The sequence below is a fragment of the Elaeis guineensis genome, chromosome 9, assembly GCF_000442705.2.
Source record: "Elaeis guineensis isolate ETL-2024a chromosome 9, EG11, whole genome shotgun sequence".
Classification (NCBI taxonomy): domain Eukaryota; kingdom Viridiplantae; phylum Streptophyta; class Magnoliopsida; order Arecales; family Arecaceae; genus Elaeis; species Elaeis guineensis.
Window position 1 is genome coordinate 16,229,026 of NC_026001.2, and position 144,179 is coordinate 16,373,204.

Genomic DNA, 144,179 nt, shown 5'->3' on the forward strand with positions numbered 1-144,179 from the left:
TAGATTGTACGTCTTTAGTTCTTGCTCTTGAGGCTTCTGAATCAGATCTTGACAAAATTATGATTTTGTCCCTGAAATGCAATAAGTCTTTTTTCAAGTCAAAATCATTAGAAATCTCCTCAAATACTTTGTAATCATCAAAATCAATTCAAGGAACAGCAGAAAGTATGGTATTTAAGTTATTTCGAGCTGGTTAACAATATTACTTCTTTGAATTAGAAAGTTTATAATAGATGATTTAATTTGATTTTTCTTGTAGAGAAATTCATTGATAATGAAAATGACAATATTTGATTATGGATTATGTCGAATGTCCATACATGCTTTTCACTAGTAAACTATGCTAAGAAGATTGTTAGCATTTTGAGCTTAGAATGAGTGGACTATCGATTCTTAATCTTGAATTTGAAATATTTAGTGACATATTTTTTTTTCTCCTAGATTTAAAGTACATATTTCTCTATCTATTAGAAAAGATTTGAGATTGTTTATCGATCTTAGATTTTAATTCTCGAATGTTCATCTATTGAGAGCATAGTAATATTTGTTCATGATCTTATGATAGATTGATTAAGCCAAGAGCATTTATAATTTTAGCAAGAAACTTGATATCTTTATTTAGAATTAAGATATTAATTTCAAGTGCAAGAAACGAATGGTTTCATTTTAGATCAACTTTTGGTACTATTGACTTTTTCTTTATGAAATGATTTGATAATGAAATTATAATGAGAATTAGAATGTCAAAAAATTCAAGTGAGAGATTTGAATTGTGAATTCCAGGTAAGAAGTTTTGAGGATGATTTTTCTTAGAAGGGGAAGAATGTAATACCCAAACCAACTTAGTCATTAAACCCAGCTTAAAACTCTATTAGGCCCAGTTAAAAAAAAAAGAAAGAAAGAAAGCCAGCACGAACTAGAAAATATGATGGGGAGAAAATGAGTTCGATCAGGACTCATCTTCCTCAGTAGATCATGATTGAGAGGGATTAGATGTAAAGAGACCTCCTAAAATCTTGATTTTAAATCTATTTATATCCATCCTAAGATTTTCTATTCATGCTAGCTTCCGATCACCCGCCATCGAGTTTCATCAGATCCTATTTGCCTTTCTAATTTGTTCTACTTATCATCATCTTATTTGCCAGAAATTAGAGTCAGATCTCATCGGAAACAAGATAAATAGCCTTTGAATCCCTTGTTGATCTTTCTCTCCATTATTATTAGCCATTAAGTCATTGATTTCGATTGGCGATCATCGGATTTTCTCGAAAAACTTAGCTCTAAAAATTCCTTTATTTTCCATCATTATTTTGGTCTTTCTCGATCACCAGATTGGAGTTCCTTGGTTGCCGCCATGGTCTGCCCTTTCGGCCATGGATACTCCCGACTGGGGGACCTCCCTTGCTTTAGGAACAAGGAGGATAAAAGGATCCCCTATTCCGTCAAAGAGAGGAAGAGGAAGAAAGAAAAAGAAAGAAAAAAAAAGAGGGAAGAGAAAAAGAAGGGTCCCTCTCTCCCTTCTCTCTCAGCTTGTAGCCCCACATTTTTTCTTTGGACCCCACATTTTCTCTCTAAAAAAAATTATTTTCTCTTTCTAGTTTCTCTCTCTAAATCTATCTCTAGAATATTTCTCTCTCTTCATATATTTTTTTCTCTATGATTAATTCAGTAAAAGATTTTCTTTCAATGATTTTGATCTGATCCTAATGAAAAGAGTCCTGATTAATGATCGTTGGACAATGTGTCGGTATCCATCTTGGTCAGACCGGATATCTCTAGATTTTGTCATTCATGATTTATATTGAATCATTTGTACACTAGTTCAATCATGATTTGATAAAATCATTTTGCTTGGGTTGATCGAAATATCAAATAGTATTTTTTGATCAGTCATATTCTATCTTGTTAATCTCTCTCCTCTAATATTCTCTCTCTACTTGATTTATGAATCCAATGAAGGGTCTCTAGCTCTGTCATTTTGAATTTGCGTTGACCTGACAAACAGATTTTAAACCATCTTATAGGTTAGACAGTATTTTTGCACCATCCGAGTCTATATCGCACATCACTGTTGATCACTATTAAGTTATTGTATCTTAGCTATCTTTGATTAGATGAAGTTACTTGATCAAACTGATCCTTGATTACCAACTAATGTACCAACCTCCACTTTAACTTTTATTGGGCTCTAATAGTTTTGATCACCATTGATCTCTATTGAACCATATATTTTTTATTCTAATCATGATCAGATAAAAATATTTTAGTGGGACTAACTAGGATATTGGATTATACTGCTTTTGTTTGCTTTGTGAGGATACTCTCAAGATTAATTGAATCCGTTCATTTAGTATTCTACAAAAGATAAATAATGAACCATCTTCTCGAGATGTTTCATAATTTATTTTGAAAGTAAATAATTAGTCTTTGATTTATATGTGACTTATGAAACAATATTTTGAAATAAAAGTGATTCAAAAATTTAAAATATCTGAAATATTATAGTTTATTGATTTGTTATGGAATATGTATATGTTGATTTGAAATATTATATACATATTATCTTGCAAAAGGTATTTTTATACACATCGGATTTGAGCTCTTAGCCTAATTATATTTTGGATCTTGCCAATGAAAATTATGTATTGATACTCTAGACCATATTAGTGGAGGCTATATATTGGTACTCTGGATCTTGCCAATGAAGGTTATGCATTGATACTATAGATCTTGCCAATGAGAGTTATGCATTAATTTTTTAGACCCTGTCAATGGAAATTATGTGTTAGCATTCTGATTGAGCTCATTATTTCTATTTTAGCCCCACCACAGGATATAAATATTAATATAGTTTAGGCTATTAAGATACGTGTTTTATTTCAAGTTGGATTTATAATATGAATATTTAAAAAGATTTGATTTGCATTAAATAAGCATGAAATATATTCTTATATTTATTCATGGTATTTATTTTCGAACATCTTATCTTATGATAATATCTAGAATGTCTAATTGAGATATTCAATACTTATTGGGCTATCAAGCTTATTATCTCTCTTTTTTTTCAGATTCAGATTCTTAATTACGGATGTGAATACTAATTTATAGGAATATATTTAAAGGTGAAAGTCGATAGTATCAATCAAGTTTCGATATAAATTTATTATTATATTTTATTGGATTATTATTTGAGATTTAATTGATTTAAGATCTTTTGAATATCATTATTATGAGAAATTAAATTTAATTTGAGTTAGTAAAGTAAAGTTTTGGACTTAACTTATTATTAATTCCATTGTAATACATTGATATTGTATTTAGAATATCTTACATATTTATGGAGAGAGTTCTCTATAAATATGCAGTGGTTGTCATGGGCCCTACACTCATGATCTCGAATCGAGGGTATGACATTTGGACTTTATTTTTTGAAGAAAAATTACTTATCTGAGGGTCCCTTTCGTCCCCTTTTATATATAAGGGGTGTAGCTATCCATTACCACCAAGCTTAATAATGGCTCCGAAAAATCTATGACCGTTAGAGATAATAAGGCATCCATTTTATGCATCAGGTGTGGGCGAGGGTTACATATATTATCTATGAGGATTATGTGTGGTAGTTAAGCCCATGTGCGCATGATTAGAAAAAATGATCATAAGATCTTCGAATAGGCAATTGGCTTAGTTATTCACCAAACTGATTAGTTGTCACTACTTTTCAAGGCTTATCAGTTGCGTACTATTGATTGAGCCAACTCTTCAGTGCGGCATTGTAGTTGATCCAAATAGATCCAGATCTCCATCCAGAGGAAGTTAGAGGTTACTGACAATATCATCGGTGCTTATGGAAGGCCTAGTAGGGTTTGAACTCAAGATTCGCCTTTACAACTTATCCTCAAAGATTTGGACCTCATCATTGAAAGAGGGGTTTTGGTGACTTGGTCGGTACACAATCGCAGTGGAATCTTGGGCAGATTTGAAGTCAGTCGATCTTTTTGGTTGGTTGGTATCCAGACTTAAAGTCGGTGGTATCCAAGGTCATATTCCTCATTAAGTCAAAGTTATTTATTCTTGAATTTTCTGATCTCCGTACTCTTTCTTTGTCGATGCAGTTGGTGAATAATGGAGAATCGTCTCCCCATCGGATGACCGAGCTATCTTGATCGAAAACATTACTTACTTCCCTAATAATACTTATTCAGCTTTAATCTTATTAAAATTGTTTGGCAAATAGAAGTCAAATAGTTCAAAAAAGAATAAAAATTTTTTCTAATAAAATAATATAGAATTGTATATGCTTACGTTAAAATTGTTTAGGCACAATGCTCTCAATCCGCCTCCAAATATTCCTCGAGTGAAGAATATATGCTTTACTACATAAATATTATGGACATATTTGGTTGGAGGGAATTAGACTTTAAAACTGAAATAAAAATGAATGAGACCCATTCTGATTTTTTGGTTGCAAGAATTCCATTCTGATATTTTGATTTCAAGATAGAATATTCTAAAATTTAATTTTTATTTTTTAATATTTAAATTTTATTTTAATTTTACTTTTAATTTAAATTTCAATCATAATCAAATATAGCTATTCAGATTTTTATCTTAATATATTTTAGTTTTGATTTCAAATGCAATCGCGATACATGCACAGGTCGTAAAATCTGTCGTATATTGCAGGTGGTCCCAGAGTGGCAACCAACCGTATGGTTTCTACTGTCTAGCTGACCTAAACAGGCGTCCACGACTCTAATTATTGTTGTGCAGGAAACGACCAGCCACGTGGTTAGGTCGCCTGGGGTTGTCTTCTTTTGTCCTCTTCCGGCCCCACGTGCTTCACGCACATGGATGCATGCATGCACCTCATCTCACATCCCATCCATCTCCATGACTTCACGCTCATACACGTGTCTCCCCAAAAGCGGCGAATTGGCAGGCCTTTGTGGGCCCTACTCAAACGGAAGCCGAAAGCTGTTTGCTCTTCGGGAGAAAACACCGGAGGAGAAAACACCGGATCCGGGACCGCTCGGTCGGGGAGGGCAGCCAAGCAGCGGCATCGAGCTACAGATGCTCCTGGGATCCCGCACCTGCTCGAGTCCGCTCACCTGCCGGTGAGTTTTTGCTTCAAAACTCGCGCTGGATGTCCAATCCAATAATGCGCTGGTGGACATTGTTTTTTCTCTCTCTTTCTTTTTTAGTTACAACATGGACTTGTTATTAGCCAGCTTAGTTGACACGTTTGGACTGACTCGGGAGAAGGTGACCGGCCCGTGGGCAGAACATGTGGGAGGTGAGATCACACGATGGTGATGTGATGTGAGCCTGGACGTTGCTTGGTAGTAGCATGTGTCATTTATTACAGGGTCTCCGAGGATCCAAGTTAGTTGATAGGATATAGTTTGGCAGGGCCTCGTGTGAGTATTCTGGTCCCTAACACCATTTTGTATTAGTACTTTATTTCGGCATAAATCTATAAAAGTTACTTGCACATCTAATCTGATGATTGTTAATGCAAATTAAGTCAATGGCTGAAGAAAGGAATCCTTGTCTTACGCTCTTTCCATTGGAGATTTATGATGGAAGGAAGCTTGGACAAAAAAATCAGGGTGAAAGCGCCTTGAAATTGGTGTCAGATCCTAGCAATTTTACCAACTTTATGAGTACATAGGACAAAAATAAAGACACCCTCCTTTTTGATTTGTGAGACTTGAATGTAGCTTATTTAGGTTAAATGACATGTCTAGTGGGGCCCAAATAAGCTACATGCATGGTATCCGGACAAGTAAGGTTTGCCGAAGAATTTTTATAGAAAAAAAATATTTAAATTCAAAATTTGAATCAAAAAAATTTCTATAAGGATAAGTAAGATTGTATTTAAAAAAAAAAAAAAGGAAAGATAAAAACTACTTCTACTACATACGAGGGGAAAATCTTGACAACATCTTCATGTGGTCTGCTTCTATAAATCATTTTTTTCTATCTATTCATTCTCAATATCTCCTAAATGTACAGTATGTTCAAATCAAATGTTTTTAAAATTTTTTAATGTATCTTTTTTTTTTATGTGCTTGTTAATTAATTTTTCCAAGTGGGACTCTTGGAGTAGGCAAAAAAATGAAAAAAAAAAAGTTCAAATACTGCTAATCCATCCAACTTCCAGATTTTATTTACAAATATAATTTAGAACCATGGCTTTGATCCTGAAATTAAGTAAAAAATAAACAAAAAAAATTACTTGCACTTCCCTTTTCCCGTCTTGCACAAGTGATTTTAGAGTTGCCAAGATCAAACAGAGAGAGAGAGAGAGAGAGAGGAAGCCGGTTGCACCACAAAATGAGTAAAAAAAATAATATTTTGTTTTAGTGCCTCTAAATAGCCATACATGTATGTGCATCACGCATGCTACCTCTAGTATTTTATTTGTAATGAGATATTTAAAATGAAGGGAAGAAGAACATATATATGCTTTCTTTAAAAAAGTAATACATCCCAAGAAACGCATTATCTTTGATTAATTACTCTTCATCATCACTATTTTTTCTAAAATAATGATAAAGAAACCAGTTAGGTCCAACCTAGCTAGCCCAACCTGGCCGGTCCAGTTATAATTTTCAAACATCTTGCCATGAATACTTCAAGAAGAGCACTTAATTAGTAGTGATGAATCTATACTTCAAAACAGATCCAAATTATACCTGCAATCTTTTGTTCTTTTTATGTTTGGAGATGTTATCATTTTCCTAGAAATTGATGATAGAAGACAAGTTGTCATGGTTAACATAATTTACTTTTAAGACGGTCAGATATGTTACTCGAGCCTCAAACAATATACCAAGTTCAATGTTTTCAACATAGTTCGTGAACTTTCTTTCTATATCTTTATCCCGATCTTGTCCTATGCGATAAAAAAAAATATCTCCAAGAAGTCTAAACCATTATGAAAAGGTCCTCATTTTGTGGGAATAAGGGCCCAGCTCTGGAAGTTATTTGTAGTTTCCTCTTGGATCTGGATAGATTATATATTTAAGTCATCTCCTTCAGTTTTTTATACACATAATCTCCTCAGAAGGGAGAAGAGTTGGTTGATGGGTAAATGAGCTGGTAGTCATTTCTACAGACGGCTGCTGGTGGAGATCTATTAGAATATCTACTTACATCGAGGTGTCCACGGTATTGGTGAATAAAATCATTATTCATTTGAGATTACTTGACCTTAGGTATGAGTATATATATAGGAGCATGATGTTTAAGGAGCCCACAGATCAGAAAATCTGGAGATAGCTGGAGTCAGAGAGGGGGCCTAATAGAATAATTCTATGAGATACCAACCCATTTGCTTAAGGAACAAGCTTTTAGTACCACACGTTCTTTTTCCGGCTTGTCCTCTATCTATTATTTTTCCGAGGAAAGCTCTCCATCAATTATTTATTGGCGTTTTATGGTCCCACAAGCTAAATGCGAATACAAAGTAATATTTAGGTATTCATTGTCTGAAGTTTGATAATATAAATCATTTCTTTTCATTAATATATGCAACTTGAGTTGCATGCATCAAAATATTTTCTTGGTTGGCTAATGCTTAGAGACAAGCAATGAAATTTCAGACCAGAAGATATGTTAATCAAAGTGTTTTGCTTCATCATCAAGGACCAAGAGATTTATCATGATATCTCACATGCTAATTAATTAATGTCATCATTTTCTTGCTCTATTTTGTCTCTACACTAAATCAGTGGTTACTCAGGTGAAAAGGATACATAGTTTGATTGCTGCATGAATTCTTAGAGTTACATGTAGATTTGGTTGATATAGTTCAGCTTAATTATTTTGAAATCTATTGTTATTGTTTACGAGGGCCCAATGCTTACACCCATCTGCTTGGTGACCAGAGATTCGAGCTGACTCTAATCTTGCATGGTGCATCTCTAAGTATTTAGTCCAACTAAGTAAAGTGCGAACACGTCTCCTTCCTTCATTCAAAAAATTACTGTAACATCACTTTCCAACCATATTTGCAGCTAGTTTCCTTTCAGGAAAAAATATATTTGGCTATACATCTTATAAATTACAATCTACTTTAGAGAACATGAAGCGTTTGAGTAATTCCTTAAAAATCCCTTATCCATAAGGACAAATTGGTTATCTTCCATGCATTTCTCAAGTCATTGACCTCACAAGATGAATAGAATGAGATAAACAAATGGACCCAAAAGACATATTGACAAAGTTTGCAATGGGATATATATATATATATATATATATATATATATATATATCCATGCACGTATGTGAAAGCTATCCACGCATGATATTTATCAAGGACATCTCCCACGGAGGAACCCGCATCGTATACAAGCTCGGCTGGCTTATTAGGAGGATGCGCTTTTCACAATGCATGCATATATGTGCACACGCATGCATGTGCATGCATGTTCAGCACCAGTCATATCTTAGCTTTGATCTGGAAAAACCATAGTTCATTATGAGATTCTTCGGTTACTCCTCTTTTATGTTAAGTTAGTACAAAAGCTGGACAAAATCTAGAGCATTCACATCGGTGATATTAGAATGACAGCCACTTGCAAAGAATAATAATTATAAACCTGCACCATCTTTATAACGCGAACCTTATCTGCATGACTCATCACCAAACTCATGTGGGTAACAAATAATGCTCTTTTGCTCCCAAAACTCATAATGTTCTTCACCAACCTAGAGTCCAATTATTTCATTTCAACTTCTAAATAGTTGGAGCATTCATCACACCTTTGGCAGCACGCGTTCCAAAGGCGAGAAATCTCAGTGGAAAGGTTCACCAATTCCTCGTCTAAGGACGAGGGGGGAACAGTCAGCCAAGGTGCTTTTGATGCCGTAGGCAGCATCAAAGGACCCAATGGGGACAAGGAGAAAGGTAGCCGGTCTCCTTAATTTGAGAAACAGCATAAAGTTGCCCTTCTTTTTAGAGAAAGTATATATGAAAGCTTTCTTAATTTCCAACTTCCGAGTTGTCTCAGCTCTTAAAATGTGCCGTCTCTTCCATATTCTTTGCCGTGAACAACTCAAAAGATTTGACCATGATTCCTCCTGTTTTGTAGGCTTTCTTAAGCAATGGAGATGCTTTTCTTCTTTGAACCGAACAACTGCGGAACTGGGTTTTGCCTGAGTTCATATGTGTTTGTTTTGTTCGTAGACAATGCTGTAGTTTTGGAGGAAAAAGAGAGAATGGAGAAGCCATATGTCTGAAGTAGTTTAGGTAATGATCTGGCAATGCATTGCGTGTCCGACATGCTTGTTGGAGCATCTAAAATCATCTGAAATAAAGCATAACAAAAGATATGACACGTGTTCTTGATCCAGGCAAAACAATTATAGAGCTTATAATCGTATGCCATGTACGAGATATGATTTTTTCTTGAAAAAATATTTTATTTTATTAATTTATTAATATCTATCGTATATGCATCTCAAAAATAATTAAAATAATTAAAAAATATATTTTATATTTAATATGAATTATAAATTATTTTATATTTTTTTTAAATTTGGAGTTCTTCAGCTTTATTTCTTTTCCAGATCTCTATTTTTTTTAGACAATAGGTGGTATTTTTAATTTAAAAATTATATATTATTGTTGGAATGTTGGAGAAACTTAAGAGGCTATCAGAGATCGAGATTTCACTCGGATCAAGCGTATCGGTGCCCATTCATACATCTGCATCTTGGACCTTGGCTCCACTGTAGAGGTTCGCACCATCTTTGAGGGTATGGTTAGCCAGTGGTTCGTCTGTAAGGCAGTTGGCCTTATCTTTCAATTTATTTGCATGGGCAAGATTGCCGATCGATCACACCATTCTCTTCGCCGATCAACCCCAGCACTAGCAAGACTACTATTGCCATGGGCCTCGCTAAGTCCAATAGCTAGGAGATTTCCTTCGCCACCATCTCCAGCTCCAAGCTCTTCTCCTTTGAGATGTTCATGATCGAGGCCCTCATCCAGATTTTTCTCCTGCTTTGCTCTTCGTCTCCGGAACTTGCTTTCTCTTCTCCCTTTTCACTATCATGACGGAGCTCAAGAGGCTTTCAGAGAGCCGGGACCTTATCCAGATCGAGCGTATCGATGCCTACTCGAGATTTGCTATTAAATAAATAATTTATTTATAGTGATAGATAATAAATAATTTAAAAAATAATATACATATTACCCTTAATTATAATGGTAAGTGATTCACGATTTTTGAGGATTCTATTAATTGCCGTTATATATATATATATATATATATATATATATAATTAATGGTTGTTATTGGGAGATCGGGAGGGAGCCGTCTCGGTTCGGGATCACACATGCAACCATGCCACCCTTTTGCTACCGTAATTCTCTTATTTTCTTTCCTTTCTCTCCACTCTCTTATTGATAATGTTGGCTTTACAAATACGTATGTGTATCAAATGGAGATCATGTCAACGTATAAGCTTTCGTTTTAATATATATATATATATATATATATATATATATATATATATATATATATATATATATATATATATATATATATATGTGTGTGTGTGCGCGCGCGCGCGCGTATTAAATATCTAAGCCTTCCAAAGGTGGGGTTTTGATAGATTTTTTGTTGACTTTTCTCCAATTGAGTGTTGGAAATGAATTGGGTTGCTCATAAGGATAATGGTTCTCATTGCATTTAGTGTGCAAGATACATAACATGTGCATGAGATATTATGATGCTAAGTCATTGGAGGACCCAGATATTTCAAAATAGAACAATGGTTTATCTTTTGTGCAAAAGAACAATTCCTCTTTGTCTAGAAAAATCCGTCATTGGATTGGGCAATGGTCGCTTTAAGATGCAAGTGGATGTATAAAAGAATTTGGAGTACTTTTAAGATCTATATAGGATTTGATCCAATAATTAATATTGTGAAAAAAGATCAATCATTTTGGTGCACAAAAGATCCAATCTGAAGTCTTCAAATTATAGTGAGACATGGATGAATTGCTCTAAATAAATGGGGCTCGTAATAATAATTTTTTCTTTCATGTCAAGTGCATATAACAATAGAGGTAGATCTTGGTAGCGGGTGCAAAGAAACATGAGCAGGTGAGAAAGATCCTGTAGTCCCACTAAACTAATATGGTAGTGGTAAAATGGAACGAGTTAGAACAGAATGGTTCGTCGCATTTTCACAAATAATTTTGCTTGAGTAACTTATCTGAATTTTTTTTCCTTTTTGGTATAGTAACTTATCTCAAGTTGAAGGACTATCCAGTGAAGCAAATAATTTCAGCCAAGGTTAAACACAATTATCAGAAAGAAGAACCACATAAAATGTGGCTGATGAGACGTTCCACAATCAAAAAAATTTAAGCAGGTTTTCTATCTATATCTATACCAAACTCCTCTAGACATGACAATCATCTAATTTGGACATTTGATCTCTTGCATGGGATCATGTGTGAGAGACAAGTCTGAGAAATGAAAAAAAGAACAATAGTGTCAAACTCTCATGGACAGAGTTGTAGTTACAAATAATGCTGTAAACTAAGAATCGAATTCTAAAACATCCTCCAAGTATCAAGCTTTTAGGAAAGAGTTGCCAACATTTTGAACTAATAATTATGAACATTATGTGTTAGTAGATATGTCTATAGAAGACAATAATACTACTAACTGGATGGCATCTTATATGATCAACTACAACTGCACTGTATTATGGGATATTTCCTCAAAATTATCCTAGCGACTTCGGAATATAGTGGTGGCTGATGCCAATTGTTGAGTATTAATTCAAGGACTTTTGGAGAGTAATCATTTCAACAAATATATGCATGCTGTTGACTGATACCAAAAATCTGGTGCATGACGCTGTCGAGATTAACATATGATTAGCACCAATTATCGTGTAACTTCTTTTCGTGTGATTTCAGAGTTGTCAAAGCATTTCTAGCTTCTCGCCGTGGAAGCCTCCCATTACCAACCGCCAGCTCAGCATTTTAACGGCTGGCTGGTTTGGACACGTGTCTGTTCCGAACGTGACTTTCGTGGCATGTTGTTTCGTGGCAGCTCTGCCACGTGATTCCACGACCCTTAACTGACACGCGTCGACAAACGCTTGGTTAGAAGAAGAAGAAACCTTCGGTGTTCTAGCTCATCTACAAGGAACTGTCCAGATCCAATCAGAATGTGCCAGGTTGGCAAAATCAGCCATCATTGTCTACATTTTGCATACCTGGCGTCCTCTGAATGGAAGATTCAGTGTTTTGTGTTTCATTATTTTACATTTGCTAACATTTTCCGACACTAAGCCTATTGGGAATCTCCAGCCGATCCTACCCTAAAAGAAACCCTCACAAAAGGACTAAAATACCCCTATGAAGTCCAATGCCACATGTCTATTTTCGTCATTTAATCATCCGATAGTTCGAAACCCGTAACGTTCGCGGGCCCACCAAGTTCACTGTCCAAATCTTCAACGTGCCGCTGCTCCGCGGAGCAACGTACATCAGCATGAATAGAGGGGCATTTCTGTCATTTCAACTCTGCCGCATTTCCAGCTCATGTGCGCCATCATCACCTGATCCCATGCCATCTATTCATCGTATAGGATACCATATATGACATACATCATGACCTTGACCCCATACCATCCCCCATTTAAAAGCTCTCCACACCGCGAGAGAGAGAGAGACACCCAGAGATGGAAAGGGAGATGGGGGGCTCTTCCTCCGAGACCGAGACTCCTTTTTCGATCGGAAACCCTAACGCTACATTAGAGAAAGGGAGCAAGAAGAAGAAGAAGAAGAACAAGGAGAAGAAGAGGAGGGAGGAGGAGGAGGAGGAGGAGATGGGGTGGGAGGGGAGGCCGTGGGAGGCGGAGTGGCCGAGGAGGAGCCGGGGCGGCGGCGGGGTGATGCTGGAGGGCTACGTGGAGGCTTTGGACGGAGCGGAGCCAGGGGCGGATGGCGGCGACGGGGTGGTCGGCAGGACGAAGAGCCTGACCGACGAGGACTTGGAGGACCTGAAGGGGTGCTTGGATTTGGGGTTCGGTTTCAGTTACGAGGAGATCCCCGAGCTTTGCAACACTCTCCCGGCTCTCGAGCTCTGCTACTCGATGAGCCAGAGGTTCTTGGACGAGCAGCAGCAGCAGAGCCGGTCGCCGGAGGCGGCGACGGCGGAACCATGTGCTGCTGCATCGTCTCCTGCCCCTGTGGCGAATTGGAAGATCTCCAGCCCTGGTAGGATCGAGATTTTGGTTAACTTTTTGCTCTTCCTGTTTGGAATTTGGTTACTTTGGTCTAGATCTGTACGAAAGTTTTGATTTTGGTTCAAACTCATTTCTCATATCGACAAAGAATCATGTTTTCCACGTATGTGAGAAAATTAAGGGTAAAACATGTTTTGTTTTCTGGTATCTATCAAAATACCGGGGGATTTTGTGGGTAATCTTCTCCTATCAGGGACAAATGGGTGAAAGATTCGATTTTTATGACATTTTTCTTTTTCAAATTTTCAAAATGCGAAAGAAGGATTTCTGTGAAAGATCGCCATGAAACTATTTGATAAATTGGTGATGTTTATATCTACGGTGTTTTCTTTAAAGGTACACTGGCCATTTGCTTATCTGATGGAAATTTTATTTTGTAGTATAGGATTTTTACTACGGTAATGGGTTGTATGAGTTGATTCAAATGAAGATTGAATTAAACTCTGGTTGAAGGTTTTCTTTATCTCTTTCTTTCTGTTCACTTTACGTGACGCTGATATTTTGGTGGGATTTATTGGTGGATCTATGTTTCATCAATAACTTCAAACTTCTCGATTATTTGCCAAACTACTTACAGGTTGCCGTGACTCATGGTCAGTTGAGGTGTGAGGGATTATGCAGGTTCTTTTTTCCTTTAATTGTTAATATGAACTTTGTATCTTAAATTTCTCGCGCAATCCTGTCTTTAGTAACTTTAGTTGTTTAGAAGAAGTTTTTTTTATTTCCTCTCTATCTAACATCTTATAGATATTAGATAATGGTTCTAAACTAGTCTTGCTGTGGTTGTTGTACTAATACCTTCAGACTTGTGCTTATGTTTTTTTTGGTTTGGGGCATTAAACTATGTTTTCTGACATTGTGGCTTAAGAGCAATTTGATACCACCATTCGTTTTGTCAACCTGCATTTGACAAATGGATATGCTTTTCAAAGCTGTGACTTTTTTGATATAAACCTACCAACCTTGCTTTATATTTTAGTGTTTGTTTGCTGAATTCTACTTAGCAATCTTAATGTTTGCTGAGAAGATCCTCATCTTAGACTTCCTGTCAATTTTCATCCTTGTATTTTTCTTATTTTTTTCTTGTACTTTCAGGGGACCATCCTGAAGAGGTTAAAGCAAGGCTGAAATACTGGGCCCAAGCAGTGGCATGTACCGTTAGATTATGCAGCTGATAGAGCACTCTTGTTTTAATCTGTGATCAGAAACAGATTTTCGTGATGATCAACAACCAGGAATCTTTTTGCAGAGATGTCTGCACAGATGCCTTTTGGTATTCTGTGCACCTCTCTTGTTGGGGACAGCCTAGCCAGGATCTGATTCAAGATGATAGAAGAGAGAAATGAGGTAGAAGAAAAAGAAGAAGGAAGAAAGTCGCCTGAACTCTAAGACTTACTAATAAATAACACCATGTAGCTAATCTGCCTCACCTATACATGAATGTACCAATAATTTAAGATTAATAAGTGCATTCCTCCCACCTTGGTACTGCTATATGAATGTGGCTCTTTGCCATTTTTCTTTTCTTTTAAATCACCTTATTGGCAAATTTACGTTCTTTCTGCAATTTTTAGCTGTACCTTCTGCAATGGCTGCTGTTATTGTAGTGAAGTTGGCTATGGGGATCCATTGCAGTCAGACAGCATTACAAGCAGGATCTGAAGCTTCATATATTGGTTTGCAAAGACAAGTCTTAATGTGAGCTCCTGCAGTTTACTATACAATCTCGTTACATTTCATCTGACAGAGGACAGCCCTGGAACACTAAATTCCCTTATCTTCCAGGCAATTCTAATGGGCGACCGTGGTCCCTGAGACCGCAGGTTTTTGCCTTTTGGAGGTGATTCCTTTATGCTGGCAGATGAGAGTAACATTTCGTTTCATTCCCGTGCCATGGTTCCTTTGGTGTCTGGGACCACAGCGGTATCTGTATCAATTAGAGCCCACTTGCACTGTCTACATTCCATTTATTTCAGAATTCCATCCTGTAGTTTTGTTCTTCCTTGCCTTAACCATCTCTTGCTTGCGCATGCTACTGAGCATTTATGCTGAAGCCGTTGTTTGGCTACAGGGATGTTGGATCGCAAGTCACATGCTTGTGTATTGGCCTTTTCTGATGGAGTTGGAAGCTTTCTTTGACATGATTGGAGTACGGAACATAAACATTGCCATACTGCTGGAATTTCTTCTGTTACTGAGTCTTGTAGATCAGAATCAATTTAATCTCTGATCAGTGCTAGTATTTAGACAGGCAGATGATTAGACCATTCCATGGCAGGATTCTTATACCTGTTTGCATTCTTTAATGATTTGATGTCACCGTCAGGAGTTTGTCATGATTTGTATTTTAAAAGGTTGAAGTTTGCTACATTTCCTATCTGCAAGAAAATTATGCTTGCATGCAACAAAACACTGAGAATCTCGTATAATTTAATGAACAATAAAGCAGAAACCCAGGTATCTCTGTACAAACTGTTGATGTTTATTAATTTCAACTTTTTAGAATTTTAAAATGAGAATGGCGAAGATGAATGATAGTCCTTGTTGTATTAATATCATGAAATGGTGGGAGGAACTGGTAGAAACAAAACTTAATGTTTGATGTTAACCCCAAGGAGCTGCTGTCAACTGTATACAGAACTTGTGCCCATAACTCAGAAAGGCTAATATAGATGTGGATTAATTTGCCAATCCTTGCAGCTCTCAGGTTACTTGTATCTGTTAGGTGCTTTACTGACCTTGCACTTGCCTGAACCAATTATCAATGGTTGATGATGCATTTGCTTTGTACAAAAGGTAATACAAGGCATCATAAGGGCTGTACTTGTCCATGGGAATTATTCGTCCAGTAAGTCTTGTTTTATCTGCAGTTCCAACAATAATTCTGATGTATGTGCTAAAATCAATAATTCTGATATATGCCATTACAAATTTAGAGCCTCACTTGTCCTAATAATTGAAATCCCTTGAGTCTTCAAGTAAGACAGACTACTCTATATAAGTCAATTGATTCATGCATTAGGCCTCATTTCTCTTTCAAGGTACCTGTCATTTTAAACTCCATTTATATGCATGTGATGACGTGACATTGTCTTTTCGCACGGATCATACCTTATTGTGTTTTTGGATATTTCATCCCCAGAGCCAGTCCAATTTAAAGTGAGAAAAAACCACCACAAGATTGAGATAACTTCAAAAATGCATCGGAAAATGATTGAAAAGAAATATAAGATCTTTCTAAATATTCCGTGATCTCCATATACTTTCTCAGGATCTCCTTATTTCTAAATATTCCATGATCTCCATATCCTTTCTCAGGATCTCCATGTCTCCCCTTCATTGCAAAAATCGAATCACATCTCTCCAAACTTTTCTCACAAAATTCCACACATATAGACCCACACTGCATTTGGTTATGTGACAGAAAATTTCAAGATAGATATCCCTAATCTTTAGTGTCGCTCAAGATTCTTTTACTTGTGGATTAAAGAATAAATATTTTTGATGGAGACTTGGTGTAATTGAAAAAGTGAAAACAATGAAAAGAGAAAGTAAAGTGAGAGGAAATAATTCTCCTACCCTCAAATAAAAGGTTTAGAAAGAATAAATATAGATAGTGCTGATCTAGTTGGTTTCATTCCAAAAGAAAGTAGAGCTATTTGATGAGATAACTCATAGATTACAATCCACTGCATTTGGTGAGAAAGATTCTAACTGATATTATGTTATTAACCCAATCTACGTCACAATCCACATCACCTGTAGCTCCGTCATGGCACTGGTGTGGCTTTTCTTCACTCTCACCACTTAAACACTCACTGTATGGTCTCTTGGCAACCCCTATTGGGGTAAACTTCGATGCTACAGTCAACCAATTGAAGGCAGCAGTAGGATTTGTTATCAGGGATTTATTCTGGTACTTTGCTTCAGGCTGAAGGTATATTACTACTTCCAATAACTGTGCCATATGCTGAATTAATTGCGGCATGGTTAGGTCTCTATGTTGCTCGCACAAAATTTCATGTAGCTTGTACCTATTTGGAAGGAGAGCCTGCAACAATGGTTAGCTGGCTCAAATCTTCTGATGTCTCTCAATATAAACAATCTCCTTTGTTAGCAGAGCTTCATTAATGACCATGGAGCTCTGCAACTTGCCAAATTTCTCACTCTTCATGAAGATAATCGAGCAGCTGATTATGAAGCTGATTGAGCACTGGCTGGGGATTACAATCTATTTCCAGATAACTATTTAATGATATTTTCCAAGCTGATTGTTGGGGAGTGGCTTATGTTTGCTGCTTCTAATGTTATTCATGCCATATGTTGTTCTCATATTCTACAATATTTTGCTCTGAATCGTAGTTTTTGTTGTGAGGCTGTGCCTTTGGACTCGATTCCTTTGCTGCGTGCAGCAACTTTAATCTATTACCGGTTTGCTGGTGATAACTCTGACATATTCTGATGTCAACAAAGTGGGTTGTCTGCTTTATTACAGGAGATGTTTCGAAGTCAAAAGCTCAGAAGAGGAGATGGCCTCCAGCAAATGTTGGTTATGGTTGCCACTCTGTTTCCTGCTTCTGTGTTACTATTGCAGAAGAAATCTATTTCCCTCCCTTGCCAGTGTTGGCTGCCGTTGGCAAGATCCAATTTCACTGGTTGTTCTGTGATTGGGTTGGCTGGGCGGCAAGTCATCTTCACATCACATGTTCCAGGAATCACTATTAGCATATCATCTTGTATTCTACCCTCTCTTTTTTTTTTTTTTTTTTTGGTATAGTAACTGATGGTATGATGTTTCTAATGTTGCCATGTATCAGCTTCTTGTTTGAATTATTCTTTTAAAGCGTTTGGTTCGTGACCGAAATCGAAATCGAAATTGAAATGAAAATTTGAATCTATAGAGAAGAGTAGGAATTGAGTTTTATATAGATGAGCCATTCTCATTTCATTTTGAAATAAGAATCGAAATGAGACTCTTTCCAATCAAGTAATTAGAATGAAAATCATTCATTCCAATTTCGATTCCAGATCTTCGTTCATCCCAACTAAACACCCCCTTTGAGTCTTTGGCCGGTAGTTGTCATATTTCAGCAGTGCTGGGGCCTGGGAGCATGGGTTATGCACACTCTTTATGCTAGTGAAGCCTTCTGGCGAGGTTCTACCGAAAAAAAGGTCAGACGGACCCTCACACCCAACGGAGGAAAATGACTTTCCAGGAGACTTGCGAATCGGTCCGGTTGGATCGGCTCAGCTTCTTAAACCAAGGTCCTTCGCTGTCGCGAACGCCGCAACCAAATGCTCCGAATAAGAAAAGTCTTTTCCCTCGCCCTCGCTCTCTTCCATTTCCCTCTTCGCTTCTCCTCCAACCCTAACCCTAAAACCCTCAAAACCCAAGCCAGAAAATCCCCACAAATCCAAAAATCGAATGCCCTAATCAACTCCGCTGGCCGCTTCGGCGATCGCCGGGTCCCTGCCGCCGGCCCCCGCTCCAGGTACTATCCCGTTCCCGTTCCCGTTCCAATCCCGGAAGAACCCTCCAATCCCGACGTAGAATCGATCTGTTCCTTGCTATCAGAACCCTCTAATCGATCCAAAGATCTCGACTTTCTGCTTAAAGAGTTCAAGCAGACGCTCAGCTCCGATTTCGTCTTGGAAATTTTGAAGAAGCATCGTACATTGGGGAAGTCCAAAACCCTAGAGTTCTTCTCCTGGGCCGGATTCCAGCTGGGATTCCGATTAGATGATCCTGTGGTCGATTACATGGCCGACTTCCTCGGCCGAAGGAAGCTCTTTGATGATCTCAAATGGCTTCTCAAGGCGGTTTCATCCAATAAAGGCCGAGTTTCAACTCGAACGGTCTCGATTTGTATTAGGTTTCTAGGAAGACAGGGGAGGGTTGAAGAGGCCCTTGCGCTGTTCGAGACCATGGAATCAGAGTTCAATTGCTTTCCTGACAATCTAGTCTTCAATAATGTGCTCTATGTGCTCTGCAGGAAAGATTCAACTGGAGGCTTTGTCGATGTTGCTATCACGATCTTTCGAAGAATTGGGCATCCTGATGTGCACTCATATAGTAATTTAATTGTCGGCCTTTGTAGGTTTGGGAGGTTAGCAAATGCCGTTGAGGTTTTCCATCAGATGAGTGTGTCTAATTTGGCTCCTACAAGATATGCCGCTAATATTCTTATCGGACAATTGTGCGAGCTTGGTGGCAGGAATCAACTGATTGAAAAGGTTAAGGTTAAGGACTGGCGCAGGCCATTTGACATTTTGGTTCCCAATATTTGGGCAAAGAGTGGTATAGAAACTGCGGTTGAGGTTTTGTGGGCAATTACCAAGTTGGGTTTGTTGCCAAGCTCGCATGTTGTGAATGGACTTGTTTCAGAGCTTTGTCGATTGGGAAGCATTGAGGAAGCAATTGAAATTTTGAAGATGGCTGAGAATAGGAAGATGAGATCCATTGATGAGAGTTACACCATTGTGATAAGAGTTCTTTGTGGGCTACGTAGGATGGATGAAGCTTGTAATTTATTTGGAAGGATGATATTTCTAGGATTGAAGCCAAAGCTTATTGTCTACAATTCAATAATTCACTCATTTTGTAAGTTGGGGAATGTAGCTGAAGCACAAGATTACTTTGATATTATGAATAAGAGGAGGTGCGAACCAGATTGTGTAACATATACCATGTTAATTCATGCAAACTGTGCAAATAGGAAATGGGAGGCAGCTTATGAGCTGTTGATGGAGATGGTAGGATTGGGATGGAACCCGCATTTTGGTACTTACAATTTGGTGAACGGTTTTCTGAAAGAATATGGAAGGCTTGATTTGTCACAGAAGTTAGAACGAAAAATGGAAGTTGAGAACTTACAGGCTTATTGTAAAGCAGGTAAATTAGAAGCTGCCTATGATAAGTTAAGCTCAATGCTTGCCAAGGGCTTTTATCCACCGGTCTATGCAAGGGATGCATTTGAGCAGGCATTTCGGAGATCTGGCAGGTGGAAGATAGCACAGGAACTGCTTGCAAGATTGGATCAAATTGTCAGCAAGAATAGTTCTCAAGCTTGAAAGCTTTTGGCCCAAGTAATCTTAAGTTCCAATAATTCTTCAAAATACTAGTATTCATAAAGGCTCTACCTCACAAACTAGAATTATCTGATCTATAGGTATCATTTCCAACCACCATCTATGAACAGATGCATGCACTTGCACATGATTGTACCTACCTTTATATCGCTGATGTACGTGCACTTATTTTTTGAGTTTTTATATGTATCGACTGAAACTAGGACCACTGTAGCCATACAAACAATATTCATATAAATACACATGCATGCATGCACTGGCACAACAATACCCACACAGATAATATTATTTCGAGCTAGCTTGCTTGCCTCTTAGGATATTTAGCTTTACTTTTTGGCCTTATGCTAACTATCTTTTTTCTTATTGCATAGAAGGTCATGTAAAATATGGTTTATGATAAATTTTAGAATTTGCAGAATTATTTCATCCAAATCCATTGAGAAGGAGAAAAAAGGATAGACAACTAGAGATCCACCTGCTAATTTTGACAACGTGCAACTGATCAGGAAAAGAGGAGACTGATATAAAAATTTAAAGAAGCATGTTGATAAAGCTGTTGGTTGTTATGTTTGTTGCAAATTTGAAGTGTTTCACTTCTTGAAGATAAAGCATTCTGTCGATTAATTGATTTGTTTTTCTGCCACCAAGTTCCCTTGATTCCCATGTTTAGAGAGAGATGCCTCAATATGCAAGTCTACTTCTTCACCCTGCATTTTTCTTCACAAATTTAAATAAAGCTCTTGACTTCAGGATCCAGATCATGATAATTATTCCTGTATAACTTCAGACTTGACTATAAGTACTTAGAGACAATTCCTCGACCATGCAATCCATGAGATATACTCTGCCTCGAGCCTATCCTTATCCATGCTGCTAACCACATGAGCTATCTTATTGTTTTACTTTAAGAATAAATTCCACTGAATAGAAGACTCTCAATCTATTTTAGGAGTAGCCGCAGACTGAAAACAGTACTGTATCCAAATAAATAAAACAAACCAAAAAACAGACAGACAGAGACAAACAAACAAACAAATAAATAAAATTGACACTCATATTGTTTCTCCACATAAGATGCCAATCCATTCCATCACCATCTACATTACCATGATAGGCACAATGAAACTTACATGAGATATCAGTTTCTGTTTAAAAATACTTGAATGGGGAATGCTTAGTGGATTATACTTTTAGAAAATTTCTTTTGCATGAATTTTCATTCAATATCTTAATTCAAAAAAAATTCAAAATGATAGATCATCAAAGCAACAAATGTCCCTGGTTGCTGATCTCCTACTGATGAATATTTGTTACTAATGAAAAACTGGATGGGCCAATTTGCTTTACAGCCATGTCTATTCTGCATATAACCTGCTTCAGACCACAACAATAGGCGGCACTTTGAATACCAGAGAGTTAGAATAATTCTAAGAAGTTTTTCAGTGAAAAGGCAAAAAAAAAAAAAAAAAAAAAGACAAAACAAGAAATTTTATTTATAAGATGTGCCAACTAGAAATCACAAGATATTCGAAACTTTATACAATATTCATATTGGTAATAGATTTTCCTCTCCATTTATCTGAGAACTTGATGTTGAAATGATTAAGGATGCTACAATTCCCATGCCTATTACAAATATGTTTCCTTTCTGGTTAACATGCCACATGCATGAGGGGATTGGTTTAAGAACCCACCATGAATGGTACCAAACCATGAATTGCATCAATCCCACATGCAATATGACTTGCCAGCTATAAAGTGAGGACTTTTGGAACCAGGGTTGGGCCTTAACCCCTTAGGGGTCGTTCTTTTGTGGGTAAATATCATGAAAAAGTTAGTCAATTTTTTCATTGACCAACTTACCCATGTTCTCACACTTTTCAAGATGGACAAGTTACTTTACCATGGGCAACATTTACCCATAAAATGAAAAAAAATTTTATGCATCCAGAGGGTGGCTAAATCATTTTTTCATTAGTCAGTAAAGTAGATATTTAATGCTGTACCTGAAATGTCCGTCCTCATTTTCAATGTCTCCATCATTCAATACTTAATAACTTAGTCAAATCTAAAAAGCATAAGGGATATCATGGAAAATATGGATAAATTTTATCAACTTATCCAGAAAAGTAGTAATGTAAAAGAACATGGGTAATAAATTCCGAAGCCACTTTCCTAAGTGTAAAAGAGCATAGGTAAATTATTTTTCTATCTAAATATTGTCTGAAAAATATTTACTCAGGAAAGTATGGATTCTCAGGCAAATCTTTTACCTACAAAAGAACGGGCTCTTAAGTGGAAGGATATTGTAACGACCAAAGATCACTGGATAATGTCAGAGTACTTCTATGAGAAAAACAAAATACACCTATGGGGATGGCAATATTAGCCGAGCTATTGGGTATCTAACCCAACCCGATCCAACCAACCTGAATGGGGCAGGTCTTACCCGAATCGATTAGAACCCAGAGTGGGTACAAGTTCTAGAAAAAAATATCTAAAGTAGGTTTGAGTCGTGTATGGATAATTGTATGCCTTGTCCCAAATCTAATCTGATTTAATCTTAATCTATATTCCTCTTTCAAAATTATAATTGTTTTATAATGTTTGCATGATGAGTTTCTTATGTAATCTGATCTGATCTAACCTTTTTTGTCTACCCGACCCAATCCGACCTGCATCTCTAATTGATCCGATCCATCCTGACCCAAGGTAGGTACGGGGCGGGTATGGGTATGGAGTTTATAAGTGCGGGATAGGTACGGATATTGGCCAACCCGACCCATTGCCATCCCTATACACCTAATAGTTGCTGATACAAAAAATATAACAGAATTATTTTTTTAGTCGATAGATGGTGAGATTATTGATTATTTAAATGCATTGTATATTAAGGGTGGGGGAAGGGATTGATACATTGCTAATTTGCTATGTTAATACAGATCCCGGGCATTTTTATCATGCTTTCCCTCATACCCATGGTATGTTTCCTTTGGCTTCACCAAGCTTTTCTATATTAGTTAGTCCATGTGCTTATCATCCATTGTTTCTACATCTAATCTCCTACTTGTTCTCGAACCTTGAAAATTGGATGTGTCATATTAGGTAATTCTTAAAACAAGAGGTGTATGTCATGTAAGGTGCACCATCTTGCAGGGTTATGGATTGCTAGCATTGCAAGCACACCTTCCCCACTCCATCCACTGGAATGCGATGTCAATGGCAACAGAAAAACAGGGAGCAAGATCATGGTTGCATGCAACTCTCCTTTACATAGCCATGTATGCCTTTGCTTTGGCTGAGGGTGGTATGCATTCTGCCTAACCATCTCTGTGTGGTGGTCAGCTCTACAACTGGTTAAATCAAAGCACTAGTCCAGCTTCTTCAGCTGGTTCACCTTTGGCACCTTATGAGGACCTTTCACAGGCTAATTCTCATGGTGTACATTGAGAATGACAACAGGTGGACTATTGGACTTCGTGTCTCTGCTGCCCTTTCAATTTTGTTAGAGTGTTGGTGTTAGCTAGTGGTTTCTCTTTTGATCGCAACCAGAAGGGAGTCCTCTGACTAGAATTTTTCTGGTATACTAGGACTCATAATCAGCGATTGCATAGATGAGATTATGCACTCAGACTAATGCTAGAATCAGTTATAGTTTATCAAATTGTCTCTAGTTTCTTTTGAAACACATTCATTCTCAACATAAAGATATAGTGATGAGTGCTACCTATCCTTGATCCCCCACTTAGGTTTCTGTGGCTGCCTTCAGAAAAGCAAAGGCTCGTAGTACCTGAAAATCAGGATCAACTGCAACAGATTGCTGAACATATGACTGTGTTATCTCATACAAAGGGTCTAAAGTAAGTCCCAATTTCATCAATTTTTTTTTTTTCCGGTTGCAAGTCAAGCATGCAGATACAATTAATTCTTAAATTAAGTGTTATACTACATAGTATTTAATCTACAAAAAGATTCTTCCCAAAATAAAAATTTTTGAGTAACATTCCTAGTTCCATATCGACTTGTATCATTACATGAAGATTTTAAAGCTTGCATATGTTGCTGTTATTAGATTTCTTAATAAAGATTGCCCTTCTATTGATCATGGAGACAAGGGGCCTTCATCCTTCTGCATTGTAAAGTGCTGTCAAAGATTGTCCTTCAGATGTTTCCCATCTTCATCAGCTCTGTGCTACCAATTCCTATGCTATTGACGTTCACCATCCAGCAAGGCAGTCCTATGAACACAAGGCTGAGAAAAATTCATATTTCTCCTGCACATCTCTTTGTAATTCCAAAATCTTTCAGTCGGTGATCCGAGTAATCTACAGAGCCATTAATTGTGCCTTTTGCTTGAAGGATAACGGGCTATGTAGGTGGGATCACTCCCCTGCAGCGTGTTGGTATTGACTTTATATCAACATCTTTCGCTACATGTGTGGCAGCTTTGGTGGAGAGAGAAAGAGCATTGCAGAGAAGAATGGGCTAGTGGACACTGACAAAGGGGTGCCCATGTCGGTGCGCACTTTTTTTTCGGGCATCTTTGATGTTACTTGTTCTACTGGATCACTAGATTTCTAAAGAATGCAATCGATGGGGACAACCATATTCTGGTGCACACTTGGGTCTGCATCCCGCACTTTCTAGTTGACATGGTGCAAAGCTGCTGGACAGGGTGATGGGGAAAAGGGATAGTTAGAGGGAGCCACCTTGATCGGTTCTGGTTACTTTCAGTCCATGGACTCCTGGCATTCTTGAACTATTTGTACCGGGCATGGAGGTATTCCTGTAGGCATATTCCCTGCATTACAACAGAGATGGTTGAATGTAATGACAAGATTTCTTCCCAAACAGGGGAGCTGGTTGTGATTTAATTGCATCACATTGTAGGAAGGTTATTTCTCAGAGTTGGTTATTACATCAATATAAGTGCAAATAATCTATTTATTGGTAGGCAAGTGATGTATCATTAAAGAATTTGGTGGCAAATGAATGGAGAATACTAGCATTTCTGTCACATGAATCATTAGATGGGGACACTGCAACGATAATATTTTAACTTGATGCTGTAAATTTACAATTGAGAGAGCCACAGATGGTGAATTTTTTTTGCAATCTATAGGCTGAGTTGTACACGTAAATACCATCTAGCGTATGCTGTTTGCTTACCTAACCTTTGGTGCTTAAGTCTCCTAAGTTTGGAAACTACTAAGCATATGAATCTCATGTCAGTTGTATTTTCCTGAAATTATTTTTAGAGGTAAATATTCATGAATTTTTCAGACTTAGAGTAAGTAGGTTTGGCACTTTTTATTTTTTTTTGTGTGATAGATATGCTTAACTCCTAAGTATTGATCAATTCATCATATCTCATCATGACATAAACAATAATGTGCTATGCTAGCATCAATTGAATATCATGAGCTCCTCTGACTTTTTATAAATAAGTTAATTAATATGAGATGACGTAAATCCTACAATGAGAGCACAGTTAACCCCTAGTCTCCTTTCAGGTTATTTCCCTTCACTTCTCATACTTCCGCTGCTACCCCACTCTATGTTGGTCGTCCCATTTTCCATGCACATTATGGGAACCTGCTAAGAGCAAATAGCTTCTAGTATCTCAAGACCACAGCCTTCTCTGCAGTAAGCTTTTCTGGTTTTCAATTGTTATGTGTACAAACTATTAGATAGTGGAAGAGGGCGAGCTTTGGCCAATGATAAGGTTGCTTTATTGTGACTACGAGGTTATAAACATGGAAACAGTCTCTCCATATGTCATGGTAAGACTGCATGTATTTGATCTTCCATACCCTAAGCCAAAGTATCAGGATATGACAGCATCCAGTAGATGATATATAAGCTGTCTCATTGAATTTTGATGTTTCATGTCAGTCATTCATGAACAGCAAGAGCATGATTTGCTATACCAAAAACTCCACTTCTTCTTGAAGTATATAATTGCTAAATAAACACTACCCTATGGCTCTATTAATTAAAATGGTTATGCATGCTCGAATGATGTTATTGCCTGTGCAAGAAAATGTAACTTCCTTGATCCTAGCAAGTAGCATGATGAGACAGCCAGACGAATATGCTGGATTCAACTAATATTGTTATATGCTTTGGGCAACTATGAACCTTTATTTCCCAAATCAGCAGGCATGACAGATCTCAAAAAGAAGAAGAAGTAGAAACAATCGGTAAGAGAAGCTACTGATGAATAATCCATTGGAAAGATTGGTAGATTTAACAGAAAACAAGCATTTCAGTAGTCATTTCTTGTTTCCTTCAACAAATAGACTGCTATTCAGGTGGCAAAGTAGTCATGACCACCGGGTGTTAGCCCTCTAGCTTCTCCTGATCCAAAAAAGGGAACCCAGAAACCAGTTCAGAGCTTGTATCTGTGTGCCTTAGTTACTCTATTTGCATGCATATCTGGTAGTCTATGCTCAATCGACTAAACTATAATTCTCAACTTAAATTATCGGCTAAATTGTATTTCATCAACCAACTTTGAATTGTTGCATGGAAGCTCCTGATTTCATAGTTGGTTGGTCTCTTCATTGTTGTTACATTGTCCATCCTTATGAGATCACCGACAGACCCTTTCAAGACTTGCAAAATCCCGGATGGTAGGCTGAACAAAATGCCACAATTACCTGTCATACTTTTTTAAAATAAGATTCTTATCATAATTTATCATATGGGTAATGCAAGCTAATGAAGACTTCAGCTCAGTTATGATCATGGATAATGGAAAATGGCAGCTTCTTTGTTTGTGATAGATAACACAACAATTTCTGAACAAGCAAGTTGGTTCCACATGCCACTCTCCTTTCATGATATTTTATTTTCTGATTTTGTTGGAGGTATTCATACTAGACATGTTATTCGTCCAGCCTATCGAAATAAAAATATCGAAAGAAAAAAAGAGGGGAAAAAAAAAAGGCGCCCAAGTTGATTAAATTTGAGGTCGGTGAATCTAATCATTGTGATGCGGCCTTTATCTGATCAATAAAAGCCTTTTGTACAATCACAGGCCTATCCTATTATAGTCCACCCAAAGTGGGTATACGACTCCGGCTTCTTGGATTAGAGTGGAGAACCACATGTCAAAGCAGCACTTGAACAGAAGCTTGAAGTTGTTCTAAGAGCACCATGGCTATCCAGGGCTTTGTGGATTGGAGGGGAAATCCAGTCAATAAGAAGAGGCATGGTGGAGTCAGAACTTCATATTTCATCTACTGTAAGTAGCCTCACACACCACTCTTTGTTCATCTGACTGCAAATTAAGTTGGTGCTAGCAAATCTTACGTGGTTTTATAGACAAGACAGGAGTAAAACCCAAAGGTGGCAAAAATGAGATTTGAATGTCTACTGCTTAAAAACTAATGAGTTTGCTCATTTTGCAGTCATGGTAGTGATGGGAAACATAGCTCATATGGCCAATGTACTGAACTTGGTTAAATACCTACATGGCACCATGCATATGGGCATTTCAAGCTCTTCAACCACAGTCACAAACTTTATCGGCGCCGCATGCGGGTTTTCTCTGTTAGGAGCCTTTGTTTCAGACTCATTCATCACACGATTTAAAACCATACTCATATTCGGCCCTGTGGCCTTCTTGGTAACGCATCTCTTTCTTTCTGCTGCATGAATTCATTCAGTTTCTCTATTTATTTATTCTTGTTTATTGATAGATATTTATCCATCTGAAAAAAGAGCTAGGCTCATTAAAGATATCTTGCTTTCTTATTCCCTTTTTCTGTTCTTTATTTTGTATCATGGAATCAAAATCTAGAGACCTGTTTCATAAGTTGCTTGAACTTCTACACTTAATAGCAGTTAGCACAATTAAATTTACACACAACTAGTGGCTAACAAGGAGCGTTGTTTCAAAGATGCCCAAACTAGACGTTACGATGATAACTGAAGGTGCAATGATACAACATGACCTATATACTTATAGGAGATGTTCTGTTGGAAGTAATCTTCCATAGAACTTGCTATGTTGCTGTTATAATGATTTTAGATCCATATCATAAAAAAAAAAATTATTCAAAATAAATACTGAAAAATTGAAAAGAACTTGTTTGGATCGAGGAGTGTTAAAACACGGCCTTAAGAATGTAATTTATCTCCTATATATATGGATCTGCAGTGATCTCATCCTGAAGATACAGTAATTCGGCTCAGTCTAATCCTCTTCTAATAATTACGATCACTTAAAGACTTGATTGAGGTCTGCGGCGATCTCATCCCCAAGGTATAATAATCTGATTCAGCATGATTCTCCTCTAACAAGCATGATCACTAGAGAGGCTTGATCCAAAAGACTTCCTTCAAATGTCTAAATGAGAAAAAGAGGAGAGAAAAAAAAGATAGCCTCTGTCTCAGAAAGAAAAAATCTCTCAAGAGTAGAGACAAAAAGAAATCAGATTGTATTCTAAATGATCTAAAATAGTCAGATTCAGAGCTTATTTATAAACTCTGTGCGAAGGCCAAGGAGATACGATATTTTAAAATACTATATTTTTTTTGGAAACCAACATTCTCTTCCGAAGAGTCGTAACTTTTCGAAAAGAGGCATATGGCAAAAAAAAAAATTAAAAAATTTAAATTTAGGGGATAAGATTTTTAAAAATTTAAAGTTTTTCAAATTAAAATTTCAAAACAATCCCCTCACAAAAGATTTAAATTTTTGAAAATCATAGAGAAGAATATCTAAACATCTTATATTAAGCAATAGGTGAGGTGTTCTATAAACTTGAATCTCACTTAATGCTGATAGTATCCATCTAAAAAAACTATAGTGGATTAGACCTTCAGCTAGGCCCTTAAACTCAGATTTTAACTCATCACACATAGAGTGGATATCAAATGGGTCCTTATATGGTTGGCGTCATTCAAAGGCCTTGTGCTTGGTATTTGATTTTTTATGGGAATTTTGTTAAGATTAGCTCAAACCCCTAACTGCAGCCTATATGATAATACTCACATAGATAAGTCCTTCAATAGTATTTATAATCTAATACTCTATAAATTTTCTATCTTGTACTCGCTAATACTCTATTTCATATGAAGGATGAATTGGAAGAAGAATGGATAGAGGAGAAAGGATGGATGAGAGAGAGAGAGGATGGAAGATCTATCCATCCTCTTATATATATAGTGAAACATGGAAGGATAGATGAGAATGATTTTCTCCTCTATTTAGTATAGAAAAAATAAAAAAAAAATATAGATGATATTTATATGATATTTTTATCAAACTATTTTTTAAATAAAAAATATTATTATCATCAATTTATGATATTTATGTATACTAAAGAAGTAGAGAAATATATAGACTTATAACCTAATAATTATATAAATATTTAATTTAGTTAGATGATATTTTTATGAAATTTTTACTAAATTATTTCAATAAAAAATATTATTATCATCAATTTATAATATTATTTATAGTAAAGAAGTATAAAAATGTATAAACTTATAATCTTTATAATTTATAATTATATAAAAATAATATAAATATTTAATTAAATTAAATAAAATAAATTAATTAATTTATATATAAATTATATAAATAAATTATTTATTTATAATTTAATTTAAATAATTAATTAATTTTATACAAATAGTTAAATAAAAATAGTAAACATAAATAGAAAGATAAAAGATAATTCTAATTATTTATTTATAATTATGAAAATTATGTACTAATATTAAAATAATTAGTAATAAAATTTTGTAGTATAGGATTAATATTATGGATAAAATAAAAATATATAAATAAAATGAAGGAAAAAGTGAAGAAATGTTAAGACGTTCTGTGCAATCAAATTAAACTTGCTAAACAACTGATAGAATTTCTTAAACCAATGGAAATATTCTTACCCAAAAATTGTGATATTACCATTATGATGATTTTAGATCAAGAGCTTGCCCATATTGAGGCATGTGAATACATTCCAAGAACATGATTCAGCTTCTATGTGCAAGTTTGTATCAATCTCATCCTAAAGTACAACAACCCAACTCCCAAATAAGAAAAAAGGAGTGGAAAAAGAGGAAAAATGAAAGACCAAGTCCATGTCTCAGAAAGAAAGAGTCTCTCAGGACAAATAAAAAGTAGAGATAAGAAGGAATCAGGTGGTGTTCTAAATGATCCAGAACAACAGAATCCAGAGCCTATTTATAGGCTTTGTTTGTGGGCCGAGGAGACACCGTGATAAAGAGATACAATATTTTAAAATATTATATTTCTTTAAAAATTAAAATTCTCTTCCGAAGAGCCATAATTCTTTAGATAGAGGAGCCTGACAATTTTTTTTTTAAGAATTAAAATTTAGGAGACAAGATTTTTTAAAAAAATTTAAATCATTTTCAAATTAAAATTTCAACATGTTCTGCTCTTGGCTTATCTAACAAATCGATACGGAACTTAGAGCTGTTTTATCTCACAAATCTCCTATTTCAGGGTTATGCATTGCTAGCATTGCAAGCACACCTCCCATCACTCCATCCATCAGACTGTGAGATCAATGGGCAGCAGAAGAATTGCGAGCAAGTTCATGGCTTCAACTCTGCCCTGCTTTGCATCGCTCTGTACACCATTGCTTTGGGCGAGGGCTGTGTGCGTGCTGCCTTACCATCTTTGGGAGGAGATCAATTCGACGATAAGGATCCAGCTGAGTCGCAACTCAAAGTCAGCTTTTTCAATTGGTTCACATTTGGAATTTCTCTGGGAGGATTCATAGGCCTTACACTTGTGGTGTGGATCGAGAACAACAAGGGATGGGATATTGGTTTTGGTGTCTCTTCACTAACAATTCTCCTAGGACTGGTAGCAGTAGCTAGTGGTGCTTCTTTCTATCGCATTCAGATAACAAAAGGAAGTCCTCTGACTCGAATATTGCAGGTAAAACTTTATCAGGCAGAAAATTTGTTATAGCTTTAAGAGAATAGACTCCAAGATTCTAATCTGTTTTGTTCATCAGTATGTCTCAAGTTTCTTTTAAACAAACTTGATCATATATAAGGGGACGAGTGCTATATTTTGCTGATCTTCCCCACTTCAGGTTTTTGTGGCAGCGTTCAAAAATCGAAAGCTCGTGTTGCCTGAAAATTTAGACCAACTGCAACATAATTCTGAGGATATGGATGGCATTGAAGGCCTTCCTCACACAAAGGGTTTCAAGTAAGTCTCGACATCATCTAGTGTCTCTATTTTGTGTATGTTCATGTTTTCAGAAAAAATAGTGACACAAAAAAATTAATATCTCTCACCATGTAGCATCTAAAACAATTTGCTGTCCAAACTAAACCTTTTAAGTAGCATCATTGTTTACATGATGACTTGTGTGTTCCTATAATCATTGACAAATGTTCTTTTTTGTGCTTATTAGATTCCTTGATAAAGCTTCAATTAATCATGGAGACACAGGAACGTGGTCCTGCACTGTAACACAAGTAGAGGAGACGAAAATTGTACTTCAAATGCTTCCTGTCTTAATCAGCTCTGTGCTTGGTTACATATCTTCTCCTCTTCTCGTGACATTCACTGTCCAGCAAGGCAGCACTATGAACACAAAACTTGGGAAGATCCACATCTCCCCTGCAACTCTCTTTGTTATTCCATTGATCTTTCAGATGGTGATCTTGGTAATCTATGATCAATTCATTGTGCCCTTCGCACGAAGGATCACAGGCTATGTAGGCGGTGTTACTATCTTGCAACGCGTGGGCGTTGGTTTCGCTGCTTCAGCATTAGCAACATGCGTGGCAGCATTGGTGGAAAGGAAAAGAAAAAACTTGGTAGAAGAGCATGGGCTAGAGGACTTTGAAACTGGTGTCCCCATGTCTGTATTTTGGCTAGGAGTGCAGTTCTTTCTTACGGGCATTGTTGATGTAACTTCATTTGTTGGATTACTGGAATTCTTTAATGGCGAAGCTTCAAGAGGGATGAAATCGATAGGAACAGCCATATTCTGGTGTGTGGTTGGGTTAGCATCCTTGTTGGGAACTTTGCTGGTTGACATGGTGAACAAAGCTACTAGAGATGGTGATGGTGGAAGGGGGTGGTTAGAGGGTACCAACTTGAACAAAAGTCACCTTGATCGGTTTTACTGGTTACTGACAGTCCTCGAACTGGCAGCTCTCTTGAATTATTTGTACTGGGCAAGAAGATACGTATATAGGCATGATCCTCGTGTTCCACAAGAGCTGACTGAAATAGATGATAAGGTTTCCTCACAAACAGGAGAGGTGGTTGCAGTCTAATCGCAGCTCTACACATTGTCAGTGCACGTGAAAGTTTTTATCTTCCAAAGTAATTGGAGACTTATGACATTAGTGTACCAATATTACTGAAGGCACAAACAATATCAGTAAGAAAACTGTTTGTTGAATAAAGGATTGAGTGCTAACTGAATTAGTGGTGAATATGAACCCGACAATATCCATCCAAATCTATTTTTGTATATGAATCTATCCGGACATAGATATAATTTAAGCATCCAACTGACATAGATATCCGTATCTATATCCGCCAAAGGAAAATAGACATGGATGTGCTTAAATAACTATCCGATCCATATCCGAATATCCGATTTTATTTATAATTTTATTTAATTTTATATAATATTCATTAATTTTTTAAAAAAATATATGATCATATTAACATACCATTAGCTTCATTTATCATCAATTACTCATTTTGTTAACTAAACCTTTGCTTGCTTGCTTAAGTCTCCTAAAATTGTAAATAATCAACAATGTGGAGCTCATGACTATGATTTTTCTTGACTTTCTCTAACTCACATAAATGAATTTTACTCAAGAACTATGGTGCTGGTTACCGAAAGAAGATGGAGAACCAATGACCACTTTTCATTCGAGGGAGACCAGAATCAACCAAAGCATTCATCCACATTGAAGAGGGCCATATTAAGACATGCAAGTTCATCCCACTAGAAATGACATCCCTCCTCCAAATGCAGCTCTGGTGAAGGGGCTCTATCCTTCTTCTTTCCTCATTATGAATGGTATCCCATAAAACTCAGCCTCAATATGTTCTTCGTGATGATCGTCTTGGAGTCCCCAACGTGCTAGGCTCTGCCCATCCAATTTTGATTGGTAGCATGAGCATGGTGATCCTCTCACTTTTTGTTGCCCAGCTATGCAACCCAAGAGGGGGGGTGAATTGGGTTTCTAAAAATTTTAGGCTTAACTAATGACTTATGAAAAATGCTTGTCAATAGCTAAATGAAAGTGGAGTGTAAACTTAATTCAAGACTAACTGCCAAAAGCAAGAATGCAAGGAAATAATGAAGAGTTAAAGAGAAGCAATTATGCACACCACAAACAAAAGGATTTATAGTGGTTCGGTGCCAACCTTGCACCTACATCCACTCCCCAAGCTCCTACTTGGGAATTTCAATCCACTAATCTTGTATTCAACCCGAATACAAATGTCGGAAACTCCGACACTAGCTATCCCAAGCTAGTCCACTTGTTTTTCGGGTACAAGCCAATCCAATACACTCCGATTCTAGGTTCAGATCAACCTTCCCTTGTTTTGGAACCCCTCTAAAATAAAAACAATCACTCAAACTGAGCAAAATAATTTATAGCACAAATAAGTACAAAGAAAGCTCCTTTAATGAGCGAATATAACTTTAAATACACTTTACTCAGAAGAAGAAGACCCTTTTTGGATTTTCTCAAAGTGGTTGGAGACTTGAATATGCACTTGAGGAGTTGGTGAGCTTGGTTTAAAGGCTTCTTCAAAGCTTTGAATGAACTCTTGATAAGGGCTGAAAAGTTGGCTTGAAAAACCCTTTTTCAAATTCTCTCTTTTGAATGCTCTTGAATGCTCTCTTGAATGCTCTTCAAAATCTCTTTCTTGTTTCTCACCTTTTGAATCCTTTTATAGCTCTAAGAAATAGAGGAAAACATTCTAGACTGAAAAAGAGCCGTTAGACCACATTAAATGAGCATTAAAAGCACTTAAAACGGGTTAAAAACTAGCCGTTGCGGAGAAATCCCGTCACAGGGGTCGACTCATGAGTCGACTCATGCCTCAGGGGTCGACTCATGAGTCGACCTCTGTTGAAGAATACCAGAAAACAGGATTCTGTAATTTTTGACCTAAAACTGCAGGGGTCGACTCATGGGTCGACTCATGCCTTGAGGGTCGACTCATGGGTCGACTCACAGGTTGTGCCAAGCCAAAAATTCTGCGTGCCAAACAGCTCATTGTGCCATGAGCTGACTCATGGGTCGACTCATGAATTTCAAACATGCATAACTTTCAAAATACAAGTCCAAAAATAATAAAATTTTCGTCAATAGATCACAAATATTTTGTTCTACCATTTGATACTATCAAATCAGGGTTTTGGTAAAATTATGATTTTGCCCCTGAAGAGCAAAAAGACTTTTTCAAATGAAAATTATTGGTACCCCTTCAACTGCTTTGTAATCATCAAAATCAATCTAGGGAGTAACAATCTCCCCCTTTTTGATGATGACAAAACTCTTGAATAAAAGCATCTATGTGAATCATGAATTTCAAAAGGATGCATTATAAGTGCATTTGCTTGAAAAGAAGATTGATTCTTTTGGCATGTGATACAAATGGTCATTTGCATAAATAGTTTGCCCATTTGCTTAAAGATTTGAAAATTTGCTCATTGGATTATGTGATTTTGGTGTTAGAGTAGAAAATTTGTTTTTGTTATTAGAGCAAGTTGTATCTTGAAAATTTGCTCATTCTCATTTGATTATTTAGTTTTAGTATCAGAGCAAAAATAATTAAGTGTACCAATGCATGTCTAAGAATTAATTGTAAAGTATATCAGAGCATGTCAAATTTAAGATGTATCAGAGCAAGTTAAATTTTAAAGCATATCAGAGCATGTTTAAGGAGTAATTTTAAAGGTTGCTCATTTGCATTTAATAATTTTACTTTTGATATTTTTCTTTAATTTCTCCCCAATTCATTCATTTTATTTTCAAGTCTTTTAATAATTTATAATTTTACTTTTGATATGTTTCTTTTTCTTTTTCTTTAATTTCTTCCTCTTTTTGACATCATCAAACATTGTTAACTCCCCCTCTTTTTCTGAATACGTTTTCTCTGTAGTGTTTCTTCAAACTTCTAGTGCTAATCATTAATGTTTGCTCCCCCTGAATACAGCAATCATTAACCAAAATATGCCATAGATTACCATAGATATGAATTATCAACAAAGAGAAGATATATAACCAAGAGATGATAGACATCATTACAAAGAGTAGATATATAATTAAAAGATGATTAAAAACATAGTTGTTTCAATACATATTTCATATCATAAAAGTCAGCTAGCTAATGTCATTACATGGCCCAAAATACAGATCCTAGAAAGAACAAGAGACTAACACCTAGGATCTAGTAAAGCTCATGACTAGATGGATCGGAGTCATCAGAGATAGGGTGAGGAGATGATGGATCTCGACCAAGAGCACTTCCTCTACCCCGTCTGCCTCTGCCACGAGTGGAGGTGCTGGCACGAGCAGGTGAGCGAGATGAACTAGGAGGCTGAGAACGTTGAGAGGCCAAAGACTGGACTGAAAGAGTGAGTCTAATGAAATCAAGAACGTTCAGTGCTCTCGAAACAGACTGAAGCAGAGCAGTGAACTGAGTAGATGCATGCTCACTCGAGCCTCTGATCTCTCTCCTCAATAACTCATAACCACTCTCCAATGCACCTCTAAGCCTACCAGCCTCTGCAATAAGGTCTGTGACCTCAATAGAGCTCTCCTGTGGCTGAGGATGGGCCAAAGCTAAGACTTGCCCCTGCAAGTCAAGAACTCTCCCAATCAGTCTCAAAATGCTGTCCTCGAGCTGCTGAATCCGAATAGACTGATCTGAGATCAACTGAAATACAGTGGAGATATGGGGAATCAAGGTCTGATCAGATGAATCTAATGAAGTGGACCCTGGTGCAAATGTAGAAGTGCTCCACTGTTGAGAAAGCAAGGAAGCCACACGCTGAGAAATCTGCTCGATCTGATCATCAGCCAATCTGAACTCTGAAGGAGGTGCTCTGCTCTCTAGCTGATGTACTGGTGTGTACCTCCTGGCAGAATCTGAAGGGCCAGCCTCTGGGTCTGAAACAAACTGGATATCTGGAGATGCTGCCCTGAAGTCATGGAGATGAGATGAGGGACCTTCTTCTTCAGCTCTGTCTTCTACTCTGTCCTCAGCTCTCTCCTCAGAACCCTTGATCCAACCACCATCAGTTTTAGTAAATCCCATGCGGTGCAGAGTGTGTTGGTTGATGGTGTCTGCGTGAGAAAGCTTAGCAGATGCCTCCCCCTCAAAACTGACTCCAAACCTCCTGAAAACTAGTGTGAGAGCCATACCAAAAGACAGATGTGCCTTGGATCTGTTCAGTGTCTCTCTCATGGCCTCAATCATTAAAGCAGGGAGGTTTAATGGGGTTTGAGTGATCACATGAAATATTATACAAATATCTCGGTCAGAAAGGAGGTCATGCCTACCACTCCTTGGGAAGAAAAGCTTTGTCACTAATTGATGTAAGATCCTCATTTCAATTGACAAAATTTTGGCTTTCAATTTATTCAAACTTCCCGAGTAGGTTCCTCCTAGAATTACATTGATCCCCTCTTCCTTCACTGGGAGTTCCATGTAAGAATATCCCTCACAGGGCAAATGTAGTATCTCTCCCAAAATAATAGGATCCAGACAGATATCAACTCCCTTAACTGTAGAAGTTACTGTTCCATTGCCATAATGCAGATTTTGATAAAATTCTCTAACCAAGTCTACAAAAGTAACTTCCTTGAGAGAGCAGTAAAAACCCCAACCCTGATTTTTTATCTTTGTCCCAAAGGAGAAACCTTCTTTTTCAAAGAATCTAAAATCCACATTCTTGCCGGTTTCAACCTTCCTATCAGATAGAGGGATTTTGCTAGGGCTAAGGGGAGACTGAGAGGGACCTTGAGCAGACACCGAAGCCGGAATGGGAGCAGTGGAGGACTGAGCAGCTTGCCTTTTCCTGCGGACGCTTTCCTCCAGCTCACGGACCGATTTTCTTCTTTGAGGGAACTTCATCTTTGGAGCCATTCTCACCACAACAGCAGGCAGGGAGACTCGGAGGATCAAATGGATGAGTAGAAGAAGGGTTACAAGAGGATGGAAAGGGATTTTGGCGGAGAGAAGAGGCAGTTTTGAGAAGAACGGTGGAGGCTAGGGCACGCTCCAACCGCTTCAATCAAAGGAGAAAGATGCGAAAATCTCCTTTCCCAGGCGGTGATTTGAGGTGGAGAGGAGAAGGAAGAATGTTCTTGAGCTAAATCTTTAGTTTTGGAGAGAAAGAAGATGAGGATGACGGGTCTTGGAGGGAGGAAGACGAAGAGAATGAGGGGTCGGCTCATGAACAGGTTTAAGATAAAAAGGAATGAACCCGTGAGATATTGGCCGAAAATTACAAGTTTGCCAATGGGTCGACCCTAGGGGGTCGACTCATGAATCACAAAAATTCAGAAAAAAAATGAATAAATTCCGAAAAAATTTAAAATTTTGGGAGAAGGAATTTTGCTCAAAGATAGGTTGTGAGACTGATAAACTTGAGCTTTTAGGACCAAGAGAGATGATGGAAATTGATCTCAAATCGATTCCTTGGAAATGGAGAAACACTTAGGCATAAGGATCAAGAATTCCTAGATTTCTCCTAATTTCACAGAATCTATCCTCACTAAGGGCCTTTGTAAAGATATCAGCTAACTGATTTTCAGTGCAAATATATTCAAGAGTTATATCTTTGTTTTGAACATGTTCTCTTATAAAATGATGTCTTATTTCAATATGCTTAGACCTTGAATGTTGAATTAGATTTTTAGTTAGATTTATGGCACTTGTGTTGTCACATCTTATGGGTGTTTCATTAAGTTTGATTCCAAAGTCTTCGAGTTGTTGCTTAATCCACAAGATTTGAGCACAACAACTTTCGGCTGCAATGTATTCGGCCTCAACCGTAGACAGTGCTACCGAATTTTGTTTCTTGCTAAACCAGGAGATTAGGTTAACTCCAAAAAATTGGCAAGTTCCACTTGTGCTTTTTCTATCTAATCTACATCCAGCAAAATCAGCATCTGAAAATCCTAATAAATCAATTAGTGAGTCCTTAGAGTACCATAACCCTAGAGTTTGAGTACCATTCAAGTATCTAAGGATTCTTTTAACAGCATTTAAATGAGATTCTTTAGGATTAGATTGATATCTAGCACACAAACAAACACTAAACATGATATCAGGCCTACTTGCAGTTAAATATAATAAAGAGCCAATCATACCTCTATAGTATTTTAAGTCTACACATTTACCTTCTTCATCCTTGTCAAGCTTACATGAGGGGCTCATTGGTGTGCCAATTGCTTTGGAGTTCTCCATTCCAAATCTTTTGAGTAATTCCTTGGTGTACTTGCTTTGGGTGATGGAGATTCCTTCTTTTGTTTGTTTGATTTAGAGTCCGAGGAAGAAAGTGAGTTCTCCCATCATGCTCATTTCGAACTCCCCCTGCATGAGCTTAGCAAAGTCTTGACAAAGAGATTCATTAGTAGACCCAAAAATTATGTCATCAACATAAATTTGTATTACTAACATATCATTTTGATTTCTTTTAATAAAGAGGGTTGTATCTACATTACCTCTTGAAAAACCATTATTTAATAAAAATTTGCTTAGCCTATCATACCAAGCCCTAGGTGCTTGTTTTAATCCATATAAAGCTTTATTTAATTTAAAAACATGATTAGGAAAAGCATGATTTTTAAATCCCGGGGGTTGTTCTACATAGACTTCTTCAGCAATATATCCATTTAAAAATACACTTTTGACATCCATTTGAAATAATTTGAATTTCATAAAGCAAGCATATGCAAGTAGAAGTCTAATGGCTTCTAATCTAGCAACAGATGCAAAGGTCTCATCAAAATCAATTCCTTCTTCTTGATTATAACCTTTAGCAACCAATCTTGCTTTATTTCTTATTACATTATCATGTTCATCTAATTTGTTCCTAAAGACCCATTTTGTGCCAATTATTGAATAATTTTTAGGTTTTGATACTAAAGTCCATACATTATTTCTTTCAAATTGATTAAGTTTTTCTTGCATTGCATTAATCCAATTATAATCATTTTCAGCTTCTTCAATAGTTTTTGGTTCAAGATGAGATACAAAAGCACAATGATTAAATACATCTCTAAGTGAAGAACGAGTTTTTACCCCATGCATAGGATCACCAATAATTAACTCCTTAGGGTGATTGTGAACATACCTCCATTCTTTGGGTAAGTCATTTATACCTTGAGGTTGTTCTTGAATTTCTTCACCTCTCTCATCCTGTTTGTCTTCTTGTTCCTCGTCCTCTTGAGTTGTTGAATCTTTCAGAGTGATCTCCTTCATTCCTTCTATTAGAGGATCTGCATCATCAACACCCTCATTCTTCCTTGAAGGAAGATCGTTAGATTCATCAAAAACAACATGTATGGACTCCTCTACTACTAAAGTTCTTTTGTTAAAAACTCTAAAAGCTTTACTAGTGGAGGAGTAACCAAGAAAGATCGCTTCATCTGATTTTGCATCAAATTTACCATGTCTTTCTTTGCCATTATTTAGTACAAAACATCGGCAACCAAAAACATGAAAATATGCAATATTAGGTTTTCTTTCTTTCCAAAGTTCATAGGGGGTTTTCTTTAAAATTTGTCTAATTAAAGCACGATTTAAAATGTAACATGCTGTGTTAATTGCTTCCACCCAAAAATATCTTGAAAGGTTGCTTTCACAAAGCATGGTACGGGCCATTTCTTCTAAGGTTCTGTTTTTCCTTTCTACTACCCCATTTTGTTGGGGTATCCTAGGAGCAGAGAAGTTATGGCCAATTCCATTTTCATCACAAAAGTTTTCAAAGTTTTGATTTTCAAATTCAGTTCCATGATCGCTTCAAATATTTTGAATTGAGAATCTTTTTTCATTAGTGACTTCTCGGTAAAATTTAGTGAAAATATGAAAAGTTTCATCTTTGTGTGCTAAAAAGAAAATCCAAGTAAAACGAGAGTAATCATCTATAATTACAAAACCATATCGTTTTCCTCCTAGACTAGTGGTTCTAGTTGGTCCAAATAAGTCCATATGCAAAAGCTCTAAAGGTCTAGAAGTTGAAACAATATTTTTGGATTTAAATGAAACTCTTGTTTGTTTACCTAGTTGGCATGCATCACAAATTCTATCTTTTTCAAAATTCAGTTTAGGCAAGCCAAGAACTAATTCTTTCTTAATTAATTTAGAAAGAGAATGCATGCTAATGTGTGCAAGTCTACGATGCCAAAGCCAACTAGTCTCATTAACTTTAGCATTCAAGGATACTAGGCATTGCATGTTTATTTTGGCTAAATCATTTAAATCTACCATATAAACATTACCATGTCTATGTCCAATAAATTTAATGCCATCGTTAATAGGACTAGTTACAATGCAAACAGATGATTCAAAAACAACTTTATACCCTTTATCACAAAATTGACTAATGCTTAGTAAATTATGCTTTAAACCATTAACTAGCAAAACATTTTCAATGTATTTGGGGGAGTGATACCAATGTTACCTATACCGATGATCTTTCATTTGCCATTATCTTCAAAGGTGACCATCCCTCCATCCTTAGCATTAAGCGTAATGAATTATGATTCATCACCAGTCATGTGTCTCGAGCATCCACTGTCAAGATACCATTTCCTGTTTCCTCCTTGGGATGCTAGACACACCTGCAAGCAAAAGTCAAGTTTTTGTTTTAGGTACCCAAGCTTTCTTGGGTCCTTTTTGGTTAGTCATAATGGTTCCTTTTGGAACTCATATTTTCTTTATAGTTGAGTTTTCAAACTTGTTAGAGAAGCAAGTATATGACTTATGTCCTACTCTACCACATTTGAAGCAAGTAATGTTAGAAGACTTGTTACTTAAAGAGTTTACATAGATATTTTTCAGATATTTTTATTTCTTCAAAGGGTTATAGCCAAGTCCAGCCTTATCATATACGGCTTTTTGATTATCAAGAATCATATTGAGTTTATTTGAACTCAAGGTGAACTTTTCTACTATTGGTTTCAGCTTGGCAATTTCATTCTTTAAGCTTTGATTTTCTTGAAGCAAGGTGGATTTTTCAATTGAAAAGTTTTCAGCTTGTTTCAATAAAGATTGATTTTTCAATTTTAGCTCTTTGTTCTTCATCCCTAGTTTCTTTAATTCATCAACTAAATCATAGAATGCTTCATGTAATTCTTCAAAAGTAAAGTCACTAGGGGTTTCGAAAATTACCTCATTTTCGTGTGCCATAAGGCACAGGTTGGCTTGTTCGGTTGAGATTTCCTCATCGGAGCTTGAGTCATCACTCGCACTCCATGTGGCCATCATGGCCTTCTTCTTGAACTTCTTGGGACCTTTCTTCAGTTGTGGACATTCGGATTTGAAGTGTCCCGACTTCTTGCACTCGTAGCAGATAAGGGGTTGGTCTTTCTCTTTTTCTTTGCTTTGTTCCCCTTTTGTGAATGGCCTCTTCCTCATCCCCTGTTTCTTTTTTCTCAAAAATTTCTTAAATCTTCGGGTGATGAATGCCATCTCTTCATCCTATTCTTCATCTTCAGTGTCATCAGTTTCTTCATCAGGAGGAGCTGTGGATTTGAGGGCAATGGTTCTTTTCTTTTTGACTTCTTCCTCTTGATGTTGCTTTATGCTTAGCTCATGAGTCATCAAAGATCCAAGAAGCTCTTCTAGAGGTAGAGTGTTCAAGTCCTTGGCTTCTTGGATGGCAGTCACTTTGGCTTCCCAAGTTCTTGGCAAGGACCTGAGAATCTTTCTTACAAGCTCACTGTTAGTATAGGACTTACCAAGACTCTTTAAACCATTAATGATATCAGTAAAATGAGTAAACATTACAGTTATGGACTCATCATGCTCCATTTTAAACAATTCATATTTATGCACAAGCATGTTTATTTTAGACTCTTTTACTTGATTGGTTCCCTCATGGGTTACTTCTAACCTATCCCATATTTCTTTAGCAGATGAACAAGTAGAAATGCGATTAAATTCGTTTGCATCAAGAGCACAATAAAGAACATTCATTGCTTTAGCATTTAATTGGGCCATCTTCTTATCAACCTCATCCCATTCTTTCTCGGGTTTGATTGATTCCTCACCATCTATAATTTTAGTGGGTGTGTGAGGACCGTTTACTATGATACTCCACATATCATAGTCGAGTGCTTGTATGAATATTTTCATCCGAGCTTTTCAATAGGTGTAATTAGACCCATTGAAAAGTGGAGGTCGGTTGGTGGATTGCCCCTCGGCTAGAGAAGTGCCGACATGGGTTGCCATAGATCTTTGGCTCTTTGATTGTTTAGATCAAAGAAGGGCTAGAGCATCGGGCTCTGATACCACTTGTTGTCCAGCTATGCAACCCAAGAGGGGGGGTGAATTAGGTTTCTAAAAATTTTAGGCTTAACTAATGACTTATGAAAAATGCTTGTCAATAGCTAAATGAAAGTGGAGTGTAAACTTAATTCAAGACTAACTGCCAAAAGCAAGAATGCAAGGAAATAATGAAGAGTTAAAGAGAAGCAATTATGCACACCACAAACAAAAGGATTTATAGTGGTTCAGTGCCAACCTTGCACCTACATCCACTCCCCAAGCTCCTACTTGGGAATTCCAATCCACTAATCTTGTATTCAACCCGAATACAAACGTCGGAAACTCCGACACTAGCTATCCCAAGCTAGTCCACTTGTTTTCCGGGTACAAGCCAACCCAATACACTCCGATTCTAGGTTCGGATCAACCTTCCCTTATTTTGGAACCCCTCCAAAACAAAAATAATCACTCAAACTGAGCAAAACAATTTATAGCACAAATAAGTACAAAGAAAGCTCCTTTAATGAGCGAATATAACTTTAAATACACTTTACTCAGGAGAAGAAGACCCTTTTTGGATTTCCTCAAAGTGGTTGGAGACTTGAATATGCACTTGAGGAGTTGGTGAGCTTGGTTTAAAGGCTTCTTCAAAGCTTTGAATGAACTCTTGATAAAGGCTGAAAAGTTGGCTTGAAAAATCCTTTTTTAAATTCTCTCTTTTGAATGCTCTTGAATGCTCTTGAATGCTCTTCAAAATCTCTTTCTTGTTTCCCACCTTTTGAATCCTTTTATAGCTCTAAGAAATAGAGAAAAATATTCTAGGCTGAAAAAGAGCCGTTAGACCATATTAAATGAGCATTAAAAGTACTTAAAAAGGGTTAAAAACTAATCGTTGCGGAGAAATCCCGTCACAGGGGTCGACTCATGAGTCGACTCATGCCTCAGGGGTCGACTCATGAGTCGACCTCTGTTGAAGAATACCAGAAAACAGGGTTCTGTAATTTTTGGCCTAAAACTGCAGGGGTCGACTCATGGGTCGACCCATGCCTTGAGGGTCGACTCATGGGTCGACTCATAGGTTGTGCCAAGCCAAAAATTCTGCGTGCCAAACAGCTCATTGTGCCATGAGCTGACTCATGGGTCGACTCATGGATTTCAAACATGCATAACTTTCAAAATACAGGTCCAAAAATAATGAAATTTTCGTCAATAGATCACAAATCTTTTGTTCTACCATTTGATACTATCAAATCAGGGTTTTGATAAAATTACGATTTTGCCCCTGAAGAGCAAAAGGACTTTTTCAAATGAAAATTATTGGTACCCCTTCAACTGCTTTGTAATCATCAAAATCAATTTAGGGAGCAACACTTTTGAGGTCCATGTTTTAGAAAAATTCTTAGATAGATTTATTTTACAGCTCATATTGTAGCCACAGCTAATAAGAAGCCACCAGAGCATCTAATTAATCCATATAAATCTAGATCCCACTTTTCCTGAACTCTAGTTAGATTTCCACTTGATTAGGAAAGATAATTGGAAAAGAATTCTTAATATTCTGTTTACCAATAAAAATCCCTTCCCTCCTCATATTTCCTTCTTTCCCACATCCAACGAAGAAAAAACTCTCCATCTAGATCCAACCCTTCTCCTCCCTAGCCTCCTCCAGCATTGACTCTATTTTCCAAAGATCCTCTCGATACTCGCAAGGCTTTCTTTTCCTCTCTATTTGTTTGGCATTTCTTTTTTTTTTTTTAATTTTTTATTTGATATTTAGGTCTAATTTTTGGATATCTCAATCTTCCCTTCCCTCCCCACGTTTCGTCTTTTTCCCATGCCGCAGGAAAAAAAAATAAATTTCAAAATTGTCACAGAAATTTGAAATTAAAATTGAATTGATTTTTAGATCTAATTTTTAGATATCCCAATCTTCCATTCTCTCCCCACGTTTCCTCCTTTCCCACATTAATGATTTTCAGATCTAATTTTCAGAAAATCATTCTTTGGACGTTGGGAAGGAGGAAATGTGGGGAGAGAAGTGATTTTTTTTTGATAAATAGAAAATTAATTTTTTTTTTTCTAATTATCTTTTCTTAGTAAGATGGAAATCTCATTGGCTTTAAGGAAGAGTGGATTCTATGGATTAGATGCTGAGTTGGCGACTCCTCATTAGTTGTGCCTCCCATATGGGGTAATGATGGAAAACACCGCTCCCTTCACTGAGACGATAAGATTGGTGGACGTGAGGGTGTTGAGGTTCTCCTGTTGCCAAGGACGAATCAGATCTCCATTGGCAGCCCCTCCGGCAGTCCGATAGACCCTTGCCATGGTGGTGAACCAGTGGTTGTTGAGCTGGGTTTGGAACCAGTCCCTGATCCGAGCAAAGAACCAATAATTCCTCATCCAAGTTTGAATTATGGCCTTGCTAGATGACTTCCATCAAGGTACCCTTGATCTATCTCGCTTGAATTATGTTTATATCACTCTCATTTTGATGAAGAAAGGCTTGTTATCAATTAGAGATTTCCATCCTATTACCCTTCTTAAAAGCCTCTATAAAATAATTTCCAAGATTTGGACTTCTCACTTGCCAAAGCTCCTACCCCAGCTAGTAGATGAAAATCCATTAGCTTTTATAAAAAAAGCCATTATTGAAAGGAATACTACGTAATTGAAAATGCCTTTGATAAAGTGAACCAGTACCTTTTGTTCTCAATGCTACAAGGGAGAGGATTTCCATCTAAATGGGTAGAGTGGATTCAGACTCTTTTATCTTCAACCTTGGTTTCAGTGCCTGTCAACAGGATTCCAAGTAGATGGATTAAATGTAGAAAGGTTTGCAACAAGGTGACCCCCGTTGTCTTGCTCCATTTATTCTTGTCACTGATGTCCTTTCAAAAATGCTTCGGCATGCAGGTTCTCATGAGCTCATCGAAAGTATCGGCTCCAAACCTCATTTTTCAAACTTAAGGAGCCTCCATTTTGCAGATGATACACTTCTATTTTGTGCGAGGAAAAAGGATTCCATTGTAGCAGCAAAAGCCATTCTTCTCGGGTTTGAGAAAGCCTTTGGGTCGAGGAATTTTCACAAAAACTCTCTGATCGATTTGCATCAACATGGAGGATAGTGAGGCTAGGCATTTGACTATTTTGTTAAATTTGCAAAAGAGGTTCCTTGCCTTTTACCTATCTTGGCCTGCCATTACGTGATAGAAAGCTATCCAAACAGTTTTACTGGATGCCCCTGTTGAGAGAGAATCAACTCCAAACTTGCATCATGGAAGGATAAGCTTCTTAGTATAGGAGCGAGAATTACCTTGATTAACTCAGTGTTGACAGTTCTTCCATCATTCTTTATATCAGTCTTCAAGCTTTCTCCATGGCTGATCGACATAATGGATTTGATGAGGAGAGCTTCTCTATGGAAAGAGAAAGAAAGTGTAAATAGTTTTAATTACCTAGTTGATTGAGATTGTGTTTGCAAGGATCAGCAGGAAGGAGGTCTAGGCATCAAGAACCTAAAAAAATTGAATCTATTCTTATTGGCCAAATGTGCATGGAAATTGCTTAGAGGTTTTGAAGCTCCTAGGTCTAGGCAAATCAAGCATGCTTACTATGTGAAGAGGAAGCTGGGGATGCGAGTCAGAAAATCTTTTAGCAACATTTCATCGGTTTGGAAGGAAATAAATAGAGATATTCATGCTTCTTGACATTGCACTTCATATAAGCTATAATGGCAAGAACATCAGATTTTGGGAGGATGCTTGGGTAGGACCAATCCCATTCGGTCATTTATTTGACGACCTCTATTAAAGAGTGGTTAGAGTGAATTCCTCAATGGCATCTCAGTGGAGTTGGAGAAAGATGAAGTGGTGAATTGGAGCTCTTGTCCCAATTACTGGAATCTTGTAGACCTTCTCAAATTGCTGATATGCCTGTGTAGAAATTAACTAACAATGGAGCATATACTGTGGGATCATTCTACAAATTTATTAACTGAGCTGGCACTATTTGGCCCTCCCATAAACCCATTTGGAAGGTAACTGTCACGCCTCAAACCCGGGACATAACACGGCCATGCTACCGAGGGATGGACCCACGATAACACGAAGCCAAAATTCATCTTCTTAAATATAATAACAGGTGTATCACAAATAAATGTAATAATAAAGTTCAATTCAAATATTTAATTAAACCAAAACTGGTTCAGAACATCTAAATCCAAAGATAAAATAATTTAAGTCTTAAAATTCATAATGACTATAATCCATAAACATAAACTGAATTCCTCGAGTAAAATTTCTAAACTTGCTTTGCTGATCCCCAAGCCTGGATTCCCTTTCATTCGGTCCTAGCTTTATTTCTCTGTATATGAAAAAGAAAACAAAAAGAATATGAGCTACACTAGCTCAGTAAGTAGACTTCCGCTTCCTTACCGGATCAAGCATAAGTTTTCTATGACAATGCATCATTTAGCAAATAATAATTATTGCAAAAATAAATATTTCATAGAGCATATAATAAAACAAGTTATAAGCTCATCATGCATGCATAAATCATGTATATTTCACAATTATGAATCGTAAATCATTTTCATCATGTATTCATGTCATGTTTCAAAATATTGCTCACAGACATTCGTGCTAAGGTCACTATTATACCCGTGACAGGGCAATGTTTCTTAATCGACATAGTTCTTAATTCATGTGCCAACTTTATACCCGCTGGCAGAGCCATGTTTCGTGTGGATGCTAGCTCCAGATGTCAACCTTCCCGAAGGGATTCATTCATAGCGATCTGAGAGTCTTTGAAATCATTTTATCTTTTTCTTAAAACATACATATACATAAATAGAAAAAGAATGAAATTCATGCTTCATAATCATGCTATTTTTATAAGACATATTCATGAAATCAATGCTCATAATAAAACATGCTTTTTTTTCATATCACATATACCGATCCTTATTTTATGAAAAATTATGATTTTATCAATAGCAATTCTTTACATAAAAGCATGATCATTTAAAAATAAATAAGGAGCATAAAATCCACTTACCTCGTTCATCTTAGATCTTCAGACTTTATTAAAAGAATCAGCTAATCCTATTTAAAATATCAAATCATCATCAATTTCTATTCCATAAATATAATAAGATTAAATCATAAGGAAAGAGGACTGTTGTCCGGATGTGTCGGACCATCCAGATACCAGGGCAATTCAGGGTCTCTGATCTGAGGGTCAGATTTAAGTGACTTGATCAAGAAATCGTGAAGCATAGATCGAATTAAAGTCAAGATCAATCAATAGGATTCTTTAATAATGAGTTTGAAAAATACTTGATATGGTCAAATAAAGTTGACATACAGCACGGATATCAAAGCAACTTCAGATCATCTTGTTAGAGTCAATATGAGCTTCTAAAAGATGAAGGCATGACTCGATATAGGATTTATAGACCTTTTTTAGAGAGAAAAAGTCGATCATGAGAGAGAAAGTGGAGAGAGAATCTTCGTATCCTTCAAAAGTGATAATCATGATTGAGATCATCAGAAGTCATATCAGGGTGACTTAATATGGATTAACCATGATTGATATTATCAATTTCGAATAAGGATCGGATCGGAATCCAATCTACTGCACGAATTTCGGAGCAGTCTCAGATCATCATATTTTCATCTCAAGTTTATCCTAGGGTCTGTGATGCAATCAGAGAGAGAGAATGACCCTAGAGAGACAAAATCCATAATGAGAGAGAAAGATCTAGAGAGAGAAAATAGGAAGAAAATCTAGAGAGAGAAAATATAGAGAGAAGGTAGAGAGAGGAGAGAGAAAGATTTAAGAGAGAGATGAGAGAAACTTTCTCTCACATGTATTTATTATTATTATATTTTTTTTTTCTTTTTTTTCTTTTTCTTTTTCTTTTTCTTTTTAGAGAGAGACAATAGAGAGAGAGAAAGAGAGAGAAGAGAGAGAAAGAGGGAGAAAGAGGGGAGAGAGAGAATTTTTCTCTTTTCTTATTATTATTATTTATTATTATTATTATTATTTTTTATTTTATTATTTTTCTATTTTGTATTTTTTTCTTTTCTTTTTCTTTTTCCTTTTTCTTTTCTTTTTCCTTTTTCTTTTCTTTTTCTTTTTCCTTCTTCCCGGGCTTCCATTGGGCCGAAACAGGGGACTTAGAGGTCCCCATGCCTTGACCGGCCATTCCCCGTCCGACGGTGGCCGGCGACAAGGGCGGCCTTCCCCCAAGTTCGGAGGGCCCGTACCGGCGGTCGGTGGTGACCGTCGGTGTCGGAAAATCGGAGAAAAGAAGAGGTCGGACAGGGGGTTCTCTTTTCCAATAAAATCCGGCGACACCCGTCGCTAGCAATCGTGCCCATAGGCACGGGAAAGAAGGGAGAGAAGAGGGGAAGAGGAAGGAGGTCTTACCACAACCTCCGATGACCCCCACCGGTGTGAAATCACGGCGAGCACAGGTCGAAGCGCCGCGGCTTCAATCGAGAAAATCAGAGAAAAACTCCGGCGATCGTTGGTGGCTGATGGATCTACACTTAGAGGAGAGGAGGGGGGTTCTTATAGAGCTCGTCCTAGGATCTTTTAATGGCCCTAGGACTCCGATTCTTGATCGGAATCGGGGAAGAAGAAGACTCCGGATCGGAGTCTTCCTCTTTGTTTTTTTTTTTAATGGGCTTTGTGGGCTTTTTGGCCCATCAGGCCGGATTATCACAGTAACGACTCCTGAAAAGGTTAAGGTATTTATGAGGCTGGCATTAGAACATAGATTGCATACCGGTGAGATCTTGGCACTGAAAGGATAGAGAATCCCTTCAGGCTGCCTTTGTGTGGTTCTAATGCTGAAACTATATCACATTTATTCTTGAAATGCCCCTTTGTCAGAAGCATCTGGTTTACTTTGAAAATGCAGCTTAAGATCAAGGGATGGCCCCCAAACAATTGAGATCTCTGGTCTTTTTGGCAGCGAAGAAAGATTATACCTAAGTTTCGAAGAGCGTGGGACCAACTTATTTCGGCACTTTGCCAGCACATTTGGTTAGAGAGGAACTCTAGACTCTCCGTTAGAAAGAAAACTTCTATTAATGCTACCCTTTATAAAGTGCTTCATACTTTCAAAAGTTAGGGTATGTTGTGTGGTGGAAAAGCTAGTAATAGTCATCTTGTTCTCTATGATACCCTTTCTCCTTTATTGTTATTTGTATGGCCACTAATCTCTTGTAACTCCTCTATATCTCATTCACCTTGTGTACTCTTCCTTTTTTTCTATTCAATAAATTGTGCTGAGGGAGGTTCCCCACTTCCTCTAGTTTACCATCAAAAAAAGAAAGAAGAAAGAAGGAAAGAATTGTTCATCTCTCATTTTGTTACCTAGCTAATCTTTGCTTGCTCAGGACTCCTAAATCTGTAAATAATCAACCAGCTCATGACTATGACTATTCTTGACTTTCTCTAACTCACATAAATGCATTCTACTCTAGATGATGTGGATATTGATCCATCAATTCTCAACATAGATGATGCAGATATTGATTCCTCAAGCCTCTTTGTGACATAAATAGTTCAGGATGCGTAATTCAGATAACTATTCACAAGCTCTCCAACTTATATAAATAGCATTAGCACTCCCATGACATATATATTGCAACTAAAAGCACATAAATAACTTCCAGTCTCAAATCAACTCATCTTTCTTCGCCCTTCCTACTTCCATCACTATCCCTGCTCATTGTTCATCCTCCCATTCTCCATGTGTGGTATAGGAACATGAGTGAATACTTGTATAGTGAAGATTCTAACTGGTTTTCCCAGCCAAAAATGTCAGGTTCTAATGGCATCTATTAGATGGCATATAAATAGTTTCAATGTATCTTCCAGCTTCGGTGTTTATGCGGTCATCTTATCAGCGAGAAGCAACTGAAATGGTTAGGCATGATGTTCACAGGATTCTACCCACACATGTCAGCGTTAATATTCAAGTCCCTAGCAAAGACCATAACAGTTGATGTTTACCACATCAACTATTGGATGGATGTCTGGTCAGGACACCACCTCCCAAGATCTTTTCAGTACCACGCAATGCAGCAGGAAGAAAGAAGAAGCAAAACAAACGAAAAAAATAATCAAAATACGTGGATCAGCCACAAAAGGACTCGCCTCCACGGGGCATGCAAACTGCACTATGAAAAAGAAATTTTACAAGAGGAGACCTCACCCTCAACCCTTGTACATCCAATTCTCTCTCACATGAAGTTCCCCTCACAAAAGCTCTCTCTCTCTTGAAGACCCCCCTGAACCCCTGAAGAGCCTGGCGACCGCTGTCCAGGAGCCTCCTGCTCCTTCTCTCTCAGCGCCCTCGCCTCTTTCTCTTCAATCGGGTTCGTACGGCTCCGTACGATGCGAAAAACCGATCCACTGCTTCTCTGTTTGTCACAGGGCTTTTTATAGACCTTAATCCCGACTTAGATCATGATTAGGATTCCTTAATCAACCCAAATCACGTTCCAGACCGTCGGATCAAGATCGGGAGCCACCCATGCCATCGGATCGCGCTCCGGTCTACGGAATAGTATCGTGGACCGCGAGAAACGCGTGGAAAACGCCCATGCGGTTCACAGGCCCCGCCGTGGACCGCCCGGTCCACGGTGGACCGGGGCAAAGGGGCCAGCAGGCCACTGGGCCGGCCCGCGCGCGCGGGCCTGGGCCGAACTTGCGCGCGGGCCTGCGCGCGCTTGGGCTGCGCGCCTGCCTGGGCCGCGCACCCGCCTAGGCCGCGCGCCTGGGTCGCGCGTCCCGCGCGGGCCTGGGTCGCGCGTCCCATGCGCCGCTGCCTGCGGCGGTGCCGCTGCCGCTCGCCGCCGGTCGCCGGCGGTCCTCCACCACCTCGAATGTCGTGCCGACTTCAAAAGCTCGTATCTCCTCCATCCGAGCTCCGTTTCGGGTGATCTTGATCTCGTTGGACTCCATTTTTCACCGCGAACCTCGCTGTGGGCTCAATATGGGCTGAATCTCGAGGCATCAAATCCTAACAATCTCTACCTCGACTCGATATTCGGCCTCCTCCAAACTCCGAGAGCTTCTGGATCTCCTCGCCCCCATGCCCTGGGGCAATCGCCTGCTGATCATAGATGGGCAAACATGGGAGTCGAGCCAGGCTGCTCGATCCCATCTCCGTCGTATGCTGTGCTCCTCCTGACCTGAGACCTGCTCGGGGCATCATCCTGCGGCAATAGGAATCTTACCTTGCGACGTCGCCTCTCGTCCTCCCGAGTCTCCTGTCTCGTGCCCGATCCGCCTCCTGGAGCTCCACCTCGCTCTGGGCTCCACCTGGCTCCTGAAGCTCCACCTCGTACTGGGCTCCCTATCAGGTAATAATGTCCTCTGCTCCCCTTCTTCCCCTCCAGCACAATCCTATCGCCGCGTAGCACCCTCAGGATTCCTCCACCAGCTACCGTCCTGTAGCCTCTCGAATCCAGTCTGCTAAGTGAGATAAGATTCTGCCTGAAATCGGGTATGTATCGGACCTCCCCCAATCTCCTCACTGCACCATCATGTGTCCTCCAGCTGACCATCCCAATGCCTCTGATCGCACAGCTCGATCCATCCGGCAGATATACAGTGCCCTCACTGTTCTCCAAGGAGTCAAGTTGCTCCTTTCTGCAACACACATGATAAAGGCATGCAGAATCTAATATCCACTGCTGGGAAGAAGTAGATGCCTAATCAGATATCTCAAAGACATCTCCATCTAAATCACTGCCGGCCGTCGCTACAGCAGCCACCGTCTGATTTTTCAGTTGAGGGCAATCTCTGGCTAGATGCTCCAACTCTTCACATCGGTAACACCTGGTTTTGCTCAAGTCCCTCCTAGACTTAGACCGTCCTCGTTGCGATCTCCTATCGCTCCGTCTACCGCCTCCTGCACCTCCAGAAGCCACCAAAGCTGAGCTATCGCCACCTGAGCTCGAAGCTGGGTTCTCCCTCCTGAGAACCTCGTTCTAGAGTATCGCCGCGGTGACCTCGTCCATCTTGATAGTGCTGTTCCCCACTAGAAGAGCAGTCACCAAAGACTCGTACGAAGGGGAAAGCAACGCCAGCAAAACCAGCACCCTGGTCTTCTCCTCAACGTTCTCGCCAACGCTGAGGAGGTCGGTGAGGATCTTCTGGAAGTGGCTCAGATGCTCCTGCACGCTCTGTCCCTCAGTCATTCGTAGTTGGTAAAACTGCCCCCAGAGGAAAAGAGTGTTGGTGAGAGACTTCGCCATGTACAACTCCTCGAGCTTCGACCACAGCACCGTCGGGGAAGTCTCGCTAAGCACATGGATCACCACCTCATCCGCTAGGTACAAGTGGATGGCACTCACCACCTACATCTGTAGCTGTTTCCAATCCCGCACCTCCATGGTGGTCGGCTTCTCATCGCACAAGAGAGCATCGGTCAAACCCCTATTGGATGAGCACGTCCTTCACCCTTGCCTGCCATAAGGAGAAATTGCTCTTACCATCGAACTTGTTGATCTCCATCTTGATTGTTCCTATTTTCTCCATCTTCAGTCTTGCTCACCATCACTGCAATCTGCGTCCTTGTACCGCCTTGTTCTGATACGACTTGTTGGGTGGATGTCTGGCCAGGACACCACCTCCCAAGATTTTTTCAGTACCACGTGATGCAGCAGGAAGAAAGAAGAAACAAAACAAAAGAAAAAAATAATCAAAATACATAGATCAGCCACAAAAGGGCTCGCCTCCACGGGGCATGCAAACTTCACTATGAAAAAGAAATTTTACAAGAGGAGACCTCACCCTCAACCCTTGTACACCCAATTCTCTCTCACATGAAGTTTCCCTCACAAAAGCTCTCTCTCTCTTGAAGACCCCCCTGAACCCCTGAAGAGCCTGGCGACTGCTGTCCAGGAGCCTCCTGCTCCTTCTCTCTCAGCGCCCTCGCCTCTTTCTCTTCAATCGGGTTCGTACAGCTCCGTACGATGCAAAAAATCGATCCACTGCTTCTCTGTTCGTTACATGGCTTTTTATAGACCTTAATTCCGATTTAGATCATGATTAGGACTCCTTAATCAACCCAAATCACGTCCCAGACCGTCGGATCAAGACCGGGAGCCACCCATGCCGTCAGATCGTGCTCCGATCCACGAAATAGTATCGTGGACCGTGAGAAATGCATGGGAAACGTCCATGCGGTCCACAGGCCCCACCGTGGACCGCCCGATCCACGGTGGACCGGGGCAAAGGGGCCAGCAGGCCGCTGGGCCAGGGCCGGCCCGCGCGCGCGGGCCTGGGCTGCGCCTGTGTGCGGGCCTGCGCGCGCCTGGGCCGTGTGCCTGCTTGGGTCGCACATCCCGCGCGTCGCTGCCTGCGGCCGCACCGCTGTCGCCCGCCGCCGGTCGCCGGCGGTCCTCCGCCGCCTCGAATGTCGTGCCGACTTCAAAAGCTCGTATCTCCTCCATCCGAACTCCGTTTCGGATGATGTTGGTCTCGTTGGACTCCGTTTTTCGCCGCGAACCTCGCTGTGGGCTCAATGTATGCTGAATCTCGAGGCGTCAAATCCTAACATCAACACTTATCAGCACCTAGAAAACCAACCCTGAAATAATATCTTTGGTGCTATATTGACATCATCAATGGCATATATCGTTTAAATCATTAATTACTCTCATTCTAAGAACAATCTGCAAGAAAAATCAATGTACTAAATTAAATTAAGATAACACGTGGGGGGAGCAAATTGGGACTGCATCAAAATAGCTTCCCGGACTACACCAAGCTTCAACCTAAACTGGAGACGACTTCCTTACGTCTCTCTAGTTTGCCAGCTTTTGCTTCGTTGGAAAAACTTCGAGCTTTTGGTGTCAGTCCAAGAATCTTGTTTTGCGGTTGTGCGTACGAAATGAATCGACAAGAGAACATACAACTGAAAATAAAACAGAAGAGGGAAAACGCAAGATGTTGTTGTTGAGTGGCTTTGGATTTTCTCCCGATAGGGATTTTAGATGCAGATTCAATTACTTTCAGAGAGCATTGGATAGGTATTTAAAACTATCCACCATACTTACTGTGCATGTAATTAGGAGTGTAACATTAAAATATTCGAATATTACTACTCCATGCCTTCTCATATTCAGCTATCTTATCCCTCACAGAGCCCCCAGTTACGAATATATATTTTTTTTATGTTAAGTACAATCATTTAACGGTTTGTTTGACCATATAAAATCCTAAAAAAGTCAATGTAATCAAATAAATATTTTTAATTTTATTTAGTACCTTAAATAATAAAAACTTTATGTCATTAAGGAAGAAGATAAAAAATGCATCATGCACAATTATTTGACCAAAACATCAAGGGCTATTTGGCCACTCAATCCAACATCTTCCACTTGACCAATTAGGCCGAAATCATTATTCATCAACATCCATTGATAGGACATGTTCTTTGAATATTTTAGAAACAACTATTTTAATTAATGGATATATTATCATTTTTTTAAAGATACATACTTTACAATAAGTTTATTCTTTTGAAGCATATCAAAAATATAATAATATTGATGATTTATATACTTTTCTTTCGAACCCTAATTTGTCATTTTTTATGTTGCTTATTGTTGTTTAATTATCACACATAATTTCTATAGGTCCGTTGATCATTTCTTTAATATTTACATTTATCAGAAAATCTTTTGTCTAGAAGACCTCAGACGCTACATTACTACAATCAATATATTCAGCTTCAATAGTATTTTATGTTGCACAATTTTATTTTTTACTGCATCAAGAAATAGCTCCTCCACTCAAGAAGAAAATATAATCTGATGTACACTTGCCATCATCTATACCACCAGAAAAGCCAACATCAAAATATCCAATAACTTTTAAATCTTTGCCACTAATATTATATGTGAGGTTATAAGGTTTTGTTTCTTTAATATATTTGAAAATTCTTTTAATAGCTGACTTATGTGTTTCATCTGGATTACTTTGAAACCTTCTTATAAGACTTACAGTAAAACTAAGACCAGGTCTAGTACAAAATATGGCATACATAATACTATTAATAAGCTGGAGCATATAGTTTATGCTGTATTTTAATTTTTTTTCTTTGTTACATGGGCACAGTTTCTAAGATAAATTTATTTTTTTTATAAATGGGAGTATCCATTGGATTTGAATTGTGCATATAAATTTCTTAAAAATTTTATTAAGATATTGTTCTTAAAATAAACAAAGAGTTCTTGATTTTCTATTTTTAATAATTTGAATTTTTAATTCATAGGATGCCTCTCCTAAACCTTTCATCTCAAATTTGAGATTTCAGAAAATCTTTAATTTTATTTATAGATGTAATATCATTTTCAGTAATTAAAATATCATCAATATATAAAGATAAATTATAAGATTACTCCCACTATTCTAGTGATATATACAATGGTTCGATGGACATGGCAATAGTAAATGGCATAGAGGCATGGATGTGGAGTCTAAGCTCAATCCTTTTTTGTGGACATCTAAGAATGATTGACGGCTTCGATCAAGGCATGGATGTGGAGTCCATGCTCAATCTTTTTTGGGAACATGCGGCTTCTTTTGACTTTCCCTTTGATTTGGATAGCTTCACAATAGATCAATAGCCTGGATTGCGAGAAAAGGGAAAGAGTTCAGGGGATTTCAAAGAAGAAAAGTCAAGGAGTTTGGGCGAAAATAATGGACAACCTAACAAAATTGCAATTCCTTTTCTTTCTCCTTACTTCGATGGCTCAAAGAAGGAAAGAAAAATGATGGATGGGTCGCTCGTGTATGAGGCACAAAGGCGAGAAAGGGAGGAGTCAATCACGACTCCTTAGAGTTATCTTTGATCTACATAGCTAATAAAACAAATTAATTTTCACATGATTGAGGGAGGCCTGATTTGCTTGGGGAATGAAGAGCTTGTGACAGAGCTGGAATTCCATTCCTATCACAAGATGTTAAGAAATGAATCCTCTTCAAATTCAACTAGATGAATTGCTGATACAAATGAAATAGATCAACAAGAAAAAATATGATAGAAAATAAAATAGAAGAAGGCGAAAATGTGAGATTTTGTGGTTGGGTGAATGAAATGAATCAACAAGAGTAGATGCGATAAAAAATAACATAGAAGAGGGAAAGCATAAGATTTTTTGGTTGGGTGGCTTTGGGTTTCTCCTGATAGGGATTTTAGATATGGATTTTGTTTTGGTATAAGATTTCAGATGTTGGTTTAATATTTTTTAGAGAGCTTTGAATCGATACTTAGAACTAGCCATTTTACGTAGTTCGCACGTAATCAGGAGTGTAATGTTAAAATATCGAAACATTACTCCTCCATCTCTCTTCATACTCAGCTTTTTTTATCTCTCACAAAGCTTCTAGTCATAAATATTTTCTCATATTAAATGCAACCACTTAACGATTTGTTTTGTGATAACCCGGCCCACTGGACCTAAAGCCACAAAGCCCACCCAGAAAAAAAAAAACAGGGAAGAAGACTCTCGATCGGAGTCTTCCCCTTCTCCGGTTTCAATCAGGAATTGGAGTCCTAAGGCCATTAAAAGACCCTAGGACGAGCCCTATAAGAACCCCCTCCTCTCCTCTAAGAGAGGATATAATAGTCACCGACGATCGTCGGAGTTCTTCTTCGATTTTTCTGATTGAAGCCGCGACCCCTCGACTCGTGCTCGCCGTGATTTCACGCTGGTGGGGGTCATCGGAGGCCGTGATAAGTCCTTCCTTCTCTTCCTCTCTTCTCTCCCTTCTTTCCCATGCCTGTGGACACGACCGTCGGTGACAGAAGCCGTCAGATTTCGTCGGAGAAGAAAGCCCTGTTCTTCTCTCCCTTTTTCTGATTTTTTTATGGCATCGACGGTCACTGCCAACCGCCGGCTTCGGCCTCCGAGCACAGGAGGGTCGCCCCTTGCCGTCGGCCACCGTCGGGCGGGGAATGATCATGATTGGCCGGTCAAAGGCACGGGGACCTCTAGGTCCCCTGTTTCGGCCAAAGAAGGCCACGGGAACAAGAAAAAGAAAAAGAAAAGAAAAAGGAAAAAAAAGAAAAGAAAAAGAAAAAGAAAAGAAAAAGGAAAAAGAAAAAGAAAAAAAAGAAAATAATAATAATAATAATAATAATAATAATAATAATAAATACATGTGAGAGAAAGTTTCTCTCATCTTTCTCTTAAATCTTTCTCTCTCTAGAATTGAACTTTCTCTCTCTACCTTCTCTCTATATTTTCTCTCTCTAAATTCTCTCTCTATTTTCTCTCTCTAGACCTTTTTATCTCTTTTTATGGATTTTATCTCTCTAAGGTCATTCTCTCTCTCTGATTGCTTTATAGATCCTAGGATAAACTTGAGATGAAAATATGATGACCTGAGACTGCTCCGAAATTTGTGCAGTAGATCGGATCTCAATCCGATCCTTATTCGAAATTGATAATATCAATCATGGTCAATCCATATTAAGTCATTCTAATATGACCTTTGATGATCTCAATCATGATTGCCATTTTTGAAGGATACAAAAATTTTCTCTCACTTTCTCTCTCTATTTTCTCTCTCATGATTGACTTTCTCTCTCTAAGAAGGTCTATGAATCTTGTACCGAGTCATGCCTTCATCTTTTAAGGGCTCATATTGACTCTAACAAGATGATCCAAAGTTGCTTTGATATCCATGCTGTATGTCAACCTCATTTGATCATATCAAGGATCTTTCAAATTCATTATTAAAGAATCCTATTGATTGATTTTGATCTTAATTCGATCTGTGCTTCATGATTTTTTGATTAAGTCACTTGAATCTGACCCTCAAATAAGAGATCCTGAATTGTCCTGGTATCTGGATGGTCCGACATATCTGGTCAACAGTCTTCTTTCCTTATGATTTGATCTTGTTATAGTTATGGAATAGAATTTGATAATGATTTGATATTTTAAATAGGATTAGCTGATTCTTCTAACGAAGTCTGAAGATCTAAGATGAACGAGGTAAGTAGATCTTATGCTCCTTATTTATTTTTAAATGATCATATTTTTATGCAAAGAATTGCTATTGATGAAATCATAATTTTTCATAAAATAAGAATCGATATATGTGATATGAAAAAGTATGTTTTATTATGAGCATTGATTTCATGAATATGTCTTATGAGAATAGTATGATTATGAAGCATGAATTTTATTATTTTTTCGTCTATGTATATGTATGCTTTAAGAAAAAGGATATAATGATTTCAAAGGCTCTCAGATGGCTATGAATGAATCCCTTCGGGAAGGTCGACATCCGGAGCTAGCATCCATACGAAAAATGGCCCTGCCAGCGGGTATAAAGTTGGCACATGAATTAAGAACTCTGTCGATTAAGAAACATGACCCTGTCACGGGTATAATAGTGATTTTAGTACGAATATCTGTGAGCAATATTTTGAAACATGACATGAATACATGATGAAAATGATTTATGATGAAAATGATTTACGATTCATGATTGTGAAATATACATGATTTATGCATACATTTTTGAGTTTATAACTTATTTTATTATATGCTCTATGAAATGCTTTATTTTGTATTACCTGCTATTTTCTAAATATTATATTATCATGAAAAACTTATGTTTGATCCGATAAGGAAGCGCAAGTTCTACTTACTGGACTAGTATAGCTCCTATTCTTTTTGTTTTCTTTTTGTTTGAACAGAGGAATAAGGTTAGGATCGGCAAAAGGAATCTAGACTTGAAGATCTGCATAGCAAGCTTGAAAATTTGATAGCAGAAATTTAGTTATTTTATAATCACGAATTTGTAGTTATTTATAAATATTGAGATTCGGATTGGTACTTGCTTTTGGATTTAGATGCTCTGAACCAATATTGATTTAATTATTTGATGAATAATGGAATTGAATCTTTTTATTTGACGGATTTTAGATGATTATGATGGATTGGCTTCGTGTTATCGTGGACTCCATCCCTCGGTAGCATGGTCGTGTTATGTCCCGGATTTAGGGCGTGATATTTTATGGTATCAGAGCTTAGGTTATAATCATTGAGGATTATGATATAAATGATATAAATGATTAAGATATGATAGAATAATATCAGAGCTTAGGTTTAAGATCATTGAGATTATAAAGTGATATCAAAACTTTATGTATGATCAATAGGATGTGATCGAGTGGAGTATAATGGATAATATCAGAACTTAAGATTATGATCATTAAGGACGTGATAGAATGATATAAAGTTTAGGTTATGATCACTAGAGAATATGACTTAAGTGGTATTTAAACTTAAGATTATCATTATTCGGGATTGTGACTTTAGTGATATTTGAACTTGAGGCTAAGATCATGAGGAACATGATAGATATAAAAGAAAGGATTCAATAATTTGATTTCGAATCAATAGGTATTATAATGAAATTTATGCATAAGTGACATATGATGTCTATAATAGAATTGACGAGTTATGTCTTAGATTTCAATTAGCAAGGTTGACCTGAGTACGAGAAGTGTTGACCCTAGAATGAAGTGGGAGGTATTGATATATTATGTTAGGTATATTTGATGATATTGGAATGCTAAACCTATATGGATAAAGGACATGATAACTTTGCTGATTTTGATGTTAATTTTTTTGTAAAAAAAAGTTGGTTTGAAAGTTGTTTAAATGATTGTAAGGTAAATCGAAGGTTAACTCAAATTAATTCTAGACATATTGGATTCTTGAGGAGTGGTGAAGTTTATGTAATAAGTTCAAACATAGAAGGTGGATGAAGATTTAATTTTGATGTGCTATGCTTAAGAGATAGTAATGACAAAGAAATCTTAAATTTTATCCTAAATTGTATATGCAATCTGAAAGTTGGATCTATCTTTGATTGATTTAATATACAAAGATATTTTTATTTTTGATAGACTTAGATAATTTGGTAAGTTGAGATCAGAGTGCGCAGCAAAAGCGTGATGGTCTGAATTGATTAGAAATATTAATCCTTTAAATCAAAAGATATTATGAAATACGTTAGTTGTAAATAAGGAAAGATTTTACTGATAATAAATGGATGCTAGAGAGAAAATCTATCTGATCAAGAAAAGACTCAAAGCAGCACAGGATAGACAGAAGAGTTGGACAGATAGAAAAAAAAGAGAATTAGAATTTTACTTCGGTGATCATATTTTTCTAAAAGTATCACCTACAAAAAATATCATGAGGTTTGGAAGACATGGCAAGCTGAGTCCGCGATATATTAGACCTTTTGAAATTTTGAGCCAAGTAGGAGATGTTACTTACAAACTAGCTTTACCATCAGATTTATTCTAAGTGCACAATGTCTTTCATGTTTCACTACTAAAAAATTTTGTACCTGATCCAAATAATGTGATAAAGTATGAGCCATTGCAAGTTCATGAAGACTTAATCTATGAAGAATTTTTTCTCCGAATTATTGATCGAAAAGAGCAAGTTCTAAGACGATGCATCATTCCGTATGTGAAGATTCACTGGAGTAATCATGAAGAGAGAGAGGCTACATGGGAGCTTGAAGATGATATGAAGATGAGATATCCATACTTATTTAAAAATGAAGGTATATTAAATTTCGAGGATAAAATTTTTTTAAGGGAGATAGAATGTGATAACCCAGCCCACTGGGCCTAAAGCCACAAAGCCCACCCAGAAAAAAAAAAAAAACAGGGAAGAAGACTCCCGATCGGAGTCTTTTCCTTCTCCGATTTCGATCAGGAATCGGAGTCCTAGGGCCATTAAAAGACCCTAGGACGAGCCCTATAAGAAATCTCCTCCTCTCTTCTAAGAGAGGACACAATAGTCACCGACGATCGTCGGAGTTCTTCTTCGATTTTTTTGATTGAAGCCGCGGCCCCTCGACTCGTGCTCGCCGCATTTTCACACCGATGGGGATCATCGGAGACCGTGATAAGTCCTTCCTCCTGTTCCTCTCTTCTCTTCCTTCTTTTCCATGCCTGTGGACACGACCGCTGGCGACAGAAGCCGTCGGATTTCGTCAGAGAAGAAAGCCCTGTTCTTCTCTTCCTTTTCTTGATTTTTTTATGGCATCGACGGTCACCACCGACCGCCGACTTCGGCCTCTAAGCACGAGAGGGTCGCCCCTTGCCGTCGGCCACCGTCGGGTGGGAAATGGCCGTGATCGGTCGGTCAAAGGCACGGGGACCTCTAGGTCCCTTGTTTCGGCCAAAGAAGGCCACAGGAACAAGAAAAATAAAAAGAAAAGAAAAAGGAAAAAGAAAAAGAAAAAAAAAGAAAAAGAAAAAGAAAAATAATAATAATAATAAAAAATATATGTGAGTGAAAGTTTCTCTCATCTCTCTCTCTTAAATCTTTCTCTCTCTAGAATTGAATTTTCTCTCTCTACATTCTCTCTATATTTTCTCTTCCTAAATTCTCTCTCTATTTTCTCTCTCTAGACCTTTTTATCTTTTTTTATGGATTTTATCTCTCTAGGATCATTCTCTCTCTCTGATTGCTTTATAGACCCTGGGATAAACTTGAGATGAAAACATGATGACTTGAGACTGCTCCGAAATTCGTACAGTAGATCAGATCCCGATCTGATCCTTATTCAAAATTGATAACATCAATCATGGTTAATCCATATTAAGTCACCCTAATATGACCTCTGATGATCTCAATCATGATTGTCACTTTTGAAGGATACGAAAATTCTCTCTCACTTTCTCTCTCTACTTTCTCTCTCATGATTGACTTTCTCTCTCTAAGAAGGTCTATGAATCTTGTACCGAGTCATGCCTTCATCTTTTAGGAGCTCATAGTGACTCTAACAAGATGATCCAAAGTTACTTTGATATCTGTGCTATATGTCAACCTCATTTGATCATATCAAAGATCTTTCAAATTCATTATTAAAGAATCTTATTGATTGATCTTGACCTTAATTCGATCTGTGCTTCATAATTTTTTGATCAAGTCACTTGAATCGGACCCTCAGATAAGAGATCTTGAATTATCCTGATATTTGGATGGTCCGACACATCTGGTCAACAGTCTTCTTTCCTTATGATTTGATCTTGTTATAGTTATGGAATAGAATTTGATAATGATTTGATATTTTAAATAGGATTAACTGATTCTTTTAACGAAGTCTGAAGATCTAAAATGAACAAGGTAAGTAGATCTTATACTCCTTATTTATTTTTAAATGATCATAATTTTATGCAAAGAATTGCTATTGATAAAATCATAATTTTTCATAAAATAAAGATCGGCATATGTGATATGAAAAAGTATATTTTATTATGAGCATTGATTTCATAAATATGTCTTATGAAAATAGCATAATTATGAAGCATAAATTTTATTATTTTTTCGTCTATGTATATGTATGCTTTAAGAAAAAGGATATAATGATTTCAAAGGCTCTCAGATGGCTATGAATGAATTACTTCGGGAAGGTCGACATCCGGAGCTAGCATCCACATGAAATATGGCCCTGCCAGCGGGTATAAAGTTGGCACATGAATTAAGAACTCTGTCGATTAAGAAACATGGCCCTGTCACGGGTATAATAGTGACCTTAGCACGAATATCTGTGAGCAATGTTTTGAAACATGACATGAATATATGATGAAAATGATTTACGATTCATGATTGTGAAATATACATGATTTATGCATGCATGATGAGTTTATAACTTGTTTTATTATATGCTCTATGAAATGATTTATTTTGTATCATCTGCTATTTTTTAAATGTTGCATTATCATGAAAAATTTATGTTTGATCCGATAAGGAAGCGCAAGTTCTACTTACTGGGCTAGTGTAGCTCATATTCTTTTTGTTTTCTTTTTGTTTGAACAGAGGAATAATGTTAGGATCGGCAAAAGGAATCTAGGCTTGAAGATCTGCATAGCAACCTTGAAAATTTGGTAGTAGAAGTTTAGTTATTTTATAATCACGGATTTGTAGTTATTTATAAATATTGAGATTCGGATTGGTACTTGCTTTTGGATTTAGATGCTCTGAACCAATATTGGTTCAATTATTTGATGAATAATGGAATTGAACTTTTTTATTTGACGGATTTTAGATGATTATGATGGATTGGCTTCGTATTATCGTGGGCTCCATCCCTCGGTAGCATGGTCGTGTTATGTCCTGGATTTGGGGCGTGACATGTTTGACCATGCCAACCCCTATAAAGCCAACGTGATCAAACAAATACTTTTGATTTTATTTGATGCTCTAAATAATAAGAACTTGATAGAATTAAGGAAGAAGAATAAAAAAATATCATATAAGATTATTTGACCATTACATCGAGGGCTATTTAGCCGCTCAATCTAATATCCTGAGCATCAGTTTGTCCACATCAAAATCAGTGTTTGTCCGACCAGCTGGTAGCCTCACCATTGCCTTAAGCATCAAAACACGAGCTGTAGCGATCATCCGAATCATCTCCCATATCTCAACAGGCCTGTGGGTAATGACTTTGTATCATCTTTTGCAACATGTGGGGCAACTTTGGTGGAGAGAGAGAGAGCATCGCAAAAAAGAATGGCTAGTGGACTTTGACAATGGGGTTCCCATGTCAGTGTTTGGTTGAGTGCACTTCTTTTTTTCTAGGCATCTTTGATGTAACTTCTTTTACCTTGATTGCTAGATTTCTTAGGAATGCAATCGATAGGGACAGCCAAATTCTGGTGCATACTTGGGTCAGCATCCTAGGCACTTTCTAGTTGACATGGTGCAAAGCTGTTGGACATGGTGATGGGGAAAGGGGATGGTCAGAGGGAACCACCTTGATCGGTTCTGCTGGTTACTTTCAGTCCATGGACTCTTGGCATTCTTGAATTTTATGTACCAGGCATTGAGGTATTCCTGTAGGCATATTCGCTGCATTACTGCAGAGACTGTTGAACTTAATGAGAAGATTTCTTCCCAAAAAGGGGAGCTGGTTGCAATTTGATTGCCTTATATTGTAGCAAGGTTATTCCACGGAGTTGGTTATTACATCAATATTAGTGCAAATAATGCATTTGTTGATAGGCAAGTGATGTATCATTAAAGAATTTGGGAGCAAGTGAATGGAGAATACTAGCATTCCTGTCTCATGAATCATTATGCTTAAAAATGGAGACCTTGCTATGATAATATTTTAACTTGGTGCTCTAAAATTTGCAATTGACAGAGCCACAGACGGTGAATCTGTCACGCCCCAAATTCAGGACATAACACGGTCATGCTACTGAGGGATGGGGCTTATGATAACATGAAGCCAATCAATCATAATCAGCTAAAATCCATCAAATAGAAGATTCAATTCCATTATTCATCAAATAATTAAATCAATATTGGTTCAGAGCGACTAAATCCAAAAGATAATACTAAACACAAGTCTCAAAATTTATAAATAAATAACTACCAATTTATGATCATAAAATAAACTAAACTTCTCTTACAAAATTTTCAAGCTTGCTTCTCAGATCTCTAAGCCTGAATTTTCTTCATTAATCCTAACTTTTTTTTCTCTATAAAAAAAAAATAAAAAGAATATAAGCTACACTGGTCCAGTAAGTAGAACTGACGCTTTCTTATCGGATCAAGCATAAGTTTTTCTATGATAATACAATATTTAAAAAATTATAGATAATACAAAATTAAGTATTTCATAGAACATATAATAAAATAAATCATAAACCAATCATACATGCATAAATCATGAATATTTCATAAACATATTTCATAAATTATTCTTGTCGTGTGTCCATATCATGTTTCTAAATCTTACTCACAGATATTCGTGCTATAGTCACTTTATACCCGTGACAGGGTCAGTGTTCTTAATCGATAAATTCATGTTTCATATGCTAACTTTATACCCGCTGGTAGGGCCTGTGTTCTTATGGATGCTAGATCCGAATGTCGACCTTCCTATAGGGATTCGTTCATAGCTATTTGAGAGTTTTTGAAATCTTGATATTTTTTTCTTAAAACATACATATACATAGATGGAAAAAATAATAAAATTCATGCTTCATAATCATATTATTTTCATAAAACACATTCATAGAATCAATACTCATAATAAAATATATTTTTTTATATCACATATGCGGATCTTTATTTTATAAAAAATATGATTTTATCAACAGTAATTTTTTGTATGAAAAATATGATTATTTAAAAAAATAAATAAGAAATATAAAATCCACTTACCTCATTCATCTTATATTTTCAGATTTCATTAGAAGAATCAGCTAATCCTATTTAAAATATCAAATCATCATCAATTTCTATTCGATGAATATAATAAGATTAAATTATAAGAAAAGAGGACTGTTGACTAAACGTGTCGGACCATCCAGATATTAGGACAATTGAGGATCTCTGAGCTGAGGGTCAGATTTAAGTAACTTGATCAAGATATTGTGAAGCACAGATCGGATCAAGATTAAGATCAATCAATAGGATTCATTAATAATGAATTTGAAAGATACTTGATATGGCCAAATAAGGTTACATACAGCACGGATATCAAAGCAGCTTTGGATCATCTTGTTGGAGTCAACATGAGTCCTTAGAAGATGAAGGCATGACTCAGTACATGATTCATAGTCCTTCTTAGAGAGAAAGTCGGTCATGAGAAAGAAAGTAGAGAGAGAAAATAAAAAAAATATTTTTGTATCCTTCAGAAAAAGCAATCATGATTGAGATCATCAGAAGTCATATCAAGATGACTCAATATAGATTAACTGTGATCAGGTGCTATAAATTTTAAATAAGGGCCAAGCTGGGATCCAACCTACTGCATAACTTTCGAAGCGATTCTAGATCATATTATTTTCATCTCAAATTTATCTTAGAATCCGTGATGCAGTTAGAGAGAGAAAGAGAGAGAGTAGAAAGACATTAGAGAGAGAAGGAGAGAGAGAAAAAATCTTTTTCTCTCTTTTTCTTTTTCTTTTTTTCCTTTTCTTTTCTTCTTCTTCTTTCTTTTCTTTTCTTATTTTTTTCCTGGCCGAACAGAGGAGGGACACGAGGAGGGGCTTGGTGGCTCGTGCTCCGACGAGGTGCGGTGGCATGATCGATGGTCTAACAGCGGCGACCGATGGTGGTGGAGCCAAAGATGGTCGGTGGTGAGATTCGGCTGATGAGAATTTAGAAGAAATCAAAAAAATAAGGGACCACCCCTTTTCCTTGAATTTTCTCCAATCATTGGTCAATCACCGACGGCCATGACCTTTGAAAAAGATAGGTTAAGAGGTGGGGGTCCAAACCTAAAGGTATGGCACCATCGGCGACAGTGCTGGTGGCTAGAAAAGGGAGGGAGATGGCTCGGCCAAACAGAGCAAAACAGATCTTGTTCTTTTGTGGATTTTTTGATGAACCCGACGGCTGGCGAGGGTGCGCTAGGCCATGGGAAGGAGGAGAAGGAAAAGAGGAAGGAGGGTCAGGATTTACCTCCGACTCTGGTGAGGTCTTCGATGAGAATTTGAGGCAAACCCAAGGAAGGCATGGATGGCTTCAACAAAAAACTCTGAAAGAAAAAAGAGGAAGAAACTGATGCTTGTTGTGGCCGACAATAGAGGAGGAAAGGAGGATTTTATAGGCTCTTCCTAAGGTTTCTAGTTGTCCTAGGAGTCCTTGATCTAGTCGGGCAAGAGGAGGAAGAAGAAGACTCTCGTTGGGAGTCTTCGTTCAATTTTTTTTACTTTGTGGGCTTGATGGGCCAAAATCGAGTGGGCTTGATTTTTAAAATAGGATATTATATTTTACCCCCCTTAAAAAAAGTTTTATCCTCAAAACTTGACATACTTGAGGTTTCCAACATTAAAATACATAACCCTCGTATTGTCCTTAAGCTTCTAAATTATTTACATCTTAAAGTACTTGTTCCATGAGTTTTCAACATAAATAACTATATGGTATTTCGAAATTAGATTATTTCTATTTGCAAGATAATGAATTTCTTTGATCTCTTAATGTTGATTTAAAATATTATAATTCTTTGCCTACGAAATTATTTGCTCTTGATTAATTTCACATGAAAATCATAATCGATCATATCTATTCTTTATAAACATAAAAAAGTCTAAAGCATTAGATGCTCAAAATTCTTCGAACCATTACTATAATAAAAGAATCAATTATCGAAGATAGTATTGCAACATCTAAACAAGCCCAAGAATCAATAATCTTATCCTTTCATTTATTAATAGTGGTCTTTTTTACAAAAATCAAATCTCCATTCATATCACTTACTGTATTAGTATTCTTAACTAGTTTTAGTATAATTCAGCCACCATATTTCTATTATGCACTTTGATATGAACCTATCGAAGTCTCCAAGGCTATCAGAAGAATCCCAGCAAAAGATCCAACCTTTCAATTTTTTTTTAGATAGAACTAGAATAAAATTTTAAATTTTTTTATCTTTACTATTCCTCGAGCATGCCATATTAAAATTAAATCTTGATCTATTTTCTATATTTGAAATCATTGCATAAGCTTTCACCGCTCATCTAGAATTCAATATATCTAGAATTAATTTGAAGTAAGTTAACTCTAGATTTGTTGGCAATTGAGATAATTTCAAACTAACCTTTCTTTATAAAATGATTAACCCAAACCTCCAACAAATTAGAAGGTCTCAAGTTAATACCATTGTAAGTAGAATCAGTTTGGTTATCTCTTATGGATAGCTTCTTTTAGCATGACTCTTACATCAATAAATAAATCGACATGAAATCTTATCGCTTATTTATTAAAAACTCATATAATTTTTTTAAAAATCTGATAATAGCAAGATACCTTAGATCAGCTTCAAAACCTAAACTTTGACTAAAAATAATTAATGTACTCTATTATCTTCAACAGACTTAAGAAAGATTAAGTAATCTAATATAAAAGATGGCAATATAAATTATTAAAGATTCCACTAATATGTACATGTCATCCAATCCACAAATAAATTAAATATATATTTTTTTATTTTTTTACAAATTTTATACATGATCCTCTTATAGGTTCAATGTTCGAAAAATATTTATTTTCTGTATGAAGTAATTCTTTTTTAAGCCATATCCTAAATAAATTTATTTTAATAAATCTAAAATTATAATGATCAAATAATTAACATCAAAATTTAAAAAGTCGTCATGATCTTCACCCATATCAAGTTTAAAACTTCAAAATCATCTAAATAACAATTGAACAAGTATACTCAATACAACATATCAATATATCCTATTTTATTTTAGAGTCAACATCTCTCATACTTAAGTCAAACCTTATTTATTGAAATTCAAAATATAATTCATCCAATTCTTTAATACACATCGTATACCACTTTTTGTAAAAAAAATTTATTATAATGTCTATTGATCCGAAATCCAGACTTTGAATTCTTTCTGCCACTTCCATCATGTTTCTTATGATCATAACCTTTATATTTAAATCTCACTTAAGTCATAGTCCCTATTGATCATAACCTAAGCTCTAATATTACTTATATCATGCCCTAATCACTTAATCCACAGTCCCAAGTAATTATAACCTAGGCTCTGATATCATAAAATGTCATGCCCCAAATCCAGGACATAATACGACCATGCTATCGAGGGATGGGATCCACGATAATATGAAACCAATCAATCATAATCAGCTAAAATACATCAAATAAAAGATTTAATTTCATTATTCATCAAATAATTAAACCAATATTAGTTTAGAGCGACTAAATTCAAAAGATAATACTAAACCCAAGTCTCAAAATTTATAAATAAATAACTACCAATCCATAATCATAAAATAAACTAAACTTTCACTATAAAATTTTCAAGCTTGCTTCTCAGATCTCCAGGCCTAGATTTTCTTCATTAAAATTAATTTTTTTTTTATAAAAAAAAATAAAAAGAATATGAGCTACACAAGCCCAGTAAATAAAACTGACGCTTCCTTATCAGATCAAGCATAAATTTTTTCATGATAATGCAATATTTAAAAAATAACAGATAATATAAAATAAAATATTTTATAAAATATATAATAAAATAAATCATAAACCAATCATACATGCATAAATCATGAACATTTCATAAACATATTTCGTAAATTATTCTTGCCATGTGTCCATATCATATTTTTAAATCTTGCTCATAGATATTCGTATTATGGTCACTTTATACCCATAACCGAGCCAGTATTCTTAATTGATAAGTTCATATTTTATATGCCAACTTTATACCTACTGACAGGGTCTATGTTCTTATGGATGCTAGCTCCGAATGTCGACTTTTCCATAAAGATTCATTCATAGCTATTTAAGAGTCTTTGAAATCTTTATATCTTTTTTTTAAAATATATATATACATAGATAAAAAAAAAATAAAATTCATGCTTCATAATCATGTTATTTTCATAAAACATATTCATGAAATCAATACTCATAATAAAATATACTTTTTTATATCACATATGCTGATCCTTATTTTATAAAAAATATGATTTCATCAACAGTAATTCTTTGCATAAAAAATATGATTATTTAAAAAAATAAATAAGGAGCGTAAGATCTACTTATCTCGTTCATCTTAGATCTTCAGACTTTACTAGAAGAATCAGCTTATCCTATTTAAAATATCAAATCATCATCAATTTCTATTCGATGAATATAATAAGATTAAATCATAGGAAAAGAAGACTATTGATTGGATGTGTCGGACCATTCAAATACTAGGATAATTCAGGATCTCCGAGCCGAGGGTCAAATTTAAGTGACTTGATCAAAGAATTGTGAAGCACAGATCGGATCAAGATCAAGATCAATCAACAGAGTTCATTAATAATAAATTTGAAAGATACTTGACATGACCAAATAAGGTTATATACAGCACGAATATCAAAGCAGCTTTAGATCATCTTGTTAGAGTCAATATGAGTCCCTAGAAGATGAAGGCATGACTCAGTACAGAATTCATAGGTCTTCTTAGAGAGAGCAAGTCAGTCATGAGAGAAAAAGTAGAGAGAGAAAGTAAAGAGAGAATCTTCATATCCTTCAGAAGACGCAATCATGATTGAGATCATCAGAGGTCATATCAAGATGACTCAATATGGATTAACTGTGATCAGATGTTATAAATTTCAAATAAGGACCAGACTGGGATCCAACCTACTGCATGACTTTCGAAGCGATTCCAGATCATATTATTTTTATCTCAAGTTTGTCCTAGGATCCATAATGCAGTTAGAGAGAGAAAGAGAGAGAGTTGAAAGATCTTAGAGAGAGAAGGAGAGAGAGAGGAGAGAAAGAAAATCTTTTTGTCTTTTTTTTTTTCTTTTTCTTTTCTTCTTCTTCTTTCTTTTCTTTTCTTCTTTCTTTTTCTGGCCGAACAGAGGAGGGACATGAGGGTGGGCTTGGTGGCTCGTGCTCCGGCAAGGTACGGCAGCACGGTTGGTGGTTTGGCAGTGGCGATCGATAGCGGTGGAGCCAAAGATGGCTAGCGGCGAGGTTCGACCGACGAGAATTTAGAAGAAATCGAAAAAACAGGGGACCGCCCCCTTTCCTTAAATTTTCTCCGATCATTGGCCAATCACCGATGGTCATGACCTTCGAAGAAGATAGGTAGAGAGATGGAGGTTCAAACCTAGGGTATGGCACCATGGGCGGCGGCACTAGTGGCCGAAAAAGGGAGAGAGATGGCTCGACTAAACAGAGCAAAATAAGATCTTATTCTTTTGTGGATTTTTCGACAAATCCGATGGCCAGCGAGGGTGCGCTAGGCCATGAGGAGGAGAAGGAAGAGAGGAAGGAGGCCGGGGCTTACCTCCAACTCCGATGAGATCACTGGTTAGAATTTGAGGCAAACCCAAGGAAGGCATGGACGGCTTCAACGGAAAAATCTGAAAGAAAGAAGAGGAAGAAACTGGTGCTCGTCATGGTCGGCAATGGAGGAGGAAGGAAAGATTTTATAGGCCCTTCGTAGGGTTTCTAGTTGTCTTAAGAGTCCTTGATCTAGTCGGGCAAGGGGAGGAAGAAGAAGACTCCCCTTGGGAGTCTTCGTTCAATTTTATTTTATTTTTCTCTATGGGCTTGATGGGCCAAAATAGAGTGGGCTTGATTTTTAAAACAGAATATTACAGAATCATGTTACAAACTATCAGCTGAGTTCTACATATAAAATATTGTTTGCTTACCTAACCTTTCTTGCTCAAGTCTCCTAAGTTTGTAAACTACCAAGCGTATGAAGCTCATGTCAGTTGTGTATTCCTGAATTTATTTTTTAAGATAAAATATTCATGAATTTTTCAAACTTATAATAAGTAGGTTTATCTTTTTTTTTTCTGGGGGGGTGGGATAGGTAGGTTTAACTCCTAAATGTTGATCAATTCAAGGTATCTTATGAGGACATGAACAGTGATGTGCTTTGCTAGTATCAAGTGAATATCATTAGTTCCTCTGACTTGTATAAATAAATTAATTTAGCTCTGAGGTGACGTAAATCCTACGATGAGAGATGCAACTAACTCCTAGCCTTTCAACTCCTTTTCCTTCACTTCTCATACTACCGTTGCCATCCCCCACTTTGTTGATCGTCCCGTTTTCCATGCACATTATAGGAACCTGATAGAAGACGACAACCTTCTCTGCAGTAACTTTTTTTGGTTTTCGTTCTTATGTGCATAAACTACTGGATGGTAGAAGAGGCCGAGCCTTGCCCAACAGTAAGGTTGCCTTGTTGCAACGTCGAGTTCAGTGGCTCGAAACATGAAAATAACCTTTTATATGATAGGATAACCCGGCATATATTTCACCATCTCATTGAATTTTACCGGCAAAATTTTTTGTCGTTTGCAGCATTAGGTGGTGTTCGGTTGTACGTAGTCATCAAAGACGTTGACGCGACAAAGGGCTGTGGTAAAATATGATTCTTATCATAATTTATCACATGGGTGATGCAAGATAACGAAGACTTTAGCTCAGTCATGATCGAGGATAATGGAAAATGGAAGCTTCTTTGTTTGTGATGGGTAGCACAACAATTTATGAATGAGCAAGTTGGTCCAACCGTGCTACTCCCGTTCTGTGATATTTTATTTTCTGATTTTACCGTTGGTCAGTCCGATCATCAAGTGGCCTTTATCCAATCAATAGCCTTTTTCAGAATAATAGGTTTATCTTATTATAATCCATCCAAAGTGGGTATATGACCCCGGCTTCTTGGATTGCATTGGAGAACCATAAGCTCAAACAGCACTTGAACAGAAGCTTGAAGTTGTTCCGAGAGCACCATGGCTACCCAGGTCTTTGTGGATTGGAAGGGAAATCCAGTCAACAAAAAGAAGCATGGTGGAGTCAGAAGTTCATATTTCATCTACTGTAAGTAGCCTCACACACTGCTCTTTGTTCTTCTACTCATCTGATTGCAAAATTGGTGCTGACAAATCTTATGTGGTTTTATAGACATAACAAGAACAAAGCAAAAAAGTGACAAAAAGTGGGATTTTGATGTCTGCTGTTTAAGAATTAACGAGTTTGCTCATTTTGCAGTCATGGTAGTGATGGGAAACATAGCCTTTGTGCCCAACATGCTGAACTTGGTTAACTACCTACAAGGCACCATGCATATGGGCATTTCAAGCTCTTCAACCACAGTCACAAACTTTATCGGTGCCGCATGCGGCTTTGCTCTGTTGGGAGCTTTTCTTTCAGACTCATACATCACACGATTTAAAACCATACTCATATTCGGCCCTGTGGACTTCTTGGTGACACGTCTCTCCCTTTCTGCTGCATGAACTCATGCAGCTTCTCTATTTGTTTGTTCTTATTTATATGTACATATTTATCTATCTGAAAAGAGTTCGGCTCATTGAAAATATCTTGCCTTTCTTTTTCCATTCTCTGTTCTTAATTTTGTATCGTGGAATCGAAATCTTGAGACCTGTTCCATAAGTTGCTTAATATTAAGGGTCACATAAATTTTTATATGTAAAGAATAATGGAGGTAAAAGATTATTAAAGTTCTACACTTAATAGCAGTTAGCACAAGTACATTTACACACAAATAGTGACCAACAAGGAGATTTGTTTCAAAGATGCCCAAGCTAGAAGTTATGATGATAACAGAAATTACAATGATACAATATGACATACCTGCCAAAGATGTTCTGCTCTTGGTTTATTTAACAAATTGATATGGAAATTAGAGCTATTTTATCTCACAAATCTCCTATTTCAGGGTTATGCGTTGCTAGCATTGCAAGCACACCTCCCATCACTCCATCCATCAGACTGTGACATGAATGGGCAACAGAACAATTGCGAGCAAGTTCATGGCTTCAACTCTGCCCTGCTTTATATTGCTCTGTACACCACTGCTTTGGGTGAGGGCTGCGTGCGTGCTTCCTTGCCATCTTTGGGAGGAGATCAATTCGACGACAAGGACCCAGTTGAGTTACAACTCAAGACCAGCTTTTTCAACTGGTTCACCTTTGGAATTTCATTGGGAGGTTTCATAGGCCTCACACTTGTGGTGTGGATTGAGAACAACAAGGGATGGGATATTGGTTTTGGTGTCTCTGCACTTGCAATTCTCCTAGGAGTGCTAGCAGTAGCTAGTGGTGTCTCTTTCTATCGCAATCAGATACCAAAAGGAAGTCCTCTGACTCGAATAGTGCAGGTAAATCTTCTAAACTAGAAGATAAATTTAATATGACATGTTCGATTGTAGGGCTCAAAATTCTTCTAATATGTTTTGTTCATCAGTATGTCTCAAGTTTCTTACAAACAAATTTAAATCAGACGTATGGGTTCGAGTGCTATATTTTGCTGATCTTCCCCACTTCAGGTTTTTGTGGCTGCGTTCAAAAATCGAAAGCTCGTGTTGCCTGAAAATGTAAACCAACTGCAACATAATTGTGAGGATATGGATATCATTGAAGTCCTTCCTCACACAAAGGGTTTCAAGTGAGTCTCAAGATCATCTAGTGTCTCTATTTTATGTATGTTCATGTTTTCAGAAAAAAACAGTGACACAAAAGAATTAACATCTCGCATCATGTAGCATCTAAAACAATTTGCTGTCCCAACTAAACCTTTTAAGTAGCATCATTGTTTACATAATGACTTGCGTGTTCATATAATCATTGACAAATGTTCTTTTTTGTGCTTATCAGATTCCTTGATAAAGCTTCAATTAATCATGGAGACACAGGAACTTGGTCCTGCACTGTAACACAAGTGGAGGAGACGAAAATTGTACTTCGAATGCTTCCCATCTTAATCAGCACTGTGCTTGGTTACTTACCTACGCCTGTTCTCTTGACATTCACTGTCCAGCAAGGCAGCACTATGAACACAAAGCTTGGGAAGATCCACATCTCCCCTGCAACTCTCTTTGTAATTCCAGTGATCTTTCAGATGGTGATCCTGGTAATCTATGATCAATTCATTGTGCCCTTCGCACGAAGGATCACAGGATACGTAGGAGGTATTACTAACTTGCAACGCGTGGGCATTGGTTTCGCTGCTTCAGCATTAGCAACATGTGTGGCGGCATTGGTGGAAAGGAAGAGAAAAAACATAGTAGAAGAGCATGGGCTAGAAGACTTTGAAACTGGTGTCCCCATGTCTGTATTTTGGCTCGCACTGCAGTTCTTTCTTTTGGGCATTGTTGATGTAACTTCCTTTGTTGGATTACTGGAATTCTTTAATGGCGAAGCTTCAAGAGGAATGAAATCAATAGGAACAGCCATATTCTGGTGTGTACTTGGGTTGGCATCCCTGTTGGGAACTTTCCTGGTCGACATGGTGAACAAAGCTACCAGACATGGTGCTAGTGGAAGGGGGTGGCTAGAGGGAGCCAACTTGAACAAGAGCCACCTTGATTGGTTTTATTGGTTAGTTACAATCCTTGAACTGGTGGCTCTCTTCAATTATATGTACTGGGCAAGGAGGTATGTCTATAGGCATGATCCCCGTATACCTCAAGAGCTGACTGAAATAGATGATAAGGATTCCTCCAAAACAAAAGACGTGGTTGCAATTTAATCGCATCTCTACATATGGTCGGTGCATGTGACAGTTGTTATCTTCCAGAATAATTAAAAATTTGCGATATCAGTGTATGAATATTATTGAAAGCACAAACAATGTAAATGCATCAGTAAGAAGACTGTTTGTTACAATAGACAATATGATGAAGAATTAAAGGATTTTACACAAAAAGGAAAGAAGAAAAAAAAAGAATAATTAAATTTGACGTCCTCATCTAGCTAATGCAGTATGGATGGTGACATGTCTTATAAACTATTAACTGATGTAAATAAGAGCGTCATATGGTGCTTATTCATTTCGTTACCTAACCTTTGCTTGCTCAAGTCGCCTAAATCTGTAAATAGTCAACCGTGTGAAGCTTATGACAATGATTATTCTTGACTTTCTCTAACTCACAAAAATGGATTCTACTCTGGATGACGTAGATATTGATCATCCAACCTCAACATAGATGATGTAGACATAAATAGTTCAGGATGCAGAATATTAAATTCAGCTACTATTCACGAGCTTCGCCAACTTATATACATAGCATTAGCTCTCTTATGACATATATCTTGCAACTAAAAGCACACAACTAACTTCACTCTCAAATCAACTCATCTTTCTTCACCCTCCCTACTTCCATCACTATCCCTGCTCATTGCTCATCCTCCCGTAATTTATAGGAAAATCCAGTAATTAAGCATATCATAAATTACTCCCGGGCTTTAGTTTAGTGGCTCCACAGTAGTTGATATGCTACCGCCGGTAAGATTCCCTTCTAACCTTGAAAAATAATAACTACTTAATTGATTTATTTAAGCAGATTTCTGCATTACTAGACAAGCAAAACAACCTGCCTGGTATGGTACCCAAGGGATGAGGTCACCATCTTGATACCATCTCCCATAAATGAGCTGCACCCAATTAATAAGAAGAATATCCCAAGATTCTGGCCACGAATTATTCCTAAGTTTAATAAATTTTAACAAACAGATGTTAATGATCAGAGCCTACACAATGTTTGCCAGGTTAGAAATATCTGGCCATACCATATTTACATAACTATTCTAAAAAAATAATATTTTAAAATTCCTATGCGCATCATTAATCAATAGAATAGTTAATCTCGCTAAACTAGTAGAGTCAACATACATCACACGTGGGAAATTTCTTTCTTCCATTGGTTCTTTCTATTGTTGGTTAGGACATCACTGTCATGACTCATGTTGATGGATTTTTATTATTTTTTTTATTGGCTCAAAAATTTGTATTCTATTCTGATCTCAAAGTTGATGAGTGCAAGAATAGTTCAGATGCAACAATCAGCATGTGTGTCATCTCTATAGTGAAGATTCTAATTGGTTTTCCAAGCCAAAAATGTCAGGTTCTAATGGCATCTGAATCCACACCAGCCACTTGGCTGCATGCAACTGAAATGCCATTGAATGTTGAAATGGTTAGGCATGATGTTCACAGGACTTCGCTCATCTAATTAGAACTCCTCATATGCCTTTTTTTCCATTGCCATCACTCTTGATGAATGAGCGGGCATGCATAATGGACGGCAACGACATTGTTTTCCTTTATCTATCAAAGCAAGATCGACGCACAAACTAAAACATTGGAGAACAAATGCTTGCCGTGTCGATCCTTTCTCAAGCTTTAAACAAGTATTAACCCCAGTTACCTAACTCAGAAGCAGAAGGCAGTGCAGGGAAGGGGAGCTCTTGACCAAAAATTAGGATAAGCGCCTAGGAAGTGGTCACTGGAGCATGACTTTAGAGAGTTCTGAAGCAAATGGGGCACCAAGGAAAGAAGATTTTGACTATGAGGCATGAGCTTATGGAAATCTAGCGTAGAAAAAATGGTTCAGCAGACAGTGAGCTACCTCTGACTTACTTCCACCTAAAGACAAACTTAGACTGCCATTCTGGCAGAGTAGTTTTATCTGATTAATTGGGTTAGGTGAGAAAAACAGGGGTAGTAGGCTTTTTAAAATATCTATTCTACTCTTGAGAAAAAAGTAGGCTACAAAGATTGTTTGACAGTAAACTGGCATAAACCTGGCTGATTCCCCTCATTCTACTTAAATCATGAATCAAACCAGGACTTGCATAATGACAAAATCCTTTTTGCCTACCCTAGGAAAAAACACAAAAGAAGGACTTTATAATCCTCTTTCTTTCAACTTTTTTTCTTTATTTATTATCAGATAGAGGAGACAGTAGCCATCCCACCCCTACAAAACCTTAGCATAGGCATCTAGGCAGACCAAGCCCAATGCTCATGGAACCAGTACTTAGATGTGGGATGAAATGGTCAAGGGATAACAACTCTCAAGTTTTGAAGCCTCAACCTGTCACTTATAATGCGAAAGAGGGTACAACTGAGCTACAAGCTCAGGTACATCTGTCAATTAACTAAAATATTGGTGGGGCATCACCAATTATCTCAAGGATAAAATAAGAAAATTATCCAGGTCAAACAATTGTCGAAACATGAACCTCATTCAAATAAATAAGAGATGCAACCCTTGGACCACAGCCTAGATTGCACTCACAATGCCAATATCTAGAGAAAGTGGATGTTGAATTGAACTGTGTTCTGTTATTTCTAGGGGTTTCTCAGAAGCATTTAATATAAAATTTTATTGGCTTCTTTAATTTCTCTATGTTCATTTTTTTTTTTTCCTTTTTTTTTAGGGGGGGTACCAAAAATATTCAAACAGAAAGGAAAACAATTTACTTCTATTCACGCATTGATTAGAAGCAAAACCATCTTTCAGAATCCAATTATCATCATATTATCACTACTCACCATTAAAAATGTAACAATATATCAATATATTAAAAGTACAAGAAGATTTGAAAGGGAAAAAAGATAAAGAAAAATTTCCATACCCCCGTATTACTCATACAATTTCAAGAATGTCAGCCATTTATTCAGTGTTATACACATACCCTCATATCACTCATACAAAGGTTTGAGACACAAGGTCCTGGATTCACAAGCCTTCCAGCAGTAATTGAATGTCCTTCTGCATAATTTTTACTGATAAGATATTAAAATATTAATATATAATCTCCACGAGCAGGATATTGAAATACCTATGCGTAACCCCTACTAGCAGAGTATCGAATATACCAATGCATATCCCCAACGGACAGAGTATCTAAACATAGTCTAGCTGCAAGTCAAAATCTGTTTTAAATCAAAACTCTTTTCTCAAATATATATTTCGTATTTCAAATCACAAAGTTCATGAACCATGGGACAGCAAAATCAACTTGCAACGCATGGGCATTGGCTTTGCTGCTGCATCATTAGCAACATGCGTGGCAGCTTTGGTGGAAAGGAAAAGAAAAAACATGGTAGAAGAACATGGTGGCTCTCTTGAATTATTTGTACCGGGCAAGAAGATACGTATATAGGCATGATCCTCGTGTTCCTCAAGAGCTGACTGACATAGATGATAAGGTTTCCTCACAAACAGGAGAGGTGGTTGCAATCTAATCGCAGTTCTACACATTGTCAGTGCATGTGAAAATTTTTATTTTCCAGAGTAATTGGAGACTTATGACATCAGTGTACAAATATTACCGAAGGCACAAATAATGTAATATGTATCAGTGAGAAGACTGTTTGTTGAATAAAGGATTGAGTGCTAATTGGATTAGTGGTGAATATGGACTGGACAATATCCATCCAAATCTATTTTTGTATATGAATCTATCCGGATATAGATAGAATTTAATCATTCGACTGATATCCATATCTGTGTCTATATCCGTCAAAGAAAAATGGACATGGATATGCTTAAACAACTATCTGATTCATATCCGAATATCCGATTTTACTTATATTCTATTTAATTTTATATAGTAACCATTAACTTTGCAAAAAAATATATGATCATATTAACATGCCATTAGCCTCATTTATCATCAATTTAGTAATATTTTTTATTTTATGGTCATTACTCATTTCGTTAACTAAACCTTTGCTTGCTTGCTTTAGTCTCCTAAATATGTAAATAATCAACAATGTGGAGCTCATGACTATGATTTTTCTTGACTTTCTCTAACTCACATAAATGAATTTTACTCAAGAACTATGGTGCTGGTTACCGAAAGAAGATGGAGAACCAGTGACCACTCTTCATTCGAGGGAGACCAGAATCAGCCAAAGCATTCATCCACATTGAAGAGGGCCATGTTAAGACGTGTAAGTTCATCCCACTGGAAATGACATCCCTCCTCAGGTGAAGAGGGCTCTATCCATTTATAAGAGTTTTAAGATCAGATTTTATGTATGCATTTATAGATTAAATAGTTTAATTTAATATTCTTTCATTGTAAAATTTTTTAAATGCATGTATGAAACCTCTGCGCATCCCAACAGTGGTATTAGAGCCACGGTTCCATATGACATGATATTATATGCACTTAGATCTATAATTTAATTTAGATTAAATTTGATATATGATATTTAGATCTAAAATTAGTTATACATCTGATCGCACAAACTGGTATAAGGTTGTCCTGCTATAAGATTTACCTCTTACAATGCAAAGATTATCCTAGTTTGTACTGATCGTTATTAAATCTGATTTTAAATTTAAGTATGTAAAATTTATTTATGATGATTATTATCTGATTTTGATATGAATAAAATATAATAATTAAATCTGAAATAACTTAGATTAGATCAAAATTATTTAGATTAGATGATCAGTAGTGAAGTAATCAGATTGGGTTTGTCACCAGGCTGTCCGGTCATAGGAGATAACAGAGATTAGATCTCTCTTTTTTTCATTCAAATGGATCTTCTTATGATCTATAGGGGTGCCATTGTGACTATATCCCATGAAGATGAATGCGAAAAGAAAATTTTATTTTTCTGTAAAATTCTAAGATTGTATATATGATACATTGTATAAAAAGTATTTGCATCTAATCTTTGCAAATAAAATCTAGAATCATGAACATGTTTAAAATAGTTCTAAAATAATTAATGATTGATTTTATTACTGTTTATGCAGAATTATTTTGATCTAAAATTATTGCAAGTGTTGTAGTTCGTCTATTCAGTCGATTTAGTATTGTTTGGGTCGACTCAGGATCCTGGTTAATCAGCTCAATTTTTGTTGAGCTGACTCAATGAAACAGACAGAAACTATGATTAACAATTTATCATCAATAAGTCAACTAAATCTCAGAACTTAGTCGACCCATTATGATGAGTCAGCTCAATCCAGGGATAAGCCAATTCAAGTTTCAGATATAAATAATCGTGCATGAAAATTAATTATAAAAATATTTTATAAAATTTGAAATTATTTTTAAATATCAAATCCCTACCCACAGCCTCAAAATTAATTGAGAATTAAGTTGAACAAATTAGATCTAAAATTATGAATTAAAAATCTAATGTCATTCGCATAAAATAGGGGTGATGGATTTATGGGTTAGCTTGATCAGATCCTCTTAATTGGGTTAGACCTAGAATTAGAATCAAAGATCAAATGGACTAAATAGAGAAATTGATTAAGTCTAATCAAAAATTGAATTAGATTAAATCAAAATTTTTTTAGAGCCAATACAATAGTTATAGTTGGTCGAGTCTATGTCTTTGATTAGACCCAAATAGATTTTGATCTTGAGCTCAGTGGTCGAACCCAAATCTATAAGTAGATTCAATTGAAACTGATTAACCAGTTGGTGTTTAAGATAAGATTGGCAGTCTTGATCGGTGGTCATTAATTGAGAGCTACTTGTATAGATTGAGTCTATGACGAGTTAATAGCATATCCTTTCCACTGATCTCACTTATCTGGCCAACATGGTGAATCAAATTTTGATCAGATCGCTTAATGATTAGGGTTAACCCATGCTTACTAGAAAATCAGTTCAACTGATTTAGGTGCCCTTAGTTGAACTTGTCTTTGTCCTTGACATGACTTGATAAAGTCAGTGAAAGGATTGATGACTTGTCAGTTGGATCGACTTGTTCTAGTCCACTCTGATCTGACTTGGTGAAGTCAATGGGAGGATTGAGATTAGCTGGTCTATGCATTTAATTATGTTAAATTATATTAATTAAAAATTTTAAATTATTAGGTACATAAAATGAGCTAGTATGGTGATAACTAGATCATAACCTTCCATTAAGATGAATGGTAATGGGTCCATTATTTCTGATTAACATTGCAGGCGCCATCCGTCTGGTGTTTCATTGAATGATGGAATTATTTTGCATCATATGATGACTCTATTGTACTATCTGATAAATGGTTGGATTGATCAAGCCATACTCGGATCAGATTATTCATTAGTTAGAATCACTGAGTCGATTTATGTTAATAGTTTGACCTAATCGAAAATTTCAGTAGAGGTCCATCACCTACTGAAATAAAATTTGAGGCAAAATTAATTACTAAAAATTATTTAAAAAAATAATTGATTGAGAACCTATCCATAGATGTATATGGGTTGGTCGAGCCATACTCGAGCCTGCATGCAGTCTGTGTGGATTCTAGTATTCGCTAAAAACTTAAGGTAATTCCTCGAATTAGAGTTAGAGGCTACTAATTCGTATAAAATAGTGAGAGAATCTTTAGACTAAAGTCCATATCTTTAGGTTTGATTAATTCATATACTAATTAGGTCTGTATTTTTTTTCAAAAATGACTAGCAATTTATCGTTCCACTCACTATTTGATAGTGATGAGCTTATTGGATCCAACTTCGATAGCCAGTATTAGAAGTTGAACATTGATCTTGAGCCCAATCTAGCTAAAAAATTTATGATTGAATCGAGTCAAGCAGACTATCACCCACATAGGCTAAAGAAAAACGAGCACTTAGTTGCTGGTCATGATGCTTATATGATAATACCTTATAATTTCTCTATATATGACACTATTATCTGGATATTGGATACTGAAAGTCCAGTTCACATATGCAATTCATTGCAAGGACTTCAAGTTAGTAAAAAATTTAAGAACAACGAGAGATTCCTAAATGTGGGATATAGAAGTCAAGTTCCAATCTTGACTTTAAGAGTTGTCGAGCTTGTTTTCAAGTCTAATAATGTCATTTTGAGTGGTTGTTACTATTGTTCATCTTTCTTGATCAATATAATCTCTGCTGGTCTTTTGGCCAAAAAAGGTTATAGTTTATCAATAAAGAATGATTATTGTGATATCATTATGAATGATGTTATAATAATACGAGGATAATTAAGAAATGGCATCTATATTTTGTCGCAGTCTGTGAGTGTAATGTACACTCCAAATAAACATCCAAAGTTAGATAATATCACAGATGCTTACCTTTGGCATTGTAAGCTCGATCACATTAACAAGAGCAGGATAAACAGATTAGCACAAGAGGGTATTCTCAATATCAATGATTGTGAATCATTGCCGACCTGTAAATCTTATCTTCTTGAAAAGATGACTAAGTTACTTTTTACTGAAAAAGATGAACGAGCTAGTGAAGTTCTAGGTCTAATACATAGTGATGTATGTGGACCTATGAACATTAGTGTCAAAGGAGGATATAGCTATTTCATTATATTCACAGATGACCTATCTAGGTATGGGTATGTCTACTTGATGAAACACAAGTCCGAATTATTTGAAATGTTCAAATGATTCAGTAATGAAGTAGAAAAATAAATTAAAAAAAGTATTAAAACTCTTCGGTCTGATCGAAAGAGTGAATATCTTTTCAGTGAATTTCTGACATATCTTGGAGGGAATGAGATTTTCTCACAATGGACTCCTCCAGGGACACCACAGCATAATGATGTTTCAGAAAGGAGGAATCAAATCTTATTGGACATAGTTCGATCTATGATGAGATTTATAAGTCTGTCAATCTTATTTTGGAGATATACACTTGAGACAGCCAATTTTGTACTCAATAATGTTCCAAGCAAGTCAGTTAGTAAAACATCATATGAGATATGATCAGGACGTAGGCCAAACCTCACTTATCTTAAGGTCTGGGGGTATCCGACTTCTGTCAAACGATTACAAACGAACTAGCTCAGACCTAAGTCCGATAAGTGTAATTTAGTAGGATACTCTAAGGAAACGAGGAGATATTACTTTTACCTCCCTGCTGAACAAAAAATATTTGTCAACAGTAAGACACTTTTTGAAAAAAAAAAATTTAGTGAAGGAATAAATGCCTTTAAAGTCGAGCTTGACGAAGTTCGACAGATAGAAGAACCAACACTAGTGACTGAATCTGAACCAAATTTGATTAGATCAAATTCAGAGTCCAATATAGAATCATCCTTAAGACGATCAGATAGAATACCGCGTCAGTCGGATAGATACTTAGGTTTCTTGATCCGGAATGGGGATCCTGTTGAGCTCGATGAGAACAACGAGGATCCAATCACCTACATAGATGTGATGCAAAGGTCTGACTCTGAGAAATGGCTAGAAATCATAAAATCTGAAATGAAATCTATAAAGATCAACGATGTATGGATATTAGTTGATCCACCTGAAGGGATAAAATTCATAGGGTGCAAATGGGTCATCAAAAGAAAAAGAGGCACAGATAGGAAGGTAGAGACCTATAAAGCCTATCTGGTTGCCAAGGGGTATCATCAGCATTATGGTATTGACTATGATGAGACATTTTCTCCTGTGGCAATGTTCAAGTCCATTCGGATCATGCTTGTGATAGCAGCATACCTGGACTATGAAGTCTGACAAATAGATGTGAAGACAGCTTTCCTAAATGGAGAGTTGAATGAAGAGGTGATATGATACAGCTTGAAGGGTTCACATCCACAAATGAGTTCAAAATATGCAAGCTTCAGAGATCCATTTATGGATTGAAGCAAGAATCTTGGAATTGGAACATACGTTTTGATAAGGTAATCAGAACATATGGCTTCGTTAAAAATGGAGAGGAACCCTGTATATATAAGTGGGCTAATGGTTCAGTAATTGTATTTCTTGTTTTGTATGTGGATGATATTCTCTTAATCAGGAATCATGTCCCTGCATTACAAGGAATAAAAGTGTGACTGTCGTCACAGTTCTCTATGAAAGATCTGGGTTAAGCAGCCTACATCCTAGGGATGAGGATCTATAAAGATAGATCTAAAAAGCTACTTGGGCTCTCTCAATCTATGTATATAGATACCATGCTGAAACGGTTCAGCATAAAAAATTTCAATAAAGGTTATCTTTGGATAGGCCATAGAATTTTTCTCTCGAAAAAGGATTGTCCGACAATCCCTCAAGAGAAAGAGCGTATGAATAGAATTTCATATACCTCGACAGTGGGTTCTATAATATACGCCATGATATGTACGAGATCGGATATAGCATACTCACTAGGAGTAGTGAGCAGATACTAATTAGATTCAGGTGAGAACTATTGGAAGGTTGCAAAAATCATCCTTAAGTATTTGAGAAATACTAAGGACTAGTGGCTCCTTTATGATAAATCTGACTTGAAATTCATGGGATACACTGATTCTAATTTTCAGTCAGATAGTGACGATTGCAAGAGCGTATCGGGATACATCTTTATTCTAAATGATGGAGCTGTCTGCTGAAAAAGTCTCAAGCAGCACACCGTAGCCGACTGTATGTGAAGTGGAGTATACCATGGTATCTAATGCTGCAAAGAAAGCTGTGGCTAAGAAAGTTTATCACCGAGCTTGGAGTGGCATCCTCCATCGATGGTCCAGTTTTATTTTATTGCGATGGTACTGGAGCCATAGCTCAAGCAAAAGAGCCGAAGGCACATCAGCGGATGAAGCATATTCTGTATCGCTATCATCTTGTCCGAAAGATCGTGGATCGAGATAATATTGACCTTCAGAAGATTGACAAAAAGAAGAACCTAGCTGACCCATTCACTAAAGCTCTTGCGGTAAAAGAGTTCGAAGATCATAAAATAAAAATGGGTATACGATACTATATCGATTGGCTTTAGTATAAGTGAAAGTTGTTGAAAAATATGTCCCAAAGTCAATCGTCAGTCTGTTGACGGTTGTGCTAATTGATATACTTGTATATAAATTAATTAATAAAATATTTATTTGATAATTTTCATCATAAACTTGTACATCTTCTATATCAAACTTTTGTGTTATGATGAAAGATACATAAAAGAATCAAAATCTAATTACCAACTTGTGAGTGTACTCCTCCTCCTCCTGCATGCTACCATCTCTGGGTCCGAGACAGACTCAGATTTATCATGATGTATATATGTATAATAATACAGACACCCAAGGGTGTAACTCTACCATCCTCTAGATTTACCATCATCTTTATTCTAGGACCACCCTTCGACCTTCCCATGCCCCAATATTTGCGACAACATAATCTTCATAGGCCATGACTTTTCACGTGCCTTTTATATATACATATCTTAATATTCTACATAACTTTATTTTGCATATATTATTTTTTAAAATTATCTTATAATTTTTTATAAATATAAAAAAAATTATTAATATATATATCCTTCAATATGATAGCTTTTTTAAATTTTTAAAATTTTTAAAATATTAGCGATGAAATTTTCTATCGTTAAAAAATCTTTTAATGATGGAAAGCTCTATATCCGTCGCTAATAGTTTAGTTTTTTAAAATTTAAAATTTTTTATTTTTTAAATATTAGTGATGAAAAATTTATGTCATAAATAATTGACGATTTACGATCATAAAATAATTTTATCATCGTAAATAGTTTATTATTTATGGTAAATAGTTTTCTTCAAAAATTATCTTTTATTTTTAAATTTTTAAAACATGCTTATTGGTGACGGAAAATATGTTTCCATCGCTAATAATTGAACTATTAGTGACAGATATGCTTTTGTCATAAATAGTTTGTAATTTATTTTAGTTTTTTATTTTTTAATTATTTATGACTAAAAAAATTTATCATGAAAAATATCTTAGTAGCGACAAATATTTTTCTTACATCACAAATACCTTACTTTTTGAATTTTTATTTTTTTTTTATTTCTCAGTTATTAGCGACAAAATATTTCACCATAAATTGTTAATATTTTTTGATTAAAAAATATATTTTTATCATAAATATTCTACTGATCTACGATATTTTTATTTTCATCATAAATAATTTTTATGTTTTAAATTTTTAATTTATCTAACTTTTTAAAGTATTAACGATGAAAATTTTATCGTTAATAATTCTTATTTGCGACATAAAATCGTCTTCCATCGTAAATAATTAAATTATTTGCAACACAAACTTGCATCGTAAATAATTAAAAATATCTATTTTTTAATTTTTTTTGACTTATTAGTGATGAAAATTTTTAATTGTAAATAAGGATTATTGACGATGGAAATGTTATTTTTGTCACAAAAATTTTGACATTTGCTGATGAAAATATTTTCATCGCTAATATTTATATATTTATAATTTAAAAAATAATTTTTATTTACGATGAAAATATTCATCAAAAATATGCTATTTATTATGGCGGAAGTTATTTTTTCACCGCTAATTTTTTTTATTTAAGATAAAAATTTGGAATCATCGTAAATATTTTATTATTATCGATGAAAATTTTTTTACATCATTGATATTCATATTTACGGTAAAAATTATTTTCATCGTAAATAAATTCGTCGCTAAAAATCTCTTTCCTTGTAGTGATTGTTTGGGTCGACTCAGGATCTTGGTTAATCAGCTTAATTTCTGTTGAGCTGACTCAATGAAACAGACTGAAATTATGATTAATAATTCATCATCAATAAGTCAACTAAGTCTCAGAACTTTGTCGACCCATTGTGATGAGTCGGCTCAATTTAGGAATAAGTCAATTCAAGTTTCAAATCTAAATAATCATGCATAAAAATTAGTTATAAAAATAATTTATAAATTTTAAAATTATTTTCAAATATCGAACTCCTACCCACAATCTCAAACTTAATTGAGAATTAAGTTGAACAAATTAGATCTAAAATTATGAATTAAATATCTAATGTCATTCACATAAAATAAGGGTGATGGGTTTATGGGTTAGCTTGATCAGGTCCTCTTAATTGGATTAGACCTAGGGTTAGAATCAAAGATCAAATGGACTAAATAGAAAAATTGATTAAGTCTAACCAAAAATTGAATTAGATTAAACCAAAATTTTTCTAAAACCAATACAATAGTTGTAGTTAGTCTAGTCCATGTCTTTGATTAAACCCAAATGGACTTTGATCTTGAGCTCAGCAGTCGAACTCAAATCCATAAGTAGATCCAATTGAAATTGATTAACCAGCTGGTGTCTAAGATAAGATTGGCAGTCTTGATCGGTGATCATTAATTGAGAGTTACTCTCATAGATTGAGTCTATGACGAGTTAATGGCATATCTCTCCCACTGATCTCACTTATCTAGCCAACATGGTGAATCAAATTTTGATCAGATTGCTTAATGATTAGGGTTGACCCATGCTTACTAAAAAATCAGTTCGACTGATTTAGGTGCCTCTAGTTTGACTTGTCTTTGTCCTCGACATGACTTGATGAAGTCAGTGAGAGGATTAATGACTTGTCAGTTGGACCGGCTTGTTTCTAGTCCACTCTGATCTAACTTGATGAAGTCAGTGAGAGGATTGAGATTAGCTGGTCTGTATATTTAATTCTGTTAAATTATATTAATCAATTTTTTTAAATTATTAGGTCCATAAAATAAGCTAATATGGTGATAACTAGATCATAGCCTCTCATTAAGGTGAATGATAATGGGTCCATTATTTCTGATTGACATTGCAGGCGCCATCCTTCTAGTGTTTCTCTGAATGATAAAATAATTATTCATCATATGATGACTCTGTTGTACTATCTGATGAATGGTTGGATTGATCGAGCCATACTCAGACCCGATTATTCATTAGTTAGAATCACTAAGTCGGTTCATGTTAATGGTTTGACTTAATCAGAATTTTCAGTGGAGGCCCATCACCTACTGAAATAAAATCTGGGGTGAAATTAATTACTAAAAATTGTTTGAAGAAACAATTGGTTGAGAACCTATCCATAGATGCATATGGGTTGGTCGAACCATATTCGGGCCAGTATGCAGTCTGTATGGATTCTAGTATCATCTACTCTAGATGATGTGCATATTGATCCATCAATTCTCAACATAAATGATGCTCAACGTAGATGATGCAGATATTGATTCCTCAAGCCTCTTTGTGACATAAATAGTTCAGGATGCATAATACTAAATTCAGATAACTATATATTTACAAGCTCTTCAACTTATATAAATAGCATTAGCACTCCTATGACACATAACTAACTTCCTGTCTCAAATCAACTCATCTTTCTTCACCCTTCCCACTTCCATCACTATCCCTGTTCATTCTTTATCCTCCCATTCTCCATGTGTGGTATAGGAACATGAGTGAATAACTTGTATAGTAAAGATTCCAACTGGTTTTCCAAGCCAAAAATGTCAGGTTCTAATGGCATCTGTCTGATGCTATATAAATAGTCTCACTGTATCTTCCAGCTTCAACGTTTATGCGGTCATTCATTATCGGTGAGAAGCAACTGAAATGCCAATGAATGTTGAAATGGTTAGGCATGATGTTCACAGGATTCTACCCACACATGTCAGCGTTAATATTCAAGTCCCTAGCGAAGACCATAACAGTTGAAGTTTACCACATCAACCCTTTATCCGCACCTAGAAAACCAGCCCTGAAATAATATCTTTGGTGCTATATTGACATCATCAATGGCATATATCACTTAAATCATTAATTACTCTCATTCTAAGAACAATCTGTACTAAATTAAATTAAGATACACGTGGGGGAGCAAATTGGGACTGCATCAAAATAGTTTCCTAAACTGGAGACGACTTACTTACATCTCTCTAGTTCGCAAGCTTTTGCCTATCTGGAAAAAACTTGGAGCTTTTGGTGCCAATCCAAGAATCTTGTTTTGTGGTTGGGTGTATGAAAGGAATCAACAAGAGAAGGAACAACAGAAAATAAAACAGAAGAGGGAAAACGTAAGATCCTGTCGTTGAGTGGCTCACTGGCTTTGGATTTTCTCCCAATAGGGATTTCAGACGTAGATTCAATCATTGTCAGAGAGCATTGGATAGGTATTTAAAACTACCCATCATACCCGCCGTGCACGTAATTAGGAGTATAATATTAAAATATTCGAATATTACTATTCTTTATCTTCTCGCATTTCACTATCTTATCTCTCGCAGAGCCCTCAGTCACGTATATTTTTCTACGTTAAGTGCAACCATTTAACGGTTTGTTTGACCATATTTAGTCCTATAGAGCCAACATAATCAAATGAATACTTTTGATTTAAATTAATTCTTTAAATAATAAAAATTTTATACCATTAAGGAAGAAGAATAAAAAAATGCATCATGCAAAGTTATTTGATCATAGCATCCATCAAGGGCTATTTGGCCACCCAATCCAACTTCTTTCACTTGGCCAATTAGGCCGAGATCATTGTTCATCAACATCTATTGACAGAATATATCTTTTGAATATTTTAAAAGTAATTACTTTAATTAATGGATCTGTTATCATTTCTTTAAAAATATATACTTCACAACAAGCTCATTTTTTTTGAAGCATATCAAAAGTATAATAATATTGAAGATCTATATACTTTCCTTTCGAACCAAATTTTTTATTTTTTATACTATTTATTATTATTTAGTTATCACACGTAATTTCTATAGACCTATCGATTTTATCTTTAATATTTAAATTTGTCAGAAAACCTTTCATCTAGACAGTTTAAGATACTTTATAACTATAAGCAATGTATTCAGCTCACTAGTGCTTTGCCACAAAATTTTATTTTTTACTGCATCAAGAAATATCTCTTCTATCCAGGAAGAAAATATAACCTGATGTGCACTTGCCATCATCTATACCATCAGAAAAGCCAGCATCAGAATATCCAATAACTTTTAAATCTTTGCCACTAATATTATATGTGAGGTTATAAGTTTTTGTCCCTTTAATATATTTAAAAATTCTTTTAATAGCTAACTAATGTGTTTCATCTAAATTACTTTGAAACCTACTTATAAGACTTACAGCAAAACTAAGATCAGCTCTAGTACAAAACATGGCATACATAATACTATAAGCTTGTGCATATGGTTTATGCTATATTTTAAATTTTTCTCTTCATTACATGGGCACAGTTTCTAAGACAAGTTCATTTTTTTATAAATGGGAGCATCCACTGGATTTGAATTGTGCATATGAAATTTCTTTAAAATTTTATTAAGGTATTGTTCTTGAGATAAATGAAGAGTTTTTAATTTTTTATTTCTAATAATTTAAATTTCTAATTTATAGGATGCCTCTTCTAAACCTTTCATCTTAAATTTGGGATTTCAGAAAATCTTTAATTTTATTTGTAGATGTAATATCATTTCTAGCAATTCAAATATCATCAACATATAAAGATAAACTATAAGATTACTCCTATTATTCTAGTGATATACACAATGGTTGCGACGGACATGGCAATAGTAAATGGCATATAGGCACGGATGTGGAGTCTAAGCTCAATCTTTTTTTATGGATATCTAAGAATGATTGACGGCTTTGATCGAGGCATGGATGTGGAGTCCAAGCTCAACTTTTTTTGGGGAACATGCGATTTCTTTTGACTTTTCGTTTGATTTGGATAGCTTCACGATAGATCAATAGCCTAGATTTTGAGAAAAGGGAAGGAGTGCAGAAGATTTCAAAGAAGAAAAGATGGGGAGTTTGGGCAAAAATAATGGACAACCTAACAAAATTGCAATTCCTTCCTTTTGTCCTTACTTGGATGGGCGAGAAGGGGAGGAGTCAATCACGACTCCTTGAGTTATGTTTGATCTGCATGGCTAATGCAACAACGAATTTTCATATGATTGAGGGAGGCATTATTTGCTTGGGCAATGAAGAGCTTGTGATGGCGCTGGAATTCCATTCTAATTCAACTCTATCACAAGATGTTAAGAAATGAATCCTCTTCAAATTCAACTAGATGAATAATACCAATGAAATAGATCAACAAGAGAAAATATGACAGAAAATAAAATAGAAGAGGGAGAAAATGTGAGATTTTGTGGTTGGCTGAATGAAATGAATCAACAAGAGTAGATACGATAAAAAATAAAATAGAAGAGGGAAAGTATAAGATTTTTTGGTTGGGTGGCTTCGGGTTTCTCCCGATAGAGATTTTAGATGTAGATTTTCTTTTGTATAAGATTTTAGATGTGAGTTCAATATTTTTTATAGAGCTCTACATAGGTACTTGGAATTAGCCATTATATCTACTTAGCACATAATCAGGAGTGTAACGTTAAAGCATCCAAACATTACTCCTCCATATCTCTTCATACTCAACTCTTTTTATCTCTTACAAAACTTCTGGTTATAAATGTTTTCTCATATTAAATGCAACCACTTAACAATTTATTTGACCATGTCAACCCCTATAAAGCCAGCGTGATCAAACAAATATTTTTGATTTTATTTAGTGCCTTAAATAATAAAAACTTGATACAAGTAAGAAAAAAAATAAAAAGGTATCATATAAGATTATTTGACCATTATATCGAGGGCTATTTGGTCACTCAATCTAACATCCTGAACATCTGTTCGTCAGCATCAAAATCACTGTTTGGTGTTGTTTCTCTAGCGAAGAAAGAATCATAACCGACCAGAAAACAAAATACTTTTTCTAGCATGAAAAATCTTATCTGACCAACTGATAGCCCCACCATTGCCTTAGAGTGCGTTTGGTTACACTTTTTGATTTTTAAAAATACTTTTTTTTTTTTTTTTTGCTATTGAATAAAAATAAAAAAGTAAAAAATATGTTTGGTAACTGCGTTGCTATAAAATAAAAGATAATATTTGGGGATGGCAGATGAAGAGCTCAACGAGGGAGAAGGATTCAGAAAGGGAGAAAGAAGACGATAGGAAAGTGAAGAGCTTGACGAGGAAGAAAGATTCAGGTTCTTTACTTTTTGATTTGGCGTTTTAGATGTGCGAAAATAAAAAAAAAAAAAAATAGTAAAGTAAATTTTGGAAAGCAAAAAAATTTTGCTTTGCATATAAAGCAATTATTTTGATTATTTTAATTTTTATTTTTTAAAAATTAAAAAAATATATTTTTTTAATAACTAACTAAACACACTCTTGGGCATCACAACACGAGCTGTAGCGATCATCCGAACCATCTCCCATATCTCAACAGGCTGTGGGTAATGACTCTGTACCATCTTTTGCAACGTGTGGCAGCTTTGGTGGAGAGAGAGAGAGAGAGCATTGCAGAAAAGAATGGCTAGTGGACTTTGTCAATGGGTTCCACGTCAGTGTTTGGTTGCGTGCACTTCTTTTTTTCTAGGCATCTTTGATGCAACTTCTTTTACCTGGATTACTAGATTTCTTAGGAATGCAATCGATAGGGACAGCCAAATTCTGGTGCATACTTGGGTCCGCATCCTAGGCACTTTCTAGTTGACATGGTGCAAAGCTGTTGGACATGGTGATGGGGAAAGGGGATGGTCAGGGGGAGCCACCTTGATCGGTTCTGCTGGTTACTTTCAGTCCATGGACTCTTGGCATTATTGAATTTTATGTACCAGGCATTGAGGTATTCCTGTAGGCATATTCGCTGCATTACTACAGAGATTGTTGAACTTAATGACAAGATTTCTTCCCCAAAAGGGGAGCTGGTTGCAATTTGATTGCCTTATATTGTAGCAAGGTTACTCCACGGAGTTGGTTATTACATCAATATTAGTGCAAATAATGCATTTGTTGATAGGCAAGTGATGTATCATTAAAGAATTTGGCAGCAAGTGAATGGAGAATGCCAGCATTCCTGCCTTATGAATCATTATGCTTAAAATTGGAGACACTGCTTTGATAAGATTTTAACTTGGTGCTCTAAAATTTGCAATTGACGGAGCCACAGATGGTGAATCATTTTACAAACTATCAGCTGAGTTCTACATATAAATACCATCTAGTTGATATTGTTTGCTTTACCTAACCTTTCGTGCTCAAGTCTCCTAAGTTTGTAAACTACCAAGCGTATGAAGCTCATGTCAGTTGTGTATTCCTGAATTTATTTTTTAAGGTAAAATATTCATGAATTTTTCAAACTTATAATAATTAGGTTTATCTCTCTTTTTTTTGTGGGGTTGGGGGATAGGTAGGTTTTACTCCTAAATATTGATCAATTCATCGTATCGCATGATGACATGAACAATGATGTGCTTTGCTAGTGTCAAGTAGATATCATGAGTTCCTCTGACTTGTATATATAAATAAATTAATTTAGCTCTGAGGTGACGTCAATCCTACGATGAGAGATGCAACTAACTCCCAGCCTTTCAACTCATTTTCCTTCACTTCTCGAACTACCGTTGCTATCCCTTGCCCGTGACCTAGTGGTCCTACGAGAATTGGTAGCTCTCGATCTTGTCCCCGCTGGGCTCATTGGAAGTCGAAGCCGCCTCATTAAAATAATGTGCACGGTTGCAGACGTGGGTCAGACGTCGGTGTGATGCAGTCCTGTCCTTGACTGGCTTGTAGCATAGCTTGATAGGTCGTCCTGATCTCTTCGTTCCTTTGCATGGGAATTTAGTTGAAAAAAAAATAAAGAAGGAGACAGATTCTGACGTGATACCAACTTTTTTGAGGAAGGCCTACTCATGCTCATCGCGCAAATCGCAGCCTACGTAGCATCATTGCTTCTTTGATGGTGTGGTGGTTACCAAATCCTTAGCATGCCCAGGTCCTGGGATCCTCTCTGACTCGATCCATAAGTATATATCATAAAGTAAAATAACCGCGACAAATGCGCAGAGGAAAAGAATTTCACCTACAACGGTAGGTAGACTGGTGAAAGATTGAAGACGACAACCTTCTCTGCAGTAACGTTTTCTGGTTTTCGATTCTTATGTGCATAAATTACTAGATGGTAGAAGAGGCTGAGCATTGGCCAATGGTATGGTTGCTTTGTAGCAACGTTGAGTTTATGGGTTCGACACATGAAAATAACTTTCTGTATGATGGGATAAGACGGCATAAATTTCACCATCTCATTGAATTTTACCGGCAAAATATTTTGTCGTTTGCAGCATTAGGTGATGTTCGGTTGTACGTAGTCATCAAAGACGTTGACGCGACAAAGGGCTGTGATAAAATATGATTCTTATCATAATTTATCACATGGGTGATGCAAGATGACGAAGAGTTTAGCTCAGTCATGACCGTGGATAATGAAAAATAGAAGCTTCTTTGCCTGTGATAGGTAGCACAACAATTTATGAATGAGCAAGTTGGTCCAATCGTGCTACTCTCAGATATTTTATTTTCTAATTTTATCGTTGATCAGTCTGATCATTAACCTTTATTTAATCAATAGCTTTTTTCAGAATAATATAATCCATCCAAAGTGGGTATATGACTCCGGCTTCTTGGATTGCACCGGAGAACCAGAAGCTCAAACAGCACATGAACAGAAGCTTGAAGTTGTTCCGAGAGCATCATGGCTACCAGGGTCTTTGTGGATTGGAGGGTAAATCCAGTCAACAAAAAGAGCCATGGTGGAGTCAGAAGTTCATATTTCATCTACTGTAAGTAGTCATCAAAGATGTTATCATATCTAATAAAAATTTTTTGTCGTTTGCAGCATTGGGTGATGTTAGGTTGTAAGTAGTCATCAAAGATACTATCATAATTTATCACATGGGTGATGCAAGATGACGAAGACTTTAGCTCAGTCATGATCGGGGATAATGGAAAATGGAAGCTTCTATGATTGTGATGGGTAGCACAACAATTTATGAATGAGCAAGTTGGTTCAACCGTGCTACTCCCATTTCGTGATATTTTATTTTCTGATTTTGCCGTTGGTCAATCCAACCATCAAGTGGCCTTTATCCAATCAATAGCCTTTTTCAGAATAATATAATCCATTCAAAGTGGGTATATGACCCCGGCTTCTTGGATTGCATTGGAGAACCATAAGCTCAAACAGCACTCGAACAAAAGCTTGAAGTTGTTCCGAGAGCACCATGGCTACCCAGGTCTTTGTGGATTGGAAGGGAAATCCAGTCAACAAAAAGAGGCATGGTGCAGTCAGAAGTTCATATTTCATCTACTGTAAGTAGCCTCACACACTGCTCTTTGTTCTTCTACTCATCTGATTGCAAAATTGGTGCTGACAAATCTTATGTGGTTTTATAGACATAACAAGAACAAAGCAAAAAAGTGACAAAAAGTGAGATTTTGATGTCTGCTGCTTAAGAATTAACGAGTTTGCTCATTTTGCAGTCATGGTAGTGATGGGAAACATAGCCTTTGTGCCCAACATGCTGAACTTGGTTAACTACCTACACGGCACCATGCATATGGGCATTTCAAGCTCTTCAACCACGGTCACAAACTTTATTGGTGCCGCATGTGGCTTTGCTCTGTTGGGAGCCTTTCTTTCAGACTCATATATCACACGATTTAAAACCATACTCATATTCGGTCCTGTGGACTTCTTGGTAACACGTCTCTCCCTTTCTGCTGCATGAACTCATGCAGCTTCTCTATTTGTTTGTTCTTTTTTATATGTACATATTTATCTATCTGAAAAGAGTTAGGCTCATTGAAAATATCTTGCCTTTCTTTTTCCATTTTCTGTTCTTAATTTTGTATCGTGGAATCAAAATCTTGAGACCTGTTCCATAAGTTGCTTAATATTAAGGGTCACATAAATCCTTATATGTAAAGAATAATGGAGGTTAAAGATTATTAAACTTCTACACTTAATAGCAGTTAGCACAAGTACATTTACACACAAATAGTGACCAACAAGGAGATTTGTTTCAAAGATGCCCAAGCTAGAAGTTATGATGATAACAGAAATTACAATGATACAATATGACACACCTGCCAAAGATGTTCTGCTCTTGGTTTATTTAACAAATTGATATGGAAATTAGAGCTGTTTTATCTCACAAATCTCCTATTTCAGGGTTATGCGTTGCTAGCGTTGCAAGCACACCTCCCATCACTCCATCCATCAGACTGTGACATGAATGGGCAACAAAACAATTGCGAGCAAGTTCATGGCTTCAACTCTGCCCTGCTTTACATTGCTCTGTACACCACTGCTTTGGGTGAGGGCTGCGTGCGTGCTGCCTTGCCATCTTTGGGGGGAGATCAATTCGACGACAAGGACCCAGTTGAGTTACAACTCAAGTCCAGCTTTTTCAACTGGTTCACCTTTGGAATTTCATTAGGAGGTTTCATAGGCCTCACACTTGTGGTGTGGATTGAGAGCAACAAGGGATGGGATATTGGTTTTGGTGTCTCTGCACTTGCAGTTCTCCTAGGAGTGCTAGCAGTAGCTGGTGGTGTCTCTTTCTATCGCAATCAGATACCAAAAGGAAGTCCTCTGACTCGAATAGTGCAGGTAAATCTTCTAAACTAGAAGATAAATTTAATATGACATGTTCGATTGTAGGGCTCAAAATTCTTTATGGCTTTAAGAGAATAGGTTCCAAGACTCTAATATGTTTTGTTCATCAGTATGTCTCAAGTTTCTTTCAAACAAATTTAAATCATACTAATGGGTTCGAGTGCTATATTTTGCTGATCTTCCCCACTTCAGGTTTTTGTGGCTGCATTCAAAAATCGAAAGCTCGTGTTGCCTGAAAATGTAGACCAACTGCAACATAATTCTGAGGATATGGATATCATTGAAGTCCTTCCTCACACAAAGGGTTTCAAGTGAGTCTCAACATCATCTAGTGTCTCTATTTTGTGTATGTTCATGTTTTCAGAAAAAAAAAAAATAAAATAGTGACACAAAAGAATTAATATCTCGCACCATGTAGCATCTAAAACAAATTGATGTCCCAACTAAACTTTTTAAGTAGCATCGTTGTTCACATAATGACCTGCATGTTCATATGATCATTGACAAATATTCTATTTTTGTGCTCATTAGATTCCTTGATAAAGCTTCAATTAATCATGGAGACACAGGAACTTGGTCCTGCACTGTAACACAAGTGGAGGAAACGAAAATTATACTTCGAATGCTTCCCATCTTAATCAGCACTGTGCTTGGTTACTTACCTACGCCTGTTCTCTTGACATTCACTGTCCAGCAAGGCAGCACTATGAACACAAAGCTTGGGAAGATCCACATCTCCCCTGCAACTCTCTTTGTAATTCCAGTGATATTTCAGATGGTGATCCTGGTAATCTATGATCAATTCATTGTGCCCTTCGCACGAAGGATCACAGGATACGTAGGAGGTATTACTAACTTGCAACGTGTGGGCGTTGGTTTCGCTGCTTCAGCATTAGCAACATGTGTGGCGGCATTGGTGGAAAGGAAGAGAAAAAACATAGTAGAAGAGCATGGGCTAGAAAACTTTGAAACTGGTGTCCCCATGTCTGTATTTTGGCTAGCACTGCAGTTCTTTCTTTTGGGCATTGTTGATGTAACTTCCTTTGTTGGATTACTGGAATTCTTTAATGGCGAAGCTTCGAGAGGAATGAAATCAATAGGAACAGCCATATTCTGGTGTGTACTTGGGTTGGCATCCCTGTTGGGAACTTTCCTGGTTGACATGGTGAACAAAGCTACCAGACATGGTGATACTGGAAGGGGGTGGCTAGAGGGAGCCAACTTGAACAAGAGCCACCTTGATTGGTTTTACTGGTTAGTTACAGTCCTTGAACTGGTGGCTCTCTTCAATTATATGTACTGGGCAAGGAGGTATGTCTATAGGCATGATCCCCGTATACCTCAAGAGCTGACTGAAATAAATGATAAGGATTCCTCCAAAACACAAGAGGTGGTTGCAATTTAATCGCATCGCATGTAACAGTTGTTATCTTCCAGAATAATTAGAAATTTGTGATATCAGTGTATGAATATTATTGAAAGCACAAACAATGTAAATGCATCAGTAAGAAGACTGTTTGTTATAATAGACAATATGATGAAGAATTAAAGGATTTTACACAAAAAGGAAAGAAAAAAAAAAAGAATAATTAAAAGTAAAAGTTCAATCTGACGTCCTCATCTAGCTAATGCAGTATGGATGGTGACATGTCTTATAAACTATTAACTGATGTAAATACGAGCATCATATGGTGCTTATTCATTTCGTTACCTAACCTTTGCTTGCTCAAGTCTCCTAAATCTGTAAATTGTCACCCATGTGAAGCTTATGACAATGATTATTCTTGACTTTCTCTAACTCACAAAAACGGATTCTACTCTGGATTGCATAGATATTGATCCATCCAATCTCAACATAGATGATGTAGACATAAATAGTTCAGGATGCAGAATATTAAATTCAGCTACCATTCACGAGCTTCGCCAACTTATATAAATAGCATTAGCTCTCTTATGACATATATCTTGCAACTAAAAGCACACAACTAACTTCAGTCTCAAATCAACTCATCTTTCTTCACCCTCCCAACTTCCATCACTATCCCCGCTCATTGTTCATCCTCCCGTTCTCTGAATCAGAATCATATACAACTCCATTTATAGGAAAATCCAGTAATTAAGTATATCATAAATTACTCCCGGGCTTTAGTTTAGTGGCTCTGCAGTAGTTGATATACTACTGGTAAGATTCCCTTCTAACCTTGAAAAATAATAACTACTTAATTGATTTATTTAAGCAGATTTCTTCATTACTAGACAAGCAAAACAACCTGCCTACTATTCCATTAAAGTACCATCTCTTATGGCATGATATAAAACCCAAGTAATGAGCTGCACCCAATTAATAAGAAGAATATCCCAAGATTCTGGCCAGCAAATATTCCTAAGTTTAATAAATTTTAACAAACAGATGTTAATGATCAGAGCCTACACAATGTTTGCCAGGTTAGAAATATCTGGCCATACCATATTTACATAACTATTCTAAAAAAATAATATTTTAAAATTCCTATGCACATCATTAATCAATGGAATAGTTATTCTCACTAAACTAGTAGAGTCAACCTACATCACATATGGGAAATTGCTTTCTTCCATTGGTTCCTTCTATTGTTGGTTAGGACATCATTGTCATGACTCATGTTGATGGATTTTTTTTATATTTTTTATTGGCTCAAAAATTTGCATTCTATTCTGATCTCAAAGTTGATGAGTGCACCAATAGTTCAGATGCAACAATCAGCATATGTGCCATCTCTATAGTGAAGATTCTAATTGGTTTTCCAAGCCAAAAATGTCAGGTTCTGATGGCATCTGTCTGATGATATATAAATAGTCTCATTGTATCTTCCAGCTTCAACGTTCATGCAGTCATTTATTATCGGTGAGAAGCAAATGGTGTTATTCCATAATGATGATATCATTTGAAGCACTCAATTGCTAAATCCACACAAGCCACATGGCTGCGTGCAACTGAAATGCCATTGAATGTTGAAATGGTTAGGCATGATATTCACAGGACTTCATAGAACTCCTCATATGCCTTTTTCCCATTGCCATCACTCTTGATGAATGAGCGGGCATGCATAATGGAAGGCAACAACATTAATTGTTTTCCTTTATCTATCAAAGCAAGATCGATGCACAAACTACAACATTGGAGAACAAATGCTTGCTGTGTCAATCCTTTCTCAAGCTTTAAACAAGTATTAACCCCAGTTACCTAAATCAGAAGCAGAAGGCAGAGCAGGGAAGGGGAGCTCTTGACAAAAAAATTAGGATAAGCGCCTAGGAAGTGGTCACTGGAGCATGACTTTAGAGAGTTCTGAAGCAAGTGGGGCACCAAGGAAAGAAGATTTTGACTATGAGGCATGAGCTTATGGAAATCTAGCATAGAAAAAATGGTTCAGCAGACAGTGAACTACCTCTGACTCACTTCCACCTAAAGACAAAATTAGACTGCCATTCTGGCAGAGTAGTTTTATCTGATTAATTGGGTTAGGTGAGAAAAACAGGGGTAGTAGGCTTTTTAAAATATCTATTCTACTCTTGAGAAAAAAGTAGGCTACAAAGATTGTTTGACAGTAAACTAGCATAAACCTGGTTGATTCCCCTCATTCTACTTAAATCATGAATCAAACCAGGACTTACCATAATGACAAAATCCTTTTTGCCTACCCTAGGAAAAAAACACAAAAGAAAGACTTTATAATCCTCTCTCTTTCAACTCTTTTTCTTTATTTATTATCACCACCCCTACGAAACCTTAGCATGGGCATCTAGGCAGACCAAGCCCAATGCTCGTGGAACCAGTACTTAGATGTGGGATGAAATGGTCAAGGGATAACAACTCTCAAGTTTTGAAGCCTCAACCTGTCACTTACAATGCGAAAGAGTGTACTGCTGAGCTACAAGCTCAGGTACATCTGTCAATTAACTAAAATATTGGTGGGGCATCACCAATTATCTCAAAGATATAATGAGAAAATTATCCAGGTCAAACAATTGTCGAAACATGAACCTCATTCAAATAAATAAGAGATGCAACCCTTGGACCACAGCCTAGATTGCACTCACAATGCCAATATCTAGAGAAAGTGGATGTTGAATTGAACTGTGTTCTGTTATTTCTAGGGGTTTCTCAGAAGCATTTAATATAAAATTTTATTGGCTTCTTTAATTTCTCTATGTTCATTTTTTTTTTCCTTTTTTTTTTAGGGGGGTACCAAAAATATTCAAACAGAAAGGAAAACAATTTACTTCTATTCACGCATTGATTAGAAGCAAAACCATCTTTCAGAATCCAATTATCATCATATTATCCCTACTCACCATTAAAAATGTAACAAGATATCAATATATTAAAAGTACAAGAAGATTTGAAAGGGGAAAAAGATAAAGAAAAATTTCCATACCCTCGTATTACTCATACAATTTCAAGAGTGTCAGCCATTTATTCAGTGTTATACACATACCTTCATATCACTCATACAAAGGTTTGAGACACAAGGTCCTGGATTCACGAGCCTTCCAGCAGTTTTTGAATGTCCATCTGCAAAAAGTATGACCACTATAAGAATGTAGCAGACGAAGATAAACTAACAGAGGTAGACCGAGGTAATTGAACCTCTATTTTCAAAGGTGAGGTTGTTGGTGCATATCTCTCCACAACCCTTCCATTTTTGTCCACCAGAAATTTTGTGAAGTTCCACTTGATGCTATCCCCCAGGAAACTACCTTTCTGTGATTTTAAGTACTTGTAGAGGGGTGCAGCATTCTTCCCATTCACTTCAATCTAGAAACACAAATGTGTGTGAGCTACACATGTACTCCTACATTACGTATTTTTCTCAAATCACATCTTTCATGAAAATATCTCGATCTATTTAATGCAAGACTGAAGGAAGTCGATGAATTTCTTGAATATAATCAAAGAAATAAGCCAATAAAAAAAGGTGATTGTTTTAATCCATTTTTCTTATAAAAATTTGTGACTTGCATCTTTCACTGCTAAACCCACACTTTTAAACTTTTAACCAAGACTCATTGTAGATCTAGGGAAAAGTTTCAGGCTTAAATTGCATAACAATAAGAAAGGTTGCCTTTTGATTGTTTAGGCAAACCCATATCCAACCCAAAGTTGGGTTTGCAAAGCTTTTACAGAGGGTTACTGTTCAATCAAGAGCCATTTGTGTTTAGCACTCAAATGATAGAACATAATAACTAGTATATGAAAATTAGTTTCTCTAGAAAAAAGTTTATGCAATTTTAAAAAATAAAATATAGTTGCAAGAAATGTGCATTACAGGCAAGTTAAATCACTGGGTTTTATTGCATTTCATTTTTAAATAGTGAATCAGTAGCTAATGCCTAACATGCAGCATGCAGATTCCAGAAATTCCTCTCAGCTAACTGCTTGAGACAGCTGAAGGGCATCCTCAACCATTCTTTCCATGGAAATTTATTCATCTTTTGTTTCATTGGCAAGTAAAAGCATGTCTAAAACTGGGGATGTTAACCTATAACCGTTGAACAAATAAAATGTCACCCTTTTTCTTTTCTTTTGAGAACAACGATGGGAGCAGCACCAATCTTTTGTCAGAAATGATAGAAGAATTACAATGCCAAACATTTGGGGAACACTTCCTGAGGTCTGAAACCTAGTCCAAATAGAGGACATGCAATCACTAGGCTATAATCTTGTTAGCCTCATTAACTTTATTATAAACAGGTGGGCTTCAGCCCTCCTTTCCTCTTAGAGAGAGAGAGAGAGAGGGAGGTGGGGGAAGGGGGAGTAGGAGGAGGAGGTGTCACACCCCGACCCGAGATCGCAAGCTAGATATTGCAGTAATCACCACATACTTATAGAGAACTCTCTCCACAAGTATACAAGGCATTTTATGATAATATTTTAAAACAAATAGCGAAATAAATAGTCAATAAATTAATGTTCAAAATTTAATTTAAATAACTAGACCAAAATCAAATGTCTTACAAAATAATATTCCACAATCATGCATCTAACTTTAACAAAACCTAATTTAAAATAAAGATATCAAAATTCTGCTTTTCCAAAATGCATCTCCAAGTCAAGTCAGATACTTAAATTCATAAAAATAGTAAAAAATATAAAATAATGAGTTAGATAGCCCAATAAGCGACGAACAGTTCAATTAGATAAATAAGCAATAATAGTATATTGAAAATGCATGCAAAATACATCAAATCAAACTCCAATTCAAAATATATAGTACTATCCAAATAAGATGCATGCAAGTTTAGTCTTTCCAAATTTATAATTCAGTCGTAAGTTAATTTCTTTCAAAACATCACATTCATCTCGATAGCCATAAATTATGACCATATTTATACCCTGTGGCTAGGTCAGAGTATGAGCTTAGTCAAAGTGCCATCGTATAACCCCCCATGGCTAAGTATCAAAGTGCCAACGTACAATCCCTACTGGTACGATCTTAAAATACTAGCACATAACCCCTTCTAGTAGCATATCAAAATATAAGCACATAACCCCACTTGTAGGATATCGAAGTATCAGTGCATAATATCCACTGATAGGATATCAAAAATATCAATATATAACCCCCCTAGCAGAACATTGAAATACCTATGCATAACTCCTACTAGCAAAGTATCGAACATACCAACGTATAACCCCAACTGACAGAGTATCTAAACATAGTCTAGCTGCAAATCAAAATCTGTCTTAAATCAAAACTCTTTTCTCAAAGATATATTTCATATTTCAAATCAAAAAGTTCATGAACCATGTGACACCAAAATCAATTAGTATAATCCATATTAAATTCAATATGTTCGATAATAAATTATTTAATATTTCAAAAAAAGACATATTCGGCAATTTAAAATACCCTGCATCAAATTCATAAAAAAATTTAATATATAAAATATATTATAATTTATCGATAAATCTAAAAAAAATGAAGCATTACTTACCTTGCGAATGAAACTAACCAATAGATTTAATTAATTATAAGAATCCTCCTCCGCGCCTAATATCCAAAAATTATATCCTTATCAGATTTTTGCCATGATTATTTTCAGAATAAAAATCCTAAGTCCCGGTATCCTTATAGGGCTAGCCAATCGGTAGCACCCGACATCCCGATCAATCTTATCAAAAGCATCCAATTGATCCACTACAAATTAAAAATCATGCTCGGATGCTAGGATGCAATTGATGGAAAAATCTAACGGTGCTTGGCTTGGCCAGATGAGGACCGATACATCGTCCGGCTACCATAGGTCTGGACCCCTTCGCTAGGGTCAATCAAGGTCATTGAAAGAAGATCTTCCTAGGATCCAAAAAATCCTAGTAGAGAGAGAACCAATTTAGAGAGAGAAAGTTATAGATAGAGAAGCTAGAGAGATAAACTTATAGAGAAAGAAAGGGAAGAGAGAGAAAAGGGAAAATGTAAAGAGATAAAAACTCTCTTTTCTTCTCTATGTTTTTTTCTTCTTTCCTTCTTTTTTTTCTTTTTCTTGGCAGAACAGGAAACTTATGTACCCCCGTTCTTCCTGAAACAGGGGAGACTCAAGGCTGGTGGTGGCTATCCCTATGGATGCAGACTATGGTGGCACAACCCAAGATTCCCAAACCGATGATTGGCGGCGATGATTGGCTTCGAAAATCAAAGAAAACAACGAAAATGAAAATTCTTTGTACATCGCATCCGGTGTAGAAAAAATGCACCGCCCCACCTGATTGGACCATATAGCCACCGCTTTTCAACAAACATTTAATGCCTGCAGTTTCATTTTTTTGTTTAAAATTTTAAATGACGAAAATGCCTCTCCTCTTTTGAAAAAATTATAATATCTTGTGGCCATATTATGACATCATGCAGTCAAATTATGACTTCCTGCACAGGATGTCATATTTTTTCTTCCAAAAGTCACAAAGAGGGAAGGGTATTTTTCTCATTGAAAATTTACGATGCTTTCCGATGCTCATTTAATACCTATAGTTCTATTTTTTTATTTGAAATTTTAAATGACAAAAATTATCCTCCTCTTCTGAAAAAATTATGACATCCTACGGTCGTATTATGACATCCTACGATCAAATTATGATTTTCTGCACAGGATGTCATAATTTTTCTTTCAGAAATCATAAAGAAGGACATTTTCATCATTGAAAATTTATAAAATTTTTAAATAACGAAAATACATCCTTCTTATGACGTCCTGTGGCCAAATTATGACTTCTTGTGCAAGAAGTCATAATTTGATTATAGGATGTTATAATATGACCATAGGATGCCATAATTGTTTCAGTAGAGGAGGGATATTTTTATCATTCAAAATTTCAAATGAAAAAACGAAACTACAAGCATTAAATGCGCATTAAAAAGTGATGGCTGCATGGCCCAATTAGATAGGACAGCACATTTTTTCTACACCGAGTGTGATATACAAAGAATTTCTCCAATGAAAAAGAGGAAAAATAATAGGACTTAGTTATTCTAAGAAAAATCCAACAATTGTCGGTCAGAATCAAACTCCATGGACTAAGGAAGATGAAGAGGAGGATTAATTAAAGGATTGAAGGATCCTTACCTCTTTTCCAATGGTGTTTGGCCGCGGCAATGGTGGGCAATATTCGGCAAAGGTAAGCAAAAAGACATTGGTGATTTCCTCGTTTCGAGGCTTCGATCTTCAATGAAAAGGACAAGAAGCCCTCTTCCCTTTAAATAGAGCCAAAGAGAGGAGTCAACTCTTCCCTGGCTTTGATTTTCACCATGAAATTGTGAGGAAGACGACCTCCATCGAAAGTCTATTTCTTCGTCCAGCACATGCAAAGCATGTGCCACCCCTTTTTCCTTTTTTTTCGTTGTGCTTTAAAATCATGTGGCCTATTTGGGCCGTTCTCCTGGTGGTTAGCTGGTCAAGCGGACCAGGCCCAGTTTAATATTAGGCCTGTTCGGACTGGGTATTGTGGGAGGAGAACAGGAAATAGGTTTTAGTTTTTTGCAACATAGAGTTCCTGCACTCTAACAGAATAAGGTGCTTTCAAGGAGAAGGTTGCTGCATGAAGATCATTCTGCTTCCTAACGATCCACTATAAACTAGACTAGTAAGGACTACATTTCCTTATTGAAGACCAAGTCAACTGCATTGTTCACTTAGCTATTCAATGTAAGCCATCTAATACCAGGACATAGAATGATAGAATTGATAAAAACTTCGATGTAAAGAACACACAAAGTTTGTTTGCTCATACATGTGCCATGCAGATCATCACTCCTGCACCATGCAAAGCATACAATTCATCAAATGAAGAAAACATGAACATCGCAGAAAGAACTTTCTTTTTTTTTGCATTTACCTTATCAAATATGGGGAACTCAGCTTTGAACATTCTGCAGGCAACCTCCTGAATTTCCTCATTGCTTCCAGGTTCTTGGCCACCAAATTGGTTGCACGGAAATGCAAATATCTCAAATCCTATTTACCAAATATCCAGAAGCAACTTCAATGATCCTTATCAAGGATTGTTGAGCTAATAGATCATTTTGAGAAAGGGATAATAAACAAACCTTTATCTTTGTACTTCTCATATAGAATATTCATCTCCTTATAGTTGGAATGAGTAAATCCACTGCATCGTTCGAGATTCAGTATCAATGAGCTGTCTGTCACAAAAATGGTATCCACAAAAACTACTGCAACTTTGACAAAAACAAGATCTAAAATAGAACTAGTATGAGAAATTCTAAGTTGGCAAAATTTGACTTACATAAAAAAAAAAACAAACTATTATTTCTTGATAATGATGTTTCCCAATTGGATGCTTAATCATTAAAATGCTTCAAGTTAGTGTTAGTTCTATATATTGATAGTGTCACTGCATGCAGAAGTACTGGCAACACTAGTGTAAAGTGAAAAAATCGGTTGGATGCTGAGGAAATACACCATGAGAACTAATTAAGTAGCTTGCCAGTTAGAGCGAATTGTTTGGGGGGTACAAAATATCTAGTACTTCAACAACGTGATGTAGTTCAAACATGGGAGTATGATTTTATTTTTCAATTTTCGGGTATGATTTTATTTTTCAATTTTAGGATCACGTTATTAATGTGGCAGTTATACCCATCTCTAGTATAACTGAGTGATCCAAATATCAGCCAATAAGAGAACTCTTCAATCAGCCATAGATTAAAAGCCACAGTGTTTGATTTAGCATCACATACTCCAAAAAGAAAAAGGCACATAATAATGCTGCATGGTTTCTTTCTTGTAAAAGAACAGCAGATGTACTCATGGAAACATCAAAGATATGTTTATCGATGAAATATTGTCTTTGAATACAAATTCAGGATCACTTTTTCCAAATCTAACCTAAAGTCACATGACTCCATGAAACATTGAAAGATAGAAGATGAATTTACAAGAGTCATCAGAAACATAGCAAAAATTTGCACCATGTACATGTATAAAAGACATGAATAGATTTCATGGTGGAGCTTTTTATAACGTGTTATTCAATCAGGATTTTATTTGCTTTTGGATCAGTTAAAGAAGATGCCTCATTCCAAGAGATATAGGCTCATAAAAGCTAAAATTAAGATAAAATGCAAAATCAAAAATCACATACAAGAAACATCCTATAGTCAGCCAAAAACTAGTGCTTTGGAACTTCCCACAAACTTCTTCCATATCTCTTATAACCTTTCCTTTTTGTTATTTTTACCTATATATCAAGCAAAAAAAAAAAAATGTAAAAGCCTAACAGCAAAGTGACTTATGATTTCTCGGTTTGAAGCAGCAATAAAGCTTTCATTCTAGAACATTTTTAGCCACATAAATTCAATCTTTAGATTCCCTGAATCTCAAAACTCATTGCATAAGACGACTTTCAGAAAGAAATGAACTCAGAACTATTTCATGATTAAAAGAAGGGGACTTTGATTGATCAAACTGAATTTGAGTATATACCATTTAGAAGCAACATTGACAATGAGAAGAACCTTTCCATTGTATGTGCTCAGGTTCACATCGTTGCCGTTTATATCCTGCATAAAATTCCATCAGAAGAAGAGAAGCAAAATTAAAAACACAAATTAAAATAAAAGTATTACACTACAGCAAATCAATTAAAGAACACTATGACAGCACCCAACCAACTTCCATGTTTCCCTTGGAAAACAAGAAATATTTTTTCAGGACAATAAACAACTCCAATCCCTTTGTAAGTAAAACCAATCTCCGAGTCTACACTATAGATTGGCCATACTCAAAAGATCGGTTTTTTAACACATGGGTGTCACCAAAATCTCATCTTGACAGCAAGCATTAGAAGGTGGCGATTCAAAATCCCAGAACAAGGGACATATTAAGGGGCTTGAGACAATAAATCCTGGAAGTGGATGAGTATAAGAACCCCATACCTTAACGGTGATATCATAGATGGATTTGGGCATCTCTTCTGCCATTTTGCCAGGAAAAGCGGGGTTCCTTAAGCCGAAGAAGAGGAGAGCTAAACCCAGAAAGAAAACAGGCCAGGACAAGCTTGGTTGCATGTGTTCAGTGGCTTTTGCAAGAAGGGGATGGTGGAGAGGAACCCACGACGGAGTAGAAGAAGAGAGGATATCATTATCAAGGGAGCCGGAGAAATTTATGTTGGATACGATCATCTGATAATAGCGAGCGTGTGCCCGCATTCGCGATGACACGAAAATTTTGGTTTTAAACTACTTTTACGGGAAAAAAAAAAAAGGGGAAAATTTTTCTTCTATTTTATAGAATTATAATTTTTTAAAATATTTTATATTCAGATTCTCATAAATATACCTATTCACGTCTAATTTAATTTAATACATACAATTTACCACAAAAATTATAGATTTTGTATTAAAAATATGCATCTATCCTTTGATATTAGGAGAAAAAAAAACCTTAAAATAAATTTTATATCTTTCTATACAATTTTATCTTTGAATTTTAGATGCAGAAAATAATGTAAATATATATTAAATATGTATCAAATATTTTAAATTATATACTGAATGTTTGATATGCATTAGATTATCATAATATCTTATTTTTAAAATAATAATAAAATTATTCATAAATTATGAATATATATTATTTAAAAAAAAATTAAAAATTAAATTTGGTATTAAGACATCTATTCTCAACTTTGAAAGATATTTTATATTCTTACTCTTTAAATTACTCTTGCATTAGAATAATATGGTCGTCTATTTGTATCAAAAAATTAAAATTAATAAATATATTTTTATATAAATTTTATAAATTATTTATTATATATATATAATTTATAATTATAAAAAAAAAATATTATGTTCCTTCCGTCAACAGCAAGACCTCTGCAGCCTAATGGGAATCTTCAATAGTTGGATAATTGCGTATGGTTGATTATGATAAGCTATTGCTTTGGTGATATTACTCTTATACCTTTTTTTTTTCTTACAATATTAACCAATGAGACTTATAAAGAAAGATTATTACATATCAAGTGGAGAAGAAATATAAGGTATGCATATATCTTGGCACCCAGGGAATGTTAGCAATATAGCTCAGAAGTTTGGAGAACCGGCAAGCCAAAACCCAGAAAAGAGCGACACCTCGAAAGCAAGAGGGGAGGAGGAAGAGTAGAGCGCAATGAACAATAGAGGGATGGTTGACTCCTATACCATATTAGCAATCTAGCTCAAATTAAAGCTTAATTAGTTGACAGGCCATATGGTGAAACCCAAAGAAGGAAGACACTTAGAAGGCAAGGGGGAGAACAAGGGGAGAGAAACTAGTGAAATGGACAGGCAAGGGATGATTGGCTCAGATACAATGTTAGCAATCCATCTTAAAAACTTAAACTAATAGAAGGATAAGCTCGTTTATTTAAAGCCATCTAAAGTTTTTTGAACTTGCAGGATGAAACCCGGAGAAGGGCAATACATGAAAAGCAAGAGAAGAAGGGAGCAAAAATGGAAGTTAAGGGACAAGTGGCTCCATCATCAAATGAGCATCCGACCCAAAACATGCTTTACAATGAGCAGGCTTTTAGTTACGATGGATTGTTGTAATCTTAAGTTGCATTTGGTGCATCATCAAGTAATTTTGAAAGATAATATAGATTATCATCATTAAATTGTCAGTAATATTGATTATTTAGTTTTGTACATACAGATAATGTTATAGTAAAATTATTGAAAATTTTGATTAATATGTTTGATATGACAATCAGATTACGGATAATGTGAAATCAAATTTTCAAAATATTTCAAATAATTTTATCCTGATACTCTTCTTATTTTCCTGATGAGAAGTAATGGGAGTGATGTGGGTGTGGTAGTGGCGCGAAAAAGTGACGGACCGAGGGGTGTGGAGAACCATAAGCATTCGGGGGGTGGGGAGGGGGGCGAGTGCATATGGAGCTGTGGGGGTGGTAGTGATGGGCGTGGAGGAGCCATGAGGGGGGTGGTGGGAGACAAGGGCGGAGGAGCCGCAGGCAAGCAAAGGGAGATGGAGGAGTCAAAGGTCAGGGGAGGGAGGTTGGGGGGAGGAGGGGGTTAGGCAATAGATTTTGTCTGATTTTTTTTTTAGAGATAATTTTATCCAAAATTTTTATTGCAACATTATCAAAGAAGTAATAATTTAGATAGTCACCCCTCTCTAAGATAATCTAAATCGTCTCTCATGAGACAATCTGAGTTGCTAAGATAATCTGAATTACTATTCAAAAAGCATATCAAACACAATAATTCAAATTACCATATTAAATTACCAGCAATCTGGATAGCTTACTAGCTACCAAATACAACCTTTAAGGGAGAATATGGGAGATAAAACTGGAATAAGGGAGGTTCAGAACAACAAATATTGCTTTCGCATTATCTTCTATATATTAACTTTCTTCTCTACCAGAAGGGGAAAAAAAAAAAAAAAGATGTAATGGGAGTCGGTGTGAATGTCTAAATATAGCATAGGAGGCAGCTGGATCCTTTTTTTTTGGCAAATTAAGTGCTAAATGCTTGCAGTGATGTACCAGCGGAACCGTAGTTATCATTTTGAGCGAGGAGTTTTAATAATAACCTTGCCTTCAGTTTTAAGATTAGAATTAAAAATGCACCCAGAACTTTTAGTACAGCATATGGAGTCTCCGCTCCAGAAAACATACTTAGCAAAGGATCCACACTGATCTGAAAAATTCCTGGAGATGATGTCGTTCCATGTGACATTTTTTTCAGAGAAATCCACAATGACACTTGGAGAAAATATATACTGCCACACAGATGCCCCTTATTAATACGACTGGTTGTCGTTGCTCCTATTAAAATTCTCCTCCAGTAATAAGATAGGGAAAATAACTAACACGACACCAACAAGCGAAAGCAATAGAAACTTAACGCATTTCCTATCTCATCATGAGTCTACTCATATTGATCTATCATCATACTAGATCATATCAGGTTTATTCGTTATTGCTGTGCGTCAGACATCAGAAGGTCGAATCTCGAAAGTCCCATATCGATCACAGTCGAGAGTGTCTACTACTTAAGAGTGTGGACTCTCTCTTGTCCATGTGAGGTACCTTTTGAGGGCAAACCGTGAGGGATGGGGTTCTCAGTGGGTCAATGGCTTGCGCCCCATCTCGAAGTGGACAATACCACCTCACGTGACTTTGGTGAGAGGAGAAGGTCTGACACTCTGGGTACGTAGCCTCAACATTGGCGCGCCAGATAGAAGAATCCGTCCCTGCACTCACGCTCAGATCCTCTCGATTGGGGGGGCTGTGTTGTGGATCAGGCATCGAGAGACCGAGCCTTAAAAATCCCATTCGACCACAGTCGAGAGTATCTACTGCTTAAGAGTGTGGACTCCCCCTTGCCCACGTGAGACGTCTTTTGGGGGCAAAACCGTACGGGGTGGGGTTCTCAGTGGGTCAATGGCTCGCACCCCGTCCCGAAGCGGACAATACCTCACGTGACTTTGGTGAGAGGAGAAGGTCTGACACTTTGGGTACGTAGCCTCAACATTGACGCGCCAGATAGGAGAACCCGTTCTTGTACTCACGCACAGACCCTCTCGACTGGAAGGATTGTGTTGTGAGTCAGACATCGGAAGGCCGAGCCTCAAAAATCTCATATCGACTACAGTCGAGAGTGTCTACTGCTTAAGAGTGTGAACTCCCCCTTGCCCACGTGAGGCACCTTTTGGAGGCAAAACTATAAGGGATGGAGTTCTCAGTAGGTCAATGGCTCGCGCCCCGTCCCGAAGCAGACAATACCTCACGTGACTTTGATGAGGAGAGAAAGTCTGACACTCTGGATATGTAGCCTCGACAGCTATAATTCTATTTTTGAAAACACCACATCTCAGCAAGCTTTTTTTTTTTAATTTAGAAAAAAAGGGACCACAAGCAGCCAATCCCCACTCATTATGTTATACCCTACGCCACCCCACCTAGGCCAGTGCTATATGACAACCATATTTCAATGCCCCACTGGCAATAGGTGATATCATCTGAGCAAGTGCTTAGTGATAACTTGGGATACTATTGATAGTCTATCTATAAAAAACCATAGCCCCTCATGACTTTTACAAAGCCACGCATACATAAATTTTCTGATCAAAATAATATAATTCTTATGATTAAACACTTGCTCAAACGATATCACTTCCTGTCACTTACACAAGACGGCAGACATCCTATCATAGAGGTATCGGTTCTCGATTAACAGAGCCCAATTCCATGAGTTTTGACTGCTCATGAGCCATGTTTCAGCAGAGATGGAATTGGATTTGGCGGCAGGATGATGGTTAAACCCAATTCCTCTTGCAAGGAGACCACGTTACCATCTCCTGAGAGAGGGCACGCCAAAGCACTTGAAATTTTTGTTGGTATCTCTAGGACACAAGCCCCTGCCACACTTCTACCCACACCTGTCAGCATTAATATTCAAATCCCTAGCAAAGACCATAACGGTCTAGTTTACCACATCAACTCTTATCGGCACCCAGAAAACCAGCCCTGCAATAATATCTTTGGTGCTATATTGACATCATCAATGGCCTATATCATTTAAATCATTAATTACTCTCATTCTAAGAACAATCTGCAGGCATGCTACCAGCACACACGAGAGCTGTAAGAAGCAAAGATAAAAGAAAACCAATGCACTAGCTCAATTAAATGAAGATACGAGTAGGGGGAGCAAATTGGGACTGCATCAAAATAGTTTCCTGGACTAGACCAAGCTTCAACCTGAACTGGAGACGGCTTCCTTACATCTCTCTAGTTCGCAAGCTTTTGCTTCTTCAGAAAAACTGGGAGCTTTTGGTGTCAATCCAAGAGTCTTGAACATCAGTTGGTCAGCATCAAAGTCATTGTTTGGTGTTGTCAATAACTTCTCCCCAGTGAAGATAGAATTGGCACCGGCCAGAAAGCACAATGCTTGCTCTGGCATGGAAAACTTTACTCGACCAGCTGACAGCCTCACCATTGCACTAGGCATCACAATGCGAGCCGTAGCGATCATCCGAATCATCTCCCATACTTCAACAGGCTGTGGAACAAAAAGATTGTAATTCTTTTATCATATATAGGAATGGACCATACTCCTTTAGAAAGGATAAGGCATCTACTCCTCTCAAATCAAAACTCAATACAGGGCACTTGAGTTGCAGATTAACACCGTCCAATCACGATTTATACCATTAAGAATAACTGAACATGTAGGCTCTTATCTATTCATCTTGTAGACACAAAAACGGATGGTTTCCATTGTGCTAGTATTCAAAAATATATAATAAAGTGTTAATATTGAGAATCAATCTTGTTGATCATGATCTACGGATCATACAACATATTTATGGATGGAAAATCAATAGATTTTAATGCTTAGATCATAGCAAAACATGGTCTTATATTATTTTAATTTTTTTTTTGAGAGGGGGGGGGGGGCACATGATGCATAGGTTAAAGACCACCAAAACAAGCAATTTTGATTTTTATGCATTCTTTCATGTGCATGCGTGCTAGAGAGAAAGAGAGGCTGACCTTCTGATCTTGAAGAGGTGTACCCTTGACTGCAACCAATGCATTAATGGGAACACTTTCAGGGTGTGTAGGGAGGGTAGCCAATGTATGCAACAACCCCACACGGTCCTCTTCTGCTTCTCCAAGACCTATAATTCCTCCTATAACAGCAAAGAGTGACATATTACTTCTTGCATAAAGACACTATGCATTTACACGATATTAATATCGCTTCAACAGAAATGGCAGATCATCTTAGAAACATGAGTGTCTCAATTTTCAAGTCCTTAGTTAACCAAGTAATCCACATACAACAGGCCCCACAACTGGCATTCTATGGGTCCATATTATACCATTATCAAAATTCGAAGACCTAAAGCATAATTTTGATTTACCAATAAAGTACCAAATAGACTTGTCAAATGCATTTTAATATAATAAAAGTTGTTTTGCAGATTCGTAAATAAAATTTTCAACGGATGGTTAAAAAGATACAGAATGGACTACCTGAGCACACACTAATTCCAGCCTCACGGACATATTGGAGCGTCTCCAATCTCTCATCATAAGATCTTGTTGTAATGATATTGGGGTAATACTCTCTCGAAGTATCAAGATTATGGTTGTATGCTGTGAGCCCTGCTTTCTTGAGCTCCATAGCTTGCTGCTGCTCTAGCATGCCCAGAGTACAGCAGACCTCCATACCCATACCCCTGAAAGCATCATATATTGTACATGCTGCTAGTTAACCATCAACTCCAAACTAAGGTAGCCAGACAAAGAAATATTTTTATTGGTACACTGGCTTACTTTGCGGGAAGTGGAAAATTGCCGGTTACAGTTTCTATAGAAAAGAAAACAAGCTTTCCAGCTATAGCATGCCAAAGAATCATATGTTACCATCAGCTTGAGCATGCTGATGCATTGTGGATGGCATACAGAAAGAATACATAGAAAAGTCAACTAAGTTTATTGTTGGAGTCTTGGAGATATTTTGCTCAGGATGGGTTTGGTTATCGATATAGACCACTCAACACATTACCACAAGATAAGAAATGCTCATACTAAATAATCTGCCCAATCATGGGATTGTAATAGTTCAATAGGGAAAATGCATAATAACTATGAGAGGCTTACAAACTCATGCAAATAATGCTGTTTCACAAATATCATTGTCGCATGATAGAGAAAACTTTATAGATTCTCAGGCCCACTTTTATGTCTAATTGTTGGATGCCGTATGCCTAATAGCCAATACAAGATACTTAATACAAATCTAAAAGATGACAAAAAAGATGCTCGCAAATTATGATGAAGTGGATATGTTGCAGTTTTTTAATTAATAAATTCAAACATCTAAACCAAATAAGAACAAGTTTTCCTTGTTTCCCTTGCTATCTTTTATGAATAGTTTCATACAAATACCTTATCTCTTTGACATATTCAAGGATCTGGTTGAAATTGGTCTTCCTGCCCACCGTATCTCTCCATGCAGCACCCATACAGAAACGTGTGCTGCCAGCCTCTTTTGCCTACAATGTAAAATGAATAGGAATGTTCAGCAATCAAAATTTAAAGCAAATGATTCATATCATATATTCAAAAATGAAGATTGGAGAAAAAAACCGAAAGAGGGCAATATTCAGGATAAGAGAATCAAATCAGAATTTTACTAGGGTGGAATGATTGGTTCTCAGCAACTATGAGAAATGATAAGGCTAGTTTCTGACTCCTTTTTAAAAAAATAAAAACAGAAAAGCAATCATCATAAAAATGTGAATATGCATTTTGACTTTTGAGTATAATATCAAACAACAACAAGAACAAATTATGGAAGGACATCATGATTTATGAAAAACCTAAACATAAAGCATGTTTCTTTCAAGAAGCTAAGTGAAACTTCAGTTCCTGTGTTATTCAACTCAATAATCTGAATAATGATTAGAAAAAATTTCACAAACTGCCATCAATTTAAATGACCTTGACAGAGCAGGGTACCTTCAATTGGCTAACTGGGAGTTAATCTAGCCCCAATTTTCCCAGGGCCAGCTAGACATTCTGCATGACTGGAAACCAATTCCTCTAAGTTGCATAGCTTTGGTTGGAGAAGGTCAGCACTATTAAACCCTTCCTTTGTCGTGACCTTCTCAGACCAAATTACAGACATATTTATGCAGAGTTGATTCCAGTTAAAGTGTCCCGACATGTCATGTCATGTCCTGGCTATCCAAGTTTTTAAAAGTGCATACACTTCTAAACACTGTAGAAATGGAATATGCAAGTAAACTAGGTTTTTCTCGATCAGATCTGTCACAAATCAGTTAGTTATATAACAGGTCACTAACAAAATACCTCATGTATCAATACAAACAAATAGTGGGTAAGATTCAAATATAAGCAGCTGATAGCAATATTGCCCAATATATTGTTTGTCAATAAATTTACATCATGTGAAAGAAGAACACAAGAAAAAAAATTAACAGAAGCAGCATCCATGAGCAAAGTTGAGTTTTCATAACACAGAATTTACCTTCTTTGCTGCCTGCAAAACAGCATCCTTGTTCATCATCTTTTGGGCTTTCAATCCAGTGTCATACCTTGATGACTGTGGACAGTATGAACAATCTTCACTGCACCCTCCAGTCTTAATAGAAAGAAGTGTGCATTGTTGCACTTCGCGAAACTTGTGAACATGCCTGTGGACTTTGGCCTACAAGAAGTCATCCATTCAACAACCAATTGAGTCTACAATGGATATATCACCTAGTTGTTAACAGAACACAATAAAAAGGAATGAAAGGCCACATGAAGGATCCATGATTAAATTCTCTCAAACGAGATCTTAATCCATCTGACCCTGCTTTATATTATTATCATCAGTACATGGAAAGCTAGAATGATATTTCACGTACATGTAAAAGATATGCTCATGGGGAGGAAGAAAAATGAGGGGTTTGCAGGTGGGCAGAGAGAGGTGCAAAGATCAAGCCATGAATATCCTTTCCTTCACAAAATTTTGAGGCAATAGTTTTCTAAGCTCGGTCTGAACAAAGTAACATGTATGAAGACTAACAGATTAAATTTTTAAATCTGAATAAGTACTGAAGAATTGCTTTATGATAAAATGCTAGTTTCAAAATATTTCTCTTCTTCTTCTTTCTCAATGCAGGTCTATAGCTTAGCTGCTTGACAGAAATTATTTGCAGCATTGTTGGGTTCTGCTGAAACAAGAAACCGTGGAAAAATAAATATATTATATAGATCTATAATATACGTACATAAAATTCAAGTTGCTACATATCACTTAAAAAAAGATAATGTCTGAAGCTATTTCTAACAAATGTTGGAGACAACATCAATTATCAAATTTAAATTGGTGCAATGTAATGTTTCTTCCATGGATGCATAAACCACAGGAAAAGCCTGAGAAGAAAAGAAGAAATAAAAAGCATCTTGGTATTGCTAAAGACCCAGCTCAACAATTTTTTTCACTTTTTGAGTGAGGTTTCATTATATTGTACAAGAAAGAAAAGATTATAAACACCTTAGCTTCCAGGTGATTCAGAGGCAGGCCTGCATAAATGTATTTACTTAGTTTTATCATGTCTCTCGTATTTCATCAAATAGTGATCATTTTCGTTTGCAGTCAACAGATACAGTTTGTTAAATCATATTATCTTGGAGGACATATTTCAGATGGTGGTGAGGTTGTTGTGCAGGCTTGCTCTTATATGAGTGGCACCGGTTGGATGTGTACATCACCCACATAAATGGAAAAAGAGTCAGGAAAAATAAACATGATTGAAATTGCAACTTTCTATCATCATATCATTTTGTACCTTCTAATTCCTTTCTAAAAATCAACACTGAAGTTTACAATTTGTTCTACAATGTAACAGTTGAAGAGATTATAGTATATTATGCAATGTGAAGACATGAATCTGCTTGTTTGCAACTCTTAGGTAGGAAAATTAATTAATTTATATGAGCAAAACCAAAGAGTTAAAAAAAAAAAAAAAATGTACATCCAAGACTCGCACAATTTCTGTTTCTAGATTCCAACTGATAGAAACAGCTAGCATTACAAGCCTTGTGTTGCATGTTTGCAACCAGCACTTCATTGACTTACAATGTACCAAACTCCATGATCATTATAGTAAAAATGGTTCATGTCCATTCTCTTTTCAGCATCCTACATGTCAGATTCCTCTTTTTTCCCTTTTTATCAATATGCCTCAGTACGACAGGGAAAGGATATACTTAATAAGGCATTTTCATATTCAAATTAAGCTACTCCTGTTAAATCTCTTCAATGCAACAGAAAATCAACTGCAATTTTTTCACCTGATCTTTATCAACATTGAAGAAAGAAAGCATCTAGAAATCTAATGATGCTGATCCTGTTCTCTCTAAACTGCAACTGTTTCACTATTTACCATGAGAAATACTACTCTCTTAAGATCAAAGAGATGCGCAACGACAAGAAGGTCATCTTGGCCCAAACCTTACAAACTCTTAAAATTCCACCAAGCACGAGCCCTCAAAATTAACATTATCAAAATATGATCTTTCCCGTCAAGTTGGAATCTTTTAGTATAGAGGTTTCTCAGCTTAAATGAAAGCTTAGTCGATGCAACTGGTACACTAATCCAGAAAACTAACCATTAAGAAGTAATGCAGGAAAACATAAAGAAATAATCCAAGATAAACGGGAAAAAGAAGGGGGCTCACGCCGTGGAAGAGGAGATCGAGGATGGGGGAATCGTAGATGGACTTGATCTCCTCCCGTCTCCAATCGTTCCTGGGGCCTTCTCGGATCGTCCGATCCGCCTGGACGGCGGCGGCCGAGGTGGAGAAGGCAGAACGTTGAGCTGACGGCCGGAGTCCGGAGCGAAGAGATCGTATGAGAAGCATCCTCTACCCGGAGCTTTGTCTCTCTCGCGCCAGAGAGAGCTGTGGAACGGAACCGGGAGAAGCTGTGGGTTTCTAGGGTTTAGGATTTATGCCCACCATCGTCAGAAGAGGAGAGGACGATAAAATGGGCGAGGAGTGGGAGGCGATGAAACCGAGAGGGAAGGGAAGTAGGTGGCGTCGTGGCCGTTGGCGGGGTAGCTGGGGAGAAACTTTTGGTGGGACCAAGTAGAAAGCAACACCGGCAAAAGATCGGATCAGATTCGATGGATCGGTCCAAATTCTAAAGGATGTACATGGTGGATGACAGGATGAGTTCTCACTTCTCACGCCGCCTTGATCTTGAATTGTCTAAACGTATTTTTTTTAATTTTTTTCTCTTCTTTCTCCATATTTATGCGATCCACCACTTTAACAATCGGTAGAATCCAACCAATAATTTTAGTCAGTTAACGATCGGAGAATCCAACTAATAATTTTTAGTCACATTAATTGACCATGTACCCCGATTATCATGTACATTATAACATGGACCTTAACTAATAATTTTTAGTCACATTAACTGACCATGTACCCCGATTATCATGTACATTATAACATGGACGTTGCACCAAAAATGAGTGAATTATAGATGGACGTAGATACAAGCCGGGGTGATTCGGATCAGAAATTATCCCCGAACTGACCCGGGCCCAATTGATTTTAATTTTTTTTTTCAATCACAACTGAATTAATTAACTCAAGACAATCTATACAAGATTGGATTGGTTGTTGAGTTACACTTTTTTTTTTTTTTTTTTTTAAGAAAAGAAGTTAAGTGGTTTTATTTAAGATCAATATGGTGCTTCGAGCTTTGAGCAATATTGAAATAAGGCGATCATATAAGATGCTAGTGAAAAAGTAAGGTATAAAATCCAATCCAAGGCAGAGAACTAATTTAAAAAAAAAGGAAAAGAGGGAGGATAATGCTCGTGAGTTTTTTCTCTCTTTGTTGGAAGGGCTATGGTACGAGAGCGAGCGGTGCAATAACGGACCGGAGAAAGAAAAAAAAGTATATGTGTACATAGGCCATATCAAGTCTGGATTGTTTGAGCCCTTAATCCAAATTTAACTTAATCCAATCAGGTTTTGAAAAATTGGAATCAGAACCGATCCAATCTTATCCAAAATCTGAACCAAACGAAGCCAGAAAGATTAATTCATTTTGATTAGCACAAATCCATGTGCACCCTTAACTATGGGTATATCTAGTTGTTTGAAAAAGTAAAAGTTTTGAAAAAAAAAATGAAGCTGCTTGCCATTTGGATGATAGAGAAATATAAGATCACAATGATAATTTCAAATTTGATGTGATTTTTCATGAAAAAATTTCTATTTCCTTTTTTGTTTTCACAACATTTCGAAGAAAATATATATTTTATTCGACATATCCTTTTTTCTATTTTAAAATCAAAAAATTATTTACTTCATTATTATATTTAAAAATATACATACATTTAGTCTAGTTGGTTTTTTATTTTTTTATAATTTTTTTAAAAAAAAAACTTTGGATGATAACAATGTTTGTGTTCGAAGTGATAAAGATAATTGACATGACAATAATGATAGAGATAGTATCTACAGCACTAGCAATGACAATATTGATGGTGATGGTGAAGATAACAATAATAATATAAGTGGTAAAGTGGACATCTAATTTTTATATTGAATTCATTATCAATAAGTTGCATGATACTGAAGAATAATTATAACCAAATTGGACATTTATGCATGCAACCCTTACCGATGTGGTCAAAAATGGTTGGCAACTCATGAAAAAGGAATGACACCCAATTGGACTTCCTTGATTAGCAACTTATGATGAAGAAATAACATACAATTTGACTTCAATATGATACGACAGCAAAATTGTCTTACACGTGTGGCCAAATACCACACGTAAGAGATATTGTATAAGTTTAGTGATTGGCTTTAGATGTTGTCCGTTAGTAGAAGCACAAAGTAAAAATCATATAGCAATGTAATATCTTTTATAGGATATTTATGTTACCATAGCACTACTCATCAAGTATTTTATTTCACAAGTTGTCAATAAAACTAATAGTAAAAGAAAAAAAAAGTAACACTGCTTATTTGGCAGTCAATAATGAAAGGCATCACTAAACAAAAACTAAAGAAAACGTGTTATAATGTGACATTCCAAAAAAAATTTGACCACAACTTACCTTTCCATTGCCTTGTCCCTCACTTTCACAAAAAAGAAAGAAAGAAATGTGAGCACAACGGAATCCTTTGGAATTCCCATGAGGGGCAGGCAGCCAACGCGGATACTAAATTTTCGCTTGGTAGCGGACTCCATCACATCTCCCTCCCCTTGTTGGTATTTTATTAATTGTTTCTACATGAGATCGGAAAACAAAGTAAAAAAGATGAAATTTTGAAGGGTACAGTGGTTGTAAAATAACTTGCATCAAATTTTTTTTTTATAAAAAAATCTCAGTTCGAGCACAAAACCTTCTCATATAACACGAAAAACATAGCCTCTTAGATGCATTAATAGGAAGAAACTTGCATCCGATTACTTTTTCTCTATGCCATGGTGGAGTATATGAAAAGAAAAAAACAATTGCATTTTTCACTTTGAAGCATCATTGGTAAAAAAAGTATGCCAAAGTTGTCTCTTTCTTCTTAATAATTAGACTTCTTATCATCAATGTAAATATAAAAATACAGTATAAGAATGCCTATGAACACTCAAATGGGACAACAGTAGTAAAGCATAATAGAGAGATACATATCATCACAATTAAATATCCTTCTTTATCTTTTTACACCTTCGAAGGGAAAATAGAAGATCAGGGATATAGATGCAATTGTGCTAACTCAATAATAACTCTACTTATTATTTTTCTTTCCTCTTCCTCATCCATTATCTTCTTTTATATAAAATTCATCATAAATAAATGGGTGGTCGCAATCCTCCCCTTTTATCAAGAAAAAAAAAAAAAAAAGACAAGACACTGCACCATGTTTGAAGGCCTTTTGTTACATTATTGATTATACTACCGCAAATGACATTTGCTAAGGGTATATATTCAATATATATTGCATTATAGTAACTAATGGCAGAGGCCTTGGATTTCCTACGTTGTTAGCTCGGAAAGATTCTCCATTTAAGTTATAGAAAATTTTATGGTGGGGGAATATTTGGAGCTCGATTGTGCAATCTAGCACCAATTCTATGGCTCTAATTTTAGAACATCTAGTATTGTGCATACATCTCAAGAGCTAAAAGCCAACGGCTGGACTAGCATTGATTGTCGTAGTTGCATTTTTCCAAAAATTGGTCTTTTCTAAAACCAAAAAAACATAAGTGGTAGTCACATTTTTCGATTTGAAGGGAGCATGGCTTACCTTGATCACATTTGGGGAAGTATCATAGTTATACATTGGGAATGAGTAAGCGCACCTCCCTCACAGGGATAGATGCTGAAAAATTTATGGAGAAAAGTATCAAATTTTTTGTCATAAGTTATAAAAATAACTTATTTTTTCGAAGAGGAAGGTCAGAGACTCACCTGCACTATAATTAATTATTAGATTTAAATGCTCTAAGCAGATTTGAATCCAATCCTCCGATTAGCAAATGAAAGAGTGTAACTATTGGGATAAGCTCCATTTCACTAATATATTATTATAACAAAATAGATTTTAAGAATAGTCTACATATTTGCTATCATTATATATCGAATAAAGCATTGTGTCTTTCTCAAACTATAGTCCAAACTGTAGGATATCAAAAATATAATATTAAATAATGAGTCAACATTTGTTTTTGCAAATAGTACTGTTAATTTAGTATTATTTATGGTTGTTTTTTAAAATTTTGGTACAGATTTTTTTTTTTTGGGGGGATGTTGTTTCCTATTATTTTTAGTATTATTTCATGTGGGTTTGACAAATAAAAAGACATTGTTTTTAACGCTATAAATTACCACCATCGGTGGCAAAGGATCTTGAGCTCCGTTTGGGATTGCTGTTGACAGTAAAGCTTTTGAAGTTTTTAAAAGTAGAGCTCTCAAAAAGTAGAATTTTTACAAAATGCTATTTGCTGTTTGGTAACCATATTGATAAAGTGCTTTAGAGAAAGCAAAACAGTTTCTTAACATTAACCAGAAAGTATTTTTGAAAAAAATTTTAAAATACAACTTTTTCTATACAGACCTTTTCAGCTTGCTGGCAAAGCCAAAATAGCTTTTTGATATTTTTATCAAATATCACTGTATCACTTTAAAGTGCTTTATGAGAGTCAGAAAGTACTTTCTAACATTCTAAAAGCTTAGCCAAACAAGATCTTGATATCTGATTTCGTGATAATTTTTTCTATTTTTTTTTTAATTCAAAATCTCACTTCCTTGCTTCATGATTCAAAAACTCGAATATTGTGACCTATGAAAATGTGAACAGCATAACAGATTGGATAGCTTTTTTTAGTTGCCGATCGTACTGAAGATTGATCTTAGCATTAGAATGATGGATATCCTCAAACATTATATGACATCTTCTATACCGATATTTTGGATTGCTCTCAGATGATGTGATCGTCCGTTTATATTAAAAAAAACAACCACAAGGCCAAAAGTAACCGTTTACTTCCCGCCATACTCTGATGCGTCCAATCCGCTTACTTTAAACCGACTCGTTTGCTCTTCATCCCTTTCACCTTCCTCTTCTACACTCGCTCCCATGGTGGCTTCTCCAACCTCTTATTCTCCCATGGCTTGTCCTGTGTCCATCGCAGGGCCGGCCAAGAGTCCAGCAGTCCAGCAGCCAACCGGAGAAGTCCCACTCCAGCATTGCCGATGGACAGTTTCCAGCCATTTGATTCTTTCCATGATTCAACAAAATCTCCGTCTCAAGAGGATGATGTCCTCCGACTCCCCGAATTTTTCGATGCGAACTATAACCAGTCTCTGCCTCTTCTTGTGCTGCCAAATGATGATGCCCATATGGAATTCTCTGACAATTTTGGGACTTCAATGATGGACAACTGATGAACAAACAATTTGCATTAGTCGAACAGGAATATGAGTATTCTGAGGCCTTGCCACCGGTTGATCATGAGATTCCAATGACAAGCATCCCGCAAGTCCTGCCCCCACTATAGATGACAAGCATCCCGCAAGTCCTGCCCCCACTATAGATTGTTATGCATGCCAAGAGAGAAGTGGTTCATTCCAATGGTGTGTTGCGCCTTATATTAGCAGTCCCAAACTACAAATTTAAGGCAGATCTTGAACTTATATGTTTATTATTTGAACATAAAGGTGTTAATGATTATCTTTGTATGATTAGGATCACAAAATATGAAGCTTTCAATCCATGGGAGGCCTGGCACTTTATATCATGCAACACTTGAGGTTTACTAAGACTTTTTTGTCAGGTTAAAAATGAAAAGTTAAATAAGTCAATTATTGATCTCGATAATCCACTGTAATTGTGTAATCTGTTATGATTCTTGATGCTGTGATCGATCTTGGAGGTTGGATGGCTCTTGTAAAGCTAAATATCGGCTATTCCTGAGTTAGTAACTGTCGATCTTGGAATAACTTTCTTGTCGGTTTTTTATTTTTTAGCAAATCAAGTCTTTTAAAACATAACTTATTTTTGTACCAAAAAAAAAAAAAAAGTACTAATGTTCAAAGCTGCCTAGGGCATCAGACCTTTAAGAATTCGTCTCTGACATGAATATACAAGTCTATACCACCCCTAAATCATTTTGCTTGTGATTTGTTGGTGCCACATCCTAACCATGCATCCAATAATACGATGTTTATGGCTTAACAATGTTACAAAATCCAATATCCCAAATTCCACTCTTTAGTTTCTTCTTCTCCATTGGAAAAGAAATGTTACTCACTTGGTAGGTTGCAAGATGGGTACCATTTCAAATGGGGAAGGACAAGATGCTTCTTTCGAAATGGAAAATTTAATTAAATAATGAAGTGGGTTGAGCCTTGATGGCAATTATGCTTCTTAATTACCATAAGACCATCTTAACCTATTCATTTGAACTGATCTTAGACTTGTGCACTTATTTTGTTGCTCAGCACTTGCACATGCCATTCGGGCATCATTGCACGGCAAACAATTATGCAACAAAGTTCAATACTACTTTTACATATTTTTATAGTTTTGCGAAAGATTAGGGTTTAAGAGATTAATTAGATTCATTTAGATTATAATAAGAACTAGCTAGTAAAGATACTTCTACATATTCTTACCCAAAAAAAAAAAGGGATACTTCTACATATCATTTGTATCTCGAGGACTTAAAATTTCTCTTCTTTTGGTATGTCTCATGATGTGCAGTCTTCGTAACCAAAGCCTCAACCAGATGAAGAAGTTCCTAATCAACTATGGCTTTCTACGAGCACATGATAATTATGTTATCCTGCATGACTCCCTTTCTTTCTTTTATGATACCCTCTGTGCAAAAATGAGCTATGAGACCACGAACACTCATGTTGTCCATGTATCAACTTTACCAGATTCAGGTGTTTGTTTTTTTTTCTTTTTTTCCTTTTCTCATATGCATGGAAACTCCAAGTTTCATGCCACATCCATCTGAATTTTTTATGATTGGGTTATTATAAGCTTTTGTTCTCCTTACTTCATAATAGGATTATGTCAATCCAGGCCAATAGAAGTAGATTGCAGCCATCCTGGTGAACTCTTAAGACTAGATATGCAGCACAGCTATGCATTGATGACTGTTGTCACCTCTCATACTAGTAAATTATAATGCATACTTACAAAACTTCCGAATCATCCAGTAAACTCTTTGAATTCGTGAAGAAAAGAGATCTCCTAAAATTTCTATATGCTGACATGCTAGTGTTACATCCAGGGATTCTGTGAATTGTATGCAAGCTACGCTTGACTTGCTGAAAAATAAAATAAAATAAAATATATAGGTTCTGCATCAAGTAATGTCTTCTTTAATTCCTTTTTTTTTTTTTCCTTCATAATAAGTTGATTCTAATTAGACTAGATTCCACAAAAAAAATCGCCACCATGTGAATTCTTTTCAGAAAAATAGCTACTATGACCTGAAGATAAATAAATTAATAAGATGCTACTGTGACTGTATTGATGGTACAGAGTTGAGCCAGTTCTATTGGCACTTCAGAGTTGAGACAAGCAGCTCGGACCTTAAGAAATTAAATACAAACAACTACAAAACTTACTGGCCCAACTTGACTGCCTTCTCTCTCTCTTTTCACTTCTGACAAACTGCATCTGAATGCACCAAAACATTTGTTATTAACACCATCATTTTTACACTTTCTGTTGGTGCCTTTATATTTCTCTAAGAAACATTTGAAGAGTCCATTGTATGAATGGACTATAGAATGTCAAAGGACATCAATTTGTCATTATCTACTTATATCTTGACCTTCTACTGCTGTAATATAATTGAACAAAAGGTTCTTTTCGTAAAATTATATGTAGCAAAAATGTGACCACATAAATTTGGACAGAACAATTTATCCACGATAAGGATGAGGCGCTTTAGCGTAGACAGTTGCATATTCACCTCTCAGAGGCCACATGTTCTTTAACATTTCTATGGTTCTTTTTCATCAAAATAGATGGTTTGAGTCTCAATATTTTTTCCTTTTTTCTTTGCTTAATTATGAAATAATTATTTATAGTGGATATATGTTATATAATAGAGGGAGAGAACCGGAAATATGCAGCCCAAGGACTTGGTTGATTATTTTCACCTCCCCGTAGCGGATGCTGCTGAGGAGCTTGGCATATGTATTACTGCACTCAAGAAGATTTGTTGAAAACGTCGAATGCACTGATGGCCTCACCGAAAGGTCTCCCCTCTATCTCTCACGTCTGAATCCAGCATCTGGATTGAATATGCAATAGCCCCATATTCCTTAAAACAAGATCCTAAAAAATATTCGAGGCCTATCTTCTTATCAATACACAATTCTATCCTTCTTACTATTCCATTCTAAGCCTGATAGTATCTTCTAGGTCTAAAAAAATAAAAAGAAAGTGAGCTTTACGGATCTAGTAAGTTACCAACATCTCTGATGGATCAAGCATAATTTAAATTTTTTTTTAAATATATAATAATAGATATAAAAATCAATATAATTTGAATTTTCTAGACACACCGTGTAACAAGAATCTTTAAAAATCTCTCTCAGTCTTTATTGACTACGGCCACGATTAACCTCGTGACAAGTCTTAGAAAAGATTAGCCTCTAAATACAGAACATTCAATCCATCGATATGTACCAATGATCAGCCCCAGCTACGCCCAAGAAGGAACTGGCTCTAATTACACAGTCACGATTAGCGCTGTGACTGTTGTGTAAGATTCCAGCACATATTCGGTGAGATCCAGAGAGAGGTTGGTAATCGAAGGAGAATCGGTGAGACTCTGAAAAAGATTGATAGCCGAAGAAAACTTGGTGAGACTTTGGAGAGAATGGTAGCCGAAGGGATTTGGTGAGACTTAGGCTGGGGTTGGTAGCCGAAGGAAGGTTAATGTATTGACAATAATTATGGAGATCGACAAGGAGGGTCGACTGATGCCTGGTTGATAAGATTAAATGGATCTAACCACTTAGCCCGCTGGTTGAGGGTGATCTAGCTTGATGCTGGTCAACTCAAATGTCAAACCCCTGTGCCTAGTGGATAAAAGCTAATAAACCCCATCTCCCAATGGGCATTTGTTTTATGGGAGTTGGTTAAGGGCTTCGATCCTAACAGTTGGTATTAGAGTGAGGTTGCAAGTTCGAAATCCGACAGGCTCCTAGAGTGTTAAAAAAAATATCACTGGGGATCCAGCTTGCTGGTTAAGGGTGATCTAGCTTGATGCAGATCAACTCAGGTATGAAAAAAATATCACTGGAGATCTAGCTTGCTGGTTAAGGGTGATCTAGCTTGATGCGGATCAACTCAGGTATGAAGATCCTGTGCCTATGGATAAAGACTAATAAATCCCACCTCCCAATGAAAATTTACCTTTTGGAAAGTTGGTTAGGGACTACGGTCCTAACAGTGATAAGGCAAAGAGATTAGTCCTAAAATAAGAAATACATGATGCATCAGTATACGCCAGAAATCAGCTCTGACTGGCTAGGTCTAGTAGGACTAACTTTGCTAGCAATTAGTTCCGACTGGCTAGGCCCAGGAGAAATATATTTCATATGTATGGCCATCGATTAATTTCGTTGGCTAGATCTAGATCATAGTCTAACTAGAGAATTTTTTCTCATAATTCTACTATAACTAATTTTTCATAGATGATCATACTTATTTTTAAAACAATATCAACTTAAATTTTTACATCTCCGAAAAGAGCAATAACATAGTTTTTATTCAAAAATTCATGCAAAGATGAATATGTATAATTTTCTTCTAAAAATCATGCAATATTAAAATAAAAAATCATCGTTTTCCAAATTTTGTATTAGATGATATCATACTTGATCCCATATTTTTAAATTATTTTTCAAACATACATACATACTTTTAGACTTTAATAATTTTTAAATATTTTTTTATAAAATCTAATTTTTAAACATATAAATATGTATAAAAATAAATCTGGATATAAAAGAAAACTTACTATCAGTCGAATCCAAAAGTCACAATTTTTGGCACATGACCTGATCCTCAGATCTGGTGCTCTTCAGACAATAAAGGCTCTAATCAAATAAATTATCAAGGCTATTAGTCTTTAATTAAGAAAAATTAGATGAAAGAAAAAAGGAGGATCCCGATTTGACTCCGAACTAGGTTAGGATTGTGTCGATTTACAGGTTAGATTTATATGGTTCGATTTGACCTAAACTCAATTGGATTGGGTCTAATCAGCAGGTTAGGTTTACTAAAAAATTGAGTCCCTCTCTCTCTCTCTTCCTCTTTCTTTCTTATTTTTCTTTCTCTATTTCTCTCTCTCTCTTTCTTTCTTCCTAGACCAAATCCTCCATGGGAGAGATAAGATGGATGAGGGGGTGGGATTGGTGGCGGCACAGTGGCGGTCCAGCTAGCAGCAATAGGGTAGCTAAGAAAAAGAAAAAATAAGCACTGCCCCCTTTGCCATGGTAGCAGCATCCAGGTCCAAGAAATAAAGAAAAGAGAGAGGAGGAGGCTCATCAGCGGCGACGACGATGATGGGGGTTGCTATCGGCAGGGAGAGTCCAATGAGTATCACATCTAAAAGCTCTCAAAACAGAAAAAATAGAAAAAATTAGGATTTTAAAGAGGCGGCACCGCTTTAGTGGGGCAGCACGATAGCCGTCGAGGGTGGGGAAGAGGGAGTTGTGGTGGTGGAATCAACCTAGGGGTTTTTAAAAGAAGAGGGTCGGAAGAGGATAAACTTGATTTATCTTCGGATGAGGTTGGATCTCAGTGACGTAGTCAATGCAAACTCTCCTACTGGCGCTCATCTCGAGTCAGGTTGCCCTTGCAGCCTTATCTTTACCCCATGACCATGGATTAGCAGGGGACATAGTTCTCTGTTTCATTTGAACTCATCTTCTCCCCCCGCCTCTATTTTTTTTTGTTTGAGAAGTTCTGGTGAAGTCGACAAGCCCTTGCCAACTTCACATTGAACCAGGTCCAAAGCGATCAGTTCTCATAGTTTTCCTCCTTACAAAAATTTTATTCTCAAAATTTGAGAAATCTAAATCTTTTGAAGTTAAAGATGCTCAACCCAAAAATTTACATATACCAATTTCTCTGGCTTTAGTATTTCTATCAAACCAAACGCATGATCACATTACTAAAATGCTCGCAAGTAATTTGTCCTCTTGGGTCAACTACAATGCTTATATACATTTCTATATTAAAGCACAGATTCTTTCTAAGAATACTGCACAATTTAGCACCTCCAAGTCAATTTTGAAAATTTTTTATCTTTTTGATATACAATCAAAGATTTCGTATCTCCTTGATCAAAATCAGTGCAATTAAAAATTTTCTATCGCATTTAAGATTAAGATATAGACTAATAAAATCTGCAGTATTAATCAAGTGACTAGGACTCTGAGATTGAGATAAATGTATGCTCATTTAAGATTGAGTTGAGATCAATTGGACGCAAAAACCACACTTCAAGATCAATTATTAAAATCAATTGTATTTGAAACAGAGTTTGAGAAGTTTCAATGAAGCTGGTAGGGCTTGCCAACTTCATGTTCAATCGGATCCAAAGAGACTGGTTCACACACATACACACACACACACACACTCTCTAAATGTCTCTAAACTCCATAGCTCATAAGACCATATTTGATTTTATGAACACATATCAAGCTGGAATTATTCCTTCTAACAAAACCTAGTTTTAGAGATGAGGCAGATCAAAAGCATAGACAAGAGGATCTCAACCAACAATGTTGGCACGCTAAAGCTGGTGTAGCTAAAAGTTGAGATTGAGAGGCTCAAGGTTGAAAGGGCTCGGATTTGTGCTGGTCTACCACCATAGGTTGGCATGGGAAAACATCATGTATCTAAATCAAAATTTGATGCATGAATAGGTTCTATATACCTTGGGCATTTGGTCACTCTAGAGTGGAATTGGTATTGTCTATGGACACTCTGACATGGTCATTACTGTAATAAATATGAGGAAGAAGTGCTTTCTTTTGTTTGTTTTGTATAGATGCTGTTTTTTGTTTTTCCTTCTCATCTTTAAAATGCTATAACCATAAGCAAATACATGTCCTTAGGTCCATTTAATCAACTAGGTAGGAGTAAAGCCATGCATATTATATGAAGTATAGTGGATAAAGTTTTGAAGAAATTTTAGGGGAGGTGAGTATCCCAATTATTTATCTTATACAACTTCTATAAAAGAGTAGAACCTGAAAACACTATTATTCTCTAGCCACAAGCTCAATGACTGACTTATTCTAAAGTATCGCATGACCTTTAAATGTTTCACATTCTCTGGGAAACACATCTCTTGACATTTAGGACTCTTTTCAAGAAATGTCAATGTTCCAAGCAAGAGCATTGTAATTTCTATGGACATGCTCATCTGTCTGAGTATGGTGCCATGTAATGTGTTGGTCTTCCTCACCAAGCTATGCATAAGCAAATGATCAGTTGGCTTCAGAAGGGCAAGACAGATGGCAAGGCTGTTATTATGCACATACAATAATTTAGGCAAGTCTGCATACATGCAGCAAGAATCTGATCATCCATGTAGCTCCCAAGATAGAAGCAGATAAGAGTATGTAATTAGGTTGTTTTTCCTTACATTATGCTACAAAGCCATACTAATTTGATGCTAAAGTTTTCTAATACAATTTGTGGTCTATTTGAGTAATCCAGCAGGATTGGTCTAAATTTCTTATTGTATTCGCAGATCGAGCAGCTTATGTAGATATGACCCATATCAACCCAACACTCTCTTAGTCTAACTGTGTCGAAAGAAAAAGGATCCATGGAGGTCTTTTTTTTTCCTTCCATGGAATTCGGACCGGGTGTGGGGGTTGATATGAGCCATATTCAAATAGGCTGAATGGGCTGTTCAATCCATGCATTTAATAGGAACCCAGTCTAATATTGTTAGATTACCCAAATAGGCCTTACTTGCTAAGATTATAGAAAGCACTGACAGGGAGTTTCTTGCCTCTTGCTGAAGACTATCAGATTATAATATGGAGGACCATGCTTGGCTACATCTTTTTTGACTGCTTAAATTGAGACAAGATAGTTATTATATGCATAATTGGAATCTAGACCAGCACAAGGTGCTTGCAAGATGAGGCAAAGCTTTATATAGAACCTTGTAGTTGGCCTGTCAACATTCCTGGCATATCCCCCTTGGAGATATGGGTTGATCCCTAAAGTGGATAAAAGCAATTGGAGCACTAGAAAAGCCACCATGACACCTGAAGCTCTACTTTTCAATAATGTAATATAATACCCAACTTATAGACAAACTTGGCAGCTCCATAACTCACTACATCAGAAATGCAACAATCAACAAGTTGATTGGCTGACAAGTTCAACAAAAGCAAACATAATTTGTGGTATGCTTTTGATTAGCTAACTATGTGCACACACACACACATATTGATAAGAAACTTTTGTTGGTAATAGGCTATACAGCATGGGATAACGCTCTTCCAATACCTCCTTTTTTTTTTTTTTGGTGAACTTGGATGTATTAAACTTGTCTAATAAGAATACATCTGCGTGAATCAAAAATTGTAATATGTAAAAAATCTAAAGGAATATCCAATGTAGTAGTCCAATAAGTAGTTACCTTATGATTAGCTATATCCAACACCATCCAATTAGCTGTACTATTAATTTTGAGAAACTAGAGAAGATGATGGCTCCCCAAAAAAAATAAATCATCTGATAGGATGTAGAAATTGCTTGACACTTTCACTACCATATCAAATCTTGATAAAGGTCAGAATCAGTCCAAATCAGCCAATACAACCATCAACTTACCCTCAATTAATTAGCTAACTCCATCAAGTTTAGGGCCATGAGCAAAGCTAAACTAGATGCAGGAAATATCTACCAAGGATTTTAAATAAAAGAATAATTCTTGGATTCTACCGAGTTGCTGGTTGACTGTCACAGATCAGGGGAGTCTTTTCCCTTTTTTTTTTTTTGAAAAAAACCAGCAATAAAAAATATTTAAAAGAAAAAAGCTCCATGGCCATCTATCATGGCCATCATCTGTTGATGGAGGCCCCCCCTCTTTCCCCTAATACCAGTCAAGTGCTCGCACGTGCCCCATCCCTCCCGACCGCACGCCACAGCCTCGCTTCCACTCTTTCTCTCCCCTCCCCATTTATCCTCTCTCTCTTCCTCCCCTCCCCGGACCCCGGAGGCCGCCCGTTCGCCCGCCGGCGAGCGCTCCCGCCGCCGCATCTGCGGCGAGTGTACTCTTTCTGCCCTTTTTTGTCGATAACTGATCCAAGGTGCGATTTTTAGACCCTTTACCATGCCTTTCTTCAAGTCAAAAGAGTGATTTTTATCCTTCGCCACGCCGCCGGTTGCGGGTAGCTAGGGTTTATGTAGTATAAGAGTCATACTGCTCTTTGAGTTGGAGGATTGGATCTTTTCTTCCCATTTTGGTTGGGTTTAAAGCTATTGCAATGCTAATGTGCTTATTTGTTTATATCTTATATATTTGATCATATTATGAGTTGATTTTGGATTCATTTCTTTGAAATTGTCGAATTTATCATGCATCAATGGAATTCTGTGGGTAGATCTGTGGTTTAGGTTCATATTGTAGGGTTTATGTGCCACCCATTAGAAAGCTGTCACCTTGAGCAGGTTCCTATTCTTGTCGACCCCCTGCTCCTTGGGACAATGTCAATTCTCTGCAGGGTACTAGTGACTGCAGGTCTTGCTTAAGGCTACTTGGTTGTTGATTCACTGTCGTTGCCAAGATAACTAGGTTGGTGCCTGGCAAAGAGAACTGATTCATTTGAAATTGGCTTTGACGATTGCATTCGAGAATGAGGTATCTTGGTTTCGACAATTGCATTTTGGAAAATGCTTCTCACTTTGCGGAGGAGGAACATGCAAATGATAGCTAAGTTTCTCTATTCTGCTTCAAGTCACCTCACTTCTCCTTTTGTTGCACCACTAACTCCTGTTTGGAACAAACTCACTAAGATTAATTTGTAAAGGAAAATAAAAGATAATAAATTGACTTTTTAACCGACCAGACCAACTTTCTCTGGATTGACCATCGAGGATGATTTTCCTAGCACATGAAGGAAAATGAAGTCCTTGTACTTAATAACTAATTTTTAATTTTCTTTTAGCCGTTATTTGCTTTGTGTTGATCCTTTGCCTAGTTTCTGTATGTTTTTTCTTTCCTTAAAGCTACCAAGTATACAACTAGTAACTTCTGGTCGGATGTAGGCCATAGTTGGAGAGATGATTGCCTCAAACTTAAAAGTGTGGAGAATTGGTTGAGCTGCTTGCTGGTAGGTTGCTTTTTTGGTGTGCACAAGAAAGTATCGTCTTTTGAAAAATGTTCAAACTTGTTGCTGAGATATGTATTGAAACATGAGGAAAATCTCTTGCATTGCAAAACCAAACTTCATGACAATTGGGATGTTAGGATGGTCATAGCTATAATTAAAATCTGGCTGTTAAGTGGATATGAAGGTTCTTTCCTTCATATGGATTGTAAAAAGAGGTCTACTGGGAGCATCGATCTAGATTAATTGCTTGGGGTGCCATATTATGCGTGTATAGATCTCTAAACCTTGCTTCGTCATATACAATTTCTCCTTCAACTTGATTTCAGGAGGCAGTGAATCATATAGGAGATTCTGTGAAAGATGTTACATGCATATCCATAGTTAGACTGTGTGCCATAAGTATATCATATGTAGATTAGGTGAGAGATCCGCTACTTGATATGTGTAACTTCATTGGGGGGAACCTAAAATACTATAAAAGCAAATTAAGGCATTGTTATCAGATCTAGCAGATAGGCCCAAGTAAGAGTATATTCAAGATGTGAGTTTGTCATGCTCAATGAAAATATAAATAATAACATGACTTCATATTACTCTATTTTCTGTTCCATGAGCAAAGAAAGCACATAAGGTTGGCTGTTAGTCTGTTACTCTGCTGAAGAGAAGACGAAAAGGATATAAACAAATAGTTATTCAGAAAGTAAGGGCTCAAAATTAATTGGCTGATGTTCTCTGATTGGCTTTCTTAGAAATTCTCAGCATCAGTTATATGTTCCCAGGAGGGCATAATTGATATATGTTCCCCAGCTTCATGAGGAGTTTGAAAACTTGGTTAATATGTTATTTCAAGGTTTAAATAACTGTCAGACTTGTCCCCTTGTAAGAGCCTCATAAATTGTCAACTCCATGTAGAGTATCAGCCTTTTGTCCATAAAACATTTAATGTTTACTTTGATAGTTCAGGGAAAAGAGGGTACATTCTTCTTAATCAAACCCAATGAAGCACCTGATTTTTCCTCACATCCCTTTTTTCTCTTTTATCCTAAATTTTCTCACTTGTTATTTGCTTCATCTTCTCCATCTCGTCCTTTTTCTTCTTTTCTTTCTCCTTTTCTTTGTTACTTTCTGTCTGTTAGGGGCTGAGAACCACAGCTGTGGGACTGCTTGTACTGAAACATCCTCTGTTTATAACCTAGTCCCCTAAGAAGTATGACATATTAAAATTAGTAAAAGTAGTCACTCTATGGTATTATGATCATCATAGTTTGGTAAGTATATCACATTCAGATCACAGTCACATTCCATTTGCTCTATGTCCAACTATTGTTTCTTTTCCCACACCCTCTTTTCAGGTGAGAATGTTATATTGATACCTTGCAATTTTGAATTATTTAAAGACCATACTACTTTGTTAATTTCAAAGAACTATCAATATTGTTTTATTGATTTCTACTCTTTTTTTGAAGTTATTGACTATAAGATATACGATAAATGTCATTGATTTATGTATCGCTTGCCTTCCAATGGCTTAAATTTGTCAATTTTTGGCCTACTCTCATAGCATAAGATAATGCTACATTTTTGTCTCAATGAAGCAAATTCTGAGGACTTGGAACTTTTTCATGAATGGGTCTTAGAACTTTTAAGCATTCTGTCTGTCTCATTGACATTTAAAGATTTCAGTTTTTGTTAAATAGCTGCATGGATGTTAAACAGAGTGGCTACTGCAGGAGAATGGTGAGAGGAAGAGATGCTTGTTGGGAGCACTGTGTCTTGGTTGATGCTACAAGACAGAAAGTTAGGTGTAACTATTGCCATCGTGAGTTCAGTGGAGGGGTTTACAGGATGAAGTTTCATCTGGCTCAGATTAAAAACAAAGACATAGTCCCATGTACTGAAGTTCCAGATGAGGTAAGAGATTTAATACACAGCATTTTAAGCACTCCACGAAACAAGAAAGCTTCCAAGAAGCCAAAGATTGATCGGGCGCAGAATGGTCCCCAAAATAGTTCCTCTGCTAGTAGTGGTTTCCATGCCAATAACGCTAGATCTAGCGGACAACATGGAAGCACCTGCCCATCCTTGTTACTGCCGCGCCCTTCGCCAAGTACACAGCCCCCACTAGATGATGCTCAAAAGCAAAAGCATGATAATGCTGATAAGAAAATAGCTCTGTTTTTCTTTCACAACTCTATTCCCTTTAGTGCATCTAAATCTATTCAGTATCAGGCAATGGTTGATGCAATAGCAGAATGTGGGGTGGGCTATAAAGCACCAACTTATGAGGGGTTGAGATCAACTCATTTAGAAAAAGCAAAAAGTGAAATAAATGACAACCACAAAAAACTAAGAGATGATTGGAGAGAAACAGGTTGCACCATTTTCTCTGACAGTTGGTCTGACGGGAGGTCCAAATCACTTTTAGTTTTTTCCGTTGCGTCACCTAAAGGGACCCAATTTCTAAAATCAGTTGATATCTCATCCCATGCAGATGATGCTTATTACTTGTTCGAGTTACTTGATTCTGTTATCATGGATGTTGGTGTGGAAAATGTGGTGCAAGTCATAACAGATAGTGCAACCAGCTATGCTTGCACTGGAGGGCTTCTGTTAAAGAAGTATCCTTCATTATTTTTGTCTCCATGTGCTTCATATTGTATAGAGAAGATGTTGGAGGATATCAGTAAGCAGGACTGGATGGGTACAGTCTTGGAGGAGGCCAGGACCATAGCAAGGTATATATACAGTCATGACTGGATATTGAATATGATGAGAAAGTTCACCGGAGGAAAGGAACTAATCCGGCCAAAGCTTACAAGATTTGCAACCCATTTTCTTACCTTACGATCCATCATGATTCAAGAAGATAATCTGAAGCACATGTTTTCTCATGCTGATTGGTTGTCATCTGTATACAGTAGAAGACCTGATGCACAAGCAATCAGATCGTTATTATTTCTAGAAAGATTTTGGAAATCAGCACGTGAAGCTGTTAGCGTGTGTGAGCCTCTTCTTAAAATTTTGAGGGTTGTAGATGGTGATATGCCAGCTATGGGATACATATATGAAGGTATAGAAAGGGCAAAATTGGCAATCAAGATATTTTATAAGGGGTGTGAAGAGAAATATTTGCCAATTTTGGAGATAATCGAGAGAAGATGGAGTGTGCAACCTCATTCTCATCTACATGCAGCTGCAGCTTTCCTTAACCCTTCAATCTTCTATAATCCAAATTTTAAGTTTGACGCAAATATTAGAAATGGTTTTCATGCAGCTATGTGGAAAATGTTTCCTGAAGAGAAAGATAAAATTGAACTTACTAAAGAGCAGCCTGTATATTTAAATGCGCAAGGTGCTCTTGGGAGTGAATTTGCTATCATGGGAAGGACATTGAATGCACCAGGTATGTTCACCAATTGTTTGGTCGATACCATTTTTATTGAGCTTTAATTGACCTACTTAGTGAACATCTTGCATGCATAAATGCATAAACATACTATTCAACCTCTTGGTCTTTCATGTACTCCCAGGTGATTGGTGGGCTGCATATGGTTATGAGATTCCCATAATGCAGAGGGCTGCAATGCGGATACTAAGCCAGCCTTGCAGTTCATGCTGGTTCAAGTGGAACTGGAGCACTTTTGAGAACTTGCATACAAAGAAACGTAACAAGATGGAATTAGAAAAGCTGAGTGATTTAGTGTTTGTGCATTGCAATCTTCGATTACAGGCCATCAGTCAAAATAGGGATGGAAAGTGTAAACCTGTTATATATGATGAAATAGATGTAAGTTCTGAGTGGCCAACAGAGTCTGAATCTTCATCACTTCTGTTAGATGATTCATGGTTAGACGATTTACCATTTGATTGCAGAAGTACCTCTTCAACTTATGAATAATTTGGAAAGAACTATGGAATTCAAGCAGGAAGAATTTGCACACTTTGGAAGTATGTGGTAAATGATCCATGGCACATGGTTCCTAAATTCAATATCATGAAAAATCACCAATTAATTAATCACATTGTAGTTTATGTTCATCTCTTTCCTATGTTTTCCATAGTCAAATTGAATAGACGTCCATGGTTGTTGTACAGTTGGGGTCTCCTGCGTATCCAAAATTCTATGGATATCTGAGTATTTCAGTTTAGAAAAGTGCACCCTACCAGTTGGAGATTTTTTTTTTCAAAACCTTCGTTACCTGTCTGATACATGTCATCTGGGCTATTTATATGTAAATAACCAGAGACAAATTTCATTCCTTCTTGCCTATTATAAAAAAAATGATTTTCAATCGGATATTCTGATTGGTGAACATGCACACCAAATATTTGGTATAAGTGGTTTCCAAAATTTAGGTGGCAAATAACTAGTGCCTCAACTTTTTAATTTTCATGTTAGAAGGAAAACAATGTCTGGCTCATCTTTCCTTGTCAGGTTGCTTATTTATTTAAACAGCACCTTGTCCTACTTATTCTTGCATATTTATCTGTAGTCTGTAGCATATTGTTGATTGCAGGGTAATCAAATGCAAATGTTTCTCTCTTTTTTCCCCCATTTCCCCCTTTCTTTTCATGCATAATGCATCAAACTTTTTTGGTGTTGGTGCACATGCGCATGTAGTAATTGCCCATACATTGATTTTCGAAAGATTACATCTCTATTATTAAATGCAGTTCCAGCTGCATGTATGGAACTCACGAAACACCTTAAACTTCACTAAGGTTGCAGGTGTTAGTCTGTAATAACCATGGTCAGTACGTCTGTACTTAGCTGCTCATGCATGTAACCTGTATTACAGTTTTGTGTCAGAAACAGCTAAACATTATAAGGCTCATGGGGCTTAACTCTGGTTCAGTGATATTCACCGAATTTTGGATTTATATGCTTCTTGTCAGCTTACCTATTCTGTTGCCTATCACTTCATATCACTGAGAATGATGTCCATTTATGTGTTGTGGAGGGTCATGAATATGGTCAGATGTTAACCACTTTTTGTTCGTGTTATATCAATCAATGTCATGTTTCTACATAACAAGCCTTGTCATTTCTAAATATCACTCTTAAAGTTCTATATCATTATGTCCATTCCTTAATATCAGGGATCATTATCATTGCCCTTATAATATTTAGGTACTTTTCACATTGTATGAAATACTTAAAGTGTGATATAAAGTCTCAATTTTGTATTGGAAGATCCTGTTATGCAAGGAAGGTTAGTTTTCTTGATTAATTCTTATACTCCATTTCATCTCATGTCTTTCTGCTAAAAAATTTTGCATTCTTTTTTGTTTTGGAAATGTTTCTACCTTCATATTTCCTGTTCTCTTCAACTACTTTTTTGTTTGTTTTAACGCTCATACTATTTATTCTCCTTGTTTAGCCTTTGGTGACTCATGATCGTTATGTTCTTAATTCATTCCTCAGCATTAATGCATTTAATTTTGTAGAAATTGATTTCACATTACCCTTAATTTCTGGTTAATAATTTTGAATGAGAGTACTTCATCTCCTTTAATTCAGCCTACTTGCTTGGATCATGTGTCTTAGCAACCATTATCTAATATTTTGAGCAACTACTTTGTCTTATACCCAAGAACTTTTATTCTTTATTTTGCTGAGGATATTTCAATTAGAAAATTGATTGCGTTATTGTTTTGGTGATTGAGGCTTACTTTTTTGTCATTTGAATGCTGTGGATTACTGATATGATTTTCCTGATATGGTGGTAACTTTATAAAAATTTGGAGTCACATGATCTACAGGGAATCTTATGAAAAATAAATATTCAAGCCAAAAGTATGGAGGAAAATAGAAATTTGGCTTCCTGTTTAGAAACAGAAGGCTGCCTATGGTAGAGGAAAGAATGCTGATGCACTAATTTGATCTGTGTGAATCATGTGACAGTAAAATTGAGAAATCTCAATGCTGGTGATGACCTAGAAGACTTGTAGGGCCTAAAGCCAAATAATTAAATTACTTGAAGATTTCTTACTCGTGCATCAAATGATCATAAATAAGGTGACTTTTTTAAAAGAGGGGTTTGTGTGTGTCTGTGTTATGTATTCATTTATTCATAGTTAAAATTGTTTGAGATAATTGTGGCTTAGAAGTAAATGAACTCATTTATTTCTGGTCTATGTGCTTGAAATGTTTTTATCATTATTGTTTTTGTGAATTCTCAGCTGTACGCATCATTGTTCTTTTACCTAGTTCTACTAGAAGCATCCATTATATGGTCAGTTGATGCATCTATAAGAAGTCTCCAAAACATTTTGGTATGTGACTTGCTGCGGGTTATCATCATTAGTTTGGATTTAAAAATTTTGTGTAACTCATCCTGTTAATTGACAATGAAGGAATGCATAGTTATGGGAATTATGTTTAAACTTTATTTTGTTGGCTTATATATTAATAAATGCTCTAAATCTAACTTAATTCTTTTGCTCCTGCCAATTCCAAAGATGCAAGTCGAGTTGATGACTTATCATAAATCAGAAACACCAAAAAATGATTTTTTTTGTAAAAAAAGTGTATAAATTAAAACAGTCTTGAAAGTATTATTAACCTTCAAAAGGATGTAATCTAAATTTGCTTAGTTGCTTAAAATTCTTCTTTCACTTATATATTTCTGTTTTAAACTTTAGCCATTTTTGGGTTCATCTGATGGCTGAGGCATCTCGGGTGCATTTGGTTTGCAATTGAAATAAAAATTAGAATATATTGGAATGAAAATCAGAATGACTATATCCTCTAACATGCAGATTTTTGTGTTGGAGTAGGTGATTTTTAACATGCAGATTTTTTTCATCTCATGAAAACTATATAGCGGAATGGTAAGATTAAAATAATTTTTATTCTAGACATGTTTGGATCTAATCCTATAATCATCTAGAGATCTTTTCAAGGATGCAATGAAATAAATACCAGATCGGATTTTAAGGGGAGGGTAGAATCTATACCTGAATCGCTTCTTTGTTTCTTTAAGATTCGGATTTGGGATGTCTATGGTTCTGATTTAGCCATACAGATGTCCGGTCTCTATAGGTATCTATCAGAATCAATCTTGGATCTTTCTTTTTTTGTAGATTCATCTTCTCCAAGATGAATTTTAGTTTTTTGGTTTTTTGATCAACACTTGATCTTCTTCTTTTCGCAATCTCAATATTTGAACTGCAGTCTTTCTTTTTTCTTGGCGTAGACTAGATTGTCCAATTACGTTGGGCTTGTGGAGATGTGGGATGCCCAATCCTTGGGCATTGGATAGAGAGGAAAGGAAGAGGAGGGCTTGGACACAAGGAGGGGGTTTGAATCTGAATTCTTAATTATTAAAATCTTAGGGGAAGAGCATCTTAAATAGAGCTCTTAGTGGAGTCCAAATCAAACTCCAATCAAGGTTAAGAGGCAAGTCCTTATCTCATAAAGTTTCTTTCTCCTTTTGGTGATTTTCTTTCTAAAAAAATCAAGCCCAATTGGAAAGGCTCACGCCCAACAAGGAAAGCAGAGGTTTGGTGCCCCTCTGACTCATCTTATGCGCACAAGAGAGGGGGCGCACGCCCTCTCTCTTTCTCTCTACGCAAATAAGAGAGAGGGGTGTGTGCCTCTCTCTTTCTCCATGGTAATTCCAAGGGGCATGCATCCCTTCTAAATCTCATCCAGAGATGGCGTGCGCCTCACTCATCCTACCTTTTATTCCATACCAAAATAGGAAGTTTCTAGGGAGAAAAATAAGGAAGGTTTGCACTTCTTAATTGGCTTGATTTAATTCTCTTGGGGCGCCCAACGTGGTTCCTCTTAAATCCAAATCCAAATAGAATTAGATTATGTTCAAGGCTAATGATTGACTTGATCTAATCCTTATCCAATAAGAAATTCAAGTTCAAAGAAGAATTGGATTTAACCATGTGCTAGAATGATTCTCCTAAATTCAATAGGATTTCATCAAATTCTAATCCAATTGAAACTTCACAAGTCCAATTGGTTAATCCAAGATTAAATTCCTTAATATGTGATCCCATATGTTCAATTCTGTCTGGTAGTGAGACATACCATGATCTCCATCATAATATATGTTGCTGCTTGTTTCAGCTGAAGTCGGAAGGTGGGCGACTGGACCTTGTATAGTAGTGCTGGAGTGACCTGCAAAATAAAATCAGGACTGGAGGTTTTTACTCCAGTGAGGATCATCCGATGCTCAAATCAGAAATCAAAGAACAATGAAAGCAGCAACTGGTTCTTTGAGAGGGGTTACTTATCTGGATCCTCGGAGCTTTAGTTATTTATAGAGGATATGGCCGAATAATTATGGGAACGTACGATTCTGAGGTTGACGGACTGTTGGATGTGATGTTAGTGGGTGAGATATTCTAGCTCTTATTGCTCCCGCGAGATATGAAGAGTTAGTTATGTCCGAACTTATCCACTTAGGATGAATAACTACTGCACGTACTAGAAAATTGACTATCCGAGGTAATGGAGGAAGCTCACATGCCAGATGAGCCACACATCAGACTGGATATAAATAGTTCAGCTCCACATACTTTAGCCTGATGGTTGAATCGGTAACCACGAAGATAGCTCATTGACCTAAGGTATCCATGATAATACACTGATCTGAGGTATCCATGATACCATTGTAACACTATCTCTTACTCTTGAGTTTGAGAATCAGACGAAAGGAGTGCCTCTGAAGTCGTATCTCGGATCTGGGGATGCGCACTCTCATGCTTTCACATGTATCTCTAGCATTTGAAATTGATAACGTCAGTCTGACGGACAGGGCTTGTTGCGAATGGTCGTGATTGATGGGATCACTCATATGATGGTTTTTTCGAAAATTTAATTTTTTTAGCGACGGCTCTCTATCTTCTCCTTCGCTCTTTTTTAAATTTGCTTTTTGGATGCACTAAGAAGACGACTACAATGTCCTTCGCTTCAGATTCTCGTTGCAACTCTTAAGGACAGGATGAACCTAGAGCTCTTGAGGAAGCTTGAACTGACATCGGCCCGGAAGAGGAAGGCTAAAGTTCTATTCGTTGGTCCTTCGGCTCTAGTAGGTGGCGATGTTAAGGTTCCGACCACTGAATCAACTACTGTGGCCATGGGAGATGAAAATCCTCCTTTGATTATCGAGTCTACGGTTTTTCCATTGGAGGTTGTGATGAAAACTCCACTAAAGGGGGTTCCGACAAAGGAGACTCCAACGGAGAAGATACAGGTGATGGATGCAGGCAGGACTATCTTGAAGAAGCTCCGACGGTGGCGGTGGAGACAGGGGAGCCTTTGGAGTAGATGGCTCCTATCAAATGCCTTCTCTTGGTCGTTTCTCAAGCAAGTCCTTCGCGATCAGCACCTTTTGTTCCGTCTGCGGTGGAGAATCTCAAGACCGCTGTGGAGTTTTTGAGAAATTATTTTTTTCTGCTAAAAAATATTATCTAGATGAATAAGGGGCTCAACAGCGAATGACGGGTGCCCTTAGGTCTCTTGCTCAGGTAAGGAGCCTTTGAATCTTTCCTTTTGATCTCCTACAGCTTGTTGTATTTAATAGCTTTGGTATATAGGTTGGGCATTATCTAGTCGGCTTCGTTGGTTTCACCTCTGAAGCTTCAGCATTAGAGCTTACAATAGCGAAGGAAGAAATAGACTAGCTGAAATATCTTTTGGAGCATGAACAATCGGCTATCGCCGAGTTGATCAAGGAAGTCAACTCTTCTGAGGATGCTCTCCGAGAAGCTCGAGAAATGATC

The 144,179-nt window shown here is 36.6% G+C and overlaps 7 protein-coding genes and 2 pseudogenes across 34 annotated transcripts; 7 read left to right on the plus strand and 2 right to left on the minus strand.

Moving 5' to 3' along the window:
• The first annotated feature begins 12,681 nt into the window (after positions 1–12,681).
• On the plus strand, positions 12,682–14,854 carry LOC105051437 (uncharacterized). Its single transcript, XM_010931889.4, has 2 exons — positions 12,682–13,258; positions 14,383–14,854. The coding sequence occupies exons 1-2, from the start codon at positions 12,721–12,723 to the stop codon at positions 14,460–14,462; spliced, it is 618 nt and encodes a 205-aa protein (XP_010930191.2). The 5' UTR covers positions 12,682–12,720; the 3' UTR covers positions 14,463–14,854.
• Positions 14,855–18,546: 3,692 nt separating this feature from the next.
• On the plus strand, positions 18,547–32,829 carry LOC105051436 (protein NRT1/ PTR FAMILY 4.6). 21 transcript variants are annotated; one of them, XM_073243089.1, is made up of 10 exons: positions 18,643–18,779; positions 23,319–23,357; positions 23,533–23,838; positions 24,126–24,236; positions 25,890–26,159; positions 27,419–27,625; positions 27,792–28,009; positions 30,866–31,306; positions 31,467–31,585; positions 31,794–32,829. In XM_073243089.1, exons 6-10 carry the CDS (start codon positions 27,538–27,540, stop codon positions 32,665–32,667), a joined length of 1,740 nt encoding a protein of 579 aa, XP_073099190.1. In that variant the 5' UTR covers positions 18,643–18,779; positions 23,319–23,357; positions 23,533–23,838; positions 24,126–24,236; positions 25,890–26,159; positions 27,419–27,537; the 3' UTR covers positions 32,668–32,829. The 21 variants fall into 21 exon arrangements, 6 of the variants coding, with proteins under 6 accessions (XP_073099188.1, XP_073099189.1, XP_073099191.1 ...); XM_073243088.1 differs by lacking the exon at positions 23,319–23,357 and having other exon boundaries at positions 18,641–18,779; XM_073243090.1 differs by lacking the exons at positions 23,319–23,357; positions 23,533–23,838 and having other exon boundaries at positions 18,641–18,779.
• Positions 24,479–25,393, plus strand: LOC140851526 (protein NRT1/ PTR FAMILY 4.6-like; annotated as a pseudogene).
• A 12,239-nt stretch (positions 32,830–45,068) lies between the features above and the next one.
• LOC105051433 (protein NRT1/ PTR FAMILY 4.6) lies at positions 45,069–76,117 on the plus strand. 6 transcript variants are annotated; one of them, XM_073243176.1, is made up of 7 exons: positions 45,070–45,318; positions 58,868–58,914; positions 72,779–73,300; positions 73,472–73,689; positions 74,163–74,603; positions 74,772–74,890; positions 75,100–76,117. In XM_073243176.1, exons 3-7 carry the CDS (start codon positions 73,213–73,215, stop codon positions 75,971–75,973), a joined length of 1,740 nt encoding a protein of 579 aa, XP_073099277.1. In that variant the 5' UTR covers positions 45,070–45,318; positions 58,868–58,914; positions 72,779–73,212; the 3' UTR covers positions 75,974–76,117. The 6 variants fall into 6 exon arrangements, with proteins under 6 accessions (XP_073099279.1, XP_073099278.1, XP_073099277.1 ...); XM_073243175.1 differs by lacking the exon at positions 58,868–58,914 and adding an exon at positions 63,781–63,848; XM_010931884.3 differs by lacking the exon at positions 58,868–58,914.
• Positions 76,118–95,945: 19,828 nt separating this feature from the next.
• LOC105051434 (protein NRT1/ PTR FAMILY 4.6) lies at positions 95,946–98,930 on the plus strand. The gene is made up of 5 exons (XM_010931886.4): positions 95,946–96,160; positions 96,332–96,549; positions 97,023–97,463; positions 97,662–97,780; positions 98,001–98,930. The coding sequence occupies exons 1-5, from the start codon at positions 96,073–96,075 to the stop codon at positions 98,872–98,874; spliced, it is 1,740 nt and encodes a 579-aa protein (XP_010930188.1). The 5' UTR covers positions 95,946–96,072; the 3' UTR covers positions 98,875–98,930.
• Positions 98,931–101,763: 2,833 nt separating this feature from the next.
• On the minus strand, positions 101,764–109,173 carry LOC105051432 (probable phospholipid hydroperoxide glutathione peroxidase). Of its 2 annotated transcripts, none has more exons than XM_010931883.3 (6): positions 108,899–109,173; positions 108,447–108,523; positions 107,048–107,109; positions 106,837–106,955; positions 102,097–102,264; positions 101,764–102,021 (listed from the first exon to the last, which is right to left on the minus strand). In XM_010931883.3, the coding sequence occupies exons 1-6, from the start codon at positions 109,169–109,171 to the stop codon at positions 101,989–101,991; spliced, it is 732 nt and encodes a 243-aa protein (XP_010930185.2). In that variant the 5' UTR covers positions 109,172–109,173; the 3' UTR covers positions 101,764–101,988. The 2 variants fall into 2 exon arrangements, with proteins under 2 accessions (XP_010930185.2, XP_029122399.2); XM_029266566.2 differs by lacking the exon at positions 101,764–102,021 and adding an exon at positions 106,732–106,754 and having other exon boundaries at positions 102,133–102,264.
• Positions 109,174–113,530: 4,357 nt separating this feature from the next.
• On the minus strand, positions 113,531–119,586 carry LOC105051431 (biotin synthase, mitochondrial). The gene is made up of 6 exons (XM_010931882.3): positions 119,245–119,586; positions 117,044–117,223; positions 115,939–116,045; positions 115,021–115,226; positions 114,535–114,674; positions 113,531–114,040 (listed from the first exon to the last, which is right to left on the minus strand). The coding sequence occupies exons 1-6, from the start codon at positions 119,425–119,427 to the stop codon at positions 113,735–113,737; spliced, it is 1,122 nt and encodes a 373-aa protein (XP_010930184.1). The 5' UTR covers positions 119,428–119,586; the 3' UTR covers positions 113,531–113,734.
• Positions 119,587–125,785: 6,199 nt separating this feature from the next.
• On the plus strand, positions 125,786–130,948 carry LOC140851469 (uncharacterized; annotated as a pseudogene).
• A 2,241-nt stretch (positions 130,949–133,189) lies between these two features.
• LOC105051430 (uncharacterized) lies at positions 133,190–138,386 on the plus strand. Of its 2 annotated transcripts, none has more exons than XM_010931881.3 (3): positions 133,190–133,412; positions 136,152–137,838; positions 137,966–138,386. In XM_010931881.3, the coding sequence occupies exons 2-3, from the start codon at positions 136,170–136,172 to the stop codon at positions 138,331–138,333; spliced, it is 2,037 nt and encodes a 678-aa protein (XP_010930183.1). In that variant the 5' UTR covers positions 133,190–133,412; positions 136,152–136,169; the 3' UTR covers positions 138,334–138,386. The 2 variants fall into 2 exon arrangements, with proteins under 2 accessions (XP_010930183.1, XP_010930182.1); XM_010931880.4 differs by having other exon boundaries at positions 136,166–137,838.
• The last annotated feature ends 5,793 nt before the right edge of the window (positions 138,387–144,179 follow it).

Excerpts from the sequence above, each read along its gene's own strand:
- LOC105051437 (XM_010931889.4), top strand. The coding sequence starts at position 12,721 with ATGGAAAGGGAGATGGGGGGCTCTTCCTCCGAGACCGAGACTCCTTTT. Across the intron at positions 13,259-14,382 it reads TTGGAAGATCTCCAGCCCTG|GGGACCATCCTGAAGAGGTT; the intron begins GTAGGATCGAGA and ends TTGTACTTTCAG.
- LOC105051436 (XM_073243087.1), top strand. The coding sequence starts at position 18,583 with ATGCTCCGAATAAGAAAAGTCTTTTCCCTCGCCCTCGCTCTCTTCCAT.
- LOC105051433 (XM_073243176.1), top strand. The coding sequence starts at position 73,213 with ATGGCTACCCAGGTCTTTGTGGATTGGAAGGGAAATCCAGTCAACAAA. Across the intron at positions 73,690-74,162 it reads TCGGCCCTGTGGACTTCTTG|GGTTATGCGTTGCTAGCATT; the intron begins GTGACACGTCTC and ends CTCCTATTTCAG. Across the intron at positions 74,604-74,771 it reads CTCTGACTCGAATAGTGCAG|GTTTTTGTGGCTGCGTTCAA; the intron begins GTAAATCTTCTA and ends TCCCCACTTCAG.
- LOC105051434 (XM_010931886.4), top strand. The coding sequence starts at position 96,073 with ATGGCTACCCAGGTCTTTGTGGATTGGAAGGGAAATCCAGTCAACAAA. Across the intron at positions 96,161-96,331 it reads AAGTTCATATTTCATCTACT|TCATGGTAGTGATGGGAAAC; the intron begins GTAAGTAGCCTC and ends CTCATTTTGCAG. Across the intron at positions 97,781-98,000 it reads CCTCACACAAAGGGTTTCAA|ATTCCTTGATAAAGCTTCAA; the intron begins GTGAGTCTCAAC and ends TGTGCTCATTAG.
- LOC105051432 (XM_010931883.3), bottom strand. The coding sequence starts at position 109,171 with ATGCGGGCACACGCTCGCTATTATCAGATGATCGTATCCAACATAAAT. Across the intron at positions 102,265-106,836 it reads AGTTCCCCATATTTGATAAG|ATTGAAGTGAATGGGAAGAA; the intron begins GTAAATGCAAAA and ends TTGTGTTTCTAG. Across the intron at positions 102,022-102,096 it reads CCTCACCTTTGAAAATAGAG|ATGGACATTCAAAAACTGCT; the intron begins GTTCAATTACCT and ends TACTTTTTGCAG.
- LOC105051431 (XM_010931882.3), bottom strand. The coding sequence starts at position 119,427 with ATGCTTCTCATACGATCTCTTCGCTCCGGACTCCGGCCGTCAGCTCAA. Across the intron at positions 116,046-117,043 it reads TTTTGCAGGCAGCAAAGAAG|GCAAAAGAGGCTGGCAGCAC; the intron begins GTAAATTCTGTG and ends TTTACATTGTAG. Across the intron at positions 114,675-115,020 it reads TGGAATTAGTGTGTGCTCAG|GAGGAATTATAGGTCTTGGA; the intron begins GTAGTCCATTCT and ends TTGCTGTTATAG.
- LOC105051430 (XM_010931881.3), top strand. The coding sequence starts at position 136,170 with ATGGTGAGAGGAAGAGATGCTTGTTGGGAGCACTGTGTCTTGGTTGAT. Across the intron at positions 137,839-137,965 it reads AAGGACATTGAATGCACCAG|GTGATTGGTGGGCTGCATAT; the intron begins GTATGTTCACCA and ends ATGTACTCCCAG.